The sequence below is a fragment of the Xenopus laevis genome, chromosome 2L, assembly GCF_017654675.1.
Source record: "Xenopus laevis strain J_2021 chromosome 2L, Xenopus_laevis_v10.1, whole genome shotgun sequence".
Taxonomy (NCBI): Eukaryota; Metazoa; Chordata; class Amphibia; order Anura; family Pipidae; genus Xenopus; species Xenopus laevis.
The window spans coordinates 55248316-55364759 of record NC_054373.1 but is presented as its reverse complement, the minus strand read 5'-3'; the positions used below and the strand labels follow the sequence as shown (position 1 = coordinate 55364759).

General features: G+C 39.6%; 3 protein-coding genes across 10 annotated transcripts; all 3 read right to left on the bottom strand.

Annotated features, from left to right (window-relative positions):
• Positions 1-2825: 2825 nt before the first annotated feature.
• csde1.L (cold shock domain containing E1 L homeolog) lies at positions 2826-59843 on the bottom strand. Of its 8 annotated transcripts, none has more exons than XM_041581122.1 (23): positions 59665-59823; positions 51218-51602; positions 48437-48590; positions 42201-42396; positions 39374-39483; positions 38471-38563; positions 37521-37618; positions 36598-36682; positions 36029-36157; positions 35825-35950; positions 28317-28529; positions 24729-24869; positions 24179-24343; positions 23855-23863; positions 21360-21467; positions 19975-20150; positions 12785-12897; positions 11934-12053; positions 11360-11446; positions 9627-9805; positions 7724-7887; positions 5737-5869; positions 2826-4047 (listed from the first exon to the last, which is right to left on the bottom strand). In XM_041581122.1, the coding sequence occupies exons 3-23, from the start codon at positions 48560-48562 to the stop codon at positions 4000-4002; spliced, it is 2619 nt and encodes an 872-aa protein (XP_041437056.1). In that variant the 5' UTR covers positions 48563-48590; positions 51218-51602; positions 59665-59823; the 3' UTR covers positions 2826-3999.
• A 2506-nt stretch (positions 59844-62349) lies between these two features.
• Positions 62350-71739, bottom strand: LOC108707693 (serine/threonine-protein kinase N1-like). Its single transcript, XM_041581891.1, has 7 exons — positions 71465-71739; positions 70902-70964; positions 70437-70513; positions 69320-69462; positions 69060-69167; positions 67442-67522; positions 62350-62751 (listed from the first exon to the last, which is right to left on the bottom strand). The coding sequence occupies exons 1-7, from the start codon at positions 71533-71535 to the stop codon at positions 62554-62556; spliced, it is 741 nt and encodes a 246-aa protein (XP_041437825.1). The 5' UTR covers positions 71536-71739; the 3' UTR covers positions 62350-62553.
• A 23828-nt stretch (positions 71740-95567) lies between these two features.
• sike1.L (suppressor of IKBKE 1 L homeolog) lies at positions 95568-112166 on the bottom strand. The gene is given in 6 exon segments (NM_001092275.1): positions 95568-96476; positions 104926-105039; positions 106664-106806; positions 107327-107432; positions 108117-108341; positions 112069-112166. Coding segments are annotated over 5 exon segments (618 nt in total). The 5' UTR covers positions 108276-108341; positions 112069-112166; the 3' UTR covers positions 95568-96380.
• Between the last annotated feature and the right edge of the window lie 4278 nt (positions 112167-116444).

The following is a 116444-nucleotide window of genomic DNA, read 5'->3' as shown; positions in this document are numbered from 1 at the left end:
TCTCTTCACCATTTAATTGTGTAGCCAGGACATGGGGATGGACATCAGGTCCCCCATTCTGGTGCACAAACAAGATTCTGAGATGATGCAAGGCTTGTCTTAAAAAGTGTCCGCAAAATGGCTCCTGCCTGCTTATGAATTATGATTATATGCATTGTTATTATATTCATTATGAAAATTCATAATTATGAATTCCCAGACTAAAGAAAACAAGATTTAAATAATTTATATTGTGTAATTAAAGTTCATTTTGCTTGACTAATGTTTTTTTAGCTGCCTTTGTCTGGTTTTGAAAATTAGACATGGCAACCCTGATCTACAGCAAGTTACAGTTGAAAGGGGGTGACTAAAACAGTCACCCTCCCCTGAACTACTGGGAGGCTCTGGAATTTCAGATACCAACCCAGATCCAAAGCAATTCAGGTGCATTCTGAGCACACCTGCCTCGACCCTCAACAGCAGTGTCGGACTGGCCGGGCCAGAACCCTTCTCCTGATATTTCCAATCACTAAAAAATTTTTTTATTTCCGGCGATGCGCCGAACGGCGTTGCTGCGCATGCGTGCCGAGCGAAGTTGCTGCGCGCCGAACGGCTGGGCCGACAGGTTTTAGTAGGGGGGCGGGGGGCCCCTGGACAGCAGTCCCGGTGGGCCCCGGGCCTCCCAGTCCGACCCTGCTCAACAGCACTATTGGCAATACCCAGCAAGTCCATCACAGCTCACATAACTAGTGTAATAAATATCACAAAATCATTGCCCAATGCATTACACAATAAATACTATTATTGGGGAATAAATGGTCCATCCAAATGGTCCATGCCACAATCATAAGGATTGTTCCTCACAACATTTGAAAAATAATTAAGGGGGATAGCTAAAAGGTCTGCAGCGTGCACCAAATATTTAACAAAAACACACCATTTTAATCTGGTTGGAATAGCAGATTAGCGTTTTAAGACAGCCAGTGGCTCCAACATCGGATTACATTTTGTAGCTCTAAGCATTCCACAAACTGTGGCACCTGCATTCCATGTAGAGTCCATTCCAATGAGTTCCCCATTATTTCATGATATTTTTGGCGAAACGGGTCAAATTCGCCCAAGCCTATTCAGGATACATCTCATTATTTAATGGCATAGAGTGGTGCCAGATTTTCAGTACAGCTATTTTCATGGTGCAGTTTGAGGCCCTAATCACAACGGACAGTAATCCTCAGCAGTTATAAACCCCAAAACTATAATAACCCTTGCACCCATTAAAATACTAACTCAACGCAGACTAAATAATTACTTGTTCTCCATTGTGTTAAATACAAGCATTTTGTGAGTGTGGTTCCATTTGAGCTTTTTAACATGCCCTCAGTCCCTCCTTTAGTCTGCCTTAGCCCTTCACAATATGTCCTGTTCTCTGTAAGCCCTTCTCAGTCTGCCTTCAGCTTTCTCATTTATCCTTCTAGAGCCCTCTCCAATCTGCCCTCCACAATCCACCTCAGGTTCCTCCATGATGTGCCCCAGCCACAACTCCCCTCAACCAGTAAAGATCAGCACTCATTTTGCCATCAAACACCACGAGAATTCCTCTTCCTGCTTCTTTTTTCTTCTCGGGCTGCTCATGTGCAATGAAGTGGAAAGTTGAACTTTACGAAAAAGTCAGCTATTTAATTCTACTGGGCATGCGCCTGCCCCCTGGGAAATTTCAAGAGTGAAGAATCACAAAGAGGATTGCTTTTTGGTGCTCACTGGTATAACCCTAGGCATGTGCAGTTTTCTGCTGATAAGAGCACAGACAAGTGGGAAATTATCTTTTCTCCTTTAAGTTTCCTCTTTCTTTGTCCTATTTATTGTAGTTCAGTTACAGGGTAAACACCATTTGATGCACAAAATAGGATACATTTACTCCCCAGTGTCTAGGGAGACTTTTACAGTGGTTTATATTATGGCACACATCTACACGTCATTTTCCACCTCATTGAAAACAACCCCTGAATAGAAATGGGAGAGGGGCAGAGTATCTTGATTCGATAAACTTTCTTATTTACCTGGAGCTAAGATGTTTTTTTTTAGCTTTCCTAAAGGACATTAGAGGGTGTATCATCCACAACAGGATGACAACATTTGCCCGATGTATCATCCACAACAGGATGACAACATTTGCCCGATGAAGTCTTGATGCGGAAACGTGTTACGATACATTTATTTACTTTGTGATGAGTGAACTTTACTACTTTTATCTAGTTAAGTGCAATTTTATTCATATAATAAATCTTTCCAAGCATACCACATTAGGGGAGCATACCCATCTCTGAATTTAGATAGTTGGCTTGACATATGAAGTGGAAGTACCCAGTGAACAGCAACCTACAGTATTATTGGGACAATATTTTTTAATTTGAAAATTTAAATGTGTTTGTTCTTACTGTAATTGTTTAACCTGCAAGCCCCCCCATACTGTTATAAATGACTAATTAGCCCTGGATCATGATTTTAAAGCTTTAGCAACCAATTGAAGTCCAGAGCATGGGCTGTAAATTAGCAAAAAAGATGATGGCAATCTACTGGGGGCATCTTCAGAGGTATAGATCTGCTTAAGGGCTGAGGTCTAATAATTTGTATCTTGGCTAGGATCAAGTCCAAGGTACTGTTTTATTACTAAAAGGAAATCATTTTAAAAATTGGGAGCTTTCCTTATAACTGGTTTCCAAATAACTGATCCTGTACCTGCTCATGAATTTGTCTTTAATTTTTTTCTTTGAACAGTTATTTTAGGCCTTTCCATAACCCCATATTCAAAGGAAGTATTTATCGGTAAAAGAAAACAAGTATCAAAGTTAATTGGTAAAACTTTATTCTATTTTTCAATTTTTTTTTGCCATTAAACAGAAAAACTGGAGCCAAGTATCATTTTTATAAAGGTAATGTTTCAAACAGAAAAAAAAAACAAAAAACATTTTCCCCTGTTTCTGTAGAAAGTAGCTTTATCTTTCTGGTTTAAAAAGGGCAACTTCATTTCTGGCTTGATAGTATGTGAGTGGGTAACTGGACTGGAGCAAATAAAATAAGACTGGGGGTAAAAAAAAAAAAAAAAAGTACCAGCTTTCTAAGTTTATATTGATGCGACTGACAAATATAGCTATCAAAAGATAAATTGTTACTGTAAACGAAAAAACTGTTTCAGGCACATTTTTCTTCCTTTTAAATCCATTAATGTTTCAAAAGCTGCAGTGTCAAAGCAGCAAAAAACTCCAAAAAGAAAACAAAAAACCGTGCATTTTCATATAATAAATTGAACACACATGGCACATGTCAGGCTTGTTGAACTCTGCACTTCCAAAGTCGCTTGTTAACACAGAAACCAAAATAAATTTTGAAGAAATGCATCCAAAGACGAACAACGTATGCTCGTAAATGCAGAGTTAATATATCCCCTCTGAAAAACTATAAATGTTTGGCTGTCACGGGAATAAGAAGAAACTTTGTTTTATCATTGCTTAGGGAACACTGCATAGGATATATTCCACCTTGTCTATGTGGTCCTTTGATAGAAAAAGAAAGCATAGACCATTGTTGAATAAAAAGGAATTGCTACATTAAGTCTAAGGCAAAGTAAAAAAAAAAAAAAAACCCTTCAGTAACAGGTAGAATATATGCTAAACAGTATGAAAGTGCAGAGATTTGTACGTTAAATCGCATTATGACCAATTCTGTCACAAAAAGGGAAAAAAACTGGTGTTATGATGCATCATTTGAAAGAAAGCTTAAAAAAAAAAAAAGAAAGAAATGATATACTATAAGGCTTAGTTAACTCTTCAGTTGCAAATGGGCATAATTTAAAAAGGGGTTTCCTGGCTTGAAAGTAAGATGGTGATGTTTAAAAAGATTGCAGTCCTTATGCTAAATAAGATTCTTGGAATTTCTGGGCTATAAAGAAGGATGTTGTTTCTCCTCACAAACCCCTTTACTTTGATCATACTTAAATAGGTAATGTGCTTTTGAAGATGGAAATCAGTCGATCACCCCAGCTTGACGGATCTTTCTCTCTGCACCAAATCCCTGAAAAGGTAAAATAAAAATTGTTTCAGTTTAGTTTTATAAATGTATTTAAACAGATTTCTTTAGGATAAAAACCATATCACTTTAGAACAATGAGAATATCTTTAATTTTATCCAAGTACATAAACAAATAAATCACTACATTTGAATAAAAAGGTATATTTTGTATATCGGAATAAAAAGTTGTATTTTATTTTCTTGTAAATTGGGGGTGGCTGCCTGTGTAGCAGCTTAGTTGTCTGAAAACGGGGTGCAACACATCATATACTGCTGCTATAAAGGGATAGTGTTGTCATTTTTCTTTTTTGGCGAGGGGCTTGTTGGAAAATTAAACATTTCCTGGCCAACGGAAAATTCAACAAACATTTCCTGGCCAACAAAATATTGATTTGCAAGATTTTTTTTTTTTTTTAAATTCACATGCTCCCTGCCCATCACAGTTTATTACTGAGCTGCACTACAAGCAGAGGAAGCACCATGTATGTGATTTGAGTCAAGTTAGAAGTGCAGGTGCACCAAATGAGACCACTGTTGTATACACATTCTAATTCTGGATCCCAATTAGAAAAGACATTCTAATTCTGGATCCCAATTAGAAAAGTCAAACCAGCAGTCCACTAAAAGGCCTCTGTATAAGGACTAGGGATGCACCGAATCCACGATTTTTTGATTGGGCCGAACTACCGAATCATTTGCTAAAGAATTGGCTGAATACCGAACCGAATACACATTACATATGCAAATTAGGGGTGGGAAGGGGGAAAACATTTTTCACTTCCTTGTTTCGTGACAAAGAGTCACTCGATTTCCATACCTGCCCCTAATTTGCATTAGGATTCGGATTGGCAGAGCAGAAGGATTCGGGCGAATCCTGCTGAAAAAGGCCGAATCGTGGCCAAATCCCGAACCATGGATTCGGTGCGTGCGTGTGTGTGGATAAGCCGTAGCTGGAGTGAAAGGAGGGGTTTATTATACAGAAGGCTTTCCAGTGAGCGTTTTATTTGACTTTGTATACTGTCCCTTTAAAGGAGAAATCAACCCATTTGTAAAAAACAGAGTACCCCCACCCCAAGTAGACCTCCCTCCTCCCCCCATGCTAACGGCCCCCCCCCAGGGAAATGCCCCATACTTTATACATACCCCTTGGCGCAGATTCTGCCAGCTGAGTTCCACGCATCCATCTTCCGGGTCCTCTGTAACCTGACTGGGAGATTGGTATTTCGCTGCATGCGGATTTGTAGCAATTTGGCAGTTTGCGACAACTGCGCATGTACGGAATTACATGGAAATTGCCTCCCAGTCAGCTTACAGAGGACCTGAAGATGGACGCGTGGAACTCTGCTGGCAGAATCGGCACCAAGGGGTAAAGTATGGGGCATTTCCCCGGGGGGGGGGTACTCTGTTTTTTACAAATGGGTTGAATTCTCCTTTAAAGCTCTAAATAGAGCAAGGAGATGTATTTAGCATAAATTAGATGTTGTGATACAATAGATATATACAGCTGACAGCACATTTTAGAGTAATGGCACACAGGATGTTTTATCGCCAGTGCTAAAAACTCTAGCACAGCTGCCAAGATATCCAAAAATATCTTTGGTTTTATTAATGCTTACTCGATGACACAAAATTAAGTAATTATGTTTAGAAAATGAAGCTAGTTATTAACAACCATAAATAAAATCCTTTTACCTTTGTGTTATCTGGACCTCTAGGCTGGCGTAAAACCATGAGACGTGGGGCACTGGCATCATCCAGCGTTATGCTCTTTAATCGGTTTACTAATCTGTCAGGGCGAGGAGCTGCCACCATTTCTGGGCCTTTGCTGTAATGTAGGGAAGAAAAAAACATGTAATTTTTAAGACAAAAACATTTGCAACAAGGGGGGAATTCACAAAAGTGGGGATATTAAGACAATAAAAGTGGAGATAAGTGTCAGATTTGCCACCAAATTCACAAACCTCTATCTTCACTTTAGTGAATTTGTCTTTTTAAACAGACAGTTTTCAGATTGTCTTTTGCACGACATTTTATAGACAGGTTTTCTGAATTTGTTTTTAGCCCTTACTACGCCTGTCATTCAGACAAACAAATTTTTAGGGGAGGGGTTTGTTTTACCTAGGAAAAATATACATCATTTTTTTTCAGGATAACCTGGGCTTTCTAAATCTGCCTACATGTTTGTGTAATTCCACTTCTGTAACAAGATATAAGGGTCTAAATACAAGAAATGCTATTACGCATAATATAGGGATTTGTATCAGAAATATGTTTTATCTTCGGTCAAGTGTCTACAGTAATTGCTGCCAAAACTAAGTGGGGAGGCTTTACTTTTCCTTTAGGTAATATATTCACTCAAATTGCTAATATTGCCTCCTTCATTAAGCTAAAACTAGTAAAATAATGCAAGTATAAGTTAAAAACTTTACATATAAAATTGACTTTTTTGTTTAATCAGTTTACTTGGTTTGTTAATGAGGCTTTTACACCTATAGGGTTAGACACAAATTTGTGCCCTGACTATAAGTGACTTTGCAATAGATCTGACACACAGGGAAGAGTTATACTGAGCTTTACTTCATTTTTAAAATGCAGGAAGAAAATGTTTAAAATGTTTTTGCACCATTTTTATGTCGTTTGAAGGACAAAATCATAAGTGTCTGTAAACTGTCTTTTTTTTTTTTTAAAACTTCAGTTTTATTTGCAATATTTGAAAAGAGAAATGGTCATGCAATGACATTTATGACAACATAGGGATATGATTTCTCACACGCAGGTGACATCCCAATATGAAAAATACAATTGCAGATAAAATCAATATCAAACAGATAAACATGTCAGCTATCAGTGCAAGTACAGAAAATAAATGGAAAAGGAAAAGAAAAAATACACAATGTGTTTGTAAACTGTCTTTTTGACAAAAAAAAAAATTAAAAAGTGGCGGTTGAGTCGGAATTTAGGCTGATTTCTGTTTGTGAATATGGAGAAAGTATTTTACCACCACTTTTACTCCAGAAATTGGCTCTCTACTTTTGTGAATTGCCTCCTAAGAGTTATAAAAATACCCTGTGAGGGAATGCCACCTGCAGATGGATAAGCACACAGTTGCATTTATAAATAAACTTCACTCAATGTAAAGTGTGTGACAGGGAACAACGTTTCATGGGGACCCCCTGTCACACACTAGAGCCAAGTCCTGAAACTGTGCCCTTTGTTACTCACATGGTTTGACTAGCACAATCCTGCTGAACACAAAGGTTTGGTGCTCAGGGAGAACGGCTCAGTCAAAAATGCCCTTCCCCCTTCTGCTCTTGATTCCAAATTATTTGAATAGAAATCACTATGCCTATGGTTGATGATGAAGGTGACAAGAGGTGATTCTCTGTGTCTCTCTTTTGGGAAGCAAACATGAGTATCCCTGTGTCTGCCATGGGCTGGATGTTTGCTGTGTATGTAAGGTCTTGTGTACCATAGACTTTAAAGAAAAGATGCAACAATACAAACAACCAAAATCACTCCAAGTGGAGTCCAAATGTTTATACTACAACTAACCAGGAACAGGACAGAGTGGTGGTGGGAGTGGATCAGTATAATCTGACTACGTACACTTGTGATCAGATTACACACACAAGATAAGGAATTGCTAACTTTTGAGGCTGTCAGGTGGACAATCATTTACCTTATTAGTGTGACATTGCAACCACTGCACTTTCCGGTCCGCTGATTCAGAATGACAGAGAACTCAACTTCATCCCCAGCTTGGAGTTCAACACCATCCTGGACCTCCTTCACATGGAAGAAAAGTTTCTTACTGTCGCCAACTTCGTAGTTAATGAAGCCAAACTGCAAAATGAAAACACAATATTATTCAGTGCCCATTCAAAGAGGTATAGGAGTTCAACTAAAGGCCTTCAGAATATTTTCCTTTTAAACACCTTCAGAATGTTGGCCATAACTTTAAGGCTTCGCTACTGTAGCTTTCACTGTCTAGTTTACTGGTAATAGGAGGGTGTAGTAATCTCACGGTCAACAAACATTTCAAATGTGCTGTCCCCGTCCTTTCCTTTAGAAATGTTTACGTTTACACAGTATGCGGTTATTATTTCCAGAACAAGTAACTCAGTAGCATGGCTTCTTTCTAAGATCTGCCTTCTCTTATTCAATTAAACAAGTAAAGCAGAATCTCATCTGATAATTATTTCTTTTTTCCATTACACGTGGGCCCAATGCACTTGGATAGCAATTTTGCTCTTGTGAAACCACATGCCTCAACCTCTTGCTAAAGATATTTCATTTTATTAACTCATGGTTTTCATATCTCTTTACCATTTTAGATGAGACATCAAGTATTTTTGTTTCAGCCATTACAACCCAAAATCTCTCGTCCAAATACAGGATTGGGACGCGTTATTCAAAATGCTTGGGACCGGAGTTTTTTTTTTTTGGCCAACTGATTCTTGCACAATTTGGAACTTCATAGCCTAGGTCTAGTAGAAAAATCATGTAAACATTAAATAAACCAAATCTTACAACCTGCCAAAACTGGAATATTTGTTTCCAGCTGAAGCATCCAGTTCCAAAACCTTAAAGGGATATTGTCATGGGAAAACATGTCTTTCAAAATGCAGCAGACTTCTGCATTGGAATCTGTTTTCAAAAGAGCAAACTTTTTTTTTTACATTTGATATTGAAATCCGACATGGAGCTAGACATATTGTCAGTTTCCCAGGTGCCCCAGTCATGTGACTTGTGCTGTGCTCTGATACATTTCAGTCACTCTTTACTACTGCACTGCAAGTTGGAGTGACATTCCCCACTTCCCTCTCCCCAAGCAGCCCTTCACCAGAACAATGGGAAGGTAACAGCTCCCTGGTAGATATAAGAACAGCACTCTATAGCAAAATCCATGTCCCACTGTGACTCCTTTAGTTACATGAAGCAGGAGAAACAATAGCCTGTCAGAAAGCAGCTCCATAGTGCAGCACTGGCTCTTTCTGAAAGCACACGACCAGGCAAAAATGACCTGAGATGGCTGCCTACACATCAATATTAGAACCAAAAAGAACAGACAGAATAAAGTTCTATATGGAAGAGAGAAATATTCGCAGTGTAAACAGTGTAATTTAGAAATAGAAATTACACCATAAAAATCATGACAGAATCCCTAAAAACAAAATTCAGTTGACACTTCCACTTTTCCCATCGATTCAAGCTACTAATTTGGACCCTTAAGTATTAAAATATAAAAATGTGAAAATATCAATCCAAAGTTACTTTCTCAATTGAAAAAGAAAATACTAGTGCAATTATGCACATAGGAAGCCTTAGCTTTGTAATGGCGCACAGTCAAACAATGTATCAACAAATTCCTAACGTTGGTTGTTCAGCGAGATCCATGACAAAGACCCCATTATGTGTTGCAAATATGAAATGTGCAGTCTTTATAACAAATATTTTTAAAAACAGCAGTGGTTGGGTATTTGAGAAATGGTTTCCATGACACCTGATCATGCTGCCAGGCCCCTGCATGTTGGTTGACATGTAAATTGATGTCCCCAAAGCATAACCTAACCATAACTCACCTGATCTTTCACACACTCCACAGTACCTCTGCGGAGGGGCTCAATATTACAGGCCATAGTCTGACCATTTTGACTCAAAACACAGAGCTGGAATTTCACAGTTTCTCCCTTCAGTAGACAATCTGCTTTGTTCTCCATTCCTACAATGCCAAAAGGGATCAAGCTTCCTTTCAGGTTTGCTAGAAAACAAAAGAAATGTTATTTAAATCCATTTTATTCAAGAAAACATGAAAGTTTAAAAATGCTCTTTATAAACATGCCAAGCCTTTAATCAACGTCAGACAAATGACTTTGTATCGGCTTTTAGAGCAGATTGTTGCAGGAATAATCTCTAGCTTCTTATGGAAGCACATAGCATATGCCATAAGCATTTCCACTTTACGTGAATGGAAAGCCGAGGCAGGAATAGAATGGAACTTTGAACAAACTTTATCTGGAGAGGGCCATGATGGTTAAAAATAAGAATTTTTGCCAAAAGCATGAAAAAAATTAATGTTTTACAGTTAGTTATCTAAAGAAGAAACAAGAATGCCAAGAGCATGGCTTTCAGTGACTAGTCCCTTGAATGTACTTTACCCAGTTTTTAATTTTACACTGAAAAATTCCTTTAAACAGGCTGTGCAAAATGTTTATAATATAGTTAGGCATATAAAGGTTGGAGTAACTGGATGTCTAACATAATAGCCAGAACACTACTTCCTGCTTTTCAGCTCTCTTGGTTTACACCGATTGGTTACCAGGCAGTAACCAATCCGAGACATCAGAGACTTGAGGGGAGGGGGGCACATGGGTCATACCTGTTGCTTTTGAATCTGAGCTGAATGCCGAGGATCAATTGCAAACTCACAGAACAGAAATGTACCATGTGGCCTCCCTTCAAGTCGCTGACTAACTCACCGAGTTATAGAGCTGAAAAGCAGGAAGTTGGATTCTGGCTGTTTTATTAGACATCTGTTCACTCCAGCCTTTATATATTACATTTTTGGCTAACTATTAGAAACATTTTTTATTTTGCACAGCCTATTTACCCAGTTATTTTCACACTGAACTGTTAATTTAAATCTATTTAAAACACTTTAATATTAAATTATTCTGGGTAAAATATTCAATAGTGCACCTATGCAGGTCTTCACTTTTTGGCATAAAGATAAACTACCTTCTGAAATATCACCAGTTCATGGTTTCTTTGCGATTGTTCTTTATACACCACTAACATATTAAACTAACAATTACAAGCATAGTCAATTCAAAGTTGTCAGTTTATACCGGTCTTTTACATTTCAGTAATGAGCATATAAGTGTTTTTGGTTGACCACATCTTAGTCTGGCACATCACCCTTTTCTGTGAATCATTATGTATGCCAAAATGTTGCAATATACCCAGGAACCAAATATTTTCGCGCCTACTTAGAATTGCTTAGAATACGGCAATATTAAAGGGGCGGTTCACCTTTAAGCTAAGTTTTTATTACCGATCCTTCTATTTAGGCCTCTCGTATTCATATTCCAGTCTCTTATTCCAATACATAGTTGCTAGGATAATTTGGACCCTAGTTATCAGATTGCTTAAAATGCATTTAGAAGAGCTGCTGAATAAAAAGCTAAATAACTCAAAAACCACAAATAAAAAATTAAAACAAATTGAAAATTGTCTCAGAACATTACACTCTACATCTGCTAAAAGTTCTCAAAGGTGAACAACCCCTTTAAATTGTACTTTCAATATAGCTAACCATGTTTTTTTGCTTCAGGGTCGTCATCATCTTCAATTTCCTCAGCTTGTTCAGGAATTTCTTCTGTGATTTTCTGCTCATCTTCAACTAGAAATAAAACAAAAACATACAATCAGCTTGATTCCCACCAACAGCTCGATAACCCAGCAACACCACTACTAAAAACAATACAACCAGCACATCAGCTCAGCATGTTCACCTTAATGTCATCTTATATTCAGATTGCATCAACAACCATAAGCATTAGGATGTTATAAAATAAACGTCTCAACTTATTGCATCAAACTTGTCATGAGATGGGCGGAAAGACACTAAGGATATAAGGAGATGTATCCTGAATAATACAGGTTATGCATATAACCTTAAGTGAATTATTCTTATAGGATTATGGGATAATCTTAAAAATAACATAATATGAAGGATATGCCAATAAATGCTACATCACCTGATAATTTTAACATTACATGAGATTACTACAAGTTCTACTTAACCACATTAACAAAAAATAATTATCCAAGAAAACTTACCCTCTTCTTGAAGTTCAATCAAAAAATAATTATCCAAGAAAACTTACCCTCTTCTTGAAGTTCAATCATGCCCTGGTATTCGGTTTGCGTAGGATCTACACTCCTTAGAGGTCTGACCACTTTACCCCAATAAATCATTGGGTCCACCTCATCATTTGATCCATTGACTACATAGCAGAGGGGGGGAAAATAGTTGAGTGTAGCATTCCATAGGTGTCTTTTCTCCCTTGTATCAGTTTTTGTAAGCATTGCAATCATTTAATTATAGCATTTGAACAAAATGATAACAGTACAAAAGCATTAACTTAATTAGGTTGGCCTTTGACTTATTGTAGCACTTTTCAGGTTATTTCAGGCCCGCTCCACTGTCTTCAAGGAGTTTATTAAAACATTGCGGCTTTCATTTTTACACGCCTGTTTGGGAGAATGCTTTGAGTGCCTACTCTTAATCAATACAGTTGGATTAGACCCACATGATCTGAAGCAAAATCTGACTCCTACTGTTTTGTACATTGTTTTTACATTGTATTCTTTATAAGGCCCGCAACTCCCAAAACGTTTTAAGTGTTATATGTATTTAAACAATATACAGTTACCGTGTACTAGACAAACTGCATGTTGAATAGGGCAAAATTGCTCATATTTTACAAAAGATAATAAATAAGGGGTCAAATGTGCTCTACAGGAGCTATGCAATGAAAACCTCTTATTACAGGTAACAGTACATATAGTGGAAATTAAATTTCTTCAAATGGGATTTTTTGCCTTCCTCTGGATCAACAGTTAGGCAGGTTAAAATAGAGTTAAAAGGTTAAACTTGGACGTGTCTTCTTTCAACCTAATGTACTATGTTACGTATATCCAAAATAGGAGATGCATACATTTCTAATACACATACCTTGATGAGCCTTGGTAACTCTCTCAGCACTGACTTTGTTTCCCTTGCCTTTTGACAAACTGTACTCCACCATATCCCCCATATCCAGCTTATCCACATCTCCAGAATACTCACTGTATCAACAAAACAGGATGAGAAGAAGATTATTTCTTTACAGCATGGCTTAATGCAATGCATTTCTATGTCTTGTGTGGTTAAATAGTGCAGTTTGTTGGCAAATCAGATAATGTAAAATCAGGCAATTTATGGACTATTAAAATGGCTCATTTAGAAACTTATGTTCACAGCCCTGAATTACCAATGCTTAAATTGACCAGGGCAAAAGTGTAAAGTTATTTTACACATATAAGTAGAAAAGCACAGAATAGTTCAGATGTGAAACTGAACAAAAAGAGAATTTGTTATCATACTTACCGATAAATCTCTTTCTCGGAGTCCCGTATAGGCAGCACAGGGCACTCGTGGGTTAATACACCATTCCCTTTAGGAGGCAGGATGGAACTAAACTTTTGATCCCTCTGGGGGATCCTCCTCTTCCTTGTATTAACCCCGCCTACTTCAGTTTCGACTAGCACAGCTTATAAGTAGTATAGAACAGAGAAGAATTAGGGAGGTTAACTCCCTGTGCTGCCTATACGGGACTCCGAGAAAGAGATTTATCGGTAAGTATGATAACAAATTCTCTTTTATCGGTCGTCCCTAGGCAGCACAGGGCACTCGTGGGTGAGTCCCAAAGCTAAGTGAAAGGGGGGGAAAGATAAGTAATAAAGAGGAGACTGAAAAAATTAAGGTGGAAGGCACTAACATGTGCGAAAGACCTTTACTTGTTAACTACAGTTTGTAGAACTTTTCTGCCAAAACTTGCATCCGCAGAAGCATAAACGTTGAACTTATAGAACTTCGTAAATGTGTGTAAAGACGACCAGGTAGCCGCTTTACAAATCTGATCCATGGAAGCTTGATTATAAAGAGCCCATGAAGCACTCATGCCCCTTGTTGAACGGGCTCCAACTTTTAAAGGCGTGGGTAGACCTTTGAGCTTGTAAATGTACAGAATTAAGTCTTTAATCCATCTAGCAATGGACATCTTGGAAGCCGAATTCCCTCTACCTTGTGGACCATAGAGAACAAAAAGAGCGTCTGTCTTCCTGACGCTTTCCGTCCTATGCAAATAGAATTTGAGCGCCCGAACCACATCTAGCGTGTGTAAGCGTCTTTCAAGCTCAGATGTTGGTTTTGGACAGAAGGAGGGAAGGACAATTTCCTGGTTGAGGTGGAATTCGGAAGACACCTTGGGTCGGAAAGATGGGATAGTTCGCAGTACTACTTTGTCCTCGTGGAAAATGCAGAAAGGTGGTTTACAGCTAAGAGCACCAATTTCCGAAACTCGTCTCGCCGACGAGATAGCCACCAAAAAGGAGACCTTTCAAGTAAGAAACTTCATATCTATAGAAGCTAGAGGTTCGAAAGGGCGACCCTGCAGTACTTGGAGTATGAAATTCAAGTTCCATGGTGGTAAAGGATCTTTATATGGAGGCCTGATATGAGTGGCGGCTTGGATAAAAGTCCTGACATCAGGAAACGATGCTAGCTGAAGTTGAAAGAGCACCGATAATGCTGAGATCTGGACCTTAAGTGAATTGACTCCCAATCCTCTATCCATGCCATCCTGAAGGAATTCCAGGATTAGAGGAACCGTGCACGTTTGATAATCAGAGCGTTTCTGTCTACACCAGTCAATGTAGCATGACCATATGCGGTGATAGGTAGAGCTTGTTGTTGGTTTGCGTGCTCTCAACAGGGTGGTGGTGACTTTGTCTGAGAACCCCTTACCCTTCCATATGGAGCTTTCAATAGCCATGCCGTCAGGGATAATCTGTCCAACGATGGGTGCCAACAGGGGCCCTGTTGCAGCAAGTCTGGCCGTTGAGGAAGTGGCCACGGGGGAGCAATTGAAAGTCTCTTTAGATCTGAAAACCAAGCCCTCCTGGGCCAAAACGGTGCGATCACAATTGCTGTTGTTCGAAACAGACACAGACGACGGAGAACAGGGTGGATCATTGGTATGGGTGGAAAAATGTAGACCAGTTGAAAGTCCCAATCTGACGTCATTGCATCCACTGACCAAGCATTTGGGTCGTGATACCTGGAACAATAATCCGGAACTTGGTGATTGAATTTGCTGGCCATCAGGTCCACCTGTGGGATCCCCCACTTGACCGTAAGTTGCTGAAACACTTCCGTGTGCAGTGCCCATTCTCCCGGATCGAGAGTGGTCCGGCTTAAGAAGTCTGCTTCCCAATTCAACTGGCCTGGAATGTACACGGCCGCTAGTCTGCACGAATTGTCTTCCGCCCATTGTAGGATGCGGGACACTTCCTTCCATGCTGCACTGCTGTGAGTGCCTCCCTGGTGGTTTATATACGCCACCGTTGTAGCGTTGTCTGACCTGACTTTTACTGGGTATCCCCTCAGAAGATCCGACCAGTGTCTTAGCGCCAGGTAAACCGCCCGTAGTTCCAGTACGTTTATGTGGAGTGAGGTTTCCTTCTGTGACCACCGACCTTGTACAGACCTGTGGTCGAATACGCCGCCCCAGCCTGTGAGACTGGCGTCTGTGGTGATTGCCCAGTTGGCAATGGAACATAGTTTTCCTTTGATGTTTTCTATTTGAATCCACCACTGAAGAGAAATTTTGGTTGCCTCTGATAGAAAAATTGAATAGTCCAAATTGTTGTAATCTCCTCTCCATTTTTGGAGAAAATCCAGCTGGAGGTTTCTCATGTGGGCTTGAGCAAAAGGTACGACCTCTATGGCTGAGGTCATAAGTCCTAGTAGTCGCATGCAGTCCCTGGCCGAGATTGACCTTTGGGATATTGCCTGATTTGCCGCAGCTTGAAGTTTGAGTTGCTTTTGAGTCGTCAGAAAAACCTTGTGCTGCCGAGAGTCGAACTGGACTCCCAGAAAGATGATCGACTGAGTTGGAATTAAAGTACTTTTTGAAAAGTGGATCTTCCAGCCGTGAGATTCTAAAACTTCTTTGCAGAGGTTTGTGTGGGCTAAGGCCGTTGTGTATGTAGGTGCCCGAATTAGCAGGTCGTCTAGGTATGGCAGCACCACAATATCTAGTTGTCTTAAGTGTGCCACCAGAGCTGCCATAAGTTTCGTGAATACTCTGGGTGCCGTTGCGAGGCCGAAAGGAAGAGCTTGAAACTGGTAGTGGATACCCTGAACTGCAAAGCGTAGAAACTGTTGAGAGTCCACGTGAATTGGGACGTGTAGATAAGCGTCCTTTAGATCTATGGCCGTGAAAAAATCTCCTTGTTCCACATTTGCGATCACGGATCTCAGAGATTCCATTTTGAATGAAGGTACATAGAGAAACTTGTTGAGAAATTTTAGTTCTAGTACAGGACGTTGTGAACCATCAGAAACAGATTTGAATAAAACCCTAGCCCCCGTTGATCTGTGGGAACGGTTATTATCGACTTGGCTTTGAGCATAGTTTGGATTGCCAGTTTTAAAGCTCTCTTTTTGTTTGGTAGGGATGGCAGGGTTGAACGAATGAATCGTTGGGGGGGGTGACCTGTGAAATTGTAGCCTGTAGCCCCTTGAAACTATGTTGAGAACCCAGGTGTCTGAAGTTGTGGTTAGCCAGGTGTCCCTGAACTTTAAGAGGCGCCCCCCTATCGCCTCCGTAAGATCGGGGGAGGCTGCCCCTTCATGCGTCTCGTGTCTTGTCTGTTGCACCCGTGGTATTGCGCCTCTGAAAGTTCCAGGAGGGTTTCTTGGAGGGACGAAAATTACCCTTGGGTTGGTTAGAGTAGGTTTGTTGTCTGGAATGCTGCGGGGAAGGTCTCCCAAAATTCGTTGACCGAAATGGCCTTCTTGACTGTGTGTTTGGAGGTTTAGATTTTTTGTCTTGTGGTAAAAAGTTGCTTTTTCCTCCAGTGATCTTATTTATCAAAGTATCTAGTTCCGGCCCGAAGAGTGAAGCCCCTGAAAATGGCAGAGTAACTAAATTTTTCTTGGAGGCTGGATCCGCACTCCAAGATTTGAGCCAAAGTGCTCTTCTAGCACCTACTGAAAATGCAGAGGCCCTAGCTTGTAATTGAAGGGTGTCCATAGAGGCATCGCATAAAAAGTGTGCCGCATTAAGCACCTTTGAGAGATGACTATGCATGTCAAAAGAATACTCAGAACAACCTGATAACGCTTCTTCTAGCCACAGGGTCATAGTTCGCGCAACACATGCTGCTGCGATTGACGGTTTAAATGCCGCTGTAGATGAGGCAAAACAGCTTTTTAAAAGATATTCCGCCTTCCTGTCCATGGGATCTCTGAACGCTGTTCCGTCTTCTAAAGGTATAGTCGTACATTTAGCCAATCTAGCTATCGGGGCGTCAACCTTGGGTATCGTTTCCCATTTATCTCTGAGCTTGGCTGAAAGGATACAGTATATCCATTCTCTTATCTTTGACTGCCCTGCGGTCTGGAGCTTTCCATTCCTTATTAATGACCTCCTGCACTGTCTCATGTACAGGGAAAAATCTTTGTTTCCTTATAGTGGGGCTAAACAGTTTATCCAGCTTGTTGGATTCTTTGTGTTCCTCTTGAATGCCTAGAGTATGGAACATGTCTGCTAACAGTGAGTGAATAGCTTCCGATTGTGATTTGTGGGAGCTTTCTAGTTGTGGATTAGTGTGCTCCTCATCTTCCCAGTCTGAATCGTCCTCAGGAATTACCCCTTCTTCCTCTGAGGAATGCAAATCCACCTCTGCTTGAGGTGGGTTTTGAGTCACTGCTTGTGGAGTTTGAGATATCTGGTTAGCTGCTATCTTTTCAATAGCAGATGACAGTCAACAATGATGCCTGAAATGGCTGAAACCAATCTGGAATTTGTGAAACAGAAGGTGCTGCTGAATCAGCTCTCACTTCTGTGGGCTTGCGTTTTTTCTGGTATTGTTGTACTTCTTTATCCTTATGTCTCTTTTTCACAGATACTGAGGTTGTATCTGAGCCTGACTGAGTGTCTATCTTATCTTGTGTAGATAAGTTTGCTTTATTAAGGTCAGACGCCATGTTAGGCTATGCAGTGCCAATGAAAGAGAGAGAGAGAAAGGGGTAGTACAGATAAAAGGAGAAAATATAAGCTGTACCAGTAGTAACCGGATAATAGCCGTTACTTTAATAGGTTCCCCTGAATCTCCGACGCGTCACCCCTGCAGTGCTGTAGCGGATAATGGCCGCGCGGCTAGGTATATCACTCCCTGCTACGATATGCGCATCCAAAATGGCGGCCGGAAGTGCGCGACGTGTGGCGCGAGATTTGCCTTCAGTGTAATGCCGGCTGAAGCGGCTTCTCTATGAGGGACGGCGTTCCGGCAGCGTTAAGGCATGCCTTTCGCCTAATCCGCACTTGGCAGCGCTGAAGCTTGCCTTGACAATGTGCGTTGCAAAGCAACTAGGGCAGCGCTGAAGCTTGCCTTTATGTCAAAAATTGACAAATCAACCAGGGCAGCGCTGAAGCTTACCCCTTTTTTTTTTTTATCCTGATGGATAACTCCTGTGAATAAAAATAACAAAATGAATAACAAAATGAATGGGAGCACTGCTCCCACACATCCTACCTCCTTGCAGGATGGAAAAAAACTGAAGTAGGCGGGGTTAATACAAGGAAGAGGAGGATCCCCCAGAGGGATCAAAAGTTTAGTTCCATCCTGCCTCCTAAAGGGAATGGTGTATTAACCCACGAGTGCCCTGTGCTGCCTAGGGACGACCGAGAAACAAATTTACAGAAAAGGGCTGAAAGATTCTGAAGTATGAAAAAAAACAAAAAACTATTCACTGGAAGTTCAACAAGGTTTTTCATGGGCCAGCAAAAAAACATGGTCTGGAATGGTTTAAGGCCTCTTGCGCTCAGAGAACAGAGGTGAACAAAATGCCCTTCGGGCCTGTCACGGCTTCTTATATTAGTGAATCACAAAGCAATGTTCCCTCTAATTCCTGCTCAGCTACTCGCACAAAAAAAGTATGCGCAGTATTTTTTTTAAAAAAAAAAGTGTGCGCAGGTAAGAATAAATGCAAAATTGTGCGTTTTCATAAAAAATTGTGTGTTCACAAAAGTGTGCACAGCTTAGAGGGAACACTGATCACAAGTGCCCTACTAAAAAAAAGGGATTTGGGACAACATGCTAAAATTTTGCTACAAGGTCTGCCTGTCATCACTTCATGTGTCCCATTTAATTTGGCACTTGTCTTACAATATTGGTAAGCAGCGAAAGAAACCCGGAGTATTGTTCACAAGGCCGAGGCCTATATTTGCCCTAAATATTGATTTGACATGAAATTTTAAATTTGTATTAGAAGAGGACTGTCCAACTAAAGCACATGGGCCACATGTAAATAGTAGTCCACAACTTGACTCAGTGCTTTGTAGATACATTTGCTTGACAATAAATTCAAAAAAATAAAAAATATTGTAGCTAAATATATCAAAAAAAGTTGGAAACAGGTATGGGACATGTTATCCAAAATGCTCAGGACCTGGGGTTTTACGGATAAGGGATCTTTCGTAATTTGGATCTACATACCTTAAGTCTACTAGAAAATCATTTAAACATTAATTGAACCCAATTTATTATTAATATGTATTTATATAGCACCAACATATTGCACTTGTTTTGTTATATCTTCGTTGGGATCAAGTAAAAGGTGCCGTTTTATAACAGGTATGGGACCTGTTATCTGGAAACCAGTTATCCAGAAAGCTCTTAATTACAGGAAGGCCGTCTCCCATAGACTCCATTTTATCCAAATTTTTAAAAATGATTTCCTTTGTTCTCTGTAATTAAAAAAAAAAAAAGTAATGTTTCAATGTTTACATGATTTTCTAGTAGATTTAAGGTATGAGGATCTAAATTACAGAAAGATCAGTTATCCGGAAAACCACAGGTTCTGAGCATTCTGGATAACAGGTCCCATACCTGTATAACAGAGAAAAAGGAAATCATTTGAAAAATGTTAATTATTTGATTATAATGGAGTTTATGGGAGACAACCTTTCAGTAATTTGGAGCTTTCTGGATAACAGGTTTCCAGATAATGGATCATATACCTGTACTATAATATATTTAGATAAGTAGTGTCTACAGAAACATCTAAATGCAATTAACAGTCAAACACTATACCTGTAATGAAAGAAAATCTCTTTATCATGGTTTGCAGTTTCAATGAATCCAAAGTTATCTTTAAGGGTGGCCACATAGCCATAAAATCTTTTGGCATTCGAGTTGCGTCCAAGAACTTTCATGGATACAGCACTCTGCTGACCAGTCCTTTTGGCTTCACAAATGCTGAACTCAACCTGCACAAAAAATAAATAAATAAAAATATATCCTTTTTAAAGAGTCAAAAAGCGCATTTTCAGACTACACTGGCCCTGTCAAAAGGAATACTATATATGACTTAAGAAATGCAAAGGTTTACCATTTGTAAATGTAATTAGCTGCACCACAGTGCAAGACAGTTTTTTTTAATGCTGCCTACTATCACACAAATCTTCCACCAATTAAAAAAAACCCTTAAAAACAAAATGAATATACAAATGCTCAAGAGTATTTTTGTATGCACGTTTGAAATTCAGTTAGAATTTTTTTTTTTTTTTTTAAAGATCTTAGCAATCTAAAAATAATGAAACCAAAACAGTGCCATCCGAAGGACAGTTCTGCTGACCAGACTTACCGTTTTGACAAATTTTAAAAGAGCAACATCAAGGGTTGCCTTTTCTGAAATTAACATTTTACCATCGGATAACTTTTCTCTGTTTTTTTTTAAAGGAGAAGGAAAGTCTTCTTGCACTTGGGGGTGCCAATTGATTTAAATACTTACCTGAAACCCCGGCCAGTGCTCCTATCAGCAGAAAACTGCACCAGCCTGGAGCACTTCGTGAGCACCACAAAGCGATCCTCTTGCAGCTTCCGCTTTCTTCTCGTGGCTGAACATGTGCAGTAAAGTAAAACTTTAACTAAAAAGACGGCTATTTTGTTCTACTGCGCATGCGTTTGCTCTGAAAATTTGAAGAGGAAGATGGAAGAGGATCGCTCTGTGGAATAACCCTGGACCAGTGCAGTTTTCTGCACCGGTATGGGGTTTCAGGCAAGTCAATACAATCACTTGGGGTGCCTAACATTTGGCACCCCCAAGTGGAAGAAGACTCCTTTAAAGCAAAAAAAGTTCAGCCCGGTCAGCAGAACTGTACAGCAGGTGGCACCATTTCCTTATTTTAAAATGTCCAATATCTATACAAGTAATGTAAATTGCAAATGTGCTCAAGAGGACCCGGAGCTAGATTACATTAGTTTTAATGGCCTACATTTCCTTTACCAAGTAAAGGAGACCTTAAATGTTTTTAATGATGTGCAATTGCAAATCATTTATAGTTGTTGGGAATATATTGCAGTGAAACGTAAGACATAAGAGAAATCACAGCCCCTACTTGTGACCAACAAAGGAACAGACTTAGTGTTTTTTTTCTCCCAGACAACACAATTTTTTCAGCATATTTTCTTATTACCTTATCGCCAACTTGGGGTGCACATGATCCTTCAATATCTTTGAGATGGTATGATACAGTTAGCCTGATGCCACAGTCTTCATAAGAAATGATTCCTTCTTCACCCTCCTATTATAAAGAAGGAATAAAAGATTTTTGACATCTAGTGCTAGCCATGGAAAATTGCAAGGTTAAACATTTGGACAAAAGATCTACCCAGTTTCAGAGTTTTTTTTTTTCTTTTGGACCAATCCTTTAACATCCCAAATATTTACTATTTTTTTAGACTCACATATGCCCACATCAAAACATTTCTTAAAATATAATGTTTTTTATCAGTCCTACAGTGATATTGGTGATGTGGTAAATGTTAATACATTCTTTAATTACAAAGGCCAAAACCAGCCTGATACAAAATCAAATTGGTCAAAAAAAAAAAAAAGCAATTCAACTCCAGTCATGACATTTGACAAAACCTTTTAACAGCAGAGTATTACTTTCCATCATATTTAACCGGCATCAACAACTTTAGTTAGTAACCAAGTGCTGTGTGACCTCTTATTTCAAAGAATAGAAGGCCCAACAAAACATTATGGCTTGTTAATAAATTATTTCCTTCACGCACATATAGTGCCTGGGACACCACACCAGGCTGTACATTCCAAAAAAATCATTTGCCTACATAAAGTTGAACAGAATGTTGACCATGTACTATTGCATGCACATTTACTATGTGCATTAGACATACAAGAGTGTGGGGGGAAAAAAAAAAAGCTGGTATTCTTTGACTGACTATGTACTCCCATAAGCAATTTAAAGGAAACCTATACCTCCAAAATTAATACTTGAGCAAGATAGTTTAAGTGGCATATTAAAGAATCTTACTCGTGATATGCGGGCCAGCCCAAAACCCTCCTGCACAAAATCTTCGGGTCGCGGGCAGGTCGAGCTCTTCTCCCGCTCTCCCCGCCCTAGTACTGATGGCTTACAGTGCCGAAATTTATAAACTTCCACCTGCCCCGCCCCTTAGTGATGTCACTGTGGGGCGGGTAATAAAGAGGCCAGGAGCGGGTCGAGAAATTCTCAACCCGCACATCACTAAATCTTACCAAACTGGAATATATATTTAAGTAAATATTGCCCTTTTACAACTCCTGCCTTGAACCAACATTTCGTGATGGTCTGTGTGCTGCCTCAGTGATTACCTGACCAGAAATATTACAACCAACGATCTGAAGAAAGTGTGGAAGCAAAAGACAGAACTCAAGTCTGTTAATTGGCTCATGCGACCCAACAAGTATAGTTTGTTTGGTTTGTTTGTGTGCACCGTGAATCCTACAATCCCAGGGAGCGTCCCCTTATTTTTTTTTATTTAGGATTACCTAATGGCAGATACTACTAAAAAAAAAGTATATTATGAAAATAGTATATAATGAATACTTAATAATGAATGAGTATATTATGAATATTCGAGCAAAACCCATAGATAAGGAAGAATTTTAAGAGTCCTTGCAGAGTGCCCTGGTTAGTGTTGAACTCAGGATCTCTGTGTTGCTGCACAAGTGCTAAACACTGAGCCACCATGCCGTCCATCTAGAATTTAAAAATGGTTTAGTAATGATTACAACTTTTCCTTTTAAGTGGGCTGCAATGTGGGCATGACTACAAAGGATGAAATCCTTTGCAATTACCCATATGTGCAAAATTTCAATATATGAAATATACTTATATGGATGAGCGCAAAGGATTTCTTCTTTGTCTGGATGTATTTTGTCACAACCCCATTGCATTCCCACTTAGTCTTTCCCATAGTTTATAAATGAGCAGCGGCCAGCTTTATGTTGTAGCTCCTACCATTCCAACTTTTGTCAGGTAATCCCTTTGGTGTCCAATAAAAGAACAATCATATTGGAGTTTAAAGTTAAAAAAGCAAATTGTAGGGAACCCTTAGTCCTATAAAACCATTAATGAAATCAGATGAAGACAGTGTAGGCCTGGTTAGATCAAGCATGAGTCATCACTCCAGGAGCAGAACTCAAACTGCAGTTGGCCAGTTTGTAATATATTGGAAGTGTGGGGACAAAATCCCAGTTTTGTTAATGTCCTAAGTACACAAATATGGGTGAGTGCAGAGTATTTCTTGCCTTTGTTTAGATTAAACTCAAAATACTGCACATTTGCTGGTTAAACGAGATAAGGAACTTCGACTAAGTTAAACTAGGGCACAGGCAAATGTGAATGATGAAATATCTGAAGTGCTGTCTATCCAATATAAAAAAAAACAGATACACTTAGCAATGGCTAGGCTCATTCAACTTGAATGCTGAATGTCCATTACTGGCCTTTAACTATTGGTAAAGTCTTACTGTGAGCCTTCCCAGGGGCACCAGAGAGGCTAGCTGAGCACACCCACACACTGATTAGTAGAGCAAGTGAATAAAATCTAGGCAAACATGCCACAAAAGTCAAACATCTCTCCAGAATAGTGATGAACACCACCATGCTCTGTAGCTTACCTTCTTTTTCTACATGAAATAGCCAGATTATAATCATGGTGACAAAAGTAGAAAGAAGAGTTATTTAGAATTAGAATAGTCAAGTTAAGTTGTTTGCTCAAAGTTTATGTAACATGCCATTTACATAGAAAGGACTCTTGAAGCAAAGTGTCCAGTGTAAGGTATGGATTTTAAAGTTCAGACATGTGATAGATTAACCTTCAAGACAGACTTTTGCTACTAGATGAAACAGGAGGGTGAATGTACATGTACTTTGGTCTCAGATCCAGTATGCATTGGGGATGGACAGATTGTAACAAAAAATAAAGAGCACAGAATAAGTACCTTTTCCTTTCCCTTGTTGGGGCTGGATGATTTATCGTTGACTGCTGTAGCTTCTTTTTCAACAAGACCAATAAAGCGATGCTCCGATTGTGTGTGAAATGAGACTGTCCCTTTCGGGAGTTTTTTAATCCTTATGGCATGATTTCTCTGAGCAGATAACATGTCCTGGAAAAAGACAAAAACCAAGAAGTTAAACTCCACTTGGAAAAAATTAACACACACTCACTAGGCTAATGTTAAATGTCCACTGTTAAACACTCAGGTACCTATAAAAGGGAAAAAAAAAACAAAATATAAACTATGCACATCTCCATTGGTTAATGAAGTCCTAGAACCTCTAGATCAAACCTAAACACAACCCACATGCAAGGGTAGAGCTCATCCATTAGGTTAAGCGGTCCTACAAAATAGAAGTGTTATAGCAGAAACTGCCACATCCAGTGGAGAGATTTATTAGGTTTTGAGCAAGGTCTTTAACAACCTTGCGCTACTGGTTATAAGGGAACAGGATCGGACACCATCATACTCCGTATTAAGAAGGGTTACTCACAGGGACAACAGTAAACTCAACTTCATCAGAAATGTGGAGCTGGTTTCCATCCAGGACTTCACTGAAGTGAAAGAACATTCTGGCATCCCGATCAACACATTTTATAAAACCAAACCCATCCCTCATTGCTGCAATGACACCCTGTGAAAGGGAAACAGCCGAATAAATATAAGAACTGGTTCCACAGATGCTCAATGTAATTCTTTAGAATGTACGATTATATGGGCATCGGGGTCATGCAAGGGCCAATCACTACACAGGGTAACTGCAAGTGCATATTGGGATGATGGTGGTTTATGAAAGGATGAAATAGAATGTATTTTTTTAAAACCCCTAATAAGTAAACGTTTTATATAAATGTACATGTTCTCTGCAGCTCTGCAGAGTTAACTAAAAAGAACTAAAGTGCATATTAACCTGCAGAAGAAGAGTATTCACAGATTTGCTACAACGTTGTGACATGACATCAGAGCAACACACCACAACCTTGTTAAGGCACCAACTGGATCAAGAATGATGTGCATCTTTGTTTTCAGTGATTGAACAAGATGTGTTAACAGATGCATAGGATTAATGATTTAATTTAAAATCAGGAGTAGAATTTTAAAAGCAATTAAACTAATTTCTTCAGTGCAGACCCTAACCAAGGGTATGGTAGTAACATTAACTTCTCAATTCACCCAGTTTCTATCATATTGCTGTTTTTTTTTTAAACTATTTTGTGTGCCACCATTTAAGTATCATTCATATACAGGGGGACTTTAAGCTAGATGCTACTGTTTTTAGATGAATTAATCACTTGTTTTAACCCTTTATATCAGGTACACTTCCCATTACACACAGTTGAGCTTTACATACACCTATCGTGAAGCTGAGCAAACCTTAAAAGACCACTCATGCCTCCCTTTGCCAGGTGCTCAGTCTCCTGCGTCCCCACTGTATCCAATAAGATTCAACGTAGACGGCACTTCTGGACAAATATAGCAGGTTGCTGGACAAAACCTATTGCATTTCGGATCAAATCCCTTAATAATTACATAGGTGTAGCCTATGATTAAGGGATTTGATCCCGAAACGCGTTCGGTTTTGTCCAGCAACCTGCTATATTTGTCCAGAAGTGCCGTCTACATTGAGTCGTTAATTTTTTTTTAAACTACACTTATTACTATACATTGCCTGTGTTACATCACGCAGGGCATGTACTTTATTTCTATATGATGTTGTTTCAAAGTAATCGCTTAGAGATTTTTTTTTACCTTTTTATTTACCATATCAGACTTTCTGTGGGCCAAACAATGAGAGTCAACTTTGTGCATCTATAGTCTTCAAGATTCCAGAATGTGATTTGTAGAAGATTCTGAATAACCAATAGTCTTATTAGATACATGGGAGTGCCCCTTTGGCAGTATTTACTGATGTACCTTTGAGCCCCTTTTCTAGTTTGCTCTAGATACCATGGAAAAAACCTAGACGTCATAGAAATGTGGACCTCCAAGGAACAATTTCCAAAAAGCTGAAGGTCCTTCAAGCATTAAACAATTATATGCAAATATAAAAATCTTAAGACCATAGATACTGCATCAGTTAGGAGGCTGCAATTAACTTCCACAGATGAATGAACTGCTCTGAAAGGTTCAAATAAACGAACAACAAAACTGGAAAAAGAGACAGGCATTAGGTAACTATCAACATCCACCATTAGGAGTTGTTTCCTGCCATAGCCTGAAAGGCAGTTGTGCAAGTAAGAAGCCACACTCCTAGCCAGTATTAAAGGCAGACTGAAGTTTGTAGATCATCACCAGGACAAAGTCCAAGCCATTTGGAGAATTCTTATTAGGCCCAATCAAATAAAAACAGCCCACAGCTGTTTCGACTGTTACTTTCTATTCAAAATATAAAAATACATTTGTGGACTGAAATGAAAAAGTATGTCAGAGATAGGAGGCCCACAAACCTGACTTAAAACCAGTTCTGTCAAGAGGAATAGGCAAGAATTTCGGCAATATATTGCAAGAAGCTTGTGAAAAGCTAAATTAAGCACTTTATTCAAGTTATGCAATGCCACTAAATACTAGCTAAGTGTTTGTACATTATTGGCCGACATGAAATCAGATAAAATGAAAGCTGAACTACATCCATCTTAAGCCATTACTTTGAAAAGACCTGATATGGATATAAGGCACCCTACACACACACAATGTATGTTAACATGATAAGAGTGAAGTGAAAAAATGAATCTGAATATTTTTTAGCATAGGTGTATGTGAAACTTCGGACTCAACGGTATACACATATAGCTGCCCTTTTCCAGCCTCTGTTCTTTTTCTAATTATATTGTATTTTCTCAATTAGTAAACAAATTGGAGAAAAGAGGATCTTTTGTGCAGTTAAAGTGGGAAGCAAATTTCATAAAATGACTGCACGATTGGCAAAGGAACCGTTAACATCAGCCCTAAGGAAGTTGTACATGTATGGTATTGTTATCCAGAATGCTAGGATATTTTTTCCCAAGTAATATTTGCCTTGTGTGCAGGCTCTCTATGCCTGATGGGGTAGAGAAGTGTAGTGCTAAATTAAATTTGCTGAAACACTACATCATCATGTACCAACAAGCCAGACAAGTGGCGTCATCTCTGTCTTAAAAGTGGCATTATAAATTAGGTATGACTATAACAAAGGAGAGGCAATAGAAAGAATTCAAAATCCAGTCTAGTTTAAATCCTGTTAAACAAGTTGATGTCAAAGCAAATTTGATAGTGTATAGATATTTTCAGATACAAAAAATAAGAGAATGTTATGTTTATTTAGCGATTTTACTAAACATGCATATATTCGGACCAATTCGGCCACTCAAATTACCAAAAAAAAAAAAAAAAAATAGGCTCACATGCAAACATGCCTTATAGATATATAGATGACCTCTGAACAATTCGGTAGCCATTGTTGGCCCGTGTGTGACTATCTTAACTTACCAGTGTAAGACCCCACCTCTCAGGCCATGGCTGCATGCTGGTGTTAATGTTAATTGTAGGTATAGAGATAAAGTGCTCCAGTTTATAATGCATTGGACGTAGTGCTTAGTTGTCTGCAAGCGATTGCTCCCTTGCAGGCAACAAAGTGACAAAAATACCTTTTAAACCAGAAGAATGAGTCTTGACACACCAATATTGTTTTCATGCTGTGGCCAAATAAGATTGCCACATGAAAATCCACCATTCTTCAGAATTAAAATGTGAATTTTAGTACTACACTTATAATAGGCAGCAAAATCATTAATTTACAAAAAGTGGACATTCACAGACCCCACTGCAGTCAAGTAATGGTTTCAGGTTGTTGAGATAACTCAAGAAAACGAGAAAAACTTGGGAGGGGGGGAGCCACTTCCCAATTACAAGAAATAAATTGGAAATCGATTAACTGAAGGACCAATCTAAAATTCAGAAGTCTACATCTGGTCCGAGGGCCTCACCTTGAGCTAGCCTAGCTTCATTTAAATCAAGAGCACTGTGCCTTCATATACAGGTAAAAAACTGTTTAATTTGAGAAACGTCCGTAAGGCGTAACAACCATATTTAAATGTATACTAACCATTTCTCTAGACTCATTGGTATACTGAAAGGTATCAGGGAGAAATTCAATGTTAGTAGCACGTTCCAGTTTGTCTCGTCGATCTGTGGATATGTTGAAACTAACTCTATCGCCTTCCAGAAGGGTGACCTTAGATTTTGTATCTTTTTCACCAAATGGCAGCTCTTTAGGAATCACAAAATCCACTTTAATACGCCCTGGTAAAGGGTCATTCTAAAGAGAGGGAGAAAAAAAAAAAAAGTTTTCTAAAGTAACAAAATTCCTACATTTTGAAGTACTTTATTTAAAAAATGAAAAGGTAGTAAGCTTTCTAAGCATAATGTTTTTCAAATTGCATTTTTTTAAAGCAAAAACTCCACCCAACAAATATAACTGCAAAATGAAGGAAGTGTTAAAGCGAGTGGAAAATAAATCCATATTGGAAAGCTTAAAATTTTGAGTTAGGTAACCGCACTGCTAATCCCACTATATGCACCAATGGATCAAGCAATAGTCAGATATCCTCCAGCAAAGACCATATCTACAATACACTGACTGTGCATTGCAGTGAATTATGCTTTACTAGTCTTTTACTCACAGATTTGCACAAATTTAGTTATGTAGCGGCAGACTCATCTTACAAGATAGTTCCCCATCTTAACCTGAAAATTTGACGTATCAATTATTTGAAAGACAATACTTTTTTTTCCTTTATGTGACTTACAATCTCTACCTTTCTATCGCTGCTATATGTTCTTAAAAAAGGGTCCCTGCATTACTTTCCTACATACTGGGCCCCACAAATACAAGTGGATGGAAAAACACCCTTTTAGATAAACCGTTTTAATATTGTTAACCATATAAGGATTTCCCAGTACGTATTAGTAATAGAAAACTCAGACACTTCAGAGTATTGGCAGACATATCCTTCAACATGATAACTTCCCTTGTATTTTAGCCAGGTATTAGTTGTAATGTTATTTCCTGTTATATACACTTTAGATAGCCAAGAGGCCAGATCCCTAGCCTTTTTATATACAAAACATATGCCAACCTCTTCATGGGTTGGCTTGCACGGCTCCACATCTTTAGAGATGGTTACCCTTATAGATCAAAAATTGCACGTTTCTTTCGATTCATCTATGTGAGTCGTGTGGCCGAAACATGGCTGAATGACTCGCGTGATTAGGCAGTAAATATCAGTGGCTATACTTTTTTTCGGAGGGATAGAGGCAATAGAAAAGGAGGAGAGGTATGTGTTTGTTAGGCAGGATTTAAAAGTGAATATAAAGTAGGAGGTGATGTTAGAAAGTGAGGGGGCTGAAGTCTTATGGGTGGAGCTCTTTAACGATTGTAAAGAGTACAACAAATTAGTTGTAGGAGTATGATATAGACCCCATTATGTAAGTGAGGAGGAGGCTAAGCTCCTGATGCAAATAGAAAAAAGACTTAGTTTGGGGAATGCAATGATGAGGGATTTTAATTAACCAGATACTAACTGGAGCAACAGTACTGCCAGGCCAGTTAATGAGAATACGTTTATAAGCTTGTTTTATGGCACTAGTTTTTTTGAGAAACATGCTATACTGGATCTGGTGATCTATAATGACCCAGAACATATAGCAAATATGCAAGTCATTGAACCACTGGGTAAGAGTGACCATAATGTGATCTCATTTAACGCCTGGTGAAAAAACATATGCTGGTGCAACAAAAAAACCTTGAATTTCAGAGAAGCTAATTTTAGTGCCTTGAGGGTTGCCCTTCAGGGCATAGATTGGGACAGTATATTACAAGACTGTGGGGACAGAAGTTGCATTTAATGAATATAAACACTACAATAAATTTTGTAAAACAGCAATCCAGAAGGCAAAGATAGCAAATGAGGGGTGCATTGCGGCTGAGGCCAAAGTTTTTTGGGTTGAGGTGTTGCTCCTTTAAATAATGGCATCGCTATGGTTGTAATAGATACAGAAAGGGCAAATATGTTAAATCAGTGCTTTTCTTCAGTGTTTACAATAGAGTCAGAGTTCCCAGGCTCACTTCATAGCTGCACTGTTGGTTCAGCGCTATCTAGCCAGTGGCTAACTCAGGATATGATTAATCTAAAGCTTTAATAAAAGATTAATGTAAACGAGGCCCCAGGACCAGATGGCATACACCCCCGGGTTCTAAGAGAGTTTGGTTCAGTTTTAGATGGCCCCTATTTTTGATTTTCTCAAGATTCACTTTCATCTGGTATGGTACCTATGGATTGGAGGAAAGTCATTCCAATATTTACAATCTCAGCCTGGCAATTATAGGCCAGTAACTGACATATGTAGTGGGCTAATTATTTGAAGGCTTGTTAAGGGATCACCGTCAAAATGTTGTCCTAGTGAATGGCATTATGAGCAGCAATCAAGGCTTTATGAAGGATAGATCATGTCAGATGAATTTGTTTGCTTTTTATGATGAGGTGAAGATGCTGGACAGTAATGTGATCTATTTGGATTTTGCCAAAGTGTTTAATACTGTGCCCCACAAACAACTGCTTTCTAAACTAAGGTCTGTTGGACTTGGATATGAAACTGGCTACAGGATCGGGTACAGAGGGTGATTGTTAATGGTACATTCTCTACTTGGAGTAAGGTTCTTAGTGGTCCCTCAGGGCTCGGTATTGGGTCCACTTTTATTTAACCCGTTCATTAACGACTTAGGGGAGGGTATAAGAAGTAATGCATCAGTGTTTGCAGATGACAAAACAATGTAGCCCAATTAATTGCATCCAGGATGAAAAACTGCAATCTGGGCAGTAAAGTGGCAAATTAAATTCAATGTTGACAAATGTAAAGTCATGAACCTGGGATGTAAAATATCCAAGCCACCAATACTCTTAATGTGAATGAACTAGGCAAATCCATAATGGAAGAGTACCATGGATATAATAATAAGCTTGGCTGTAGCAAGCAATGCCAGTCAGCAGCATCAAATGTAAATAAGGTCTTGAGCTGTATTAAAAGGGGCATCGATTCATGGGAGGAGGGGTTTTTCTTCCCCTATATAACTATATAAAAAACTGGTAAAGCCCCATCTAGAATATGCTATACAGTTTGTCTACATCGCTCAAACAGGACATTATTGAATTAGAGGGTACAGAGAAGGGCAACTAAGCTGGTAAAAGGTATGGAAAGCCTTAACTATATGGAAAGACTGGCCAAGTATTTTTATTTACCAGTAAATCTTTACAGCTGACGCAAAGCCACCCATCCGGATTAGAAGAAAGCAGGTTCCGCAAAGATTTTTTTTTTTTACGGAGAGCTGTAAAGATGTGGAATTCTCTCCCTTAATCAGTAGTAAAGGCCAATACATTATATAGCTTTAAAGGACAAGGAAAGTCTAAAATAGAATAAGGCTAGAAATGCTGTATTTTGTATACTAAACATAAGCATGAACTTACTGCACCACAAGCCTAATCAAACAAATGATTTATGCTTTCAAAGTTGGCCACAGGGGTCAGTTATCTTGTAACTTTGTTAAACATCTTTGCCTGACCCTGCACATGCTCAGTGTGGTCTGGGCTGCTTAGGGATCGTCAAAAAAAGCTGCTTGAATTCTGCATGGCTGGGAAGGTGGGAGCTCCCCTTGTTCATAAGTATGATTGTTTCCCTGCTCAGCAGTAAGGGACCATCTGACAATTCCTATCCACAGCAGTAAATGAAGGGAGAATTTCACTGCATGCAGTCAGGTTTCTTATAAAAACGGTACACATTTTTTAATTGAAGTATATTGGAGATTGGTTTCTTTTTCATTACAGAAAGTAAAAATGGGATTTTATATATTTTTGCCTTTCCTTGTCTTTTAAGAAGGGGTTGGATGGCTTATTAGTTAGGGAGGGAATACAGGGTTATGGAAAATAGCTCATAGTAAAAGTTGATCCAGGGACTAGTCAGATTGAAATCCAGGAAGGAATTTTTCACCCTCTGAGGCAAATTGGGGAGGCTTCTAATGGGGTTTGGAACTTGATGGATGTGTTTTTTCAACCTAACTTACTGTGTTAGGATTGAATTGGGATTTGGTATAGGGATAAATTGGTGTGTTTGAGGGCATTTCCTTTACGTCTGAGTCAAATTCTTTCAAAATATCTTTTTTGGATGTGTTTTTTTCAGTCCAGGATGGAAACAAAGACTTATCCAGGAAATTAGGGATTACAAGAAATTAGGGATGCACCGAATCCTTAGTGAAAGATTTGGCCGAATACCAAACACTAATTTGCATATGCAGTGTAATTTGCATATGCAAATTAGGGGTGGGAAGGGGAAACCTTTTACTTCCTTGTTTTGTGACAAAGTCACCCGATTTCCCTCCCTGCCACCAATTTGTATATGCAAATTAGGATTTGGTTCGACCCGGCAGAAGGATTTGGCAGAATCCGAATCTTGCTGAAAAAGGCAGAATCCTGACCAAATCCTGGATTCGGTTCATCCCTACACAAATTACACTGTTGCATACCAAAGTGCTCATCGGCTAGCTGAGAGGCATACCTGTTGCCTTAGGCATGTCTGTTCAACATGGGATGCTTTTCAGATGCGAGCAATGCAGCTATTTGATCTTTTTGTTGCGCGAGTTTATAGCTTTAATTATATTGGCTTATGATAAAGCAGTGGCAAATAACAGATCAGAGTTATTGAGGGACAATAAAGGAACGAGACTTAAGACACAAGGGGAAACCAGAAGAGAGAGAGAGACACACACACACACGCACACACGTGATCTGGCATCTTGGCTATATAAGAGTGTATATGATAAAGGAAACAACATTACAACGAAGACCTGGGAAATTATCTATGTGGAAGGAGCAGGTGTAAAGCCTGCCAAAACTAAGGTCTCAAAGGATTTCTCTAATACAAGGAAATCCTTATATGATTTAAAACTGTTTATCTAAAGGGGTGGTATATCTAGCAACTTGTATTTGTGGCAGCCAGTATGATCATGACCTGAAGGGACTTTTAGAGAAAAGGAGCAATAGTCTTGTTAAAGGATCATCCTTATAGGAGGAACTATTCAGTAAAAAGGTGCATACAGTTTCCAAGCAAAATGTCTTTCATAACATTTTGAACGTGTTTCTGTAAACAAGTTAGAAATAATTTTGAAATGTGAATATGTGCATATTTTGGAAATTTCTGGATTTGACTGGCCCCCTAAAAGATTAAAGGATATTTCACACAATTTTTTTTTTTTTTTTTAGCAGGCTCAGAATATAGGCTATTTAGATGTCCATTGTTGCTACTAAGCCTACAGTGCTTAGGCATGCAGCAAGAGCAAAAGTAAAACAAAAAAAACTCAATCTTAATGCAGTCAACAGTATGCACTAACCATTAGTGCTATTAAAGGGCATGTAAAGGCAAAAATAAAATCCCATTTCTCTATTTTTAATAAAAAGAAACCTATCTCGAATATACTTTTATTAAAAAATGTGTACCTTTTTATAAGAAACCTGACTGTATGCAGTGAAATTCTTCCTTCATTTACTACTGTGGATAGGAATTGTCAGATGGTCCCTAACTGCTGAGCAGAGAAACAATCCCCCCCCCCCGCCTTACTTCCCAACCATGCAGAACTCAAGCAGCTTTGTTTATGATGATCCCTAAGCAGCCCAGACCACACTGAGCATGTGCACAGGTCTTAGTCTTGCAAAGATGTTTAACAAAGATACAAGATGGTGACTTCTCTTTTGCCAACTTTGAAAGCATAAGTTATTTGTTTGATTAGGCTTTATATTTTATATAGTTCATGTTTATATTTAGTATACAAAATACAGCATTTCTAGCCTTATTCTATTTTAGACTTTACATGCCCTTTAATGACAAGCTGTATTAGACAGGCCATTTAGGCTTAAAGGGATACAGTCATGGGAAAAAAACTTTTTTTTTCTTTTCAAAAGGCATCAGTTAGTGCTGCTCCAGCAGAATTCTGCACTGAAATCCATTTCTCAAAAGAGCAAACAATTTTTTATATTCAATTTTGAAATCTGACATGGGGCTAGACATATTATCCCAGCTGCCCAAGTCATGTGACTTGTGCTCTGATAAACTTCAATCATGCTGTACTGCAAGCTGAAGTGATATCACCCCCCTCCCTTTTCCCCCCCAGCAACCAAAAAGAACAATGGGAAGGTAACCAGATAACAGCTCCCTAACACAAGATAACAGCTGCCTGGTAGATCTAAGAACACTCATAGTAAAATGTCCCATGTCCCACTGAGACTGCCAGAAAGCATTTCTCTCCTAAAGGGGCAGCTGGGAAATTGACAAAATGTCTAGCCCCAGATTTCAGATTTCAAAATTGAATATAAAAAAATACTGTTTGCTCTTTTGAGAAATGGATTTCAGTGCAGAAGTCTGCTGGAGTAGCACTATTAACTGGTGCGTTTTGAAAAAAAAAAAACATGTTTTCCAATGACATGATCCCATTAAAGGACCAGCATCAAAAAATGAAATTTCTTTAAAGTAATAAAAATATAATACAGTGTTGTCATGCACTAGTAAAATTACTTTTTTTTACTTCAGAAACACTGTTTATATAAATAAGCTGCTGTGTAGCCATGGGGGCAGCTATTCAAATGAGAAGACTTAGGTTACACAGCAGATACCATTATGTTCTACTGAGCTTTTCTGCTATATCTTATCCATTATTTATCCTGTGCCATATAGCCATTTCAATTTCCGTCATTGCTACTCAGCAGCTTGTTTATATGAACTATAGTAGTGTTTTTGAAGCAAACAGCAGTTTTACAAGTGCAGGGCCAACAGATATTTTCATTACGTTAAAAAACTTATTTTTTTGGAGTTACTGTTCCTTTAAGAGAAACACTAGTGGCAAAAATCTAGAAAAATAGTCCAGGCAATTTACTACAAGGCACCGGCACTTAACTAAAATTAGCCTAGTGTGAAGGTTTTGCAGGGTTAAAGGAACAGTTACAAAAAAAAAGTGTGTTTTAAAGTAATAAAAATATAATGCAGTGTTGCCCTGCACTGGTAAAACTGCTGCTTGCTTCAGAAACACTTTTTGTTTGGATAGATAAGCTGCTGTGTAGCAATGGAGGCAGCCATTCAAAGGAGAAAAGGCTTTGGTTACACATCAGATAGCAGATAAGCTCCGTAGAACATAATGGTGTTATCTGTTATCCACTATTAAACATGTGCCATAGCCTTTTTTTCTCTCATTTTCCTCCATTGTTACACAGCTTTTTTTTAGATTAACTATAGTTTTGTTTCTGAAACAAAAATATCTGATTTTCCAGTGTAGGAAAATACATGATATTTTCATTACATTTAAACACTAAATCTTTTGGCTTTACTGTTTCTTTAAGCATCTGATGAAGGCAATTGATATACAGTCTATAGTATATGAAAATATGGTAGGAATGTGGAATAAAGTGGTATGATGGTCTAGAAGAAAGGGTTCTAGGAGAAACTGGACAACAGAAACCTTTTGACTATTGTAGGAGATTACCATAACCTCGACATTTCCATTAGGAGATTCATTACCTGATTTTTGTTGGGTACTTTAGGGATAACTTTGGTAACAGTTCCTTCGAAGTGTTCAATACTAATATCTTCAAAAATAACAGTTCCTTGGGGTAGAATTCGAACGTCTGTTGCCACTTCTTTACCCTGCAAAAGCATATAAAGATCAGTCACTAATAACAAGGCGAACAAATAGGAACAGAAACAATTAGGTTTAAAACATACATTTCGATCCTTGATTGTAAATTCCACATCATCTCCAGGTTGCAAGGCTTCAATGTCTCCTTTAAATTCACTATAGTGAAAGAATATCTCTTTGACAACATCTCCTCTTTCAATGAACCCAAACGCTTCCTGGGGAGAAAAAAAAAAAGTTTTTACTTAAATTAATGGCAGATTAAATTAGGTAATAAACGTAAAAAGTATGACGATTTTAACCACAAGGCACCAAAACTAAGTCAACTGAGCAGGGTAAAAAAAAATAAAAAAAACTCAAGAGGAAAAGTCTACATAAGAGTGCGCGTGCAATAACAGTACAGTCATATAGGCTGTGTTTTAGTCATTTTTCAACAGCTTCTTTAAATGTACAATGAAGCAATAGGAGATCTATCAAAATTTGTAGCAGCACATCATGAGCTCTGTGCCAGATGTTACTTCAGGGGAAGTAAAAGTCTGCTGTTTTTGCTATACGAGTATCACAAATAATTAATTTGTTCTTAAAGATTCAGGTATTAATTTTAGGGTGCAATTTAACATCCATGCACAACAAAACCCATCATCAGAATTTCTCTCACCTTCATGGCACAAACAACGCCCTGGCAACGCATTTGCTTCCGTTTCATCAAAATCATTATATTTCGTGCACTAACTGCACCAGTGCTGCAGGAGTGGAAAATTGAAGACATATTAAAGCAAAATGCTAGGATTAAATACTTTGACCATTTACATATTAAACATAATCATTGTTGGTCAAAGTAGAATTTGTATGCACTCCCTGGCCTTTCCGTATGCAATAATCTGGTGCATATCACCTGACGAAGGGGCCTGCCCCCGAAACGTTGTGCTGTTTGACACAATAAATCCATAGGGGTATATCCCCTTTTGCATTCTATTCTGTGTGCCGTTTCCTCAATTCTTCGTTTAATATCTAAATGGCTCAGCAGACTTTAAACCTATTTGTACTGAAAATATGCTGCATCTATAGTGTTTTGCTCCTTTTTATGAAGGTTTGGTCAATTTTAAGAAAATGACATATCTGAACTGCTTATTATATATTTATACTTCACCGAATTTAAGGATGAGGACACAGCTGGAGCACATGGCATGCACAGGCCCACAATTTCCAAAAAAATAAATGGATTGGCCGCTTGTGCATTGGCGGCCATTTAAAAAACACTATAGCAGCTATAAATTATGAAACTTAAGCATATTCTTTGGTAACCCAATTACTGGATGTTCACTGGCTTGACTAGATATGCAAGGGCCAGCATTGATCACATTTCTCCGAATTCTGCTTCATAAGGGGGATTGCCTAATTAATGGAAATGTCTGGGCTAGAAGAAAAATGGTCAACTTTTCCTGGGTCATTTATCAGCCTCCAATTATATCAGACAATCAATTTAGGTTCCCTTCTCAGCTGTGTTTTCCCCAACAATATTTTTTTAAGAAATATACGGTATATTAAAAGAAATTATAGCATGTATATGACAGCACTTACTGTTTGTTGGTTTCAATAATAAAGTTTATTTTATCTCCAGTTTCTAGCTGGATATTTCCATCAACATCTTCTGGTGTGTATGTCAAATAAAACACCTCCTGCACAATAAGAAAAAGGAATATTGAACCTAGGTTTGAGGCTCAATGTAATAGTCCCTAAATACAAGCATCCGATGACAGGCAAATTAATTTTTTTTTGTGATGTAGATAAAAGAATACAGTGACCCTCCAGACCCAGTTGGCAGCTCACTAGCCCATGTATGGGCCGTTTCAGACAGCCTGCATGAACTATATGTGATGCAGTCTTCTACGGATGGGACTGCATAGACTAATATTAGATTCCACTCGTTGGTTCAACAGTCCAATTGGTAGGTAAAAGCAAGCAGAGAGACTAATTTCAATATCTATTCATGTATGTTCATATTTAGTTATTACTAAAGGAAACACACACAACTAAACACTTTTAAACTAGGACCTTTTTTTCCTTTGAATGAGCTAGGACATTTTTATACAAAACATCTTTTGATCTAAGCCGTGTAGTGTGTTTAAGTAATCAAACTCCAGTTAAAGGATGCAATACATAAAGTAGTCCCTCCTAGGAATGGTTAGCTACAGGTACAAAGCTGTCCCAAATTTTTACCCTTAGGCAAGGGTGCTTCAGTACTGTGTCAGGCGACATTTCGGCATAACGGACTACAAATGGTCAGGTAGTGTTTTTGGTTTTATATTAGAAAAAAAAAAAAAAGTGGTTAATATTTAAGGAACAAACCATAAGATAAATAAAATATCCCATCATAGGTTATTGTATGTCAAACTAGCTCCTACAAGTTCACCAGTATTACTCAAATATTGTACCATTAGTAGGTCATAAAAATCTGAATTTCTTTTTGGAAAAAATAAAATAAAAATTATGCTAGGATCACAGCACAGGATGAGCATATAACAACTTACCCCATTTCGTTCATAACACACACTTCCAGATGGACTCTGGCCTGGAGCAGCTGGTGACTTTGTTTCTAAATTATGAGGCACAGCACACACAACCTAAGGAGGAACACAATATAGCTTATACAAGGGTTGCACAAATAGAAGAACGCCTGACAGACGTTGTGGACCACTGCATTCCCAACACAGGCTCCTTTGGAGCAATGGTGTCACACACAAACTGAAATTGTGGATAACGGCCTACGAACTAGCACTGTCTAGTACAAGAAAAAGGAAATAAGTGTCTCAATATACTTGCTATATTACATGGACATTGACGAAGCATTCTAACTGAACACTGCAGGTTATGCAAGAATAAACTGTTCAAAAAAAAAATTTCATATTAAACAACACCTTCTTGCATAAATCATTCCTTTTCAACATAGCTCATCTTGTTGCTAATTCAGAAAAAATGTACAAGAACAGGATTGTTTGATATTCTTAGTTCTGGATGCCAGTCCTTGATGTGAATGATAAATATCTTTAAGACGTTAGTTCGTTGAAGCTACATAACCAATATTTTGGCACATTCAGCAATGTGCAAACATCTGAACATTTATGAATCTCCATGTTTTGGGATTCTTTAAATATTACAATAAGACAGGAGGAGCCAGCTTCTCAAATAAGTTAAAAATAAAGCAATATTTCCATGGGGTAAAGGTACCAGGGGCAGAAAGCGCCAATTCTGGTAACTAGGAGCCAAAATTAGATTATAAAAAAAATTATATATAGAACTGACGCTTTCCTAAGGCAGAGGGCAGTTGTGTGGGGGGAGGGCTCGTCCCACATTATGACAAGCATAATTCAATTTTAATGGGGTTTACGCATTCACAGCAAACCTTCCAATGAAATTTAATAATTAGCGCTTACCTGGCCATTAATTCTCTCTTCTGGCAATATTTCAGTTTTTATTTTTACGAGTTTCACAGCAATTGGTTTACCAGTGCGTCTGTCTGCTGAAACTTCAAATTCTACATCATCTAAAATTAGAACAAACAAGCTTTTCAGTAATTAGTCCTAACATAAAATAAAAGCTGTCCCACACAATGATCCAAATTATATAAAAAAAAAAAAAAAAGGACATTTTTACTCTTTGTTTGACTCTTGTTGGATGGCTATATTTTTTTTTTTTTTTTTAAATGCAGAAATACACCATTTGGTACACATTTTGCAGATGTTTTACAGTTTTTTGCAGTGTTGCAAATTTAAATTCATAGGGGACAGCCAAGTTGAATAGGGCAAATGTATATATGAATGACACAATATGCAGAATACAATGGTTTTTGTTCTTACAATTAAAAAACAAACAGTACTGGTTCTCTGCCATGATAAGAAAAACAGTTTACGTCAAAATGTTGCATTGTGCAACCTTTTCAATAAACTTTTCCAGGTTACTTCGATTTAACGTGGCACAGGAGTCCGTTAACTTAATGATCATCAAATGTTTTTTGGCTTTTTTACACAGATGCTGATGGTGCTGTTGTGAATGACAGAATGAATTCAAGTTGAGGGCAAGGACTTCCAAGGTAATTTTCTCAGAGATATTACCTGTGCCATAAGCAACGTTAAGATGACAGCGGGAGCTTAGGGGGATTAAAGGAAAAGTTCAGTGTAAAAATAAAACTGGGTAAACTAGGCTGTGCAGAATAAAACAATTCTGATATAGTTACTTAGCCAAAAATGTAAATATTGAGAACTGGTTGACTACAGGCTCTTTGCAGGGATAGGCTGCATCTCAATGACGATGGTGCAGCTGCTTTGGGGGGGGGGGGGTGAGAAGATGGCTAGAGGGTTGGAGGAGATTTTAAAGTGTGTGTGTGTGTGTGTGTGTGTGTGTGTGTGTGTGTGTGTGTGTGTGTGTGTGTGTGTGTGTGTGTGTGTGTTTCCATTTCATACAGAATATGAAACCGCAAAGAGCATGTAGCAGATTGAGAAATTAGCCCAGTTCTCCAAAAATCCAAAAGCCTTCTCCCTACACCCACATTAATCTCCCTAAGATACTGCGGTCTTAAATGTTGCTCGTGGCACAGGTACCATCTCTGAGAAAATTACCTTGGAATTCCTGGCCCCCTGTTCATTTGTGAACAGGGATTCCATTAAAGACTGGTTAGATGAGGTAGGGGGCATAGTAAGGGAAAATGGGGAGGGAGTTTTGGTTGGAGCACAAGTTGATCCAGGGATTGGTCTGATTGCCATCTAGGGAGACAAGGAAATATTTTTTCCCCTCTGAGGCAAAATGGAGAGGCTTCAAATTGGGTTTTTGCCTTCCTCTGGATCAACTAGCAGATTATATGTAGACTTAAAATCTGTCTTTTTTCAACCTTACTTACTATAAAACTATGTAAACTAAGACCGTTTCTTTTAACTTTTAATCTTTCACAATATATAGATATCTACAGCACAGAATTAAAAGAAAACGATACCTCTGATCGTAGGTCAAAATATACTGCACAAAACAGCTCATATGTAAAACCCTGCTTCATTTAAATAAACCATTTTCTTAAAAATATACTTTAGCAGTATGTGTCGATGGGTAATCAAATAGAAAATGGCCGTTTAACTAGTCAGGGCCACCATCTGGGACCATATGATTCACAGTGCGCACTACAAACCAAGGGTATACATACATGCTAGGTCACGATCGAATTAATGGACAATGTTCTGTCTTACTTACACCTGTTACAATTAATTAGAACTGCATTATTTCTGGCCAGGTTGGCTCATGAGCATGCTTAGTTCTTCTCAGCTCAGATTACTAAACACACCCTCCAGTCTAAAAGACATTGAAGAGATTGCATTCCTGGTTCCCATAGACACTCTTTGTACGATCAGATCTTTGAGTCTATGGCCAGCTTAACTGTCCGATCCTATTTTGTCTCCTAACACCTCTCCTAAACTCAGCTTAACCATTAAAGTGCTCAACCCCAGCAGAACTTTTTATGTAAGTATGTTGTGCCTGTGTAAACCTGCATTCTACATTGCATGAACTTTACAGCATACATGTTCTGTTTGCAGATGTCAATGCTACTGATGATGTGTCAGAGGGAAAATGGGCGCTGGGTGAAAGCTACTATTTGTTTTAGGAAAATGTGATGTCGATGGTAAATGGAGGGGGTAAAAATAGTACAAATGTGGCTTGGGTGGAAAGGATATGCATAAAATAATTGGTAGGAAAATGTAGGCTTTACATGTCCTTTAAACTGTACTGTTCACTTTAAAATGAACTTTTGGTTATGTGATGACCCTTCATTTATATAATATCCAAAATCCATTAATTACTAGGTGCTTTATACATTACACATCGTTCACACCAGTGCCTGCCCCGTGGAATTAACTTATAGAACAGTATTCTCAATTAACTTTCAATTTTTAATCTGCTATTAACGAGTGCTTTATGCACGATGTGCTTTTTTTCCGTGTGCGGTTGCCCCATAAGCCCTGGTAATAATCTTAGAGTTTTATGCTCTATTTTTTTTTTTTTTTACTTAATATTTTTATGTTTACATCAGAAGTTAATTTGAAGTTGCAGTAGCACTTTAAATGCTTTATTGCTTACACTGAGGCACAGCAAGGTACAGAGTAAGGCAGCTATGTCCCCCACAGGAGCATTCCTGCCTGGACTATTCTTTATACAATCAACACTGGGTGCTGGCAAACCACAGCAGCCATAGCTCAATTTAAAGCACCATTTTCTTACCTCCTACTTTAAGCTCCTGCAAGTTTCCATTGTACTGTGAGCAGTGGAAGAAGAGTCTAGCCTGGCGCTCTGAACATTGAATAAATCCATAGGATGTCAGCAGTTTTTCGATGACACCCGTTTCACGCAGTGCTGCAGTACCATTGGGGTACCCATTGTGCCCATTGTTGTGTAGAAGGTTTGGGTCAAAGCTCATCTAGATTAAACAAAACGGTTTAAGTAACTCGAGACATTTTTAGGTACAGTTTTACCTTTTGTATCCAAAATTTTTTCTGCGCAATGTGCTCATTCACTGGAACAAAAATAAAACCCAAATAAAATACAAAAAAAAGTAGATTAATGGTTACTTAAATTTAAAATAAACAAAAAGCACTGGACTTACAATGAAAGACAACAAAAAGCAGGATGTCAAAGTGAAGAGCATGAAAAAAACGAGATGGAAGAGATTCTGTATATGTCTGCATTAAAACATATGAAAGAACTGCTGCTCCCGCCCCCAGCTTGATTTACATCAGTAGATTTTTTTCTAGTCATGCAGTATATAAGTCCTTAATTGTGTTAACTTTGTAAATTCAAAATCAGAATGTTTCAGGCACTTAATCTGAACTGCACACTTTAGTTTTCTTTTGTAAAAGATTTTGGACAGTGAGAAAGCTTAATCCCTTAATGGTGGAGTTCCTATCAATTACTGTTCACTAGAATTTGTAATGTTTTATCATAAATGAGACAGTCCTGTTAAAGATATAGCCCAAGACGTAATGGAATCACTAAAGCTGTGTGTATGGGAACTACAAATTGTGGTGCTGACAATGAACTGCGTGAAAACATCTCATACTTATTCTGACCCAACCCAAGGGCACAGAGTTTTAAAAAGAACAGGAAATACTTTTTGCACATACAGCAAAAAAAATTACAAAAAAAAAAAAAAAAAAATTGAGGAAAAGCTGCCTCTTGACCGACTAAGTGGGAACGGTTATATTTATAGTGACTGCAGAATCAAAAAAGGTATTTGTGGCTGAATATGCATTTATGCAATTCACTCTTTGCCCTGTTAGAAGACATTTCATGAACTGTGTTACATGAACCAACAAGCCTTGCATAAATGCCGTTAAAGGGGTGGTTCTCCTTAAAATTTACACTGTTATAGAATGACCAATTCTAAGCAACTTTTCAATTGCCAATATTTTTTTTTTTTTTTAATTTTTAAATTTGCTTTCTTCTGGCTCTTTCCAGTTTCAAATGGAGGTTACTGACCACATCTAAAACAAATGCTCTGTAAAGCTGTAAATTTCTTATTTCGTTATTGCTACTTTTTATTACTCTATTTGGGTTGTTTCCTATCCGTTTTTCAGTCTTATCAATTCAATGCATGGTTGCTAGGGAAATTTGGACCCTAGCAACTAGACTGCTGAAATTGCAAATTAGAGAGCTGCTAAATAAAAAGCTAAATTAACTCAAGCCACAAATAAAAAATGAAATCAAATTGCCAATTGCCTCAGAACTGCCTACATCATACTAAAAGTTATTTTAAAGGTGAACAACCCCTTTAACAAGGCATTCTTGCCAATTTTGTGCAGACAAGACCTGCATTTACAGAAGTTACTTAAGACATGCACCAAGAATTTTAAAGCAAACCAATGATGTTTGAAGGAAAGCTATTACTACAACACTGCAAAGTGCCAATATCTTAGTATGGTTACAGAAGTCACCAACATGCCAGCTTGTAAAAAACTGACTTACAGATCTTTGATACAAAGGGGTCCTCTTCAGTTTTTTGGAAACACTGGAAGGAGTGTAAGTAGAAGGGGCAGCAGCAGCTGGAGTAGGATATTCTGATAAAGTATAAAGCTTCTCCATCACATACAGCTGCGATATACAGCACAGATGGACAGGTAAGAATATGTTTTGAAGTGGGAAAAATCTATTTATAATATAAAAAATTTGTAAAAGTTTCACTAGCTGGAAAATAAGATAACTGGACCACAGTTTTTGCCCTTTTCTCTAGAACGAGATCTTATAGCTAAAACCAGAGTGCACAACCCAACAGTGTCCTAGTCAGTTATTAAATTGATCACTAGACAGTGATCTGTTATTGATCATCTGTAATCATAAACCTGGTAGCCAGGACAGTAGAGTTTATCAGTCTCCTCTAGTGAGAACAGCCAACAATAATGCTACTGTAAGCACAAATAATTTAAAGGAGAATTAAAGCTTAAAAGAGAAGCAGGCTAGAAATACTGCATTATGTTTTGGAGTTCTGTAACAAACCGAGGCTACAACAGCCCTTTAGCAGTAAAGATCTATGCCTCAAAGATGTGTCCAATAGCTAATCATCTTTCCTACCAATTCACAGCATATGCTCTGGGCTGCTGTCAGTTGTTTGAGCTTAGGGACTGACAGCTAATCATCCCTGTAGTATCTTAAAGGAGAACTAAAACTCAACTAAAGAAGTAGACTAGAAATGTTGTACATTAGGTTTTGGGCTTCTGTACCAGCCCAAGGCAATGACAGCCCTTTAGCATGGAAGATCCAGGTCTCCAAAAATGCCCCAGTAGCTCCCCATCTTCTTTTCTGCCGATTCACTGCACATGTTCTGTGCTGCTGTCACTTACTGAGCTTAGGGACCGGTTCAAAATATAGAGTATTCATAGACTATAAATCTTTTCAATATGGTGACCCGAGACAAGGCTTCGATCATTGCCGCTATTTAGAAGCTGAAACTAGGCTGATGCAATAAGTTCAGTATGTAAAATGGCATTTTTAGCCATTAATTTTTAGGGTTTAGTTGTCCTTTAAGGCCCCCCCATACACTGGCAGATATAAGATGTCGACAAGAGTGTATGGTGCCCTGCGATGTGCTTCCCCGATCGATATCTGGCCAAAAGTCAGCCAGATGTTGATCAGGCAGAGTTAAAAATCCCATTGGATCGAGGACAGCATTGGTTTGTTGATGACGTCATCGATCTGACTGCCCATATGCTCAACGTTGTGATACAATAATTGGGCCCCAAGGCCCACGTTTGAATCAGTCAGATATCGCCCATCTCAAGGTAGGCATATCGGGGAGGGAACGGTGTTTTATGAGGTCAGCAAACTAGCGGATCTCTACATATATGGCCCGCCTCACACGATCGTCAAAAAATTTGAAATGCTCGATTAGTGACGACCCCTAAGTTTAGCTTCTAAGTTTTAGCCAATAAATGGACAGCATTGCGTCGTTTACTCCCACCCTTCTTGCCATTACAGTTAGAAGATGCATTCACTCCCTGTAAAGTGTTCAGCGAGTGACACAAAACATCACAAAATAGGTGCTCAAGTAAAATTAGTTAAAAGGGCAAAATAAATTTGTTGAAAGGGCAAAATAAATTTGTTGAAAGATTTGTTGATCGATCATTTATCAATGAGATGTTTCTTAAAAGAAAACAAAAGCCTGCTTAATACATGGCCCTCCAAAACTGCACCAATGGGAACTCCTAAACTGCTTACATTACATTGCAAATTATTATTATTTTTTTTTTTTTAAACAAAGGGCTGGAGTGCACCATACCGTGCTTATTTAGGTACTATTCTCTGCTGACAAGGTGCAATTGTCGACATGGCAAGGCCTGAAAGGTTTTTGCAGAGAAAGGAGTAAGCTGACCAACCATGATGTGCTAGAACCAGAAAAAGCAAAAAGGGTAGTTTAGTGGGTCCCCAGATGGGGGGGGACAAGATATTTGCTCTGAATGTATAGTTTTTGTTTAGCAGCCATTTCCTCTCGACTGGGGATTGCAAAGCTCCATAAGTGTCTTTAAACAAAGCCTTTTTTAAAATAAAATCCTTGCCTGAAATTATCTTCATCATTCCACACGCATTTCCTCCTTACAAATACGGCAGTTTAGAATTATGTTAGGGTGGAGGGCAAAATTAACTTTGTTTCCATTTGATTTTGTCTATGGCGAAAATGAAATGTAATTATACAACCAATTTTAGCTTCCTACTGAAAGAGTGGCTTTAGGGTAGTCTACTGATGGGCCTAGCATCATTAGGAAGCATTGCCAGAACCGAATAGATAATTACAAACAAAACATTCACTAGAAAGAAACCTCCCTAAAGATTGCTCATAACTTACTTATGCAGAGACAGAAGAAATACTCCTGTAAGTATGCACACACAAATCGTTAGGCCAACTTACAGACTTGGGGGGGGGGGGGAACAATAATAATCAGGAAAAAGTATAACGGTCCATACACGTACTGCTAATGGTGTATGCTTTTGATAAGTGATGGACAGCCCCTCTGATCCTGACAGATATCCACATACTATGGATATTGGTTGCTTTGGGGATAGGGCGATTAAAGGAACAGTAACACCAAAACATGGAAGTATTTTAAAGGAATGACCCTATAATTTACTGTTGCCCTCCACTAGTAAAACTGGTGTGTTATAGCAACGCAACTACAGTTTATTTTAAAAAGCTTTTGTCCTTTAAAGGGGACCCATCACCCAAAAAAAATATTCCAAATCCTATTTTATTAGGTAAGTCAAGCAAAATGAACTTTAATTACACTGTATAAATTATTTGAATCTTGTTTCCATCAGTCTGGGAACTCAATTATATCAAGTAGGCAGGAGCCATTTTGCGGACACTTAAGGCAAGCCTGCATCATCTCAGAATCCTGTTTGTGCACTAGAATGAGGGACCTGATGTCCATCCCCATACCCTGGCTACACAATTAAATGGTGAAGAGAACTGGGGAATGTGTGGAGAGCAGTGACAGCTAGGAAGTGCTGAATGAAATGAAAGTAATTGCTTGCCCCGCCTCTATGCATAAGGGAGGGGTAGGCAATAGTTGATTGACAGCTGAGATTTTTAAATGAGCTTACAACAGCTATAAACACTTTAAACATGAAAACCAAATTTTTTTTTATTAATTAGATTTTTATGTCTGGGTAATAGGTCCACTTTAAATTAACAAATAAAGAGACTGTTGCGTTCTGCTCTGCAGACAAGCTAAAGAGTATGTTGTTGAACATACTGAGGAATGCAGAGCTAGTTTTTAACCAAATGTCCTCACCTAGTAACATCTGAATGAGACTGCTATATACTGGTCAATATTCTTCTGGGATACGATGAACAGTTGGATAGTGTATAAGCAGTGATAACTCTGTAGATACAGCCAATCCAATCAATCAATTAATCAATTCAATCAATTTGGCAGAACACCATAAATGCTTTCCTAATATTTTGTGTAGCATTTGTTTGAATCCATAAATTATGGATTTTGTGCCTGCCTACAGATCAGAGTATAATATCTGCTGCATTTAACGGACTAAATGTGGCCACGTGCATATATTTTCACTATGTGTATGTGGGCCAGGCAATCATGATCAGTTTTTTTTTTAAATTGGGATCACAATATGCATGGCCACATTTAGTCAAATACAGGTGGAGTTATCGAACAAATATATATATATATATATAGTCAAATACAAGAGTCCTCTGCACTCAACCCATTATCAATATATTTAAGACAGCGACATTTTGTGCATACTGCTACTAAAAAATGCCTTACCCTTTAAACAAAACAGGGATTGTTTGTCCATATATTGCAATATATTTAAGCTGGCCAACTACGTCAAAGTCATCCCATATCTGGCCAGTCCTATGCTCAATTTTATCTGATTCATTAAGAATTCTATTGCTTCATTATACATTTTACAAAGGGACTAGGTATTACCTGCAACTTAACTTGCTGCTTTCAAAGTAAACCTCCATACTTGGCTGCCCTTTTATTAGACACCAGTGGGATCACCTGACTATAGCTGAAGAGTCTCACAACCATGCTATCCAGCTTTCCCCAAATTGTTAGGCAATAAATCATAAGTGTTCTGGGGACAGCTGCACAAAAAGGGGCCATATGGCTAGTCATCTACAGCCTTACGGACCAGCAGATGGATAACCCTGTTAAAAAAAAGGTTGAGGAATAATACCAAGTTAAGAGTGAAAATGAATAAACAAATTAATGGCAGATTAGAGATGGGTGATCAATTAGTGAAAGATTAAAATTAAAAAGAAAAAAATATATAAGTAAAATCTGGAGCACTAACTACCTTTTGCACGTTCAATTGGCATTCTAAGCAAATGCAATAAAATGGGTTAAATATTCCTTTTTTGAAAGATGGATATGCAATGTTTATGCTGTTTTAACTTTTGTCTGGAATTAAAACAGATTTTATAGGGCGAAATAACTTACTGATCGGCCATAAGGTGATAAAGTCAGTCCGACTGAAGATGCATTGCCCAGGTTGGCACTAACGTACGCAGTAGGGGGAGAAGACGGCATGGAAAATTCAACAAATTCTTTCCAGGTGCTTGCCATATTCCTATTTCAACTTAATTTTACAATGCTGCATATAACAAAATCAAAACAAGACAACCCGATCAATTCACATATGGCTTGGTGGGAGAAGGGGTGGGGGGGAAAAAACGCAGATGCAAGTTTCCAAGCCTAGGCGGTTAGGACCAAAACTGCTTTTGTCTGAAAATATTTTATGAAATTTTAAATACAAATCTAAATTTACTTGACAGCTCTACAAGAGGATGAATAATAAAATAACAGTAAAACAAGTGTAAAGGACAGAAATATACAAAATAGGCAATTATGTTTGAAGCAGTTTAAACAAGATAAAACTTAGAAAAGCAGATAGTTAAATATATAGACCTTTAAGTGTAAAGGTGGCCATAGACACAAAGATCCACTCGTTTGGCGACATCGCCAAACAAGCCGATCTTTCCCAGATATGCCACTAACAGGCATGGCTATATCGGGGGTAATTAAGCGTTCGCCCTATGGCCGAACGATCAGATTACGATGAGAGCACAATAGGCTCCGGCGGGACAGTCGGAACAAAACAACGATCTCCGCCAGATGAAAAATTACAGGACTCACCACACAAGGTCCGAAAATCGTACGAATCCTCGATTCGTACGGATCTATGCGTCTATGGCCACCTTAAGACTACTAAACGTCTGCATTTATGCAAGTTGAAGCTGTAATATAGCTTACCTTGACTGAAGCATTCACTGCAGGCAAGACTACAGCAAAAGTCTGTTTACAAGCTCTAAGATACAACACAACTTGAGTTGTGTGAACCATAGTGCTCTAATAAGAGACAGCTATGGTGCTCAGAATGCAATTCCCCACCAGTAACACTGCCTGCAGCAGCAAGCATTCATCAGCAGTCCCTATCAACAGAAAGCATTTTTTTGAAAACTACTGTTCCCCAAGTGTACAGTGGAAGTGTATTCCCCAAGTGTACAATGAAGGTGGTTTTTAGCCAATAGGTTACATCTAATTAGAAATAATACAGTATAGTGCAGTTATTGCTGTTTGGAGAAACTTCCCTCCAGGTAATTAGCACTGCAATCACTGCATAAATGAATAACTTCCGAACACAATTTTGTCCCAGGCCTTGGTATCTGTATTAAAAACTAATAGTTTCTCTAGGTAACTCATAGTAGTTTACTTCATTTTTGGAGACTAAGGCTCCCTAATTCATCAGCCTTTAGCTTTCATCTATAACTTTACATGGCAGACCACCTCTTCACAAAAACACAGGAAACATCATATTGGTGGCAAAACAATGCTATTGGTTATAATTTTAATGAACCATTAAGCTCACTTCAAGGTATTGTAATAAAAAAATATAGAAAGATCTTTAATCCTGAATACCCCCCTTCCCCCAAAAAAACTGCATAGAAAGAAGTGGAAAGAACAGGAAGGCATAATATATATCACAGCAACAAGAAAACCCTCCACGTTTTTTTCCCCACACATACTAAGAGCATCAGGCTTTTTTTTTATATATATAGAAAAATTCAGTTTGACATGTATTCATTCATGATTATTCTACATCGTGTTTTCAAGGTTATCAAAAACAAACAAGGAATTCAACTTAACAGTTCAAAAAGAAACATGGGCCAAGATCTTTCAGAGATTAATCTTGTAGCCTACCCTTCAGAAGAACCAACTTAAGGTGGCCATAGACGCAAACAACCGCTCGTTTGGCAACATCGCCAAACGAGCGGATCTTTCCCCGATGTGCCATTAACGAGCATGGCTATATTGGGGGTAATCCGATTGTTCGGCCATATGGCTGAACGATCTGATTACAATGTGCCATGGGCTCTGGCGGGATCGGTCGGGTCAAAATCAAACCTGACCGATCGACCAAACTCCGCCGGATGAAAGATGTCGGCACACGCCCCACATGATTCGAAAATGGGATCTGTGTGTCTATGGTCACCTTAAAACCTATAAAGTGCTAAGATGCTTTTTTAACTTGACTTGGCAGTGAATCCCCCTCCCACCACCAAAAGAAACATCTGCCAGCAGTGCTCAATGCCATTGATTTGGCAAAGTTGCTAAACAAACAGATTCTAACCAGACTGACTGAAAGCCATTTGGTCTGAGGCAATGATCGGATTACAAGAGAGACATACATTGAGGGAGGTCCACATCCGTATATATACTTTCTACCTTCTTAGTACTGCACTCAAAAGTTAAAGGGAAACAAAGCGATCAGTGCTAAACAAAGAACTTTGACTGGGCACACGAGAATTGCATACTAGGTTAACCGTAAAGCATCTAACTAAAATATTTCTTCTCCAAGCAGTACATTGCCCCCCACCAAATTAATCTCCTGTTTTATGAAGAAAGTAAATTGAGTAGTTTAAGTAAAATATGTAGGCTTTCTAAACTTTCTGAAATGTGCCTTTTAATCATCAACACTAGTGTTATTTTTCAGATAGGAACATTTAACAGCCATTCTAAAACTGCTTGCCACAATTCCAAACATTTGATTTTTATACTTTGAGAACTGGCTTAAGAAGACCCTGTAAATGTAAGAAATGTAAGGAAATGCAACAGAATTCACAAGTCACAAAGACTAGTAAAATACTAATCTTATACATAATGCTAAACAATAACCATAGCAAATGTTAAGCTTTTTGGGACGGTGTCACATTAACCCACCTTTCCGATATATTCAGATATTGCACGTTCAGTAGTATTTTCCAATTCTCGGTCAGATTAGCCTTCAAGGTTTTAAGATGCTAGTATTAAAAGAGAGATAGCAAGAGAAAACGATCTATCAAGCTAAGAGGGACGACTTACGCTGCACTCAGCAGTTGCAAAATGCAGCGCAAAGGATAAAACAAAGACGAATAGCAGCGTTGGGAAGTGCTTTTGTGAAGCTGTTGAGTAGGCACAAACTTCTTGTTTCAGATCAAGTGTTGTGTCTTCAGCTCAGTTTTTCTTCTTTGGTCTTGTTAGTTACTGTTGTGGCAGGTATTCCTTGACTGATCTGAACTTGAAGCAGCAGTTTCAGGTGGTAGTTTCTGTTCTGTTACACTTCATACTAATGGGGGGAGAAGAAAAAACAAAAAACTACAGTTAGCATAAGTACGTAGATGTTTTACATTTCCCAAAAATCTAAATCTTGAAAACATATCCAATACATTTAGGTTTATGTCAATTAAATATCCAATTTTCAGCAAACCGCACATAGAATAAACAAAAATTATGATTGATCTCCATGGGTTATGGTCCGAGACAAATTTGTCCTGTTTTCATAAAACATCCCAACTTTCTTTAGCGTTTTCTGAAAAGTAGCAAGAATTCCTTTGTACAAACTAGGATATCAGCAACTGCCATTTCAATGCAAGTGAACATTTACCTATTTAGTTACCAATTACTTTTTGTGAGGGATAGGCAATAAGCAGCCATATGTTAGAATTCCTTAATTGCAAAGGCTAAGTAGGTGACCCTTTGGTATTTATTTATTTTTTAACTGATTCCCAAACTACTATAGAGTTGGAAAAACCATTTCTCCTTCTGAATATCATAAGTTATTCTATCGTCATAGCCCTGTTGCATTGCTATCCATAGTTGCATTAATCTGACCAATTTCTCCTGGACCTCTACTCTGATTTTATCAAGACATGCACCAGGCAGGTAAACATTGCAGTTCTTCAGGCTAAACCCCTACCCCAGACAATGAGTTGGGCTCCCATAAGTGGGCCCAAGTACTGTAGTTTGGGAAGCCACTGGCATATGTTGTGGCTGTTGCTATATTACTTTATACCACTTTATTTATATCAGTTATTGCCCCCAGATCATAAAAGCCAATACAAAGCACACAGGTTCAGCTTTATCAGTAGTCAAATTACCAGCCTCAAACTCAAAATAGAATAAGGCAAAGCAGTTACCAATAAATGGATTTGTCCATTTATCAATGAATACTTTAAATATTACCACCTATGGTAGCATAGTTTTATTGTGTATCTCTGTATAGGCTATGAGAATTTCTCAGAAGATTCGATTGCCACAGAGACTGCCATTTGCACGTGTGTTTAGTCAACCAAGTCCTGCAAAGCTAATGGAACATGTACTGTTACTTTATCAGCATATTTCACCTGGCTGAGAAAAAAAAACCAACATCCTACCTCCTGTTAACGATTTGAATGTCATCACCGATGGGCAGCCAATAGTTCCTTGTAGGCTGAAATAGACCAGTGAAGAAAAACTACCTATATGGTGTCAGCCTAAGTGGATTATAAAAACAGGAAGCCTGGATAGGCAAAAAGGAGATTGTGGCCAGCCTACCAGTCACACTATGTCTGTGGGCAGTTTTAGCCTTGCATAAGCAGCCAAAAGAGTTTCGAACAAATTTTGGGTCGTGTGTGGATCGTTCCAACATTTTTCATGCCATGACGATTGGTCATTTACTCGATCGGACAGGCGTGGATTACGGTCACTAGTATTTGTCGGACACAACTTTTGTACGATTGTGGTCTGTGAATTAATGGCCAAAATATCACCTGATTTGTTCTTTTAACTAAATTTATTTTATCTGAATCGTTAGTGGTAGGTCAGGAGATTGCAACAAACGAGCGCTCATCGAACATAAGGATTTTTCTGCAGGTCTATAGCCAGCTTAAGGCTATGAGCACACAGGCAGAAGGCTCCAGCTGTTCTCAGCCTGCCTATTTTTGCTGGCTGAGCGAAAACGTCAAACTGAGCATTTAACAGTCACAGAAATATAGCAAAAGGAAAATATACATTCAACTCTATCAAGATTATAAAGTTGTTTGGATTATACAAGTGAACCTGCAAAACACCAATCTTATTTCAACTTATTGGTCATCGTACAGGATGAAGTTATTTTTTTTTCTTTTGCAGCCAATTAAAAAAAAGGCTTCCATCATCAATTAATTTTGGAAGAGGCAGACAGATATTGGCAGTGTGGAGAAAGTATGCTTCTGTTATCTAGTGTGGGGTTAAGAACTACTGTGCATGCGAGAACCATCTTCTTTCCTCAGAATCATCTGGTTGGCAGAAGAATATGACAGAAGAAACCGTACATGTGCAAAAGCGCTTGGGTGGGTAATGGATGATGGGGTCAGTGACTGCCTTCTTCAGAGGGATCGTGCATCGGTTAAAGGAACAGTAACATGAAAGTGTTTTAAAGTATTAAAAATATAATGCAGTGTTACCCTGCACTGGTAAAACTGCTGTGTTTGCTTCAAAAACACTGCTATAGTTTATATAAATAAGCTGCTGTGTAACAATGGAGGCAGCCATTCAAAGGTGTTATCCGTTATCCACTATTTAACATGTGCCATAGAACAGTTGCAAAAGAACGTCTTTAGAAACTTGTGTGCAGCTGTTCAGTAAAGCACATTCTGTGAGTGCAACTGGTAAAAGATAAAAACGCACCAAATACATTTGAGGCTATGATATAAGCGGTCATGTTATGCTGTACCAATACAACTGTAAAAACTATTTAAAGTAACAGTCCTGCCTTTCAGTTCAGTTGGTTTTTTCCCCCCAATTACTTTGTATTTTATATGTGACCTAATGATGTGCCAGTCGTGTTTTTTTGACCCTCACAAACTTTACCCGTGCCCACCGCTTCTACTTATATGGACCCGCTAATGACATCACAAAAGCGGCGAGCAGGTGCAGCGTCTATAAAAGAAGCAAGAAGTCAGAAGCCGAGCAGTCATTTTTCACCTTCTAAAGCAGATCTGGGGGGGGGGTGTCACCAACTCTGTAAACTGTTCTAAATCGATACATTTCTTATATATATCCCTGCTGAATCCACGAGTTTCATTAAAGGCAACGGTAAGAATTGATACAATAGTTACTAAAACTCCAGAGATGCTGCTGAGAAATGTATCAAGTAAATGTTGCAAAATTGTAACTGTTTAGAGTGCACCTGAATTACTGAACTGACAGACTCAAAAATTTTGGAAACACTGTAAAAAATGGAAAGTAACAAAGTATTTTTCTGGTGAACAATCTGTAAACAATTGAACTGAAAAAATAAAAAAATAAAAAAAATGTTTGGATGGTGAACAACCACTTTAAGACATTTTTATGCTGGTACTTCATATCCTGCCTTTTTATGTTGCTTTCTAGGTTTTACATTCTTTGTTTATAAATTAAACTAGTGACATTTTGTTGCGTCAGATCTAGGCTTCCTAGACTACATATGTGTTAGCGAATATATTTTTGTAGCAGCCTTAGAGAAATGGCAGCAACTTAAAGGAAAACTTTACCCTCAAAATGAACACTTAAGCAACAGATAGTTCATACCATATTAAGCGACATATTAAAGAATCTTACCAAACTGGTATATTTAAGTAAATCTTGCCCTTTTACATCTCTTGCCTTGAGCCACCATTTCGTGATGGTCTCTGTGCTGTCCCAGAGATCACCTGACCAGAAATACTTCAACTCTAACTGTAACAGGAAGAAGTGTAGAAGCAAAAGACAACGCTGTCTGTTAATTGGCTCATGTGACCTAACATGTATGGTTTGTTGGTATGCTTGTGAGTACAGTGAATCCTACGATCCCAGGGGGCGGCCCTTATTTTTTAAATGGCAATTTTCTATTTATGATTACCCAATGGCACATACTAATAGAAAAGTATATTATTATTATGAAAATGGTTTATTTACATGAAGCAGGATTTTACATATGAGCTGTTTTATGCAATATCTTTTTATAGAGACCTACATTGTTTGGGGGGTATAGTTTTCCTTTAAAGGGGTTGCTCATCTTTCAATTAACTTTTAGTATGATGTAGAGTGATATTCTGAGACAATTTGCAACTGGTTTTCATGTTTTATTAACTGTGGTTTTCCAGTTATTTAGATTTTTATTCAGCAGCTTTACTTTTTGCAATTGCTGTAATCTGGTCACTAGGGTCAAAATTAACGTAGTAACCATGCACGGATTTGATTGAGAATGGATTATGAATAGGAGAGGCCAGAATAGAAAGATGAGAAATAAAAACTTAAGGTGTAGCCTTACAGAGCATTTGTTTTTTTAGATGGGGTCAGTGACCCCCCCCCCCACCACCATTTGAAAGCTGGAAAGAGTAATGGTCCATAACTAAATACAATTAAATATAAAGAATGAACACCAATTGCAAAGTTGCTAGGAACTGGATATTCTGTAACCTACTAAAAGTTAACTCAAAGGTGGAGCACCCATTTAAGTATCAATTTGCCCAAGTTGCGCTAATACAGGCTTAATTGAATGTGGCCATACAGGCATATGCGCTCTGAATGACCGGTCAGTCAAAGTGCACAGAGATTAGAGAGGGCCACACAACCCCTTTGGAACAACAGAAGTAAAAAGCTGTGAAAATCAATTTGAGCTTTAAAAGGTGTAGCTTTCATACATTAGCCAGAAATCTCTCTCATTTAAAGCTTAGAAAATGGTCAAAAATATTGTGTAAAAAATAAGAATGTACCAGTGCATTATACTCATTTATATATAGAAGAATTGCGTTTAAAAAAAGTTTCAGGCTGATTGAATATTTCTGCAAAAACACTAATAATCCCCTCTTCCTGCTCCCTGAATTCTCTGTACAGTGGAGCCGGCAGCTCTCAGCTCACTGCACTGTAGGGCAGGAACCAATCAGCAGCTAGAAGGACCTGATAGGGAACTGAAGCCTGTCTGTGCTTGTGTGACTGCAGGACTGTGATTTGCTGTCCCACTCCTACTGTGCTTCTGGCAGGGACCGTTAGGACACACCTACCCCTCATTTGAAACACAGACAGGGACCAGTGAACATCTGTAGGTAGCTCCAATAAAGGGGCTATTTTTAAAGATATTTTTTAGCAGCATGTAAAAGCAACACATATATTACTTAGAATTGCCCACAAAATGAGGGGTTTTTCATTTATCCTACGTCTCCTTTAAGTTTGAATGTCCATTTAAAATGCTCTATTCCCCCATGAGCAGCTCATTAAGCAGGGGGAGGGGTATTACTGACTGCAGCCAACAGTTCAAATTTGGACATTAAAGTTTTCAAAACGTATCAGTTAATAGTGCTAATCCAGCAGAATTCTGCACTGAAATCCATTTCTCGAAAGAGCAAACAGATTTTTTTTATATTCAATTTTGAAATCTGACATGCATACTATAAACAAAAACCACAACCATCAAACTACTCATGCTCAAAGGCTTTGACAAGAAAAAAAAATAACTTTCTACCAATACTGTAAAGGTAGAAGGACAATTGCGGTACAAGGTTTTGCCACCGCTATGTTCAAGCTCACGTAGTTATTGATGAGTGGATTCTAACCAGTCTATTCTCAGGCAAGCGCAACACATCACAATCACCTATATTAGAAAGCCTGTCCATTTCTGACTTCACTGGAGAGTAGGTGGCGGTGGTAGTTGGGGGGGGGGAATATATCATATGGACACGAATGTGATAGTAACTGTACAGGTGGAGGAGGGTACCGGGCCTGGCACTTACCCAAATTGTCACCCAAAATCTGCAGGTACTGAGCCATCCTACAGAGTTTATCTGCGATCTGCTTTGTAACTTAATCCTTTTCTCCTTTGAATGGCTACCCCCCATTGCTACACAGCAGCTTATATATAAACAATAGTAGTGTTTCTGAAGCAAACAGCAGTTTTACCAGTGCATTATATTTTTATTACTTTAAAACACTTCATTTTTGATGTCACTGCTCCTTTAAAGGGATAACAAGAGCTGGAAGTAACCGAATGCTGTGTGATTTTGCTTCCAGGGACCTGTTTGTGCAATCAGTTAAATATAAAAAGTCTATACGTTTAAAGTAAATATTCAGTCCTCTTGACAATATGTTACATCTGAAACTTTTCTGTTTACTAACCAATCATGGAAGTCGAACAGGATGCTGGAATATGTAGTTGACAGGAACTAGAAGGCTGCAGTTATAACCCAGAGGTTTTCACAATTTAGGAAACTTGTATATAGCCGTATTTTTATTTGGGGATTATACACATTGTATTTAATTTTTAAAGGAAAAAAAAAAAAAAAAGCACTTGTAAAATAGAGCCACATATTTTCTGTTAACCGGAGCATCGGCCTGGGGTCTCGGGTAAGCAATTATAACCCTTTGGGTGCCCAACATTTGGAAACCCCCAGATGACTTCCTTATCCTTTAAAATCAAGGCTATCACCAGAACAGTTTTACGTTCACACTAACATTTATGCAAGATTCCAAGTAATGCCGTTTTTAGAATAAAATGTACTTTACTATGAGAATAAAATCTATGTTTCAGTTTGCATAGAGGAAACCCTTTCCTAAAAACTGTCCCATTTCCTTTCACCCAAAGCCCTATTTTGCTTTCTGACAGGGATTCTAGATGTTTTAAGTAAACATCAAAAAAGGCTGGCACAAGCCTGGACCCACAAAGTAGTAAAGCCGGAGTCAGATTGTAAAAGGCTTACATTTTATTCTCTATAATTAAGAACCAAGGGCTGACGCGTTTCATTTCTACCAGGGACACTTAAGGTGTCCATACACGGGCCAATAAAAGCTGCCGACAAACCGAGTCGGCAACTTATTGGCCCGTGTGTGGGGCCCTCCGACGGGCTTCACCAATCGATATCTGCCCGAAAGTCGGCCAGATGTCGATCGGACGAGACTAAAAATCCTGTTTGACGGCGGCCGCATCTGTTCGTTGATGCAGTCCCGCAATCTGACCGCCCGTTACCCATCATTAGGATCCGATCATTGGGACCTAGGGCCCACGATCGGATCAGCCCCATATTGCCCACCGGCATAGCAGGCAGAGATCTGCTCATTTGGCAAGCAGATCTCTCCGTGTTATGGCCACATTTAGGCATAGGCTAAACATTGAATATTAAATACAGGTTGCTACCAAATGTGCCAATCAAAATAAAGATTTTAAGATCAGAGAAACTGTCTCAGAACAAGATTGATTAATTGGGGGGTATTCAGCAGTGCACCAGTGTGCAATTTTAGAAATCTGGTTGTTAGGGGCCAAATTTCACTAGCAATCATGCATAGATTTGAATGAGAGACTGGAATGTAGAATTCCCACCCAAATAGAAAGAGGGATAATAAAAAAAATAGCAACAATACATTTGTAGCCTTACGGAGCATTTGTATTTAGAAGGGGTCAGTGACCCCCTTTTTGAAAGCTGGAACTAATCATAAAAATGCAAATAATTCAAAAACTAGAAGAAAAAAAATTGAAGTTTCCTTAGAATTAGCCATTCTATAACATACTATTAAAAGTGGTTAAAGGTAAACACCTATTTCATTTGCATCCCCTTTAAACATTCAAGTAACGTTAGTTTAATCTAAGGAGTCAAAATCAGTCTGACTAGCCCAAGGCTACTACTAAAACACATAAGGAATTCGATTTAATGAGAGCGGGCCATTAATGAAAATTACACGCAGAACTTTAACCAGCTCAAATGCGTTTGTCGCCCAGTATTGCGACACAGCAGCTGGGGAAATAGATCACTACATTTCAGTAAGCACGTTCTCGCAGCCGGGAGCGCAATGCGATCTAGGAGCTGTAGTTCTTAGAGCGTGGCTGCACATTAATCCGACGATTTTAAAAACTACAACTCCCACAGCGCCTAGCATTACGCATCATAATCCAGACGATCTCAACCTAACCCTTTAGCTGCCCCGCCCGCCCAGTTATTGGTCAGTGTTCCTCGGTCCCGCCCTGTCCCCTACAGCGCTGCCCTTTGTCATCCTGGAAGTCAATAAAACGACACTGGTTTGGTTGAGAGATCACAAACATCACTATTGTTTGAGATAAAAAAAAAGCCGAGTACTTGGTCACGGTCTCATTGAGATGAGCCTACGAACAAGCGGGGTTTTAAGTTAAAAAGTAAAATAAAAAAAGTGCGCGTAGGTTTCGGCCAAATCTCATTCCTTGTGGAACAGGAATATTCCTAGAAATATGTTAGCGTGGCGAAGGCAAAAACAGAAGACGAACACAGTCTCTTGTGCCAACCTGGAAAATGGTCAGGTGAAAAAGAACGCGTAAATAAACAAAGCCCAGCACTCACCTGTCAGTAATAAATACATTGCGTAAAATCTAATTTGCTGGGCATAAAAAGTGAAATCGCAGATAAACTCACCCCAACAGCTCACAGCACCATCACCAGCGCCGCCATAAGCAGCACGGCACATTACGTAGGAATAAAACATGGCTCTATCGCGAGAACTTGTAATCCCGGGTGGCGACACGTTCTACGCATGTGCGGCCAATCAACTGGAATTCGGCTTCTCCTGCCTGCGGTGCGCGTGCGCGCTAAACCAAGCGTCACATTCTTGCGTGAATTCAGCAATTAGAAAAAGCTATAAACCTTGGATTAACAGCCGTGTTAAATAAGTAGATGAACCGCTTTGTTATTTCTTTTGCAATCAGTGCAAAGTGGTTTGGAGTGTTTGGCCTATGGGACGTCACGTGACCAGGTCTGGACTAGGGTTTAAATATATAGGAAGTCCGGTATTTTTTTCCAGAAAAGGTGCAGGGTTGCCACCTTTTTTGGAAAAAAATACCGGCCTTCCTATAAATTTATCTTTTTTCCCTATTAATAACATTGGGATCAGCCATCATTTTTACAGGAGAAGCCGGTTAAATACCGGCCAGGTGGCAACCCTAGACTGGCAACTAGGGTTGCCACCTGTTCGGTTTTTGTCTCAAGATTCTTTTTGGTTTTCAGCCTTGTGAAAACCTAACACTAATCTGGCCAATAAATTATAAAGTGAGGTTAATGTTTTATTTCAGAAACAACAAAACAAAGAGCAAATCAATCAAAAATAAGAGACTGTATTTCTAAATTAGCATTGCTGGATTTCAGAGCTTTCTGGATAACTGATTTCCGTATAATAGATCCCATATCCGTAATTAAATGATTGGACTCATCAGACATCATCATAAGAGATAGGGTTGCCACCAGTGTGGTTTTGAACTGGACATCAAAACTTTATGTTCGGTTTACAACATTGAGAAAACTGGATGGAAAGCCAGCTAGTTGCGTCTAATGGTGGCCATCCACAGGGAGATCCGCTTGTTTGAAGATGTTGCGAAAGGAGCGGATCTCTCCCCGACATGCCCGCATTGAGGTGGGCGATATCGGGATAATCGGATAAGAATGGAGGCAATACGGGAGGTCAGATCGCGGGCCAGATATTGATCAGGGACGCCCATTGGATGGCCTCACACGTGGGCCAATAAGCTGATTTGGTATGTCGGCAACTTTTATCAGCCTGTGTATAGGGCCTTTAGTGATGCATTAACCCTACCCTAGGTTCATAACTCCACCTACTTCAATGTGTGTGCCTCTTATGTCACCACTGCTCTACCCCTAATGCTATCCGCCCAACCCCTTTTGTTCGGGTTTAGGCGCCAGCAGAAGTGGGAACCCTAGTCCCACATATTAGTGTGTTTGACAAGTCAGTAGGGAACGCCAGTGGCAGAAAAGCTCACTCTATTTAGGGTGTGGAAGGAACGGGGGTCCTTGTCAGGGCTCTGAAGAACAAAGCTGCTCTTCTCAGGGCATGGAAAGCCACAAAGAGTTCTTCTCAGGACTCTGAAGTAACTGCCATATAGGTGGGGCTTCCCCTCAGCAACTCAGAGATAAAACCATGTGAAATATTATGTGAAGTTGCTCCTGGCTGGCAGGCTGTGTGTATCACTGTGTCCTACAAATAAACCCCCCAACCTCTCCTCTGTGTGGGATTGTGGCTCAGGGAAAGGCCCAGGGAGGGGTCTCACAGCCCAGTCTGTCCTGACCCCAGTCATAGTGTATGTGCTCTCCCCTGTAGCCCAGACACAGGACTCCTGTAGCACCACAAGGAACAAAATCACAGCTAGATTTCCTATATGAATAGGAGAGGGGCTGAATAGAAATTATAAAAAGTAGTGATAAAATGTGTTTTTTAGATGGGGTCAGTGACCCCCACTTGAAAACTGGTAAGAGTCAGAAGAAGAAGGCCAATAATTAAAAAAAAACTATAAAAGATATATAATGAAGGCAAATTGGAAAGTTGCTTAGAATTGGCCATTCTATAACATACTAAAAGTTAACTTTAAGGTGAACCACCCCTTTAAAGTGGATCTGTCACCCATACACAAAAATCTGTATAATAAAAGTAATCTTGAAATTAAACATGAACTCCAATTTCTATTTTTTATTAAAGCATTCATAGCTGTAGTAAGCCCATTTAAAAACTCAGCTGTCAATCAAATATTGTCTGCCCCTAACAATTATTTCACTTTCCATTCAGCACTTACTAGATGTCACTGCTCTCCCCACATTCCCCCGTTCTCTTCACCATTTAATTGTGTAGCCAGGGCATGGGGATGGACATCGGGTCCCCCATTCTGGTGCACAAACAAGATTCTGAGGTGATGCAAGGCATGTCTTAATAACAGTGTCCACAAAATGGCTCCTGCCTGCTTGCTATAATTATGAATTCCGACTCCGAGACTGAAGGAAACAAGATTCCGGGGACACTTGTACCCCCTGTCCCCTCCTGATGCCTGCCCTGGCAAAACGTGTCACTTCACTCACTTGGGGAGTAAATATTTAACTTATATGTGGGCTGGGAGTGTGTTTTAGCTACCATTGGGGGGTTAAGACTACCATAGAAACGAGTAATGAAAGCATGCTATTGGTCAGGAGTCACACTCTTGGCCCACAGAATGATGAGAATTTTTTTTGCACAGTCTGTGAGAAACGCCATGGCGTAAAGATAAGGAACATTGTGCAAACAAATAATACTAATTTAAACAAATGTATTTTAAATTGGACGTGAGGTGTCCATTTTTATTTGGTATTTGTAGATTGGTCTTCACTCCTTTCAATGAATTAGCCAGGTGCAAGTAAAAGTCCTTTGATGTTCTTCATAGGTTGTCCGTCCTTAACTGGAATAATTCATGAACATCACTCTGGCTCTGTTTTTCTATCCATCTCTTAGATCCGTCTTCCTTTTATGCCATTTTCCGTAGGAATACTTTTTCAGGTTTCCGTTTCTGATGATTCTGAACATACTGGATAATCTAATTCCTTTAAGGCCATTTTGGTTTCATTTAACAGCGGTAATGTAATATCTGGTGGTTCCAATGCAATTCCTTCAGTGCAGATCTCTGGAACTTTTATATTAGGAACAAATGGAGGCTGGACTTCTTTTTTCTTTAAAGCCTCCCAGTCTAATCCCTAGAAAAGAGGAGAAAGAAAATGGCAATTACAAGCAATTCTCTGCTTGTAAAATAAATCCAGATGGGCCAGAGTAAAACTGTATAGAGGATGTGAGTAATATCAAATAAAAGGCATAAACAGTGGGACTTGTGTAGAGACCCTGAGATTTGGGTGTAGTTAACTCAGGCATTCCTCTTTAGTATTTGGACACCTAAGGGCCCTTTAGTTAACTCAGGCAGCTATGTCCCTAGCTGGGTCCACACTAGTACCTGGGGATTGTCCACTAGATGGCACTGTGTGATAATATAAAAGGGTTTAGCACCATGAGGTCTGGGTCTGTCCTGGGACTTTGCCTCAGTGTGAGGTACTACAGGTCCAGGTCTGCCGGAAAAGTTAGTGAAGCGTGAGATAGGGATAGTATTACAGTAATAGTCGCTCTAGGAGTGAAAGTCAGCACAGGGTAGCTAGTGAGCAGATGTGGCTCCAACGAGGAGAAATAGTGGGGTTAGGACCCCGTGGTATTTGAACCACTAGTGTAGGGACTACAGTGGGTGAGTTGAGGACCAGATAGGATACCAAGATCCAAGACCCAGGCTGAATACAGTGGGTGAGGTGAGGATCAAGTCCGGTGCCAAGATACAAGACCCCAGGCTGAGAAACCCATGCCTTAGTGTTCAACCATAAAGGATAGTGCCCAGTGGGAGTGGTAACTATTTCCCAAGTCTATTGTTACTGATCTATATTGATTTCTACTCCGTCTGTTGCATCTTCTACCCCCCCCCTGGAGGGAATATTGTTGTTGAAGGCTACTCTATAACTGCCAGTGAACATCAAAGTACTGTAACCTATGATCTTGTCGGTGCTCTGTTAATAAACCAGTTATAATTTACTGCAAAGGACTTGTCTGGCTGAATCTACTGCTGCATTTATCCACACCAGGTACCGGGAGTTGCAGGGAGTTGCCCGGGTACACTGGGGGGTCGGGGGCACACTAATAGCAGTGTTAGCCTGGTCACATACAGCCTCAATACACAGCAAAAGTACACTCACGGGTGTGCTACATTTGGGGGCTCGTCCGGGATAGCTTTATTGAACTTATTGCTGTGAGAGAAAAGTGTGACAGGCGCTGCAGTGCCGGACCAGAGAGGAAAAAGGCATATTGGCCTAGCGCAGCTTGCAGCCTGAGTTCCGACCGCCCTAAATTTACTGTTGCCTGAAGGAGAGGGCCGACCGGAAAGTTGTGTGCCCACCTTTCCAGATTGGTGGGGAGAACCAATCAGGATCGTGTAAAGTGGCGCCAGAGGAAAGGCGCGAAACTGTGGTGAGTGACGTGGGCCGAATAGACAGCCGTACCACCCTGTTTAGCCACCCCTCCCCGAGATCAGGAGGTGTGTTACCAACCAATGACAGTATGGGAAATTTGGCAGGCTGGGAGGAGTGGTCTGGCTGCTGATGTCACGGCGGCCATCTTAGGAGGAGCCCCTGTTAGACTGACGTCATGGCGGCCATTTTGCGAATGAGTGCGAGAGTAGCTGGCCAGAGGAGAAGACGTGTGCAGCGAGCCTTGCAGTTGAAACTTCAACGAGTGTCAGAAGGGTCCAGTATGTCTGACAGTGATCAGGGTAGCTTCCGATCTACCTCAGCAATGCTGTCGATTGGCGTGCTGAAAGACACGAGCCGCCGCTATACCTGGGGTGGAGTGTTTGCTCAAAAGGTGAGCGACTCGGGTGATTCAGTGATGGTCCCCGTCTGCGGCCGATGTCGACATGAAGCTTACCCAGCCTTCCATGATGTTAGGGGTCGATGTCCACATTGCCAGCAAAGGTGCTGGATCGGACCTTATGTGGATGACAAGGTTCAAGGATCACCCCAGGCTGTTCTAGGACTGATCGCCCTCATGGCCAATGAGGAGCGCTACTTTACGGAGGGTGCAAGTCAGTCCGAATCGACAGATCCAGAGGCGGCTAACCCTCACCGAGAGCTGGCAGTGAGAACCGCCCTCCTGACGATCACCGACCGTCCAGAGGAAGAGACCCCCCTGGAGGGCAGCACCCCGCATGTTCATGCAGTGACGGAGGCCTCCGTCCCACCTGAAACGGCACCAGTTCTGCCCGCGGCTGCGGAGAGCGTCATGGTGCCATTGAAAAGCAAACCGGAGGAAGGGCCTAAGCAGGAGATCCATTCCAGAGGTTCCCAGGAAGCGGAGGATGCCACCCGCGAGGAACGACGGCCACCTTCCCGCCGCTCCAACCGCCCAGAGGGGGTAAGTGTTAATATCCCCAGCCGGGGTCCCCAAGAGCCACCCGTGAGGGAAGGACCCCCCCCATACCCCGAGGCTAGCAGCAAAGAGGGATGGGCCCGCAAGGGAGCAGATATGCCAAGCAGAGGGGTCACTCAGGGTGCGTCAAGTGGCAAGGAGGGAACAGTGGATGAGGCGGAAGATGATGGAGCCACCGACCGGCCTTTGTTCAAATTGCCCCATAGTTTCTGGGCCCCTAAGAAAATTACCCGGGCTGAAGAGAAGCACTTCTGGGTAGTACCCGGCCGAGCCAATCCTGAGATCTTCTGCAGGGTTTCCCGGGTACAGCGGGTCATAAACTTCCGTGTGTACAGGAAATGGGGGTATTATATGCCCTACGCACCGCTGTGGGTTTACAAGCAGGTGGAGGAAAATCTAGATGAGTGGGTGGTGGAGGAGATTGTGGCGAAAGAAAAGACAATTGGAAATACTCTCTCCCACCCTGATCAAGCCAGGCGTGCAGCTGCCTGGAGCTTTGTGCGGTCCCTGGAGAATGAGTGGTGGTGGGGACACACCATTTTGCGCCATGCTGTCCACAGCTTTGGAAAGAAAAACCCTGCGCCACGTTATTTCAGCGTGGATGTTCCACTTCCAGAAGGGGGCACTGTGGAGAAGCCGCACCCAAAATACTACATTAGCTACGAGGACACTAAGATGCGGTTCACCTACATGATCTAAACCGGCATCTGTGGGACTTATCATTGTAGCCGCGTGCTAGGAGTCACACCCAGGAGGGTGCTGTTTTCTGTTGTGGGGGGCAGGGTGAAGTAACCACCCCCAGTAAAAAAGTTAAAGTTGACCACTGGAGGTCTTTTGTTGCATTTCTATTTTTTTCCCAAGTGACTTCAAGGAATGGAGTTTTATTTTTATTTATCTCTGGTTTGAGACTCTTCAAGTTGAGGAGGCTTCCCCTGGAGTCAGGACACATAAAGAACAGAGACTCAGGTTTGACCTGCAGCATGACTGAAACCATGTTGGACTCTGTAGTGGGTTCTTTATTTTAGCCACTCTCGGGGTGAATCGCACCCACCTGGAAGGAGGACTTTGGCAAACAACCCAGAGACTGTAAATAGTTAAGGGACACTTGTCCTAAAATCCCAATTCCCTTTTTCCCTCCTAAGTGCATAAATAAAAGAAATGTGAATACCTGATTTAAATACAGTGTTGGTAATAGTAGGGTTAATCCCGAGGTAATAGGATTTAGGGCCACGGCCGTGGACCCAGTATGAGGTTGCATTAAAGTATTGATACAGTGCTCAGGAAAAATGCATGTTTGCAATATTTTTGTTTACAGGATCCATTGTACCATGGGCAGTCCTCTGGAGAGGCTGTTGAAGCGTGATGTACAAATAGTAAATGTTATTTAAAATGTGATTTATTGTGCACTTGAGAGTAACTGTTTAGTTTGTCAACGGGGACGTTGACGTTTCTAAGTGGGGGGAGAATGTAGAGACCCTGAGATTTGGGTGTAGTTAACTCAGGCATTCCTCTTTAGTATTTGGACACCTAAGGGCCCTTTAGTTAACTCAGGCAGCTATGTCCCTAGCTGGGTCCACACTAGTACCTGGGGATTGTCCACTAGATGGCACTGTGTGATAATATAAAAGGGTTTAGCACCATGAGGTCTGGGTCTGTCCTGGGACTTTGCCTCAGTGTGAGGTACTACAGGTCCAGGTCTGCCGGAAAAGTTAGTGAAGCGTGAGATAGGGATAGTATTACAGTAATAGTCGCTCTAGGAGTGAAAGTCAGCACAGGGTAGCTAGTGAGCAGATGTGGCTCCAACGAGGAGAAATAGTGGGGTTAGGACCCCGTGGTATTTGAACCACTAGTGTAGGGACTACAGTGGGTGAGTTGAGGACCAGATAGGATACCAAGATCCAAGACCCCAGGCTGAATACAGTGGGTGAGGTGAGGATCAAGTCCGGTGCCAAGATACAAGACCCCAGGCTGAGAAACCCATGCCTTAGTGTTCAACCATAAAGGATAGTGCCCAGTGGGAGTGGTAACTATTTCCCAAGTCTATTGTTACTGATCTATATTGATTTCTACTCCGTCTGTTGCATCTTCTACCCCCCTGGAGGGAATATTGTTGTTGAAGGCTACTCTATAACTGCCAGTGAACATCAAAGTACTGTAACCTATGATCTTGTCGGTGCTCTGTTAATAAACCAGTTATAATTTACTGCAAAGGACTTGTCTGGCTGAATCTACTGCTGCATTTATCCACACCAGGTACCGGGAGTTGCAGGGAGTTGCCCGGGTACACTGGGGGGTCGGGGGCACACTAATAGCAGTGTTAGCCTGGTCACATACAGCCTCAATACACAGCAAAAGTACACTCACGGGTGTGCTACACTTGCATCAATCGCTTCTAACATGGAGGCTAATCAAGATGCCTAAACAACTTACCTCAAAGAAATCACTTTTCTTTACATCCTCAGCACCATTTATGTCAGACCCAAGGCGACGATATGGGGTTTTGGTCAATAGCTGCAAAAAAGAAATAACATACAAATTAAAACTAATTAAACAATACACAGACAGCATCGTCTTAGCAACAAGCGATACTGTCATGGGAAAAATTTTTTTTTTCAAAATGAATCAGTTAATAGTGCTGCTCCAGCAGAATTCTGCACTGAAATCCATTTCTCAAAAGAGCTATGATTTTTTTATATTCAATTTTGAAATCTGACATGGGGCTAAACATATTGTCAATTTCCCAGCTGCCCCAAGTCATGTGACTTGTGCTCTGATAAACTTCAATCACGCTTTACTGCTGTACTGCAAGTTGGAGTGATATCACCCCCCTCCCTTTCTCCCCCAGCAGCCAAACAAAAGAACAATAGGAAGGTAACCAGATAGCAGCTCCCTAACACAAGATAACAGCTGCCTGGTAGATCTAAGAACAACACTCAATAATTAAAACCCATGTCTCACTGAGACACATTCAGTTACATTGAAAAGGAAAAACAGCAGCCTGCCAGAAAGCATTTCTCTCCTAAAGTGCAGGCACAAGTCACATGACTTGGTGCCGCTGGGAAATTGACAAAATGTCTAGCCCCATGTCAGATTTCAAAATTGAATATAAAAAAATCTGTTTGCTCTTTTGAGAAATGGATTTCAGTGCAGAATTCTGCTGGAGTAGCACTATTAACTGATGCGTTTTGAAAAAAACATGTTTTCCCATGACAGTATCCCTTTAAGATTATAAATGGGTTCTAGACCATTCCAATCTAAAGGGATTTGTAACCTATGGAACTGGGGACTTGACCACCACAATGTTCTCAAAGGGTGAATCATTTATGAGTTGGACCTTTGCTATAGGCTGGACATTCAGAAATAGTAACTGTACATTTATTTTATTTAATGGAAGAATAAAATGCTAAACATAAACAGGTATGGCATCTGTTATCCAGAAAGCTTAAAATTACGGGAAGGCCATCTCACATAGACATTTTAAATGAATAATTAATTTTTTTAAATGATTTTCTTTTTTCTCTGTAATAATATAACAGTACAAGTATGGGGTCTGTTATCCGGAAACCTGTTATCCAGAAAGTTTTAAATTATTTAAAGGCTGTCTCCCATAGACTCCATTTTATCCCAATAATCCAAATTTTTAAATATGATTTCCCTTTTCTGTGCAGTAATAAAACAGTAGCTTGTACTTGATCCCACCTAAGATATAATTAATCCTTATTGGTGGCAAAACAATCCCATTGGGTTTATTTTATCTTTAAATGATCGTTAAGCTGATTTACAGGTCCCATGCCTGTACCAAGATTTCCATGGCACAGACCTGATTCCCTGAGGATGATTATTTTTTAATTCCCCAAATTGCCTAATTTTTGGCAGTTTTAATCCACCTAGTAAATTGGCCAGGAATTCCAGGGAAATCAGGGGAAAAGAGTATAATATAATTTGATAATAAGAATGTAAAACTGTGTGTCTAACAGTAAGGACAAATATAAGTGTGGGTGTGAGTGATAATGGAAGGGGACGTCTCACATTGCACATTAGAACTCACTTGTGTTATTATATTGTAGATTTCCGGGGTTAGGGATGGCGGATATATCGGCTCTTCGTAGACAATGTTATGAATAATTTCATCAGCGTCATCTCCTGTAAACGGTATCTGCAAGACAAAAACAACACTAGGGTTTTCTAGGGAATTAACTTGCAGCAATAGCAAAGCGCTATCATTTATGGGCCTGTGTGTTAGGATTAAGTCCATAACCCCAATAAATCTATGGGCAAGCACCATGGAATCTATTGAAGTGCACTTACCTGACTGAGGCGCATTAAATAAATGCATACTCCCAATCCCCACCAGTCCACTGATCTAGTGTAGGGAAACTGTGTAAACATTTCTGGGGCCATATACGGCAAAGTTCCACATTGAGTTTGGCTTCTGTCTGTAAAACTCATTCCTGAAGCAGAAAATAAAAAGTCAGTCAAGTTGGATCATTTCTACATTTATTTTCCTTTATTTATAGAGTGTGAACATAGATGATCATTTTTATTGGTCTCTGCCCCTGAGTCACAGGCACGATACACAAACTAGTTTCAATTAAGTTACAATGAACTTGCATGTAAGGGGGTACATTTCAACTGAGGGTCGAAACTGGGGGAAGTTGAGGAAACAGGGGTATAACTATAGAGGAAGCAGACCCTGTGGCTGCAGGGGGGGCAGGAGGTATAGGGGCCCCATGAGGCTCTAATTTATATACAATTTCAATAAATATTGGTAAAATAGATCAACCTCTAGATATTTTTCGGGCCTTAAAAATAATTTGGTGTTGGGCTCAGTAATATCTAGTTACACCACTGGGAGGAAACCAACACAGATACAGTAATTATGTGCTGCCCCCTTCCCTTCCACCACCCACAACGCCCGAGTCCAGCTTCCCTTCATAGACCCGCCCACCCCGCCAATAACATCACAAACAGGGCAGGGAGTCCAGGCATGCAGCTATAAAGCCAGAAGCCACAAAGGGGGGTGTGAGAGGTTGGCCTGAACTCAACCTGACCTGCGGGACCCGCGGGTATCGGGCCGGGCCACACATCACTAAGACACAGGGAAAATGTACAAATTCCAGTAGCAGTTCTACCTCTGCCCATCATGCCGCCTTAAAATGACTCTATAAACTGGACACATTAATTAGTTTTCCAATTAGTCATTTGTTTTTTTCTTACTAGTGACATATACATAGAAGTACCATAGCCATGTCCTTTATTGTCTTGAAATAAAATGAGAGTGTGATTGGAAAGTTGTGTTTGTGTGTCAGAGGCAGATACATCACTCATTGTTGTGTCCATTTGCTCATCCATTTGGTTTGAACAAATTGAATAAATCCCTCCTATCTAGAGTTTAGTGCTATGGAATTATAACTAGAAATCTTACCTTCTTTGCTAATGCCAAAGTCAGTAATTTTGGCGTATCCATCTCTATCCAGTAATACATTTTCTAGTTTTAAATCCCTGCAAGGAAAACAAATGAACATTTTAAAATAAAAAAAGCTTTCCTATTAAGTAGAAAGAAGCTAAATAAAGCAGAAATGTCAAAGACTTTGGGGACGCGGCTGTGTAATTAGGGTCAGACTGGGCCTGTGGGGCAATGGGGGAAAAAACCCAGTGGGCAAAGCCAGAACCACTACTTGTGCCACTCCCTGGTCTCCTCTACTGACCCCTATCCCATCATGATTAGACATAAAAGAGCTTGGGGTGCGGGACCAGGGGAGGGGGGTTGTGACTGGGGCAGGGGACTGGGAGAGAGGGGTTGTGGCTGGGGCCGGGGGGTTGTGTGGGATGCCCTGGTTGATCCCAGACCCCCAGTCCAACGCTGTGTGTAACATTTAGTAGTACTTACCTATGGGTGATGTTCCGATCATGCAAAAACTGCAGCCCAAGTACAATACAGGCGGAATAAAATCTACAAAGATAAAAAAACACAAATATATTAGAGTAATTCATTTATAAGTGCAACAAATGGCAGTTATTCCTGAACGTAAATATTAAGCAGGTCATTGTCTGCGTCACCTTCCTACGGAGCACCTAGATTGGGATATTAATGGTAGGGAAATTTTTCTTAAATCCTCTACATCACAGCCATACTCTTTCTTCCCACTGAAATGAATGGAGGGCTGGGTTTTACTTCTTGGGATCTAGATATTCTTATAAAAATGTTAGTGACAGTTTTCCTTGGGCCATGAATGATCAAAGCATTTTCCTGTCGACTGATCTTATTATAGAATTAATTCCCAGGGAAATACTGGAAGTACAAAAAGTTCCAGCTTGTCTAGTGGGAAAGAAGCAATCTCCCATACACTGTCTATGGATATCTCAATGGCAATGGTGCTATTTAGGTGCAATGGTGAGAATAACATTAGGATAAGACCTGCCACCTTCCCTAGAACTCCCAGTGGTGCTTACCTAGTTCTCTCCTGTGACATTCCGTTTCTGACCAAATGGGATGCCAAGTCTCCCCCTTCTACAAACTCCATAGCCAGGCAGATATAATGTTCCGTAGAGAAAGAGGCGAATAATCTAGTAAGGAAGTGGCAATTTTCATTCTTGGCCAATAGCAGGATGCGTTGCTCTCGGAGAACACTGGCAAAATAATAACAACGTCAGTTTCAATACAGGAGAATCATACACAGGACTGAGACTGGGGCAGAGCCTTTAATGGGGAGGCCCGTTTATAAAGTAACCCCCCCCAATATATCATTTATTAACTCAAAGTAATGGGTTTGTGGTTTGTGGTTTATAGTTCCATAGCTGTATTAAGAATCAAATACAATTCAAATATAAACCCACCTGTGACAATTATGTTGTGATCCCCAAAATTAATAAACATGAATATATGTGAAGCCTTTTCCTATTTTAAAAGAATCAAATGTCTAAAACTACAGGGCAGCAAATGATATATATTTTTATGGAAAAATATAATATTATTTAAAGCCTTAAATTAATTCTTTAAAGGAGAACTAAAGCTTAACTAAAGTAGCTAGAAATGTTGTACATGATGTTTTGTGCTTCTGTACCAGCCCAAGGAAACCACAACCCTTTAGCAATAAAGATCAGTGTCTCCAAAGATGCCCCAGTAGCTCCCCATTTTCTTTTCTGCTGATTCACTGCACATGCTCTGTGCTGCTGCCACTTACTGAGCTTAGGGACCCACTCACAATATACAGTACACATAGAATAGAAATGTCACAATATAAGGCTGATTAGAAATAAATACTACATGGCAGCACAGAAACCAGTGCAATTAGCATCAGAATTTAATAATCAGCCCTGTAGCATCACCTTATATCACAGACCAACCTAATTTTCTGCTGGATAATTAGTGAAGACCTCTAAGCTTAGCTTCTCAACAGCTGCTCAGAGCCCACTGAGAATGTGAGTACAGTGAGTGTCACAGACACTTTCCAAGATAGTGACCTCCTGTGACAAGTTTGAAGTCCTGGATCATTGCTGCTATCGACAAGCTGAAACTTTAGGCTGGTGCAATAAGTTCACTATATAAAATATGGCATTTTTAGCCACATTCATTTTTAGGATTTGGTTCACGTTTAAGAATAACTCACCCAGCAAACGCCGTAGGTTGATCCATATAAAAGCTTTCAATAGTCTTAATGGCAATGGCCCTTCCTGTTTTTCTGTAGTTTGCCTTATAGACCTGAAATGAAAAAGTGCAGCGTTTATACACAATGCATGTTTCATCTTACACACAATTAAATGAATTAGCAACAAGAGTCGCTCATGTAAATTAATCAAACTTGTCTGTAATGCATATCTGCAAAACTGGTATTTTAGGGGTTCATTTAATGACAGTTTGCACCGGGCCTAGTAATCCATAGTAACTTATAGCCACTAGGGGATACTGAACTTTATGCAGACTTTTGATGTCCCCCATAATGTGCCAAAAGTGTTAGAGTAGGATGTTATACAATATATTGCTCATGTGTTTCAAGTCCATGTGGGTTATTTACTAAGTCAGGTTTGGGCTTTTTGGTGCAAAACTCGAATTTTTGGGATTTATTTAAGTCCAATGCTGCAAAAGTTTGAATCAAAAAATTTGGCATCTCAGACCTGTATATAATCAATGGGAGAGGTCCCTATCCTATTTGGAAGTTTATGTGGTCTGCACTGAAATTAGCCCAAAAATATTTTTCAGGCAACAAACTGAAAAATGTGGGCTTTTCAAGAAAAAAGCCAGAAAGAATTGCACGACTCGGGTTTTTCGCTCAATTTAATCAAGTTTTTCCCCAGTCCAATTAAATTGTGCTTTTTCAATAATAAATTAGGATTCTAGTTTGGTTGGACTTTTTTTTATTTAAGTAATCTGAAAAAATTGGATTTAAGTAAATAACCCTCCAAGTGTAAAACCCCTGAGTATGTTCATAAAGATCTATTGTATTTAAAGGTAAAGTAACTCACCTTTCCATATGATCCCTCACCAAGAAGTGACTGGATGTGAAAGTCATCAATAGATGGTGGGGTTCCGCACACAAGCCTGAAAGCAAATAAATACACTTGATTAACCCTTTTGTTTGTTTCACTGGTAGAACTTTCACAGTTCTAGACTAAGAATCCTTTGTATAACAGGCAATCTAATGGAACATATATCCACCATCAACAAGATGCAATATGCCATCCAAAATGGACACCAAGAAAGCAACAGACAGATCTTATATCCATACCTTGTGTGGTTCAGGGCAGTATCAATCCTTTGGATCATAGTATCAAAGCGAGTATTCTAGGGAGGAGAAGGGAATACCATTAATTTAGGCTCATGATGTCATTTAAGAATAAAATCTCCTGGAAGTTTGTTTTAAAATATCAAATATGAAGACTTACCCTCTGGTTCTCAGGATGAGCAAAGCTTAGAAGTCCTGTAAAAGAAAAAAAAGAAATGGTTCAGAAAGAAGCCGCTGCAACCACCTGAATATTTTGGAAGTGAGTGTGAATAAAAAGTCTGTAGTGTAACTAGATGGTATTGGGCCCCACAGCAAATTAATCTTAGGGCCCCCAACATATACAGATTTTGTCCTGTTTTACCAATATATGTTGAAATTGATCATTAATTAGTGCATCATGGGGCCCCTTTACCTACTGGCCTCCCTGCAGCCATAGGATCTGCTTTCCCTTTAGTTACACCCCTGCCTAAAGGTTATGCCCCTGCCTAAAGTCTGTAGGTTTTTTGGCTACACAGGACTTCTGTCCAGGAGGGGCTGATCCCAATCCTACACCTGCACCTTCCATATACTTAAAGTTTAACTGCTCTGTCTGTGATGTGAATATATATATATATATATATATATATATATATATATATATATATATATATATATATATATATATATATATATAAAGTGTGGAAATGGAGATCTCTAGCCCAATATATGTTTAGTATAGGGATCTAACTGTGATGATCATTGTGCTTGGAAAGCAGAATAAAACTCAGAATAACAAATATTTCTTTTAAAAAACGGCACCTGGAGGGGTCGGAGCTATTCTCTCGCTATCTATCCTTTCTACATTTTCCATCTTCTCTTCCTCATTTCTATCTCGATTCACTGAATAAAATTCTGCCCTCTCTTCTTTATTTTCATCTGCCTCTGGCGCAAACACTGAGAAGAGTATCTCGTCCCTATTAGAGTCCTATTCGAATGAATAAAATACAACGTTTTTAGAGAAAATAAAATGTTAATCATTATGATTCTTTAATTTGACTTCCATTAATGTAAGATGCTAGTTGTGTTTGAAATATTCCAAAACATTTTGTTTCATTTATCTCTGCATCATTCACTACAAAGGTTTCATAAGTCAGAATTGTAAAAATATATCTGTTTCTAACCCCACTGTCAAATCGCTTACAGTCCCCATTTCTTGGTAAGGTAATGTAATATATAGGGATGCCGGAATCCAGAATTCAGTTCGGGATTCAGCCAGGATTCAGCTCTTTTCAGCAGGATTCGGAATCGGGCGAATCCGTCTGCAAGGCCGAAACAAATCCGAATCCTAATTTGCATATGCAAATTAGGAGTGGGATGGAAATCGTGTGACTATTTGTGACAATACAAGGAAGTAAAAAATGTTTTCCTGTTCCCACTATATGCAATTTAGGATTCGGATTTGGTTCGGTATTCGGCCGAATCTTTTGCAAAGGATTCAGGGGGGGGGCAAATTCAAAATAGTGGATTCAGTGCATCCCTAGTAATATATATATATTGTTTATATAGATGTGATAAAGAGAATACTATAGTATGTGTAGCACTTGGTGCCATTAAGCCTCACTACTGAAAGAAGTTCTATAGCTTAGTATAAGCAGTAATTTCGGGGTATCACAGCCTAGGATTTTCCCTTACAAACATTAAACTCACCGAATCATTTTGGGCAGGTACTTCATGTTCATTGCTGTAACTTTGAATAAAAGAAGCTGAAATAAAAAAGAATAAATAGCAGTTTACCTACTGAGCATCGGTTTCTACCAAATGCTATCAGGAAATGTACAGATGGAATGATTGGAAAATAGAAGAATCTGACATTCAATTGAGAAATTTAAATACGTTCCAGGCATTTGAGCTGCTGGCAGAACATGTTAACCCTGCAGTAGCCATAGTGATCATTTATGGGATCTGTTTGTGCAGATTACGTGATTTGTGCTGGACGTATTCTTTTACTGACAATTCTCAACCAAGCAGTCCCCGAGTGGTGCCAGACCAAACCCATCTCTTACATTTCACTTCTATAAATGGGTTTGGATCATATTTGCTCTTAAAGAAACTTTACCTGGAGCGATCATTCTAATTCGCTCGTGCTCCTCCTCGATCCACTTTCTTTGACTGTCGTTAAGTTTAAATAATACAACTTCATAGTTTTCCTGGTAGCCAAAAGGCATAGGTGTGATGTTGCTACTACAGCTCTGTAGTCAGGAGAAAGAAAAAAGCATGTTAAGAACCGAGTGCTAAAAAGTACACTGTTTAATAAAACCAAGGTCTACAATGTACTGAAAAGATAAAGCCCATTTCATGAGTATCAGGTTATTGTCAGTACAAAAATAATATAGTGTCAGTAGAGTTGTGGTGATGAGTGTATTGACTCAGTTTGTAGTAAGTAGCACTCACTGTACAAAGCTAAGAGTCACTCTAACCCTAATCCTAACCCTATCTTGCAGTTGTAAGACCTGTATAAAGGCAATTTCCCCAGGAGGAAACAGGCTTTTATCCTTCCCAAAAAGGAAACTTACCGGTGGCTCCCAAGCAAGATCTTCATTTTCTATTGAGCAACTTCTCCTTGAATAATCTGGGGGGAAAACAAATAATGGTCATCTCTATGTACCAAACACCATTAGGAACTGTACAGATAAAATGATTGGGCAAAGGAAAAGCCTCTCTTATTGACTAGAGGGTTTTAAAGGCAGAGCAGGACTTGATTTAGTACCAGGCATTTAATCTGCTATTAGGAAATGATAATGCTGCCTCAGCCAGATACTACTATGGTAACTCTTTGCAGAAACAAAACAGGCTTCTGCTGTGGGTAAAGTCTGGCTTATAATATTACTAGCAGTTTTAACAAACAAACAAGCCTTCAAGTAGTGTCAAGATCACAGTGTCAAGATCACAAAAGACCACATTCTCTGGACACTGTAGTAGAAATATGTATAGAACTTTATAACTATCATATTACTACTTAGGGCAGGCCAAGACCTTATATTTAGAAATGCTCTTCCCCTGCATTTACATTAATATCCTGTTTCTTACAAACTTTACCTGGAGTGATCGGTCTAATAATGTCTTCCTCGATCCACTCTCTTTCTATGTCATCCAGTGAAATGACTTCAGTTTCATCATCTTTCAAGTAGACAACAGGTGTAAATTCTATGTTGTTGCTACAGACCTATAGAAAGGGCAAATAAAAAAAAGAGACTGTTAAGAAAATAAGGAGAAAATAAAACTAAAATGAATGCAACAAGTACACAGTTTTAATACCATGAGAATAATAAAACCATAGTTCATAGTATATGATCCATACTAAGTTCCGTTTATAAGTACCAAGTTATGGAGTCAGTACAACAATAATCCAATATAGTTTATTAATGAATTACAGATAATGCTCCCTATCCCCCACATTGCAGTTCCCTGACCCGTATAAAGACAATAGCAGCCTGGTTCTTTTATGTGATCTAATATCATTATTATTTAGACAAAATTAAATTCTCATGGATATTATTCAATTCTCATGGATATTATTCTATTCTTATCTCCTTTATCATCCTTCCCAAACACAAAACTCACCAGTGGATTCCAAGCAGGATCATCATTTTCTATCCAGCACTGTCTCCTAAAAGTCGGTCTAATTATCTCTTTCTCTTCCTTGATCCACTCTCTGTCATCAAGCACAATGACTTCAATATCATCCTCATAGAAAACAAGTATAGATGCTACGTTGTTACTAGAGACCTATAGCAAGGGCAAATAAAAAAAGATAACATTAAGCATTAATGGAGAAAATAAAATTGCAATGAATGCAAGAAGCACACTTACTCAATACCATGGGAATAATAAAACAGCGTCTTATTATCCTTCCCAAACACCAAACTCACCAGCAGGTTCCAAGCAGGATCTTCGTTTTCCATCCAGCGATGTCTTCTAAAAGAAGCTAGAGAAAAAGACAAAGACAACTATAAGTCATCAGTTTATACCAAACACCATTAGAAACTCTACATATTAAATGATGTATTTACATAAATATGATTATGATCATATTTGCCCTCTCTAATCCTAACCTTATAAACATTACCTGGAGTGATGGGACTAAGTACTTCAATCTCGATCTCCTCGCTTTCAGTGTCATCCAGTGAAATGACTTCAATATAGTCATCTTCCTGGTAGCAAACAGGTATAGAGGCAATATCTGTGCTATAGTCCTATAGTGAAGGCAAGTAAACAAAGATAATGTTAAGGAGAAAATAAAACAAACTAAAATAAAGGCAAGCAGTACATAATTTATGAGCAGAATACAACCATAGTTTTTATCCTTCTCAAACATAAAACTCACCAGTGGTTTCCAGGCAGGATCTACATTTTCCATCCAGCACTGTCTCCTAAAAAGAGCTGGGGAATAAAAATAAATAGATCATTATTTAGTACCAAACATCATTAGAAACTGTACAGATAAAATGATTGGGCAAATGGATATTGGCCTAAAGGGATTTACAGACAGAGCAGGACTTGATTTAGTTCCAGGTATTTGATGTGCTACCAGGTCATGGTAACTTTGCCATGTACATAAATGGGCTCTTGATCAGAGACTCCAATTCTTTACTAATCTTACCTGGAGTGAGCGGCCTAAAGAGCTCTTGCTCATCCTCCATCCATCTTTGACTGTCATCAAGCTTAATGATTTCAATATCTTCCTCTATATTATATATATAATATCAACCATACTAATATTACAGAATGTGTTCTTACAAACATTGAGAATATTGGGTTCTGTGACTGTTCTAATACCAATTATTTGTTTCCGCCACCATATATATCCCAATTGGGTGAGACCAAGAGCCTTTGTCAAAAGACCACAATCCCTGTTGGTTTTTAGTAAGGCGGTTCTAATACTACAGTAGGAAATATGTATATAAGGACATAACTATCACTGCCTAGAACAGCGCAATCCCTTATATTAGAGTGTATTTAGAATTATTTTGCATGTGAGTGATGTATTTAGATGCACTGAGCTGGAAATTAAGCATCCAGGGATACACAATGTTTTAGGCAGGGTTGTGATCATATTTGCTCTTTATTTTTCCTTAAAAATCTTTACCTGGAGTAACTGCTTCTTCCACATCTTCTTGGGGAAATTCTGGTTCATCTGCAAAATCGCTACTGCATTGCTAAGGAAGAGACAAGCGAAAGTCACAATTAATCAATTATTGTAATTTGAATATTGTATATTGTATTTGTATATTGTGTTGCTCTTATGACTTAAAGACTCCCACAAACAGTATTGGCTCAAGGGCTAAATACCAACAACTAAAGCACTGAGCTCCAATAAATGAAAATGTCAATCAGATTCTGCCCTGGAATTGTGTACGGGCTTGTGATTGGCAGATGATTTATGTTCCCATTCCCTAGAAGTTTTCACCCTTACCTTCTTCCTACATCCAAAGAGTCTTGAAATTCTTTTTCTGAGTTTTCTGAGCTTTCCAGGCTTCCTGGTTCCTTCTATAATGTAAAATAGAGAAAAAAAAATCTTTATTTATAGGAATTAATAGATACAGTAGAACAGAAAGTGAATACTGTTATGAAAAGAGTACAATATAGTTACATAATAGAAATAAATATATATATATATATATATATATATATATATATATATATATATATATATATATATATATATATCTATAGATTCCTTACCTGGAGCTTTCTCAACTGTAGGTTCTGGGCTAGGTGATGTTTCTTTCTCTTCAATTTCAATGTTGTCCTGAATGAAGAAAAGCAAGAGAAAAAGGCAAAAATTAAATATAATCCTAAACTGAACACAAAGGGGCAGATTTATTAAGGGTCGAAGTTTGAGTTTATGGGAGTTTCTAAAAACTCCTATCAATTCCCATAAACTTGAAATTGCGGGGGGGGGGGGGGGGGGGAGAAATGACCAATTGCAACTTATTAAAAAAAAATTTTGATCGAATTTGAATCCAATGTTTTCACCAAAAAAAATGAAAAAAGTCCACTAAAATACAAATTGATTGTAGGAGGTCCAAATCCGATTCGAATTTGAAAAAAATTTGAAAATTCAAATATTGAAATTTATCATGTACTGTCTCTTTAAAAATTCCACTTAGACCATTCGCCATCTAAAACCTCCCGAATTGCTGTTTTAGCCTATGGGGGACCTCCTAGAACCCATTTGGAGTCAAATTTGAAAAAGTTTTTTTGGGGAAAAACTTCTAATCGAATTCGATCAATGTACTAGTAATTCGATTCAAATTCGGCCGAATACGGACCTATTCGATCGAAAACAGACCTATTCGACCAAAAAAAATTTTGACTTAATTTCAGTTGTTCATTTTGAATTCAAATTTCGAAGTTTTTTCAATTCGAAATTCAACCCTTGATAAATATGCCTCTTAAATATACTTGACATTCGAATTTAAAAATTCTAATTTTCAATTCGACCCTTGATAATTCTGCCTTTGCATTTATAGCATCGTATTGATGTCTGTACAATAAACATAGTACATTTATGGGTCAAAGAGTAAATATATACAGATTTATTCCTGTACAATTGAGTTGAATTACAATGAATTACGGGCTATTGGTTTGTAGTGAAAGCAAAATGAATGTTGTGCATTGCGTTACTTCCTTTAAATAAATCTTTATAATTTTCATAGACGAATAGGGACAAGTCTCTATGAGACCATCATGGTGGCTGTACCCTTGTAAATGTCACTGGTCCCTAAATAATACTAAAATTTTAGTCTTACCTTGTTCTTCCGTCGAAATATGTTTCTGAAGATTTTTCTAATTCTTTCACTCATTTTGATTAATCTTAAATTAGAATAGAAAAACAGAGTTTAAGGATATCAAATTGAACATGAACCTTTTAATATTTTATTTCTAAAATACTAATAAATACGTCATAAGAAAAATATTACATATAATTAAGTCGATTTCTTATCTACTCACAGTGTAAAATTATTTGTGTTGTATATGAAAAAACTCTTAGTAATTGGTAATTAACCAGCTAAAAAGTAATGTAGGCAGCTTAGAAATGTCCATGTACTTACTGATGTTGAAATTAGATTATGCTTAAATAGTCGCTTATTAGCACCAAAGAATCGTGATGCAACCCGATTGGTGGCTAATCAGCAACTGATACTTTTCATGTGGTGAGATCAGCAGGCTGCTTAGGTAATTGTGACATAATGCCATTGCCATAGCAACAAAGCCTGATTATGACATCACAATGAGTTTAGGATATCAAATTGAACATGAACCTTTTAATAATATTTCTGTCAGGACTGTCAGGAGGGTAGGAGCAGAGCTTAGCAGTTAAAACTGCTTTAGTGTACAGCAGGAGCTCACAGGTGGTGGTAGCAGGCCGTGTCAGAGTAAAGAAGAATCCGTAGGTAGGCAGAGATCGAAGGGCAGGTGGAGTTCAAGCAAACCAGAAACAGGCCGAGGTCAGAAGGCAGGCGGAGTACAAGCGGTAGTCAAAACAAGCAGGGTCGATAGGCAGGCAGAAGTCAAGCGGTGGTCAGAAACGGGCCGAGGTCAAAATCCAGGAATCAAGTTCAAAGAGAGGTACAACAGCAAAAGTTCAGGAGCAAGGAAAATAATCACCAAGCGCTGTTTGCTTTTTCCGACAAGGATAAATAGGGGCAGATTGGCGCCAAACGTAAGGACGCAGCGTCAGGACGCCGTGCGTCAACTTTAGCGCAGAAACAGACGCCAAGGATGCGCAGAACCCTGCACACCCATGCGCCTGCGCCCAAGAGAAGACTGAGCTGCGACCAAAGGTACCTTACATTGCCCCCCCCTGAGGGGCGGCCTCAGGACGTCAAAAGCAGGCTTGTCAGGATATTTCCTATGAAAGGCTGTGGTTAACCTCGGAGCATGAACATTGTTCTTTGGTTCCCAGGAATTCTCTTCATTTGGAAAACCTTTCCACTTGACGAGGTACTGCAACCTTCTGCCACGAACTCTGGAGTCCAAGATCTTTTCCACTTCAAACTCAGCCTCGCCTTGACAAGAGATAACTGGAGGAGGTGGAGACACACGACCTGGAAAGATGTTAGGCACAAATTTTTTAAGCAGAGCAGCATGAAACACAGGATATACTTTAAGATAGTCAGGAAGTTCTAATTCAAAGGACACAGGATTAATGACCCTCTTGATAACGAATGGACCCAGAAACTTTGGAGCCAACTTCTTGGAAGGAGTGGCGAGCCGAAGATTCAAAGAAGAGAGCCAAACCTTGTCACCACTCTTGAATTCAGGATCCTTCCCCCGTTTTCTGTCTGCGAAAGTTTTGAAATTTTGTTGAGCCTTACTTATCTGTTCCTTCAAAAAAGACGTATTTTGTTTAAGAAACTCCAAACGATCTTGTAATGCAGGAAGGGTCACCTCAGAAAGGACATCTGGAAACATGATAGGATGAAAACCCAGATTAGAAAAGAAAGGAGTCTGGCCAGTAGAAGAGTGCATAGAATTATTATAACAGAACTCAGCACATGGAAGAAGTGACACCCAATTGTCCTGCAAATAGGAAGAAAAAGTACGAATGTATTGCTCCAGCGTCTGATTAGTCCTCTCGGTCTGCCCATTGGTCTGTGGGTGATAGGCTGAAGAACGAGACAAAGAGATACCAAGGGATTTACACAACACAGTCCAAAACCTTGATGTGAATTGGGTACCGCGATCAGAAATAATTTCTTTAGGAAGACCATGTAATTTAACTATTTCTTTAATGAACACATCCGCAGTCATGGCAGCAGAGGGGAGCCGGGGAAGAGGGATAAAATGTGCCATCTTGGTAAGGCGATCGACAACCACAAAAATAGTATTACACCCATTGGATGGAGGCAGTTCAACGATAAAATCCATGGAAATAGAACTCCAAGGTCTCTCAGGAAGGGGCAAGGGACGGAGAAGACCCACAGGTTTGTTGCAAGAAGACTTGGATCTAGCACAGGACTCACACGATCGCACATAAGCAGTGCATTCTTTTATTAACGAGGGCCACCAAAAGAGACGTCTGGCCAATTCTAAGGTCTTTCGAATACCAGTGTGCCCAGCTAAAGGATGATCGTGAACTATTCTCAAGGCCTCCACCAGAAGATTTGGTGGAACCACCAACTTATTGTTCCTCAAAAGTAAATCATCTTGAGCAAAAATATCTTCAACACCAGGATAATCTGTTGGAGCTTGAGGAACCTTCTTTAGACGATCAATAAAAGAAGACTGCAGAAGTAAAAAATGTCCAGACTGAAGAATTGTATCAGGAACCATGGACACCTTCTCCACCGGAAAAACTCTGGACAGGGCATCAGCCTTTGCATTTTTGGCCCCAGGTTTGTAAGTAATATGAAATTGGAAACGAGAGAAAAAGAGTGCCCATCTAGCTTGACGAGGATTTAAACGCTTTGCAGATCTTAAGTATTCCAGATTCTTATGGTCAGTGAAAATGAAAAATATCGTTGATAAAATATTGAAACGTGGCAGGAGCGTTACAAAGGCCAAAGGGCATGACGGTGTATTCGAAATGTCCATATCGGGAACGAAAGGCAGTCTTCCATTCGTCCCCTTCACGTATTCGAATCAGATTGTAAGCACCCCTCAAGTCTAACTTAGAAAAAACTGTAGCACGACCAAGTCTTTGAAAAAGATCAGAAATGAGCGGCAACGGGTAACGATTCTTAATTGTCACCTTGTTGAGTTCACGAAAGTCAATGCAGGGTCTTAGGGAGTGGTCTTTTTTCTCGACAAAAAAAATACCTGCACCGGCAGGAGAGGAAGAATGACGTATGACGCCTTTAGCCAGATTCTCATCAATATAGTCCTTTAAAGTAGCTAACTCAGGCTCAGATAAAGGATATATTCTTCCAAAAGGGATGGATGCGCCAGGGAGAAGATCGATCGGGCAATCATAACTCCTATGGGGAGGAAGTGAGTCAGCCGCTTTCTTGTTAAAGACATCAGCGAATTCATGGTAGACTTGTGGGACAAATTGGAGAAGTTCATCATCGGAAATGGTTGCACCCAGCATCTTTGGAGGAAAACAATTCAAACGACAGTAATCCGAGTTGAAGAAAACTGTTCCAGCCTGCCAGTCAATAGTTGGATTATGACCCCTCAACCAGGGAATGCCAAGAATTACGGGAAAAAGAAGGTTTTCCATCACATCAAACTTTATTAACTCAGAGTGACCTCTTAATGAAGAAGCAAAAATATATGGGGTTTCTTGAGAAACAGAACCAGAAGAAACAAAATTACCATCAGCCATTTTAACAGGTATTGGCTGGGCCTTGGAAATAAAAGGAATCTTGTATTGACTCGCGAAGTCTTGGTTTATGAAGCACCCACAAGCTCCGGAGTCGATTACGGCATCCACCTCAATCTTTCTTTGGTTCCACTGCAAAGAGAGACGTAGAAGAACATAAGACTGGAGAGAGGGAACCAAGGGAGTATTAGAAGATTGCTGTGAGAGGAAATTACCATTGGGTCGAGTGGGGCAATTCCTTAACAAATGTCCAGAAAGACCGCAGTATAGACATAAATTCAGCCGTCTTCATCGCAGTCTTTCCTCCGTGGACAGGGTCTTGCGTACCACCCCGATTTGCATGGGCTCGCCATCAGAAGAAGGAGAAACAAGGACTGGAGGAGGAGCTGTAGGAAGCACCCATTCATGGCCCCATGCCTGACTTGGCATACTGGATCCTCTTTCCTGACGTCTCTCCCTTAATCTTCTGTCAATCTGGATGGCAAGAAGAATCAACTCTTCCAAAGAACCAGGAAGACCCACTCTAGCCAACTCATCCCTGAGTTGATCGGACAAACCCTTGCGAAACTGATGCCGGAGGGCCCTGTCATTCAACAAGGTGTCTGGTGCCCAACAACGAAAGTCCGTCACGTATTCTTCCACAGGTCTACGGAGTTGACGTAAATTACTGATAGCCGCTTCAGCAGTCTCTACTTTATGAGGATCCTCATAGATCTTGGATAACGCCTGGATAAAGGAATCAGTGGAGGCAAGAAGAGGGCTATTCTGTTCCAACAAACGATGGGCCCAGGCTTGTGGTTGTCCTTGCAAAAGGGAAATCATAACCCCCACTCGGATCTGATCTGTGGCATGAGAGTGGGGCTTGAGGGTAAAGAGGAGGCGACAACCATTAATAAAAGTTCTAAAAGTCTTAGGATCGCCAGAAAATTTGTCGGGCATCGCTACCTTGGGTTCCCCATGTGATGCACTAGCAGCTGCAGTTCCCGAATCCGACTGTCCCGAAGAGGAAGGAGGCGAGGCAGCAGTGGACATCCGAATGTCTTGAAGTTGTTCTTGGACATTCTGATAGTCTCCTCGAAGATCCCTCACAACGTGGGTCAGAGCAGCAATCTGTTGAGACAGATCGACTAGAGTTGGCAACTCTTCTGACGGCTCCATTCTGGCTTGGTGATTCTGTCAGGACTGTCAGGAGGGTAGGAGCCACTGGAGAAGAGCTTAGCAGTTAAAACTGCTTTAGTGTACAGCAGGAGCTCACAGGTGGTGGTAGCAGGCCGTGTCAGAGTAAAGAAGAATCCGTAGGCAGGCAGAGATCGAAGGGCAGGCGGAGTTCAAACAAACCAGAAACAGGCCGAGGTCAGAAGGCAGGCGGAGTACAAGCGGTAGTCAAAACAAGCAGGGTCGATAGGCAGGCAGAAGTCAAGCGGTGGTCAGAAACGGGCCGAGGTCAAAATCCAGGAATCAAGTTCAAAGAGAGGTACAACAGCAAAAGTTCAGGAGCAAGGAAAATAATCACCAAGCGCTGTTTGCTTTTTCCGACAAGGATAAATAGGGGCAGATTGGCGCCAAACGTAAGGACGCAGCGTCAGGACGCCGTGCGTCAACTTTAGCGCGCCCGCGACCGTCGCGACGCGCGCGCGCCCGAATGAACGGACGCGCGCCCGCGCAAAGACGCGGGTGCCGGAAACAGACGCCAAGGATGCGCAGAACCCTGCACACCCCTGCGCCTGCGCCCAAGAGAAGACTGAGCTGCGACCAAAGGTACCTTACAATTTCCTTGGGAAAAATAGATCTATGTTTCTAAAATACTAATGTCATTAAACAAAAAAAAAATCATCTTTGTAAGTGTGGATATTACATATAATTAAGTCAATTTCTAATCTACTCACAGTGTAAAATTATTTGTATTGTATATGAAATAACTCTTAGTAATTGGTAATTAACCAGCTAATTAGCAATAAAGTTATGTAGACAGCTTAGAAATATCTATGTACTTACCAATGTTGAAATTAGGTAATGATTAAATAGTCACTTATTAGCACCAAAGCTGCTTAGGTAATTGTGACATAATGCCATTGCCATAGCAGCAAAGCCTGGTTATTATGACATCACCATGTTATTCCAGGTGCACAGGAAGTATTCCTACTGGCTAAAGATTATGTTAACTAATAACTGAATTGAGATAAACAATGCTAAGAAAATGTTTAATAGCATCAACATTATGTTATAAAGGAACTACAGTAAAACATCAATTTTAAGTTTTCCCTTATTTTACATTTTTTGTGGTCCCACCTTTATTTTATACATTATACATTTCCCTGATTTCACTAGGTTTTGTAATGGCATATTTATCAAAGGTTGAGTGCAAATTACCCTAGCAACCATGCATTGATTTGAATAAGAGACAGCAATATGAAAAGTAGAGGCCTAAATAGAAAGATTAGTAATAAAAAGTAGCAATAACAATACATTTGTAGCCTTACAGAACATTTGTTTTTTTAGATGGGGTCAGTGACCCCCATTTGAAAGCTGAAAAGGGTCAGAAGAAGAAGGCAAACAATTAAATAAACTATAAAAAGAAAAAAACAAAGGCCAATTTCCACTTGCAATTGGGGTCAGGAAGGAATTTTTTCCCTCTTATGGCATAATTGGCACTGGCTTCAGACTGGGTTTTTTTTTTTACCTTCATCCGGCTCAAAAAAGCAGCTATATGTTCATGTATTTTACATTTTGGGGGAAAAAACAAAGGCCAATTTCCACTTGCAATTGGGGTCAGGAAGGAATTTTTTCCCTCTTATGGCATAATTGGCACTGGCTTCAGACTGGGTTTTTTTTTTTACCTTCATCCGGCTCAAAAAAGCAGCTATATGTTCATGTATTTTACATTTTGGGGGTTATTTAATCAAAAGTGAATGTTAAAATCTCAAAAAATTCCACTATAAAACTTATGTTTTGAGATTTATTATAACCCAAAAAAATCTAAAAATCCGCCATCTCAGACTTGTCAAGGTCCTGTATAAGTCATGGGGGAGGCACCTATCCTAATTTGAAGTTTTTGTGGTCTGTGCTGTGTTTAGCCAGAACATCCGACTTCTGTGGGGTTTTTGGGCAAAAACTGCCTGCCCCCTGTGTTTCGGTTTACCTCGACACAAGTACACAGAGGCCCAAATAGTCCCCACCAGCCCACTTAATAGTCACTCTCTGTGGCATATTACAGCAGACCTTCTGGCATTTGCCAGAACCCACAGATTGCCAGTCCGGGCCTGGTCGTAGGGTTGTCATCTGGCCAGTAAAAATGACGGTTGAGCCCAATGTTATGAATAGGGAAAAAAGATAAATATATAGGAAGGCCGGTATTTTTTTCCAGGTTGGCGGTTTTCCAGCCAAATCGGGCTACTGATTTAAAGCCCACCCATGCCATGATGTGGATTTGGGCTACTTTTTGGTCTTTTGGCTGGCTTGTACTTTGGAAACCAGCCAAAGTTTTTTACTGCCGTAATGTGCCAAGCCTGCATCTCCCAATGCATGTTGGGTACTGTCATTTTTGTTTAACAATTTCCAAGTTTAATGTAAGACTACAATACCCAGCATGCAATGGAACTGAGTCGGGTAGTTACCAGATTTTGGGCTCTGTCTCCCGTCACAAAAGTATTCTAACATTTCCAGGTAACTTTCCTCAATTTCAGACAACTTTGTGCCAAAAATACATTTTTCGGCTACTTTTGAAGTGCGTCTTGGCTAGATTTGGGCTGTTTTTGTAGCTGACTTGAAAATTGGACCTGGCAACCCTGCTGGAGGGAATCAGTAGAGTTCAAAATGCCTCGCCTACCTGTCGTAGTTGCATGTAATATAAAGAAAAAACAGAGTTATCATGAGGGTGAAAATGGTCAAGTCTTATTTATTTTACAGGCCACATTTCTGTGACAAGGGTTGTCCCTGGCTGGTATTATGCTCAATTCTATTATTATTTATAATGAACATAACCTAGGATTTCCAGAAAATATGGCAACTGTAATGGTGATAGAAATAAAGTCCTGAGTAATTCATTCTCACTCAGCCAGGGAGATTAACATTTAAAAAACATGCTGTAATATGCTGGGGACAATTTTAAATCTCAGGGTTGGCTGCCACTGACTTCAGCTCTTTCCCTCACAAATGCTGCTGGACAAAACGCCCCATATTCCTTTAGCCTTTCCATTACTAATAGCTTAAACTGTGTACTCCATAAGTAGTTGGAATTGAATGGGACACAGGTTTGTAACTGAAGAGGATGGTAATAATATTATTTTGCAATAGCTGTCACTGCAATGATATCAGTTTGATTGCATTTACATTATTCTGAGAAAATGCATTTATAAAGCACCAACATAATCCAAATTGATGTACAATACAAAGGTGGTTACATCAAACATACACATATTTATACAGGGGGATAAAGATGTCCCAGCTCGTGTTAACCAGTCCTGTTTTTGGTTTGAGCAGGCACGAGACACAAGTCGCATGGTCCGATCAAATGTTTCTTAGATACATTTTAACCTCAAGTGCAATAACAAGGGATATTCCCTAAAAATTGAGGAAAGGTGAACCCAGCAGCAGCAGTTTTTCTCATCTTGAATATTTGAGGGCATGGAATATGTGCACGTGAATACATATGGAGGAATGCAAGTTAAATTGGAAAGTGCTAATTAAGACCAAATTGAGAGATCATTCATGCTACTCAAAAATGTATTTGCATTCATACATGCCCCTTCACAACTTGTTGAGAGCACCTGTGCATCGGCCCAGCCTGCTCTGGTAAGTTATACAAAAGTGCATCATTTAAAATAGCTGAGGCATCAGTCATGTTGGCCAGCTCAGTACACAATGACACACCACGCAAAAAGCCCTTGGGAACACTCCTGTTTCCAACATCCTTGTCACAACCTCAACATAATTGACTAAAGTTAGCCTAAACCAGGTCATCAAACAAAACAATTGGATTACAAGAATATCCAAGCAGGCTGTCGGAGCACGGCAGGGTTGCGACCTGGGCTGTCTGGATTACCGGGCAGGATTCCCTAAGATTAATGCGACAATCGGCCAATCGCCATGCCTCCCGTTACCAGCTGGAAAGGTGGCAACCCTAGGGCATGGACAGCATCAATGAACTGGTGTGTTCCTCTCCCCAACAGGATGTTTAAAGAAGAACTAAGTAGGAAAGAAATTTTGTACATTATGTTTTGGGCTTTCAAGGTAACCACAGCCCTTTAGCAGTGAATATCTGTGTCTCAAAGATGCCACAATAGCTCTCCATCTTCTTTTCTGCTGATTCACTGCACAAGCTCTGTGCTGCTGTCATTTACTGAGCTTAGGGACTGACACAGTTTACGGACTATAATATTACTGTCTCAGTATAAGGTTGATTAGTAAATAATTCAGATTACTGGTATGTCAGCTAAGAAACCAGCACAATTAGCATGATAATTTAAAAATCAGCCCTGTAGCATCTGTTTATATGACAGGTAAACGTCATTTTCTGCTTGATGATTTGAGATGACAGCTGCTCAAAGCACACTGAGCATGTGAGTGTCACAGACACTCCTAACAAAATTCAAGATGGGAAAACCTGTGAAAAGGTTGAAGGCCTGGATCATTATTACTATAGAGATGCAGACCCTCTAGTCTGGTTCAGTATTTAAAATATGGCTTTTCTAGCCATATTCATTTTAGGGTTTAGTTCTCATTTGAACCTGCTGAATCAATATCTAGCTGATTTTTCGTCAGATTTCCAGATATTGGGGAGGCTGGTCAGAAAGGCCTATACATGCGCCAATAAGGTGCCAACTTATGCTGTATGCTCAGAGAGCAGTATGTATGCATTTTCTAGGTCTTTTGTGAACCTAAGTCTGGAGCAGGAACCTGGAAATTGTCTTCCTTTCTTTCTGACTTAGCCTTTCTAGAACCACCGGTATGTGTTACTTGTGAACAATCAGAGGTGTTTGGGACAATAGTTATACTTAAAGGAAACATATTGTGTAAAAAAACAAGAATATGCCATTGCATTATACTTCCCTAAATATAGAAGGAATGAGTTTAGGAAAGTGGTTAGTGATGATTTACTGACATTTTCACCAAAATCTGTACTAGCAGCGCCCATCTGATCCACTTCCTGCTGGCTGCTTTCCCAGATTAGTAAGAAAGCTGAGTCCAAGGACTGTAGGATGCCAGCTAATCGGCAACTAGATAGACATGACAGAGAAGTGCAGCCTATATTTGTATGAATGCATGGCTGTGATTGATTACTCACCTGCTGCACTTCTGGAACGCACCACTCATCTGAAACAGAAACAGGGCCAAGAGAGAATCTATCACAAATTGAAACAGTCACCATATAATTGCCTGCAAGATTAGCAGGATTTTGAGTTATGTTATATGTCCCCTCTAAAAGATATACATTGTGGCAAAAATGGTTGGATGCACCACTGCAGGTTGACTAAATGGTTTTGTTATTATATGCTTCGGACTATTAGTATGTAAACACATCTACCATGGTTTATAGTGTCTGTTGTCTCTGTAACATATGCTACACTGATGTAACTTACTCTGAACGTTACCCATGTACATGAAAATGTCAATTTTGATTGTCCACTGTTTATTCCTCAATAAACTCGTCTTGAGCAAAAAAAAAAAAAAGATATACTTTGTTTTCTTTTTTAGTTATCCTTAAAGAGCATGTGAGCCCAGAATTAAAATTTTGCCTAATGAAGGAAATAATAATTGTAAGTCGCTTTCTAATATTCATTCATTACAAATGTTAATTGGTTTTAAAGGAACAGTTCAGTGTAAAACTATAAACTGGATAAATAGATAACAAAAACAATCTCTGCTGCTTTCTTAACTCCAACTCTCACACAAAGTTGGTCAGTGCTGCAAAATATCTAAAAGAGAAGGAAGCGCACATGGGGCAAAACTGTTTTTTGTTGTCTAATAAGAGCAATCCAGACACAATAGGGTTAAAGGGTGTTCGAAAAAAGTTAATTGGATCCACCCGAGGTGCACACACAAATCAGGCTTCCTTTTTGGGCATGTATTTACAACCAGTCAATGTTCAGCATGCATGTCATATTTGTTTTGTTTTCCTCAGTTCATTCATTGCTCGATACATGAAGTGGTGATAAAAGAGAAAATAATAGCATAATTCTGTTTAATAAATATTTTAAAAACAATTACAGAACGCCAATTTCCTACTCACAAACAGTTCAGCATCAAAAGCACATCATATCACAAGGTAAACTTCTCAGAAGGATGTGCTGTTGGTGATATGGTGGTGTTCAGGGAATAGCAATTGCTGCCACACTGTCTATTCCTACAAGTTTCACAGACTCTCCGGTCCGCTTCCTCAGGGAGGAACGAACTGCGGGAAACCATCTACATCAGTCTATCAATAGAACTATGTGTAGCACCAAAAGCAGGAAAAAAACCCTTCCACTAGGTGGGGCTAGGGAGCAGTTTAAGCAATTTAAACAAATCCTTCAGCAAAGGTGTCAGATAGCTGATATCTGGTTAGCTACCCATTGTCCTGTTGATAGGCTGCTGGGGAAGAAAGGGGGGTGATATCACTTTTAGCCATGCAAGCTCCACACAAAGATCTGATCGTACGAATCGAGGATTCGTATGATTTTCGGACCATGTGTGGAGAGTCCCGACATTTTTCGTTAGGAGATCGGTGGCCCTGACAGGTTAAAAGATTTCTGTTTGTATTGCCGATCGTATGATTTTCAGAGGGAGACTGTCACTAGATTTTGTCGGACATAACTTTCGTACGATTGCTGTAAGGGACAGAACATCGGCTGATCTGTTCTTTTCTACTTTATTTGATCTGAATGGTTAGTGGCAGGTCGGGAGATGGGGAAGTCCGATCATATGATGATTCATACGATCGGAACTTTGCGTCTATGGCCAGCTTTAGGGTAAGTAAAAGGAAGAGTACTCGCACATCCGTGCCAACAGAGAAACAGGGAACTTGGTGCCCAGCGATAGAGGCAACGGCAACCTCCAGTAAATTGTAGAAATGGATGCTTGAAAAAAGGGTGTGGCCCTGAAATGTTGCACCGCACTTACGCATTAAAAATTTGTGCATGGTTTAACCAGCAACAAGATTCTTGTGTGCCAGCGTGTTTCCAGCTTTAGGGTAAGGGCACACCTGGAGATTCGGGGAGATTTAGTCACCCGTCGACTAAGCGCCTCTTCTTTGGGGCGACTTATCTCCCAGAACTGTTTCAATGAAAAAATGCCTGCACCAATGCACTCGTGGTGTTTCAATTTCCGAAGTTGTCCTAAGTTTACTCGTGAGGAAACTTTGGCCGACTTCGGAAATCGAAGCGCCGCAAGTGCATTGGCACAGACGTTTTTTCATTGAAGTAGGCAGAAGATGCAGGGAAGTAGTTCAGGGAGATTAACCACCCCAAAGAAGAGGCCATTAGTCGCCGGGAATCTCCAGGTATGCTCTTACCCTTAGGGTTGTGATGTAATACAATGGGAAGGAGAGAAACATTAATCGTCAATAATAAACAATAATTTTCTCAAAGCAGTTCCATCCTGAAATGCTAGCTCTTTCTCAAAGCACAGAATCAGGCACATTATACTGAGATGGCTGCCTCCACACCAATATTACAGCTAAAAAAATACATTTGTTGGTTCAAGAATACCATTTTAAACAGTAGAGTGAATTATTTGCAATGTAAACAGTGTAATTTAGAAATAAAAAGTAAACCATAAAAATCCATGACAGACTCCCTTTAAGCTGAAAAATGGATAAATCTGCCCCTGATTCTAAGGTGTCAATAATTGTTAATTGTTGTTCTTTTTAGGTCTGAAAGCATACGTTGGCACCCAGTTACAGGGGAGCAAAAGTCTCAAAACTTCAGTAAACCTCTTCTATGTTTGGCTGTGTGATTCATTTTTGTTTTTTTATAGAGAGATGTTGTGCTTTACCAAAAATCTGTAATTTCATCTTATCTTCCCACAGACGACTTTTGGCTTATTAAGATATGTTTTGACAAACTCTAGTCAAGCTTTCTTATGTTTTTTTCTATCAGCAGTGTGGTCTTGCTGGATCTCTTACAACAGAGTCCCCTTTCATTGTGTTGCTGATGGATGGCATAAATTAAAACTTTTTGAATCTTTGTGGTAGTTGATCAAAGTTCTTCCACCACAATCTGAACAATTCTTCTCTGCAATCTTTGATACATTTTTCTAGTATCCTTATACAGGGAGATCAAGGTTATCATTTTCTTTACCTCTCTACTAACAGCAGTGATTGTTGCCACCAAACGTGGTGCTGGGCAGCGTAAGTTTTTGAAAAAAAGTTTGTCTTTTAACAGTATAAGGGGGTCATCTCTGAAAAGTTCCAGTCCTATTCCTTTTTGCTTTAATGTAAAGATTCCTTACTTATGCATAGGATTTCCCCAAACTCCTAAAAAAATAAACAAAAATAAACAAGAAACTTATTTCTAAACATTCTAAATACATGTGTGTCAGTAAACCTTAGGCATACAAAACTCTATCCAGGGCCACCATCGGGGGGGGGGGGCAGGAGACTCGGTCATCCCGGGCCCTCTTAAGACCGCAGACATTGCTGAAGATCAACAGACCGAAGCCGCAAATGGAGACTAAGCCGAAGTTCCAATGACGCAAATGGAGCCGAAGCCATGAATGAAGCCGAAGATGTGAACGTAGCCGAAGACCCAAAGCTGTGAATGGAGCCAAAGCCGAAGACCCGAAGTCACAAAAAGAAGCAGAAGCCGTCAAAGCAAAAGCTACTATCGACAAGGAAGAAGAGCCTGAGGTAAGTTCCACTGAAGACCAATGTTTTTTTTTTTAATTAAACCCCTGGCCACCAGTGTTTTATTTTAGTCGTCTATGGGCCCTGGCCACAAATGTTTTTTTAGGGCCTTTATAAATATGTGAAGTGTTCAGGTGGATATTTAATTTGCTTTGTATCAGGAATTTTAGATTTTATATATACTGTGTCAGGTATGTAAACTCAGATAATTGAAAGCTGCAAGAGCCTTTGCTGTGAATCAGAAAAGAAAGATTATGGGGACATTCAGAGGCACAGATCTTCACTTTCAAAGGGCTATTGATGCTTTTGTGTAGTAAAGAACCTAATGTGTATTATGTCTAATGTTACTGTAGCACCTTTTTCAAATAACCAGTCTTTCATAATTCCTTGTTGCACTATTACGATTACACGTTTGTTATTCCAGTTGGATATCTTTTTACATCCAACCCCCCCTCCCCCTGGATATATCACAATATATATTATACAAAAATGTACCGCACTCACAGGACTTGTTTGGTGCAAAGAAAAGCTGATTTTATTCCGACGTATCGGTTCATAAACGTCGGAATAAAATCAGCTTTTCTTTGCACCAAACAAGTCCTGTGAGTGTGGTTAATTTTTCTGCATCATTTCTGAAATGACCAAGTTTATGTTTACTATCCCTCTGTCTCAGCATCTGTTTCTCTTCATTCTGTTTTCATATTCATTGACAGTTAAATACAATATATCTTGTATGGGGGGGGGGGCTTCCTTTCCTAGCAGATGAAATAACTGATTCCAGTACAAACAAAATCTAACAAAATAACTCCTTTTTGCATGAATCCTGCATGTAGAGAGTAGGGTTGCCACCTTTTTGTAATTTAGTTACCGGCTGGTGGGGGGCGGGAAGAAAAAGGGGCGGGTGTGGGTCAAAATGGGCGGGGCTATGATGTAAAAAGAGGCGGGCCACTGTGCAGAGCTGTGTGACGTTGAAAAAGGCCAGGGCTATGACATAAAAAGGGGCGGGCTGCGGCACGGACCTGTGAAGACAGAGGACAAAAGCTACGTTTTACAGGGGATTGGGGAGGGGCCGAGAGGGTCTTTTTAAGGGTATTACAAATTTACCGGCAGCTACATTGCCGGTAAATTTGTAATACCGGGCACGGCCTTGGCAGGTGTTTTACCGGCTAGGCCTGTAAAATACCGGCCGGGTGGCAACCCTAGTAGAGAGACATGATGTCTGGTGATTTTAATAGAGTGAGATCTAATACATCTTCTAGGCAAAAGGAGTCCCCTATAAGATATATTGATATAACTGTCAATTGTTATCTGACACCCAACTCCTGCATGTATAGAGAATGAAGAGAAACATATGCTGAGAGAGGAATAGTGAAGATGAAATTGATTATATCAGAAACAGTACAGAATTTTTAATTGATTGTATTTAGAAAATTTCTTATTTCAGTATGATGAAGTTTATATTAATTTTTCATTTTCGTGATAGTTCCCCTTTAAAGATGGAGGTGCCATAAGGTACAGCCAAAACATGACTTCAGCCTGGAATTCTAATCTTCAGTGATGCCTGGAATCATGGATGGCCAATAATCCTCTACTTCAATTGGATTTAATAACCCAAAGATTAAAAGCTAATTAACGCCAAAGGAATGTGTGTAAGGTCATCAGATGATTATGAAGTTGCAGAAGTGAGACATTCCTTACAGTTAACATATTCAAGTCACTCATGTTTATATCCACATTTTACATGGTTCAGCGATTCAGCATTCTGGTCAAACAAGTGGATCACAGTGGAATCAGCCTGTGTGAAACCAGAAAAGCACAGACCAGTTTTTCATAATAATCGTACATGGAGAAACACACAGGGGAGACTCTGGATAAATACATGCTCTGGAGGATGTCACATGCAATATGCTATGTTCACTTCAATTCCAAATTCCCATTAAGAAGTATGTATCTGATACCTTATGTGAAATAGGCTGATGGGCTATAGTCCATTAGGCATTTTTAATTTTTAGTAACCATAAATCACCATGAATTGCACAGCCTTTAGATTATATATTATAGATATACATCCGTTGAATTTCTCACCTTACGTCACATTAATAATCTCAATTTCACAGCAAGAAACTGGAGAAAACAAACAAGTATTTTTGGAATTCAGTCATCCTACAAAGAGAAATGTTTAACTACTGAATCAAAAATGTGTATTCAAATACTATAGTATTACTTTTAAAAATTAAATATAGCTATATTTAATATATATTTAAATAACATTCAGATTTATCATTTACTGCCAGGAACATCAGTAAAACAGTGTGTTCCAGTTCATCAGTTTTACTGTGCTTTGCAGGGTGAAAGACCTAGTACAGTACAGTTTCTGTGATGAATGCCGTTGTGCCTTACAAAGGTGCTGCTTTGCTTCCAGACAGAAAACATTCATTTTCGAATGATGTGGTGCTGAGCATAATGAGTTTTTTTCTTCCTGGAAAAAGCTTGCCTTCTTTCAATAATACTAGGCCATCATTTCTCTGAAAAGTTCCATTCGGATTCCTTTTTGCTTGAACGTAGGGATTCATTACGCACGGATAGGATTTCCCGAAGTTCCTTGTTTTCTAGCTGAACAGAAAAAAACAAGAAATACATATTATTGATGTAAATATACAATTGGGTCCATAAACCACAGACATTCAAAATATAGTATTGTATATAGTATTTACAATAATTAATACGTCTCTGTATTGGCTGGCTACCACAATGAAATGCATATACAAGCTATTGGACCGCACACATTAAGGGATACTGTGCATGCACTGTCCTTACAAAAGACATCTTCAGCCGATTCAGTAATCTACGGAATGAGACCGGCACTTTGGTAGTTTCGCCGCATGTGTAGTTGTCGTGAGGCAGAAAATTGCTTCAACTGCGGATGCGTAGATATGCCGGTCTCATTACGAAGAGAAGAAGATGGCTGCCCCAAGCAGTATAAAGAATCCAAAATTATTTTTTAAATATGTAAATAGTAAAAAAATTAAGCAGGAATCGTGGGATGAGAACAAAAAAAAAAAAGATGAGATTCTGAACTCATATTTTTCATCTGTCTACACAAGAGGAACCAGTTAATGAAGATTTCCGTATAAAAAAATTGTCCCAATTCTAGTAATACCACTAATGATGCATGGTTCACACGAGGAAATTCAAAAGAGACTAGTTAAAGATAAACAAAGGTCCGGGGCCGGATGGTATTCAGGGTGCTTAGCTCTGTGATTGCCAAATCTCTTTACTTAATTTTTCAAGATGCATCATGGTGCTAAGAGACTGGCCAATTGCTAATGTGGTGCCACTATTCATAAAGGGATCCCGTTCTCAACCTCAAAACTATAGGCCAGTTAGTCTGACATCAGTGGTAGGAAAGCTTTTGGAAGAGTTAATAAAGGATAAGATACTGGACTTCATAGCAAATCATAATACTACGAGTTTGTGCCAGCATGATTTTATACGTAATAGATCTTGCCAGACTAACTTAATTTCTTTCTATGAGAAGGTGAACAGAGACCTTGATTCTGGGATGGCAGTGGATGTGATTTACTAAGACTTTGCTAAAGCATTCAATACAGTGTCACACAGAAGGTTACTAGTTAAATTGATGAATGTTGGCCTGGAACATAGTATTTGTACCTGGATAGAGAACTATCTGTCTACATGATTTTCTAGTAGACTTAAGGTGTGAAGATGCAAAATATGGAGAGATCCATTATTAGGAAAACCCCAGGTCCTGAGCATTCTGGATAACAGGTCCCATACCTACGGTTTTATTATTACAGAGAAAAAGGAAATCATATAAATTAAAAATTTGTATTATTCGGGGGGCGTGGCCAAGCAAGCAATGTAGACGGACGTGCTAAGCTGAGCTCCGTCTGAACCAACTATCGACCAGTCATTTTGAGCGGAACCACAGGCCACCAACTTCATCTGTGTGGGTCAGTAACTCACCCGATCACAAGCCATGGGTGGTACAAAGAAATCTGCAGATTCGGGAGCCAGTAAAATCGATAAATTCGTTAAGGCTCAGGGCCAAGATGGCGGACGGCAGCATGAGCGTGCGGCCCAGGAAATTGGCGCGGCAAGTAATAAACCAGCAGAAGACGAGCCATCGCTACAGGTCATCCTTGCAGAACTGCGCCACACCAGGCAATCGTTGGAGACCAAGGTGGACATGAAGGTAGATGAAATTAAGGTCACCATTTCCCTCCTCCGCCAAGACATGCAGGCCTTGCGGGAGCGTACTACCGAAATGGAACGCAGAGTGGGGGATTTGGAGGACACCGTTAATCCTATGCCTACCGCCCTTAAAGAGCTCAAGAAGCAGCTGGAAGAGCAAAGGGCAAGAGCAGACGATCTAGAGGGCAGGCAGAGGCGAAATAACGTTAGAATTGCTGGTCTGCCGGAGGGCCGAGAAGGGCGCGAACCCGAAAAATATCTGGAAAACCTGCTGCGCACTACCTGGGGGCCCGAGCAATTCTCCCCTATACTGGTAGTAGAACGCGCGCACCGAGTACCCACTAAAGCACTTCCACCTGGGGCCCCGCCACGAATTTTCATTGCCAAGCTACTCAACTATCGGGACCGGGATACTGTCCTGAGACTGGCAAGAACAAAAGCGCCGGTCATCGTAGATGATGCCACTTTGCAGTTCTACCCGGATTACACTATAGAAGTCCAGCGGCAGAGGGCAAAATTCACGGAAGTTAGGAAACTCCTTCGCGCTAAAAACATCCAATACTCCACCATTTTCCCAGCCAAGCTGCGTATTGTTGATCACAACACGACCAGATTCTTCACTAACCCCGGGGAGGCCATGGACTGGCTGGAATCCAGGAATCCGTGACAATGTGAGTACTGATCAGTCAAGATGGCACTATGTTTGAGCCCGTGCTGTTTTATGGGCATTCTGTTTGAGCGTTTATGCTCCCCCCCCCGGCTGGGGGCATAGGCATACAGCCAAGGGGTGCTTTGGTGGCCGCACGGAATTTCAGGCGCAGCTACCTAACTCTGCCCAAACACCCCAAGACGGGCATTTCTACTTTTGATCAAAGTTACAGGGAGAAGGTCAACCCAAGTTGGGTGGGTATGACAGGGAGGGAGGGAGTGCACAAGTTTCTAATGTTTCCAGATTCCACGCAAGTTGCACGGATGGGTGTAAATAACCTCCAAGTTTTGTTTCCCCTTTACTCTATCCCACGGGGTACCATGTCCCACGCCTACTACCTACAGGATCCACTGCGAGAGATGAGACTGTCTGAGCGCATGAGCAAAATGGGAAATGTGATTCCACAATGATACGGATTGCATCGTGGAATATTAGAGGTCTCAACTCTAAGATAAAAAGAGGCTTAATGTTCAATTATCTCAAAAAACCTGCTCCGGATATTTTGTTCCTACAAGAGACACATCTGACAGGTCAACGGGTGTTAGCCCTTAAGAAATCGTGGGTCTCCATGGCTTACCATTCGACTTACTCCATTTACGCTAGAGGTGTCTCTGTTCTGATAAAAAAAGAGGACTCACTTTACTCTATGCAAATTGATATCAGATCCGAATGGCAGGTATCTAATAATTCACTGTGTATTGCATAATGTGCTTATGACTCTGGTAAATGTTTATGTCTCGCCCCCTTTTCGTACTGAAATTCTAGATGATATAATGACTAAAGTGCTATCGCTTCCTGCAGCCCCTATTTGCATGTTGGGAGATTTCAACTGTATGATGAACCCCCAGACAGATAAGATCCCTCCGGGAACAGCGACCCGTACTCCCCTTGCTGAATGGGCGACTCATTTGGGGATGGCTGATGTTTGGAGGTGGCGGCATCCAGGTGAGTCTGCTTTCTCGTGTCAGTCAGCCACATACCACACTTTGTCAAGGATAGACCATGCATTAGCGACACAAGATTTTTTACCTTATATACAAGACATAACATTTCTCACAAGGGCCCTATCGGATCACTCCCCAATCCAAATACAGCTTAAACTGGGTAGGCAACAACACATGAATTGGCGACTGAACCCTCATTGGCTTAAAGAGGAAGAACTTGAGCAAAAAGTAGCAGCGGACTTCAATCTGTATTGGGATATTGGCTGTGAGGGTGCTCATCCTAACATGATGTGGGATGCTGCTAAAGCAGTCCTCCGGGGGTCTTTTATACAGGCCATTAGCTCTAAAAAACTTTGCTATGCGGATAATAGGACCAATCTAGAGGTGCAAATAGAGGAGGCCGAGCAGCAATATAGAACGGACCCCACTCCCGGTAACAAGCGAATACTTAAATTAGCCCAACAAAACTTGGAACTTATGTTAACTAACCTAACGAATAAACAACTAATGCACAGAACGCAATATATATTCGAAAGTGGGGAAAAATGTAGCAAGACTCTAGCATTCCTGGTTAAAAATGACCAACCACACATTACAATAGCACAAATCAAAATGCCTTCAGGAGAAATAATCACTGATCCCCTGAGTGTTGCCAGTGCCTTCTCTGACTATTATCAAACCCTGTATTCAACAGTTAAAGACACTACTGCTCAACAAACCAACACCTTCCTGGATACTATCCATTTCCCTTCTATGACTAATCAGCAAAAAAATTACTTAGATAACCCACTGACACAATTAGAGATTGCGGAGGCCATAACACAGCTGACCCCTCACAAAAGCCCCGGTCCAGATGGCCTTCCAGTTGACTGGTACAAACAGGCTATCAAGGCAGTAGTCCCCAAATTAGAACAAACTTACAACACCGCATATGCACTGGAAGAACTACCGCCATCCTTTTACGAGGCCCAGATAGTGGTCATACCCAAGCCTGGCAGGGACCCACAGTTATGCAGCTCGTATAGACCTATTTCGCTTTTGAATGCTGATGCAAAAATCCTGGCCAAAATACTGGCCACCAGACTTTCCAAGGTGATCTCGGATATCATACACCCAGATCAGGCTGGGTTCATGCCCGGGAAAACCACGACAGGGAACATTAGACGCTTATTCACAAACTTACAACTGAGACACGAGAATGCAGGCTCCAGGATTCTGGTGTCCCTAGATGCCAATAAGGCTTTTGATACTGTTGAGTGGGAATTTCTGTGGGCGGTCCTGCAAAGGTTTGGATTTGGGGTGAATTTTGTAAAATGGATCCGTTTGTTATACAAGAAACCCACTGCTTATGTGTTTGTCAATGGGGTGAACTCACCAAGAGTGAAGCTGGGGAGGGGCACCAGGCAGGGATGCCCTTTGTCCCCCCTCCTGTTTGCGCTATGTATTGAACCCCTTGCACTCTTAATTAGGCAGGCTACTCAAATAACGGGGCTACGTTACAAGACCATAGAGGAGAAAATATCGTTGTATGCCGACGATGTGGTACTTTATCTTGAGAATGCAGGCCCCTCTCTTACTAACGCACTACAGGTAATAACGGAATATGGGAGACACGCTGGTATAACAATTAATAAGGATAAATCGGCCCTGCTCCCCATAGACCTGATCCCAGAAAGTGATAGATTGCAGATGACTGATCTTCAGTGGGTTAGTAAACTGAAGTACCTAGGGATAGAGGTGGAAGTGGATATGACCAAGTATGTGGCTAATAACTTAGAGCCGGTAATCAGGAAATTGCAACTAGCTACCACACAATGGGCCAATCTACCACTGACACTCTGGGGGGGGAACCAATGTTATCAAGATGATATATTTACCCAAATTTCTGTACATCCTCCTGAACTGCCCCGTGTACATTGAAAATAAGGTATTTCGTAGAATTGATGCTATAATCAGGCCTTTCTTATGGTCGAATAAGGCCCCTAGGATTGCACTGCACACCCTCACGTTGCCTAAAGATATGGGCGGTTTGGCGCTCCCGAATCTGCAACAGTACTATGTGGCCTCGCAGATCTCCTACCTTCATGCTTGGTTTAATCCAGACACGAATAGTCCATTACTGATCCTTCAAGCCTTAGCGGCAGGATCCTGGGAATCCCTTCGTAACGACCCATACAGGTTAGGGGTAAATATGTTAGCTCAACCTCTCACTATAACTACCCCAATTAAAATATGGCAGCTGGAGATGAAGCACATGGGGAAAAAGACGGCCTATATCAGTATTAAACAACCACTTTGGGGTAATAATAGCCTATCCCACTTTCGGCATTTTCCAGATTTCTTATACTGGCCACAACACGGTATTAATCTGGAACAGCTACAAGTGAATGATACCTTCCCCACTCTCCTTCAACTACAACAAACTATGTCACCACCCCAACTCCTGCAATATCGGTATTTACAGTTAAGGCATGCCTTCAGGGAACAATTTGGCACTTTATCTTTGCCCTCACACTCCAACAAAATTGAGGAGCAGGCTTGGAATGCTTCCCCTACAAAAGTGGTGTCCAGACTCTATAAGGCTCTTATGGGTAGTCAGGACTCAAAATATCCAGCACTATTTCTAAAGTGGCAGGCGGATATACCTAATTTGACTGACGACAACTGGGAAGAGGTTACTGAGGACCCATACTGTCATTTGGTTTCGGGGAGAGATAAACTTATTCAATGCAAACTCCTTCACAGAGTGTATATTACGCCTCAGAGATTACATCAGATAGGGAGAAGGGAAAATGATGCTTGTCATAGATGCAATCAGACTCCTGCTCACTGGATACATATGTGGTGGGATTGTCCACTTATTAAAAAGTACTGGGATAAGATAGCTAGGTACATGGTTAATGATCTGGGACTACTACCGACGACAGACCCACAGCAGGTATTACTGGATGCCGTTGGTGATCTCCCAAATACAAGTAAGGGCACTCGTACTTTGATTAAAATTTTACACCATTATGGCAGGAAAACAATTCTTATGCACTGGATGGGTGGGGATAACCCCACCATGAACAAGTGGCGGAGACAGGTGAATGCGGTACTTCCATTGTATAAGCTAACATTTGAAAAAAGGGGTAACATAACTAAATTTACGAAAATTTGGGAGCCATGGTTAACACAGGAAGGATTGGACATAGACTAATCTCATCTAGAGAATTAGGGAAGAGTAATGGGAAACGGTACCCCCCCCCCCTATGTTTTGTCTCCTATGTGATTGTTATTTCATAGTGTGCTGTAATTTTAAGAACAATTTCACTGTTGATGTATGTGATTGTTTGTGCGAAAACAATAAAAATTTTGGAAAAAAAAAATTTGTATTATTCGGATAAAATGGAGTCTATGAGCAAAGGCCTTCTCGCAATTTTGGAGCTTTATGGATAACTGGTTTCTAGATAATGGATCCCATACCTGTAATTGCTTATAGTTACATAGTTACATAGTTAAATTGGGTTGAAAAAAGACAAAGTCCATCAAGTTCAACCCCTCCAAATGAAAACCCAGCATCCATACACACACCCCTCCCTACTTTTAATTAAAATTCTATATACCCATACCTATACTAACTATAGAGTTTAGTATCACAATAGCCTTTGATATTATGTCTGTCCAAGAAATCATCCAAGCCATTCTTAAAGGCATTAACTGAATCAGCCATCACAACATCACCCGGTAGTGCATTCCACAACCTCACTGTCCTGACTGTGAAGAACCCTCTACGTTGCTTCAAATGAAAGTTCTTTTCTTCTAGTCTAAAGGGGTGGCCTCTGGTACGGTGATCCTCTTTATGGGTAAAAAGGTCCCCTGCCATTTGTCTATAATGTCCTCTAATGTACTTGTAAAGTGTAATCATGTCCCCTCGCAAGCGCCTTTTTTCCAGAGAAAACAACCCCAACCTTGACAGTCTACCCTCATAATTTAAGTCTTCCGTCCCTCTAACCAATTTAGTTGCACGTCTCTGCACTCTCTCCAGCTCATTTATATCCCTCTTAAGGACTGGAGTCCAAAACTGAACTGCATACTCCAGATGAGGCCTTACCAGGGACCTATAAAGAGGCATAATTATGTTTTCATCCCTTGAGTTAATGCCCTTTTTTATGCAAGACAGAACTTTATTTGCTTTAGTAGCCACAGAATGACACTGCACAGAATTAGACAACGTGTTATCTACAAAGACCCCTAGATCCTTTTCATTTAAGGAAACTCCCAACATATTGCCATTTAGTGTATAACTTGCATTTATATTATTTTTGCCAAAAGTGCATAACCTTGCATTTATCAACATTGAACCTCATTTTCCAGTTTACTGCCCAGTTTTCCAGTTTAGACAAATCACTTTGCAAAGTAGCAGCATCCTGCATGGAACCTATAGTTCTGCACAATTTAGTATCATCTGCAAAAATAGAAACAGTACTTTCAATGCCCACCTCCAGGTCATTAATAAACAAGTTGAAAAGCAAGGGACCTAGTACAGAGCCCTGCGGTACTCCACTAACAACACTGGTTATGTAACACCCCAGGCCGATGCTCCTGTTTACTCTAGGAGCCCCATGTCACCACCCACTGGTAGCAAACTGACTGGAAAGAATGACTGAAATCAAATGTTTTCTATTGCCAAAAAATAAACTTCTCCTAAATGCTGTGGTCGTCCGATTTCATTATGCTATGCACAAACACAAGACACCCAGTTCCAGGGGCAGCAAAGCCAACCCAAAACATCAGGAATCCTCTATGTTAAACATGTGTGAATGGAGTGCTTTCAATTTTTTGGTGGGTATATTAACACATTAAAAAAAACTAATCATTCACTTGAAATCCAATTTCTTTTTACAATTTCTAATCCACAGGGATTTGATGTCTGTAAGTGCCCTGTCCTAATAATAAAGTAATATCAGGTGTTTCACATCACTAATGCTTTGTCTTTCTATGCAGAGAAAAAAATTGGGCATTATTGAATGAAAGATTTATGGATAGATTTCAGAAAAAGGATTTTTTGGCAGAGCAGCTAAAATGAAAACAGAATGCACAAATGTTAGTCTTTGTTAGTTATTGAATGAAAGATTTATGGATAGATTTCAGAAAAAGGATTTTTTGGCAGAGCAGCTAAAATGAAAACAGAATGCACAAATGTTAGTCTTACCTCTAGCTGGGCTAGTCTTTCTTGTATATTATATGCTTGGTCTTCATCCAGCTGAATTGCTTTTCTCATTGCATCCCCTATTACACATATTCTATCTATCTGACACTCTAGATCCTGCAACAACAAAAAAAAAACAGCCTTTTAAAAAGTCATAACTAGATTTAATAATAGATTTAGCAAATATATTAGTGTTCTGTATATTAGTATTGGCATGATATTTAAACAAATATAATTTTATAAATAGTTATTTTTCATTTTATAGGAATACCTAGCCTAGATTGTGTTTAGATGGTTTTCAATAACTGCTGATGACAATCACAGTAAAGGCTTGGGCACTCACAGTATCAATGTATTGTTTATATTTTGTTATAGGTTAAAGAGAATAGAAAGATTTAAACATGATATTTACATGTAATTTATAGATGTGTAAATGTAGAAGTTATACATGTATTGTGTATATAATGTAAATATATTATGCATAGACACCAAGTAGATTAGGTTATAGATATTTATAGATTAAATTATAGATATTGTTTGAGATATACAATATAAAATTCTTAAGGTCGAGAAAAACAAAATGTGTTCAACCTTGGTGAAAGTAGAGTAGCAATTGTACTTGTCACAAAGGAGTGTTCACACAAAAGTGACAATCACAATATTATACTCCTTATCAATGAGGCTGAAAATCTTGAATGTTTAAATAACGGGGAAATAAAGCTGAGACAATTGTATACATATTGATATAAATTTGATGTATAGATATAAATTTTGATGTATTTGATGTATGTTTATGTGTGCATAATGTATCTGTTTAAAGGAAAACTATACCCCCCAAACAATATAGGTCTCTATAAAAAGATATTGCATAAAACAGCTCATATGTAAAATCCTGCTTCATGTAAATAAACCATTTTCATAATAATATACTTTTCTAGTAGAATGTGCCATTTGGGTAATCAAATAGAAAATTGCCATTTTAAAAAATAAGGGCCGCCCCCTGGGATCGTAGGATTCACTGTACTCACAAACATACCAACAAACCATACATGTTAGGACACATGAGCCAATTAACAGACGGAGTTCTATCTTTTGCTTCCACAATTCTTCCTGTTACAGTTAGAGTTGTAGTATTTCTGGTCAGGTGATCTCTGAGGCAGCACAGAGACCATCACGAAATGGTGGCTCAAGGCAAGAGATGTAAAAGGGCAATATCTACTTAAATATTTATTCCAGTTTGGTAAGATTCTTTAATATGCCACGTAATATGATATGAACTATCTGTTGCTTAAGTGTTCATTTTGGGGGTATAGTTTTCCTTTAATGTTTCAATCCAATATATATATGTTAACAGCATGGAAAATGTATAAGTGTGAGGTACAGATTATGTTATATATTTAATGCATATGTTTTTAAACAGTCTAAAGGTTTACAGTATGTTTAATGTATAGATCATACATAGGTTTAATGTATAGATCAACGGTATGGAAAATGTATGGATAAATGAAATATTGTATGGCTAATGCATGGGTATAATTCATGGATATAATGTAAAGAGAATGCATGGATTTCGGTTGGTTAGACCGAGAGACATATATATATATATATATATATATATATATATATATATATATATATATATATATATATATATATATATATATATATATATATATATATATATATATATATATATATATATATATATATATATATATATATATAAAAGACAATAACTTACAGAAGAAAAGGTCTTATGGGCTTCTAATACTGGTTCGGTAGGAGCTGGTATTTTATTTGCAATCAGCTGCAGCATCTGCTTTCTGTACTTGCTCATGATTAGCTCCAACGCATATTGATGCTCTTCCAAGGACAGCCATAGTTCTTAAAAAAAAAAAAAAAAAAATTATACACTCTCTCTCTCTCTCTCTCTCTCTCAATCTCTCAATCTCTCTCTCAGGTCAAATGTACAAAACACATATTCAAATAATATAATCAACAGAAATACATTCAGGAGCTAAACCCAAAGAATGATTTCCAAACTTACTCATGGTGGTTTTCTGATTACTTCTACAATTTGCGGTTTTTAGATATTTGCATTATAAGAATGCAAATACCAGGCTATTTGCTAAACAGTCAGCAACCAAAGAGTTAACTGAATCCAATGCAATAATAGTGTCACTGACACTCTAGACCTTTAGAATATGGGATCTTTCCGCAATTCGGATCAACATACCATAAGTCTGCTAAAAAGTAAACATTAAATAAACCAAATAGGATTTATTTTGCCACCAATGGGTAACTTAGTTACCATTAAGTACAAATTACACAGAATAAAAAATCAAGGATTCATGTAATGATTCTAAATATAACCACTAAAGTGTCAGAAGCAAAAGGTCGTTACCTTTGTTTTCCAGTTGTAAATCTCTGATTTGTGTGTTTTCTTGGCACAACAGTACATGAGGTCTCAGTTTTGATGCATCCTTTATTTCTGCCAGTTCTTCTTGGTACTAAGGAAATAAATAAATATATATATATATATATATATATATATATATATATATATATATATATATATATATATATATATATATATATATATATATATATATATATATATCTCAAAACTATTGTATTTATCTGGAAGACAGTGATAAAAAAATCTACTACAAACTTTTTTTCTTGGATTTGCCCATATACCAAATTAGCCACAAAAATGTAGCCAGTTATTAAACTAAATTTAAACCCTAATTTGGAGATTACATTTGAATTAGATAAAAAAAAAGTAAGATTCTGTTTAGCTCAACATTAAGGATTAATCTAAATCCAAATCCTGCAGAACACACTGGAAATTGACTACATGCCGATGTGAAAGCTGCATTGTGTGCATTCCTTGCAAAAACAAAAAAAATATAACACTTGCAAAGAATACAACAAGAACTGGAAGCTCTGTTGCTTACACTACTGTGTTATATACGCGCAATAACACACAAGGCAATTTGGGGCTGTTTCGTTGCCAATTAGCAGGAAAGGCATTTGGTACTTGAAAACATTGCTTACCACACTTGGAAATGGCAGTTCCCTGACCCATGTGTCCAGGCAAATGCTTTCAAATAAATAATATATTATTATATAATAATAATTATTATTATTAAACCATGCAGACTTGCCATTATTATTTTTACCACCGTTACCTTTTCTGGCATAGCTGTTCCAACCTCTTTCATGGCTTTTACACGCTTATGGAGGACACTGGACTGATCAATAAGGGATTCTGCAGCATTGTCATGATCCTTAAGTCTCTCCAGTAGAGTCTTTGCATCTTGCAGAATCTTGTCTATTGTACAGGTCATTGCTACAGGGCTGATACAGCAAACAGGCAGTCACAACTTGACGTCATCCAATGACCGACAGCAAATCTGCATAAAAAATGTAAAATGTATCTTATTTGGGGTGCTACTTATCTGACCACATATATATATATATATATATATATATATATATATATATATATATATATATATATATATATATATATATATATATATATATATATATATATATATATATATATATATTAAAACATAGAACATTAGTGCGCATCCATTTCAAGGGTGAGTATACCGTCTTTTCAACTTCTATTGTGTCAATTAAGTATGTATGATATTTGTTCTTCCTTGCACCAAGCAGGGCAAGATCTTAAATTGAAGTAAATTCACATTCTTCTTCCTTATTAGTCTGAGCACAATTAAAACAAATTAGCAGTCCACTTAGGGAGGAACTCCACGGACGATTTTGGAGCGATCCGACACGCTGTGCAAAAACAAAAGCGTCAAATCAGATGCAACGGAAATAAGGTAAGTGATCGGATCAACAATGCAACTTCATCCGACATTTCCATTACTTACCCTATTTCTGTCGCATCCTACGTGATATCTGCGTTTTTGCGCAGCGCGTCGGATCACTCCAAAATCATCCGTGGAGTTCCTCCCTTAAAGGCCCTCTGCAGAATGAGCTGCTAATTATCTGAAAGCCAAACAAGCTGTGGCTAAGGGAATGGTGGGTGTGTGTTTATACAGAGGGCTTCTAACCAGACTAGTGATTTGTTTTGATTGTGCTCAGGCCAACTAGAAGGTAGAAAGTGACTTTACTTTTCATTTTAGTTTTTGCCAGTTAGTGCAAAAATATAACAATATGCAAAAAAGTATAAATTGAACTAATGATGAAAAGGGGTATAAAAGAGGGCATAACTAAATAGGAAGCAGACCCTGCGGCTGCAGGGGGAACAGGTGGTATAGGGGCCCTATGATTCCCTAATTCATATACAATTTCAATAAACATTGGTAAACATTGGTAAACAGGTCAACCTCTAGACATTTTGAGGGCTGGAAAAATAATTTGCTGTGGGGCCCAGTGCTATCTAGTTACACCACTGGGTATACTGCTCCAATAAGACATTTACACTGCTGCACAAAACCTGCCTCCACCAAATTATTTAAACCTAGAATAGCTATAACTTATGGCCACAGTATACAAGTATATCAGCCCCATCAAGGCAAATGGAGTTATAAAACTCCCCGCTTTTGTCTCCATGCTAAAATTAATCTTTTGGTAATTTAGGCACAGCCTCTAATTAGTGTCAGAAAGAACCTCCACCAAAGACTTTTTGTTTTTTTTGCACAACGAAAGAAAATGTAATTCAAAGTAACTTTCCACTATATGTTAAAGGAGAATTAAAGCTTAAAGGGGTTGTTCACCTTCAAACAACTAGTTGTTTTCAGATAGATCAACAGAAATAAGTACTTTTTCCAATCATTTTCTATGTGTCACCGTTTTTCTAATATTGAAGTGTAAAGTGTCATTTCCACCTTCTAAAGCAGCTCTGGGAGGGGGATCGCCGACCCTGTAAACTGTTCTAAATTGATACACATTTCTTATCTTTGTCCCTGCCAAGCAGAATCTCTGGGTTTCATTACAGGCAGCTGTTAGGATTGATACAATAGTCACTAATACTCCAGAGATGCTGCTGAGAAATGTATCAACTAAATGTTGCAAAATTGTAACAGTTCAGAATCAGCATCCGAATTACTGAGCTGCCAGACTGAAACACCAGAGACGGACATTCAACTTTAAACTTAGATTTTGGAAAAACAATAAAAAAAATATATTAATGGAAAAGAATTGAAAAAAGTCTTTATTTTTGGGGAACAATCTGAAACCAACTGAAAAAAAAGTGTTTGGAAGGTGAACAACCCCTAACTAAAGAAGTAGACTAGAAATGTTGTACGTTATGTTTTAAGCTTTTATAACAGCCCAAGGCAACCACAACCCTTTACCAGCAAAAATCTGTAGCTCCAAAAATGCCCCAGTAGCTCCCCATCTTCTCTTCTGCGGATTCACTGCACATGCTCTGTGCTGCTGTCACTTACTGAGCCTAGCGACGGACTCAAAATGTACACTACACATAGAATATGAATATCACAATATAAGGTTGATTAATAATTAATACAGATAATTACTACATGGCAGCACAGAAACCAGTGCAACAAGCATCACAACTTAATAAGTAGCCTTGTAGCATCAGCTTATATTACAGGCCAGCCTCATTTTCCGCTTGATAATTTGCAACAACCCCTTACATCAGTGATCCCCAAACAGTAGCTCGTGAGCAACATGTTGCTCTCCAACCCCTTGGATGTTGCTCACAGTGGCCTCAAAGCAGGTGATTATTTTTGAATTCCAGGCTTGGATGCACATTTTGGATGCATAAAAACCAGGTGTACTGCCAAACAGAACCTCAATGTAGGTTGACAATCCACATAGGGGCTACCAAACGACCAATCACAGCACTTATATGGCAGCCCAAGAATATTTTTCATGCTAGTGTTGCTCCCCAACTCCTTTTACTTCTGAATGTTGCTCATGGGTTCAAAAGGTTGGGGATCCCTGCCTTACATCTTAGATTCTCAACAGCTCAGAGTCCACTGAGCATGGGAGTGTTGCAGGTGCTTTCCAAGATGGTGACCCCCTGTGACAAGTTTGAAGTCCTGGATCATTGCTGCTGTTGACAAGCTGAAACTTTAGGCTGGTGCAATACATTAAGTATATAAAATATGGCATTTTTAGGCATATTTAGTGCTCCTTTAAACATTTGAATCTATTTAAAGTTATTTGTTAGGGATGCACCGAATCCACTATTTTGGATTCGGCCGAACCCCCGAATACCGAACAGCATTCCGAATTTGCATATGCAAATTAGGGTGGGAAGGGGAACATCTTTTTACTTCCTTGTTTTGTAACAAAAAGTCATGTCATTTCCCTCCTCGACCCTAATTTGCATATGGAAATTAGGATCCGGTTTGGCCAGGCAGAAGGATTCGGCCGAATCCGAATCCTGCTGAAAAAGGCCGAATCCCGAACCAAATCCTGCTGAAAAAGGTTGAATCCTGGCCGAATCCTGAACCAAATCCTGCTGAAAAAGGCTGAATCCTGGCCGAACCGAATCCTGCTGAAAAAGGCTGAGTCCCGAACAGAATCCTGGATTTGGTGCATCCCTATTATTTGTAAGCTCAAGGGCACTGAAAGCAGCATCTGTTTATCCCATTCTGATCTCTGTTGCTGAACAATGAAACAGCAGTGGGGCTCATTTATCAACACTGGGCAAATTTGCCCATGGGCAGTGTCCTATAGCAACCAATCAGTGATTAGCTTTTTGAAACCAGCTGCAAATAGAACAATGAATGCAGCAATCTGATTGGTTGCCATGGGTTACTGCCCATGGGCAAATTTGCCCAGTGTTGATAAATGAGCCCCAGTAATTGCAGCATAAATCTGTAGTGTAAAATCAGTGGTCTACAGTACAATTTGTTCATAAGTCAGCAGTAAAGCGAACATAGACAGACAGAGAAATTCAGCTTTTAATAATTGCAATTTCCATGAAACACCATAGTAAAGGTTTAAACAATGTATATTGGAAAGCTGCTTAGACAGGGATATGAACCTGCTAATATTCTAGGTTGTTACAGTGTCATAACAGGAGACATGACAACATTCCTTGTTTTAAAGAGACAACACCTTTTTCAGTGCTTCTCCACTTCATATTATTAGTACTTTTTAAAACAAACATATTATATGGACACTACATACCGCCCAGCAATCCTGCTGATCTCGGGCCAGTTCCAATGTTATTAAAGCAGCTCACAGTCTTAAACGACCCGCAACACCGTCAATGCCCAATAACTTGCCTCCTGTCGGAAAGCTATTGCCAATAGTTCAAGTCTCATCTCGCGAGACTACGAGGTCACAAACGTAAGGAAATGCTGTGACGTTGCACGTCATCCAATTTGGGAAATGACAAGCAAGAAGAGTTAGCGTCATAGAATAATAAGCTGGCAGTTAGGCGCGCTATCTTGTGGTGGGCACAGCAGACTCATAATCAGTTTACAGAGTCTGTTCCTAGTTCATACTTTTGTAACGACTTGCGGTTTTATTTACCGCCAGACTTTGTGCCACTGTTCTCAATATGTAATAAAAAATACTATTTACTTTGCTATGCGTTCTGCCAAGTTACAAAAAAAGACATTTCTTATCTATCAAGCTCCGAATTTACCTGAGTGTTTATAAGTTAGGAATCCGAGCAACTCTCCGATTGCCCGAATGGACCTTATTTATGAAGAAAAAAGGCCTAAAAAAATAGGGTTGGGCATACTTCGGAGCTTTCCCTGAAATCTCAGAATTGTTCATGGCGCATTGATGCGCAAAAAAACTCAGAAATCTACGAAAAAAATCGGAGTTTTTTGCGCAGAAACCACAAACTCCTCAGATATTAGTACGGACATCAGTGCAGACACTGGGACATTGACTTATACAGGACCTCAAGAGCTTTTAGATGCCGGGGTTTCGGATTCAGAGTTTTTATACCATCGGACTTTAATAAATCTCGGAAAATTTGACGTTTTTTTCCCAACGAAAACCACAAATTGTTTGAGGTTTGGATATTCGGACATTGATAAATCACCCGCTACATGTCTTCTCCCGATTTGACCCGAAAGGAAAGAGTTTCGTGTGAGTGTCGTGTGAAATATTTTTTTTTTTTTATACTTTGGACATAACAAGGGCTAATATTGGTAAAATTCGCTGAAATAAATCTTTTACTCATCGACAAAGTGTGCGGGCACTTTCTCAGACAGTTCCGTAACAGAAAGTTCTCAGTCCCCAAAATGGTTTCAGTAAAGACCAATGCTGGCTGGGGGTTTCCCTTTGTCAAGAAGGACAAACAGCACTCATAACTCCCAACGTTTGAAAATCGGACAGAGGGTCAAAAATTAGTGACCACGCCCATTTGTGGCCACACCCCCTAAATACAGAGTCCACTTTACAAAATGTGGCAGGTCATGTAAAGTTCTGAGCTCACTTGGTTTTTATGCACTCTTGCTGGAGACTAACATCTTAAGAAACCAGGTAACTCCCTGGGATCCTAGAGAAACCAGCTCTCTGCTCCAAATCACATGTCTGTATCTATATAATTTTACAAAATCTGCAAACAAGTAATCCCTAGAGCAATATAGTATTTGGGCTACCAGGGTCAGTGACCAAGCAGGAAAGAGGCAGAAGAAGACAAATAATAAATGAAGACTAATTAAAAAATTCCAGAGAACAGCAATTCATACAACAGTTGGGCACAAACTTCACTGCTCCACCTGCAGAGTTTTCTTCTCCGTCTGACGTAAATCCAGCGTAAACCAAGGCAACCATAACAGCCGCATCCATGTGGTGAAAGGTCCCTGTATAAGATTTGGGAGAGAGTTTTTGGTGAAGTCAATGTGAGGATAATGTTAACTACAAAAAGATCCACCTTATATTCAGCCTCACCTACTGCTAGGCCTTTAATATCATTAGTGTTTCATATCTTGAGAACTAGAGGTTCTAATGAAATGTGCCCATTTTTTCAAAATGTCTTCGCTTAGAACATCAGAGAGCAAAATCTGCACTTATGGGGTTTGATACAGATATTATAATCCTGTAAATAAACGGGGCATGTTGATAGAGCAAAGTGCCTTAAACATATAAGTCCAATTTAAACAATGAAAAACTTGCATCTGTGTATCTACCGATTGTAGCATAAAGGTGGTTACACTCCAGATTCCGTCTGAGTTTTGATCTGCATGGTTCAGGAAGGGAAGTACCAGGGAGAGCCTATTTGCCAATAATCTTGCAAATATCCTCTTGGGTTACATAGCCATCTTTCCTTGTGGCCAGACCACCACCCATGGCTCCATTTCTTTATAAAATAAATTTTATATTTTGTTTTAGGGCTATGTTGCTCATTGGGGGGGGTACCTTAGTGTCCCCATATTGCAGCAAAAATTAAGGGAACAGTGCACTCCAAGATAAAAGTCAAAAGGGCAAATGTCCCTTGATGAAGACCACTCTATATATAAGCACATTTGGCTTATCTTTATTTAATGAAATGAAACTACTTATTTTGGTGTGGATGGTTCCCTTGATTTGAGTTAAAACTGTTGAGAAAGTCCTAATGTACACATGTATAGCTGACAGTTACCTGGACAGAGCAAGAGTTATATCACAAACTCTTTAGGCTAAAAGAGTGGAAATGGATGGTTGTTTGTGGGAGGAGTCAGCTATATTATAAGGCCAAAATGCTCTCTATAACAGGTTTAGAAACACGCTATAGGTTAAATTACCAAGCTTTGAACCACACCCACTTTAAACCTCACCCATGTTACCACCAGAACTTTTAAGACCATATCCACATTAATGGTGGTAGCACACCAAAATCCAAATGGTTGGTGTTCACTGCAGGGATATCTCTCATATGTGAAACACGTTTATTATGGCATATTAAGAAATATGTTTAAATCCATAAGCCCCCTCCTCCCCTCTGGATAACACAGCAACCCCCATAACATGAATAAACACCATGGGGTTCCCCTAATTTCCAAATGCTAACAAACCCCCACCAGACTCACATCCCACAGACATGGCACACACAGACAGAGGAGGGCAGGCAGAGTATGGTACACACATGGAGCATAGGGCAGGCAGAGTATGGTACACACAGGGAGCATAGGTGTAAGGACTCACCCTGGTGGTCTAGTGGGCAGCTGGGTCCACCACTGCTTCTTGCGCGTGGACGCCGCTGCGCTGCTCCTTCCTCTTCTGTGTACGGTCCCTCTATGGCGCGCTCGCCGGCGATCTTCCTGGGTTATGTGCCAGAAAGACTACTATAGTTTATATAAATAAGCTGCTGTTTAGCCATGGGGGCAGCCATTCAAGCTGGAAAAAAGAAGACACATGTTACATAGCACACAACAGTTTAGCCCTGTCCAGTACAATGGTGTTTTATCTATCTGCTACGTAACCTATGCCTTTTCTCCTTTTTTCTAGCTTGAATGGCTGCCCCATGATTACACAGCAGGTTGTTTATTTATAACAGTAGTAGTTTTTATGAAGCAAACACACCAGTTTTACCAGTGTAGCGCAACAGTACGTTATATTTTAATTACTTTGATACACTTTCAGTTTTTGGTGATACTGTTCCTTTTTAACATTAGCTCAATAATCAGGGCTGTATCTAGTGCCATAGGCACTGAATTCAATAGGACTGCCACTCCCTTTTGCAATGTGCAGTAGAGTTTTTCTACTGTGTATGTGCCAATAGCCAGAGGACAATGTACCCTGACAGATTTTACTGTAATCTCTGGTGAAGCTTCTGAGATTTTTTTTTTTGCTTTGTGCCTTGCTCCATATTTTGCAATGCACAACTGGTATATTATTTTTGCAAAGCAGAACTGGTCAGATACGAGACCTATTATCCAGAATGCACATTGCCCGTTGTTAGGTTCTATTTTGTAAAGTTCTTAGGTGCCTTGACTTAGTTTATTCTATCTGATCCTCTGTGTATTGACCCTTGCTTTGCCTGACTACTCTAATATCTCCAAACCTGATACTAGCCTGCCTGAGACTATTCTGATCCTCTCCAACCCTGACCTTTGCCTGTCCACTGACTATTCTACATTTTCCTATCCTGATTCCGGCCTGTCTGACGGCTCTTTGCTTGTGCTGGCCCGGCATGCCTATTCCTGGTGGTGTTCTTCCTTCCAGTATCCTAGTGAGACGATCGTGCCCCATTGCTCGTCCAGAACTGTTAACTTTGCTCCTCTCTCAATTAAGACCTGGCGGCATCCGATTAGCCGATGGCTCCTCCCGAGGTGAAAGGCTGCGGTTAGAGGCAGAAGTGAGAGCCAAGACCAGGGAGCTTAGCTTGGGTTCTGGATATAGGGTACCAAACGTGACAATAGGGCAAGCAGAATATTGCACACACAGGGAGCATAGGGCAGGCAGAGTATGGCACACACAGGTAACATAGGTCAGGCAGAATATGGCACACACAGGGAGCATAGGGCAGGCAGCGTATGGCGCACACACAGGTAACATAGGTCAGGCAGAGTATGGCACACACAGGAAACATAGGTCAGGCAGAGTATGGCACACACAGGTAA

What these genes read in the sequence shown, in the direction of transcription:
- csde1.L (XM_041581122.1), bottom strand. Translation starts at nt 48,562, where the DNA reads ATGGCAAGCACCTGGAAAGAATTTGTTGAATTTTCCATGCCGTCTTCT. An exon ending in AGTTACCAAGGCTCATCAAG is followed by an intron (nt 12,054 to 12,784) that starts GTATGTGTATTA and finishes TCTGCTATGTAG; the next exon opens with TCAATGGATCAAATGATGAG. An exon ending in CCCTGAAGCAAAAAAACATG is followed by an intron (nt 9,806 to 11,359) that starts GTTAGCTATATT and finishes TTTGTTTTCTAG; the next exon opens with CAAACCTGAAAGGAAGCTTG.
- LOC108707693 (XM_041581891.1), bottom strand. Translation starts at nt 71,535, where the DNA reads ATGGAGTTTGTAGAAGGGGGAGACTTGGCATCCCATTTGGTCAGAAAC. An exon ending in GATCGGAACATCACCCATAG is followed by an intron (nt 70,514 to 70,901) that starts GTAAGTACTACT and finishes TTTTCCTTGCAG; the next exon opens with GGATTTAAAACTAGAAAATG. An exon ending in AGAAAAGTGATTTCTTTGAG is followed by an intron (nt 62,752 to 67,441) that starts GTAAGTTGTTTA and finishes CCTCTTTTCTAG; the next exon opens with GGATTAGACTGGGAGGCTTT.